General features: G+C 37.6%; 2 protein-coding genes and 1 non-coding gene across 6 annotated transcripts; 1 reads left to right on the top strand and 2 right to left on the bottom strand.

Moving 5' to 3' along the window:
* Positions 1 to 61351: 61351 nt before the first annotated feature.
* Positions 61352 to 61458, bottom strand: LOC136148823 (U6 spliceosomal RNA). The gene has a single exon (XR_010659587.1). It is a non-coding gene; the product is annotated as a U6 spliceosomal RNA (small nuclear RNA).
* A 9316-nt stretch (positions 61459 to 70774) lies between these two features.
* CEP44 (centrosomal protein 44) lies at positions 70775 to 105252 on the bottom strand. 4 transcript variants are annotated; one of them, XM_065907720.1, is made up of 13 exons: positions 105112 to 105252; positions 103815 to 103923; positions 102052 to 102099; positions 97232 to 97370; positions 94349 to 94496; positions 93051 to 93197; positions 92553 to 92675; positions 90428 to 90589; positions 89543 to 89749; positions 89019 to 89094; positions 86411 to 86535; positions 86121 to 86158; positions 70775 to 72668 (listed from the first exon to the last, which is right to left on the bottom strand). In XM_065907720.1, exons 4-13 carry the CDS (start codon positions 97318 to 97320, stop codon positions 72446 to 72448), a joined length of 1338 nt encoding a protein of 445 aa, XP_065763792.1. In that variant the 5' UTR covers positions 97321 to 97370; positions 102052 to 102099; positions 103815 to 103923; positions 105112 to 105252; the 3' UTR covers positions 70775 to 72445. The 4 variants fall into 4 exon arrangements, with proteins under 4 accessions (XP_065763792.1, XP_065763797.1, XP_065763796.1 ...); XM_065907725.1 differs by lacking the exon at positions 86121 to 86158; XM_065907721.1 differs by lacking the exon at positions 102052 to 102099 and having other exon boundaries at positions 70776 to 72668.
* Positions 105253 to 105679: 427 nt separating this feature from the next.
* FBXO8 (F-box protein 8) lies at positions 105680 to 142814 on the top strand. Its single transcript, XM_065907726.1, has 6 exons — positions 105680 to 105811; positions 119761 to 120097; positions 121660 to 121786; positions 138586 to 138704; positions 140756 to 140952; positions 142216 to 142814. Exons 2-6 carry the CDS (start codon positions 119769 to 119771, stop codon positions 142401 to 142403), a joined length of 960 nt encoding a protein of 319 aa, XP_065763798.1. The 5' UTR covers positions 105680 to 105811; positions 119761 to 119768; the 3' UTR covers positions 142404 to 142814.
* Positions 142815 to 144179: the final 1365 nt, after the last annotated feature.

Raw genomic sequence — 144179 nt, 5'->3', positions numbered from 1 at the left:
TAATTTTGTTGATTTGGTTCTTCTCCCTTTGTTTCTTGATGAGTCTGGCTAACGGTTTGTCAATTTTGTTTATTTTTTCAAAAAACCAGCTTTTCGCTTTGTTGATTTTTGCTATGGTCTCTTTAGTTTCTTTTGTATTTATTTCTGCCCTAATTTTTAAGATTTCTTTCCTTCTACTAACCCTGGGATTCTTCATTTCTTCCTTCCCTAGTTGCTTTATATGTAGAGTTAGGATATTTATTTGACTATTTTCTTGTTTCTTGAGGTAAGCCTGTATTGTTATGAACCTTCCCCTTAGCACTGCTTTTACAGTGTCCCATAGGTTTTGGGTTGTTGTGTTTTCATTTTCATTCGTTTCTATGCATATTTTTATTTCTTTTCTATTTCTTCTATGATTTGTTGGTTATTCAGAAGCGTGTTATATAACCTCCATATGTTTGAATTTTTAATAGTTTTTTCCCTGTAATTGAGATCTAATCTTACTGCACTGTGGTCAGAAAAGATGACTGGAATGATTTCGATTTTTTAAATTTACCAGGGCTAGATTTATGGCCCAGGATGTGATCTATTCTGGAGAAGGTTCCATGTGCACTTGAGAAAAAGGTGAAATTGTTTTGAGGAGAAATGTCCTATAGATACAAATTAGGTCTAGCTGGTCCATTGTGTCATATAAGGTTTGTGTTTCCTTGTTAATTTTCTGTTTAGTTGATCTATCCATAGTTGTGAGTGGGGTATTGAAGTCTCCCACTATTATTGTGTTATTCTTTATTTCCCCTTTCATACTTGTTAGCATTTGCCTTACATATTGCAGTGCTCCTATGTTGGGTGCATATATATTTATAATTGTTTTATCTTCTTCTTGGATTGTTCCTTTGATCATTATGTAGTGTTCTTCTTTGTCTCTATCCACAACCTTTATTTTAAAGTCTATTTTATCTGATATGAGTATTGTGACTCCTGCTTTCTTTTGGTCTCCATTTTCATGAAATATTTTTTTTCAGCTCTTCACTTTCAGTCTGTATGTGTCCCTTGTTTTGAGGTGGGTCTCTTGTAGATAGCATATATAGGGGTCTTGCTTTTGTATCCATTCAGCCAGTCTTTGTCTTTTGGTTGGGGCATTCGACCCATTTATATTTAAGGTAGTTATTGATAGGTATGGTCCCATTGCCATTTACTTTGCTGTTTTGGGTTCGCGTTTATACAACCTTTCTATGCTTCCTGTCTAGAGAAGATCCTTTAGCATTTGTTGAAGAGCTGGTTTGGTGGTGCTGAATTCTCTCAGCTTTTGCTTGTCTGTAAAGCTTTTGAATTCTCCTTCATATCTGAATGAGATCCTGCTGGGTACAGTAATCTGGGTTGTAGGTTATTCTCTTTCATTACTTGAAGTATGTCCTGCAATTCCCTTCTGGCCTGGAGAGTTTCTATTGATAGATCAGCTGTTATTCTTATGGGAATCCCTTTGTGTGTTATTTGTTGTTTCTCCCTTGCTGCTTTTAATATTTGTTCTTTGTGTTTGATCTTTGTTAATTTGATTAATATGTGTCTTCGTGTGTTTTGCTTTGAGTTTATCCTGTTTGAGATTCTCTGGGTTTCTTGAACTTGAGTGACTATTTCCTTCCCCATTTTAGGGAAGTTTTCAGCTATTATCTCCTCGAGTATTTTCTCATGGCCTTTCTTTTTGTCTTCTTCTTCTAGGACTCCTATGATTCGAATGTTGGGGCATTTCACATTGTCCCAGAGGTCCCTGAGGTTGTCCTCATTTCTTTTGATTCTTTTTTCTTTTTTCCTCTATACTTCACCTATTTCCACCGTTTTATCTTCTACCTCAATTATCCTATCTTCTGCCTCCATTATTCTACTGTTGGTTCCCTCCAGAGTGTTTTTAGTCTCATTTATTGCATTATTCATTTTTAATTGACTCTCTTTTTTATTTCTTCTAGGTCCTTGTTAAACATTTCTTGCATCTTCTCTGTCTTTGTCTCCAGGCTATTTATCTTTAACTCCATTTTGTTTTCAAGATTTTGGATCATTTTTATTATCATTATTCTAAATTCTTTTTCAGGTAGATCCCCTATCTCCTCCTCTTTTGTTTGACTTGGTGGGCATTTTTCATGTTCCTTTACCTGCTGGGTATTTCTCTGCCTTTTCATCTTATTTAGATTGCTGTGTTTGAGGTGGCCTTATTGTATTCTGGTAGTCTGTGGTTCCTTTTTATTGTGGCAGTTTCTCCCTGTGGGTGGGGTTGGACAATTGGCTTGTCAAGGTTTCCTGGTTAGGGAAGCTTGTGTCGGTGTTCTGGTGGGTGGAGCTGGATTTCTTCTCTCTGGAATGCAATGGAGTGTCCAGTAATGAGTTTTGAGATGGGTCTATGTGTTAGGTGTGACTTTGGGCAGCCTGTATATTGATGTTCAGGGCTATGTTCCTGTGATGCTGGAGAATTTGCATGGTATGTCTTGCTCTGGAACTTATTGGCTCTTGGGTGGTGGTTGGTTTCAGTATAGGTATGGAGGCTTTTGGATGATCTCTTATTAATTAACATTCCCTGTAGTCAGGAGTTTTCTGGTGTTCTCAGGTTTTGGGCTTATTCTTTTTTTATTTTATTCTTCCAGTAGCCTCAAGACTTCTCCATCCATACAGCACTGATAATAAAACTTCTAGCTTAGTGGTGAAAAGATTCTCCTCAGTGAGGGACACACAGAGAGGTTCACAGAGTTACATGAAGAAGAGGAGAGGGAGGAGGGAGATAGAAGTGAGCAGGAGGAGAAAAGGGGGACTCGAGAGGAGAGAGACAGATCTACACAGTACTCTGTTCCCTAAGTGTTCTCCGCAGCCCAAACATCCAGAGAAATTCACAGAATTGTATTGAGTAGAGAAGGGGAAGGGAGGAAATAGAGGTGATCTGGGGGAGAAAAAGGAGAGTCAAAAAGGGGGAGAGAGTAATCAAACCAGTAATCACACTCCTGAGTAAAAATGGGTACTGAAGATTGGATTCTTAAATGTCCAAAATTGATATCAAATACTGAAAAGCAAATATTAAAAATCTAGAGTAGAGGTTAGACTCTTAAAAATACAATATCAAAAAGAAAACAAAAACACAATAAATTTGAGAAATATATATGATTCACTTTAAAAATAGGGTCCTTTTTTTTTTTTGCAAGGTTATAGTGGGTAATAAAAATGAAAATAGAGTAGTAATAGAGGACTTTAAATAAAGAAAGAAACTTTAATTAAAAAAATAGTAATAATAGTAAAAATATATCTAGGAATTTCTCTGGAGCTGTTGCGGGCAATGTGGGTTCAGTTCAGTTTCAGATAGTTCCTTTTTCCAGCTTGTACTTCTCAATATCTATAGGCCCCTTCGACTGTAATCAGTGTTAACTACAGGGATTTTAATCTGTTGCACCTGTCACTTCTAAAGCCGTTCCCTTTGTTTATTTGGCTTCTGTTTGTAGGTCTCTACACTGTCTAATTTCTGTCCTGACACAGTGGGCGGAGATGGTCTCTTGTTTAGATTCGCTTTTTCAGTCATGCTGTGGTGAGGGAGACAAATATCACTGGACAAATATCACTGCAGACAAATATCACTGGCCTGTATGGGGAGCACTCAGAGTGTTCTGGCCACACATGGGTTTGCCCCCGCTCGCGGCATGTGTGCTTTCCTCGTCTACACTGTTCAGGCTTCAGGTTGCTCTCCAGGGAGCAGGCCCTGAGGTGTGCACTTCCCAGGCCTAAGCCACTCAGGTTCAGGTTCTCGGGTACTCCACAAAGGCCAGACTTGGTTGGGCCTGCATTTTGTGCCTTCCCCATCTGAGCAGCTCAGGGAACCAGGAGCTTGACGAGCGCACTCTTCAGGTGCAGCCCAACTTCTCCCCTCCCTGGTCCCCGCCTCAGTTTCCCGGCGTGCCCAGTCAGGTGTGCCTTTTGTCTCCTCTGGGGAGCTGATCTCTGGCTGAGACCCTCCTGGCGGATGTCAGCCATCCAGAATCTCAGGAAGTCTTTGGTTAGAAACTGGAAGCCTGTTTGCCCTTTGGTAGGGGCTGCCGTCTCTGGAGCCTAGTTTGCCCCCCTCCCCTCCCCCCTGCCTCCTGCCTCCGGTGGGGGATGGGCCAGTCCGCAGCCCGCTAGCTCTTCTCTGTCCTTTGTTCTGTAAACGGCCGACTGTGCCTTAGGTTAGGGCTTTTCACGGGTTAATTCTCTCTCTCTCTTGCTATCCCACAGTTTAAGTTGCTGTCTCACATTAGCTCCCTCTGATTGCCCTCAGGGCATTCAGGCCCGGTCCTTACCCTAAGCAATGCCGCCCGCTCCTCTCCGTTCAGCCCCCACTTGCTGGTGGCGGATGTGGGCGTCTGGGGTATTTTTCTGCTGGGAATTGCTTTTAAGCATGTAATCTGTGGGTTTTATTTGTTTTTCCTCCTGGTTAGGTTGCTCTCTGAGATTCAAAAACTTCCCCCAGACCCCCCGGTGAGAGGGTTTCCTGGTGTTTGGAGACTTCCTCTGTTAAGACTCCCTTCCCGGGATGGGTGTCCATCCCTAACTCTTTTGTCTCTCTTTTTATCTTTTATATTTTGTCCTACCTCCTTTCGAAGACAATGGACTGCTTTTCTGGATGCCTGATGTCCTCGGCTAGTGATCAGAAGTTGTTTTGTGGAGTTTGCTCAGCGTTCAAATGTTCTTTCAATGAATTTGTGGGGGAGAAAGTGGTCTCCCCGTCCTATTCCTCCACCATCTTAGCTCCTCCCAGACTCTTGTATTTTTAAAATAACACACAAAAATGACAGATTGGGTACTGCTATGACACAGAGGGAACAACTCTAGGGCAAAGTGTGTGTCATCCTTAAATCTGACCACAATATATAGAACTGGCCTCATAGTTCTACAACACAAAGAGTCCTAGGTGAGGCAGAATCACGATGGAGAGAAAGCCTTCCTTGAGAACTTCACTGCTCCCATGGAGAGACTCTGCTTCCCTGAATCCCTCCTGTTAGAACAGTTACCCCCAGATCTCTTCATGGCTCACTCATACTTCTCCAGCAATCTTTACTCAAATCACACCTTTTCAACCATGCCTACATTAACATCCTGTGAACACTTAAAACCCATTTAATCCACCTTTGCATCCCAACCTCCTTTCTTATGTTCTCCTCTCTTTTCACACTCCTGAGTACTTTATTCATCCACTGAGGTCAAGAGTTCTGAGGACCTCTCTTTGCTAGGTTGTGAGCTACACAAGGGCAGGATCGGTTGTCTACATAAATTGTTTTCTTCTTCTCCTTTAAACACGATGGTTTCCCACTCTAATTGTGACATTCTGACATGGCATTTTCCATCCCTTCATGTTCCTGGTCTTCTTGTACTCCTGGAACAACAGCCAGCACCTTAATGCCTCCACTTTATCTAGCTCATCAGGGCTTTTATGATGTTACTATTACCCGCTCAACCTGAAACACCAATCAGCAAACTTAAACTGCTATAATAAGGGTTCCAGGCAACTTTTGCCATTGAATTTCCAGATTTACCCACCCACAGACCTGAGAAACCTAGTTTCTGCAATCATATTGATCACTTCCAAACATTAAAGTGAAATGCTGCATGTTAAGAACCTATAAGAATTTTGACATCCAGGGCTTATTTCTGAGCTGTTAACTACACCCTCATAGCAACTTATGAACATAAACCACCTTCTTTCAAGCAGAACTCAATCAGAAATCTCTTTCATTCTGTGTGAACTCTCTCAGAAACATTCCTCTTCTGTCACAAAGTTCTGCAGAAACCTCTTATTTTATATTAGATTTTCTTCAGAAACTTTCTACCATCTCTGACACTTTCCCTGAGAAACTTCTTATGTCAAACTTTCCATGAGAACCTCCATCTTTCTGTCAGAGTTTATCTCAGAATGTCATTCTTTATGTCAGATTCAGCTAACACTTCATATTTTTGTCAGAGTTCACCTGAGAATCTGTGTGTTCTTCTCAGAATCTTCTTTCTATAAGATTTCACCTCTTATTTTCAGTGAGATTTTACATCAGAAGCTTCTACTTTCTGTCAGATTTTAATTCAGAAGCTACTAGATTCTGTAATATTTTACATCAAAATCGCCTTGCTTCTGTGAAATTTTACCGCAGAAGCTCCAAGTTTCTGTCAGATTTTTACAGTAGAAATTGCAAGTTTCTTTCAGATTTTACTTCAGAAACTCTTAGTTTGTTTCAGATTTTACCATAGAACCTCCTAGCTTCCCTATGATTTCTGCTTAGAACCTCCAAGTTTTCATCAGATTTTACCTAAGAACCTCTGAGTTTCTGTCAGATTTAATCTCAGACCACAGACTTACCTCGGAATCTCTAAGTTTCTGTCGGATTTTACCTCAGAACTTCCTGCTTTCTGTCAGATTTTATCTCAGATGTTACCTCAGAACCTCCTGGTTTCTGTCAGTGTTACTTCAGAACCTCCCGGTTTCTGTCAGATGTTACCTCAGAACCTCCTGCTTTCTGTCAGATTTTATCTCAGATGTTACCTCAGAACCTCCTGATTTCTGTTAGTGTTACTTCAGAACCTCCCGGTTTCTATCAGATGTTACCTTAGAACCTCCTGCTTTCTGTCAGATTTTACTTCAAACTTTCTGGTTTCTGTCATATTTTAGCTCAGAACCTCCTGGTTTCTGCAGATTTTACTTAAGAACATCTTGGTTTCTGTCAGGTTTTACCTTAGATCCCTCTAGTTTCTTTCAGCTTTTACCTCAGAATGTCCTAGGTTCTGTCATATTTTACCTCAGAACACTCTACTTTCTGTCAGATTTTACCCCAGAACCCTCTAGTTTCTGTAAAACTTTACCTCAGAACCTCCTGGTTTCAGTCAGATTTTACCGCAGGATCTCCCAGTTCCTATCATATTTTACATCAGAACCTTCCTGTCCATTTTTTACCTCAGGACCACCCAGTTCCTGTCTGATTTTACCTCAAAATCTCATGGTTTCTGTCCTATTTTTACCTCAGTATCTCAAATTATATCTCAGAACTTCCTTCTTTGTCTGATTTTATCTTACAACTTTCTTCTTTTCATATTTTTCCTCAGAACCTCCTTCATTCTCTCAAAATTCCCTGTCTTCCCTTCTTCTCTCAGCATGCCTTGTCACTCTCCTTCTGTGTCTCAGAATTCACTCTCCTCCTTTCTTTCAAAATTTCTTCTCACTCTCCTCCTTTCTCTAAGAATTCCTCTCAATCTCATTTTCTCAGAATTTTCTCATACCCTCATCACTCAGAATTCCTCTCACCCAAGTTCCCTCAGAAATCTTTGTCATGTTCCTTGTCTCAGAATTCCCCCATACTACCCTTACTCAGAGTTCCCTCACATTCTCCTTTCTCTCAGAATTTCCTCAGACTCTCATTCTTTCTCTCAAATTCCCTCAGAGTCTCCTTCTTTCATAATGTCCTCTCAAACTCATTTCCTCATTAATTCCTCTCAATCTCATTTTCTCAGAAATTTTTTATACCCTCTTGCAAGCCAATTTCAACTCACCCGCCTTCTCTCAGAAATCCTCTTAACCTCTTCTGAGTATTCCATCAGAAATCTTCTTTTTCCCAGAATTCATTCTCACTCCTCTTCTCTCTCTCTAAATTCCCTCTCACTCTCCCTCTGTCCTCAGCCACTCAGTCTTTGTCTTGTGTCTATATTGACTCAGAAGATAAGTCCTTTCATCTACCCTTTGGTCACCTCACTTCATCTCTGTGTATGTAACCTCCACCTCCCATTTCTCTGTGTTTTCAGTCTCCTACTTCCTCTTATACTCATTTTTTTCAGAGGAAGAGGTGCCCTTCTTCTTGTCAAAAGCATACTCTTTATCCACAGTAGAGTTATTTGCCTCTTCTGGAACTTCATTCCTTCAGATATATCCTCTTCCCAAACATTCAATCTTGCATCCTTCTTCTCTGCATACAAACATGCTTACAAGGCCCTAATCTCACAAACCTCACCTCTCATTCCAACAATTTTTGAACTATCTGCTCTCACTGTTTCTCCCCTTGAATATCTGTTTTCTTGTAAATAATCTACTCCTCAATCCTTTTCCCATTGTACTTCCTTTAAGTCTTTATAAAATTTATTGTTAAATCTCATGGTCATTTCTCAGTCCCCACTTTGATGTCTATGGCATTTTCCATTTTTAAAAATTTTTAACAAAATTACATTTCTAAATTAAATTTGTTGTAGTGTAGTATAGTTGCTTGACAATGTTGTGTTAGTTTCTGTTGTACAGCAAGTTGAATCAGCTATATGTATATATATATCCCCTCTTTTGGGGGGTTTCCTACCCATCTAGGTCACCACAGAGCACTGAGTAGAGTTCTCCGTGTTATACAGTATGTTCCAACTAGTTATAAATTTTATACACACAATATAAAAAAAGTTTATATATATCAATATGAATCTCCCAATTCATCCCACTCCCCACTTTCCCCCTTTGGTGTCCACACATTTGTTCTTTACAAACATATGTGTCTCTATTTCTGGTTTTGGCCTTTGCCATTTTAGTCAGACCTGCTTCCTCTCCTCTTTAGCTTCCACCCCAAGGCCTTTCCTATTCCACTTCTTCTTCACTACCCATTTATTTTCTGTGGGTTTCCTTCATTGTTTCTCCTCTTCCTCTCCCACCATATGTCAAGATGTACCATGAAGCTTAATTATTGGCCTCTAGCTTTCTGCAAGCTTTCCTGCTCTGTTGGGATTTCTCCTTGGGATTTTTTTGTTCTGGTCAGTGGTACCATTATTCTCCCAGGAATTGGCTCTTCTAGGTGATTCAAGAGTCTTTCAGATTAACTGGCCTTTGGTTTTCAGAAGTCGATTCAGGATAAATAACAGGCACAAGAATATTCTAATCATAGAGAGGAAGCATTGATCTTAGGGATCTTGAATATTCTTAAGCTAACAAATCTATCCCTTTAGCCATGATGTTCTCCTGAGCGCACATGAGAGAAACAGAGTATCAGAGCTGGGAGGGATATTGGGGATTACCTTGTCCTACATTCCCATCGGAGAGGTAGGAAATTAAAGCCCACTGACACCAAGGGATAAGAACTTGGGATTCCTAGTACCCCCAGTGTAGCTAAGTCACAAGTAATAGCCCTCGAGGGACTTCCCTGATGGTCCAGTGGCTAACACTATGCTCTCCCAATTCAGGGGCCTGGGTTCAATCCCTAGTCAGAGAGCTAGATTCCTCATGCCACAACTAAAAAGATCCCACATACCACAATGAAGACTAAAGATCCCGCATGCCACAACTGAGACCTGGTGCAGCCAAATAAATTAAAAAAAAAAAAATTTTTTTACAGTAATACCTTGGCGAAAGGACTTGATTTTCTTATTCTGTTTCTATAAATTACATTGTGACATTTGTAAAATCATTAAATTTCTCTAAATCTTACTTTCCACTATCCCTCAGATAAGAAAATTTTAATACAGTAGCCTCTAATGTCCCTTCAAACTTTAATTTTTCATTGATTTATGTGTCTTTGATAGCTGCTGCAGTATGTCACCTCGGGATAACTGCCAAGTGTGTAAAGACAAATGATTCATTTTCCTTTTCAGGGAAATGTCAGTATCTCCTTAGGCTTTTCTTGTCCTGGTCAATGGCATCATCATTCTCCCAGGAACTGACTCTTCCAGACCAAATTTCACTTTTCTTCAGGTTCACCGGCCCATTATTTCCATATGTCCCCCAAGAACAAGCATCTAGCATCAGCATGTTCTTGTTACTACAGAGGAGGCTCTCCGTGTATCCACGAAAGAGGATCGTTGAGCACTATTTCCTTCATAATGAGGCCAGTCCATAGTGCATCACCCGTTTCTAGTCCCCAGGTGTCTCAAGACGTACTCCAGGTGCACTTTGTCCTATATCTGTTGCTGCACATCTGTAACCTCCCATTTGTGCTTTCTTGTTGCTCCCCAATTAGGGGACGTTGAGGGCCATGTGAAGTTCACCCACGCACACTGGTTCATCCTTCCAGACCCTGAGGCAGGCAGGAGGTGCTTTCTAACCCTGAGCCCCTGAAACCCATCTCAGAGTCCTAGGATTAGGCTTCCCCGAAGGCTGCAGAGGTCAGGGGAATCAATGCCTTGTGGGGAATGAACTTGGACCAGTAAAAAAGGGAGAGAGCATGTGATTGGCAGAAAAATTGACTTGCTTCCTCCATCCCTCCATCAGACCCCTGAAGTCAAAGTGATGCCACATAGCCTTCCCAGAAACATCCCGTGTGTCTGAGCAACCATTTGTGCTTCCTTAAAGCTGTGGTCACCTGGATTTTCTTCCTCCTTTCTTCCTTCCTATATTTCATTTTCTGAGAATTCATGCCCCCAAAAAAGAGTCACCACAGAAGTTCTACCTCAGAATTATACTTTCTAGGAAAACCAGACTGAGACAGGTACTGGATAAGCCTCCATTCCTATCTCAGCCCTGAGCCAGTCAGTCAATTATTCACACATAAAATTAGCCATCACACTTGTATTTCCCCTCTGGTCTCTGATCCCCCAAATTCTGTCCACACTATAGCTAATTTAATTTTTTTTCTTTTTTTTTTCATTTATTTTTATTAGTTGGAGGCTAATTAATTTACAATATTGTAGTGGTTTTTGTCATACATTGACATGAATCAGCCATGGATTTACATGTATTCCCCATCCCGATCCCCCCTCCCACCTCCCTCTCCACCTGATTCCTCTGGGTCTTCCCAGTGCACCAGGCCCGAGCACTTGTCTCATGCATCCAGCCTGGGCTGGTAATCTGTATAATCCTAGATAATATACATGTTTCAATCCTGTTCTCTCGAAACATCCCACCCTCACCTTCTCCCATAGAGTCCAAAATTCTGTTCTGTACTTCTGTGTCTCTTTTTCTGTTTCACATATAGGGTTATTATTACCATCTTTCTAAATTCCATATATTTGCGTTAGTATACTGTATTGGTCTTTATCTTTCTGGCTTACTTCATTCTGTATAATCAGCTCCAGCTTCATCCATCTCATTAGAACTGATTGAAATCAATTCTTTTTAATGGCTGAGTAATATTCCATGGTGTATATGTACCACAGCTTCCTTATCCATTCGTCTGCTGATGGGCATCTAGGCTGCTTCCATGTCCTGGATATTATAAACAGTGCTGCGATGAACATTGGGGTGCACGTGTCTCTTTCAGATCTGGTTTCCTCAGTGTGTATGCCCAGAAGTGGGATTGCTGGGTCATATGGCAGTTCTATTTCCAGGTTTTTAAGAAATCTCCACACTGTTCTCCATAGCGGCTGTACTAGTTTGCATTCCCACCAACAGTGTAAGAGGGTTCCCTTTTCTCCACACCCTCTCCAGCATTTATTTCTTGTAGACTTTTGGATAGCAGCCATCCTGACTGGCGTGTAACGGTACCTCATTGTGGTTTTGATTTGCATTTCTCTGATAATGAGTGATGTTGAGCATCTTTTCATGTGTTTGTTAGCCATCTGTATGTCTTCTTTGGAGAAATATCTGTTTAGTTCTTTGGCCCATTTTTTGATTGGGTCATTTATTTTTCTGGAATTGAGCTGCACGAGTTGTCGTATATTTTGGAGATTAACCCTTTGTCCATTGCTTCATTTGCTATTATTTTCTCCCAATCTGAGGGCTGTCCTTTTCACCTTGCTTATAGTTTCCTTTGTTGTGCAAAAGCTTTTAAGTTTCATTAGGTCCCATTTGTTTATTTTTGCTTTCATTCTCAATATTCTGGGAGGTGGGTCATAGAGGACCCTGCTGAGATTTATGTCGGAGAGTGTTTTGCCTATGTTCTCCTCTAGGAGTTTTATAGTTTCTGGTCTTACATTTAGATCTTTAATCCATTTTGAGTTTATTTTTGTGTATGGTGTTAGAAAGTGTTCTAGTTTCATTCTTTTACAAGTGGTTGACCAGTTTTCCCAGTACCACTTGTTAAAGGGGTTGTCTTTTCTCTGCTGTATATCCTTGCCTCCTTTGTCAAAGATAAGGTGTCCATAGGTTCGTGGATTTATCTCTGGGCTTTCTATTCTGTCCCATTGATCTATATTTCTGTCTTTGTGCCAGTACCATACTGTCTTGATGACTGTGGATTTGTAGTAGAGTCTGAAGTCAGGCAGGTTGATTCCTCCAGTTCCATTCTTCTTTCTCAAGATTAGTTTGGCTATTCGAGGTCTTTTGTATTTCCATACAAATTGTGAAATTATTTGTTCTAGTTCTGTGAAGAATACCATTGGTAGCTTGATAGAGATTGCATTGAATCTATAGATTGCTTTGGGTAGTATAGCCATTTTGACAATATTGATTCTTCCAATCCATGAACACGGTATATTTCTCCATCTGTTTGTGTCCTCTTTGATTTCTTTCATCAGTGTTTTATAGGTTTCTATGTATAAGTCTTTTGTTTCTTTAGGTAGATATACTCCTAAGTATTTTATTCTTTTTCTTGCAATGGTGAATGGTATTGTTTCCTTAATTTCTCTGTTTTCTCATTGTTAGTGTATAGGAATGCAAGGGATTTCTGTGTGTTAATTTTATATCCTGCAACTTTACTATATTCATTGATTAGCTCTAGTAATTTTCTGGTAGAGTCTTTAGGATTTTCTATGTAGAGGATCATGTCATCTGCAAACAACTAGAGTTTCACTTCTTCTTTTCCTATCTGGATTCCTTTTATTTCTTTTTCTGCTCTGATTGTTGTGGCCAAAACTTCCAAAACTATGCTGAATAGTAGTGGTAAGAGTCAGCACCCTTGTCTTGTTCCTGATTTCAGGGGAAATGCTTTCAGTTTTTCACCATTGAGGGTAATGCTTGCTGTGGGTTTGTCATATATAGCTTTTATTATGTTGAGGTATGTTCCTTCTCTTCCTGCTTTCTGGAGAGTTTTAATCATAAATGGATGTTGAATTTTGTCAAAGGCTTTTTCTGCATCTATTGAGATAATCATATGGTTTTTATCTTTCAATTTGTTAATGTGGTGTATTACATTGATTGATTTGCAGATATTAAAGAATCCTTGCATTTCTGGGATAAAACCCACTTGGTAGTGATGTATGATCTTTTTAATATGTTGTTAGATTCTGTTTGCTAGAATTTTGCTAAGGATTTTTGCATCTATGTTCATCAGTGATACTGGCCTGTAGTTTTCTTTTTCTGTGGCATCTTTGTCTGGTTTTGGAATTAGGGTGATGGTGGCCTCATAGAATGAGTTTGGAAGTTTACCATCTTCTGCAATTTTCTGGAAGAGTTTGAGAAAGATAGGTGTCAGCTCTTCTCTGAATTTTTGGTAGAATTCAGCTGTAAAGCCATCTGGTCTTGGGCTTTTGTTTGCTGGAAGATTTCTGATTACAGTTTCGATTTCCTTGCTTGTGATGGGTCTGTTAAGATCTTCTATTTCTTTCTGGTTCAGTTTTGGAAAGTTATAGTTTTGTAAGAATTTGTCCGTTTCTTCCAAGTTGTCCATTTTATTGGCATAGAGCTGCTGGTAGTAATCTCTTATGATCCTTTGTATTTCAGTGTTGTCTGTTGTGATCTCTCCATTTTCATTTCTAATTTTGTTAATTTGGTTCTTCTCCCTTTGTTTCTTAATGAGTCTTGCTAACGGTTTGTCAATTTTGTTTATTTTTTCAAAAAACCAGCTTTTCGCTTTGTTGATTTTTGCTATGGTCTCTTTAGTTCCTTTTGCATTTATTTTTGCCCTAATTTTTAAGATTTCTTTCCTTCTACTAACCCTGGGGTTCTTCATTTCTTCCTTCTCTAGTTGCTTTAGGTGTAGAGTTAGGTTATTTATTAGACTTTTTTCTTGTTTCTTGAGGTAAGCCTGTAATGCTATGAACTTTCCCCTTAGCACTACTTTTACAGTGTCCCATAGGTTTTGGGTTGTTTTGTTTTCATTTTCATTCATTTCTATGCATATTTTGATTTATTTTTTTAATTTCTTCTATGATTTGTTCATTATTCAGAAGCGTGTTATTTAGCCTCCATATGTTTGAATTTTTAATAATTTTTTTCCCTGTAATTGAGACCTAATCTTACTGCACTGTGGTCAGAAAAGATGACTGGAATGATTTCAATTATTTTGAATTTACCAAGGCTAGATTTATGGCCCAGGATGTGATCTATTCTGGAGAAGGTTCCGTGTGCACTTGAGAAAAAGGTGAAGTTGATTGTCTTGGGGTGAAATGTCCTATAGATATCAATTAGGTCTAGCTGATCCATTGTGTCATTTAAAGTTTGTGTTTCCTTGTTAATTTTCTGGTTAGTTGATCTATCCATAGGTGTGAGTGGGGTATTAAAGTCTCCCACTATTATTGTTTTACTATTAATTTCCTCTTTCATACTCATTAGCATTTGCCTTACATATTGCGGTCCTCCTATGTTGGGTGCATATATATTTATAATTGTTTTATCTTCTTCTTGGATTGTTCCTTTGATCATTATGTAGTGTCCTTCTTTGTTTCTATCCACAGCCTTTACGTTGAAGTCTATTTTGTCTGATATGAGTATTGCGACTCCTGCTTTCTTTTGGTCTCCGTTTGTGTGAAATATTTTTTTCCAGCCCTTCACTTTTAGTATGTATGTGTCCCTTGTTTTGAGGTGGGTCTCTCAAAACATAGCATATATAGGGGTCTTGCTTTTGCATCCATTCAGCCAGTCTTTGCCTTTTGGTTGGGGCATTCAACCCATTTACATTTAAGGTAGTTATTGATAGGTATGGTCCCATTGCCATTTACTTTGCTGTTTTGGGTTCGTGTTTATACAACCTTTCTATGCTTCCTGTCTAGAGAAGATCCTTTAGCATTTGTTGAAGAGCTGGTTTGGTGGTGCTGAATTCTCTCAGCGTTTGCTTGTCTGTAAGCTTTTGAATTCTCCTTCATATCTGAATGAGATCCTGCTGGGTACAGTAATCTGGGTTGTAGGTTATTCTCTTTCATTACTTGAAGTATGTCCTGCAATTCCCTTCTGGCCTGGAGGGTTTCTATTGATAGATCAGCTGTTATTCTTATGGGAATCCCTTTGTGTGTTATTTGTTGTTTCTCCCTTGCTGCTTTTAATATTTGTTCTTTGTGTTTGATCTTTGTTAATTTGATTAATATGTGTCTTTGGGTGTTTTGCCTTGGGTTTATCTTGTTTGGGACTCTCTGGGTTTCTTGGACTTGAGTGACTATTTCCCTCCCCATTTTAGGGAAGTTTTCAGCTATTATCTCCTCGAGTATTTTCTCATGGCTTTTCTTTTAGTCTTCTTCTGGGACTCCTAAGATTTGAATGTTGGGGCGTTTCATGTTGTCCCAGAGGTCCCTGAGGCTGTCCTCGTTTCTTTTGATTCTTTTTTCTTTTTTCCTCTCTGCTTCACTTATTTCCACCATTTTATCTTCTACCTCACTTATCCGATCTTCTGCCTCCATTATTCTACTGTTGGTTCCCTCCAGAGTGTTTTTAGTCTCATTTATTGCATTATTCATTTTTAATTGACTCTCTTTTTTATTTCTTCTAGGTCCTTGTTAAACATTTCTTGCATCTTCTCTGTCTTTGTCTCCAGGCTATTTATCTGTAACTCCATTTTGTTTTCAAGATTTTGGATCATTTTTATTATCATTATTCTAAATTCTTTTTCAGGTAGATCCCCTATCTCCTCCTCTTTTGTTTGACTTGGTGGGCATTTTTCATGTTCCTTTACCTGCTGGGTATTTCTCTGCCTTTTCATCTTGTTTAGATTGCTGTGTCTGGAGTGGACTTTCTGTATTCTGGTGGTCTGTGGTTCCTTTTTAATGTGGAGGTTTCACCCAGTGGGTGGGGTTGGATGATTGGCTTGTCAAGGTTTCCTGGTTAGGGAAGCTTGCGTCAGTGTTCTGATGCATGGAACTGGATTTCTTCTCTCTGGAGTGCAATGGAGTGTCCAGTAATAAGTTTTGAGATGGGTCTATGTGTTAGGTGGGACTTTGGGCAGCCTGTATGTTGATGCTCAGTGCTATGTTCCTGCATTGCTGGAAAATTTGCATGGTATGTCTTGCTCTGGAACTTATTGGCTCTTGGGTGGTGGTTGGTTTCAGTGTAGATATGGAGGCTTTTGGATGGTCTCTTATTACTTAATGTTCCGTGTAGTCAGGAGTTTTCTGGTGTTCTCGGGTTTTGGGCTTAAGTCTCCTGCCTCTGGATTTCAGTTTTATTCTTCCAGTAGTCTCAAGACTTCTTCAACTATACAGCACTGATAATAAAAACTGCTAGGTTAATGGTGAAAAGATTCTCCACCGTGAGGGACATGTAGAGAGGCTCACAGAGTTACATGAAGAAGAGGAGAGGGAGGAGGGAGATAGAGGTGAGTAGGAGGAGAAAAGGGGGGACTCAAGAGGAGAGAGACAGATCTATGCAGTTGTCTGTTCCCAGAGTGTTCTCCGTAGCCCAGACACCCACAGAGATTCACAGAATTGCAATGGGAAGAAAAGAGGAAGGGAGGAAATAGAGGTGTTCTGAGGTAGAAAACGGTGAGTCAAAAGTTGGAGAGAGTAATTAACACACTCCAGAGTAAAAATAGATATTGAATATTAAATGTCCAAAATTGATATCAAATACTGAAAAACAAGGATTAAAAAGCTAGAGTAGAGGTTAGACTCTTCAAAATACAATATTAAAAACAAAACCAAAAAATTTTAGAAATAAATATGAAGTTTGGTTTAAAAATATGGCTTCTCTTTTTCTATTTTTTTGTAAGGTTATAGTGAAATGAAAATGAAAATTAAGGAGTAATAGAGGAGTAATAGAGTACTTTAAGAGAAAACAAGAGAAAAAATAAAACAAGAAAAAAAATTTTTTCCTAATTAAAAAAAAATAGTAAAAATATATGAAAATGGAAATAAAAGTTAAGGAGTTATGGGGGAGTAATAGGGAATTTTAAAAGAAAATAAAAGGGAAAAAATAAAAAAGAAAAGAGGGAAAAAATTTTTTTAATTAAAAAAAAAGTAAAAATATATCTAGGAATTTCTCTGGAGCTGTTGCAGTCAGTGTGGGTTCCGTTCAGTTTCAGATAGGTCCTCATTCCAGCTTACACTTCTCGATATCTACAGGACCCTTCAGGTGTAGTCGGTGTTACCTACAGGGATTTTAATCTGTTGCACCGGTCCCTTCTGAAGCGGTTCCCTTTGTTTATTTGGCTTCTGTTTGCCGGTCTCTTCAGTGTCTAATTTCTGCCCTGACACAGGCAGGCGGTGGTGGTCTCTTGTTTAGGTTCGCTGGTTCAGTCGCGCTGCAGGGAAGGAGGGGCGCTGCAGACAGATATCGCTGTGTGTGGGGAGCACTCGCAGTGTTCCGGCCACACTGGGTTTGCCCCGCTCACGGGTATGTGCTCTCCCCATCTACACTGCTCAGGCTCCCGGCTGCTCTGTATGGAGCGGGCCCTGCTTTGCTTGCGGTTCCAGTTTTCGGGTCCTCCACAAAAGCACAAACTCGGTTGGGCCTGCGTTTTGTGCCTTCCTGGGCCTGAGCGGCTCAGGCAGCCAGGAGCTTGACGGGTGCACTCTCCCTGGGTGCGGCGCACCTTCTCCCCTCCGCGGTCCCAGCCTCAGTTTCCGCGCGCGCCAGTCCGGTGCGTGAGCCTTGTGTCTATTCTTGGGAGCTGACCTCTAACCGCGACCCTCCCGGTGGATGTCGACCAACCAGAATCTCAAGAAGTCTTTGGTTAGAATCTGGAGGCCTGTTTGCAGTTTGGTAGGGTGTGCCATCTCTGGGGCCAAGTTTGCCCCTTTCCTCTCTCCCCGGCCTCCTGCCTCCAGCAGAGATGGGCCGGTCTGCAGCTGGCTAGCTCTTCTCTGGAATTGCTCAGTCCCTTTGTTCTGCGAACGGCAGGCAGTGTGCTCGGGCAGGTTAATTTTCTCTCTCTCTCTTGCGATCCCACAGTTTAAGTTGCTATCTCAGGTTAGCTCCCTCCGATTGCCCTCAGGGCATTCGGGCCTGGTCCTTACTCTAAGCAATGCCGCCCGCTCCTCTCCCACTTGCTGGTGGCGGATGCGGGCGTCTGTGGTCCTTTTCTGCTGGGAGTTGCTTTTAGGCATGTAATCTGTGGGTTTTATTTATTTTTCCTCCCATTTAGGTTGCCCTCCGAGATTCGAAAACTTCCCCCAGACCTGCCCGTGAGAGGGTTTCCTGGTGTTTGGAAACTTCCTCTATTAAGACTCCCTTCCTGGGACGGGCTTCCATCCCTAGCTCTTTGTCTCTCTTTTTATCTTTTATATTTTTTCCTACCTCCTATCGAAGACAATGGGCTGCTTTTCTGGGCGCCTGATGTCTTCTGCTAGCAGTCAGAAGTTGTTTTGTGAAGTTTGCTCAGTGTTCAAACGTTCTTTGATGAATTTGTAGGGGAGAAAGTGGTCTCCCCATCCTATTCCTCTGCCACCTTGGCTCCTCCCCCTAATTTAATCTTCTTAAAGACGCTATCTCCATCTTTCCGATACTTTAGCAACTCCTCTTTATTTTTAGTATAATGCTGAAACACCTTTACTTAGGATTAGAACACTATTCATTTTAAATTATATATTGGCACCCTGCTTATTTAACTTATATGCATAGTACATCGTGGGAAATGCCAGGCTGGATGAAGCACAAGCTGGAATCAAGACTGCCAGGAGAAATATCAATAACCTCAAATATGCAGTTAACACCACTCTTATGGCAGAAAGCGAAGAGGAACTAAAGAGCCTCTTGATGAAAGTGAAAGAGGAGTGTGAAAAAGCTGGCTTAATACTCAACACTCAAAAAACTAAGATCACAGCATCCAGTCCCATCACTTCATGGGAAGTAGATGGGGAAACAATGAAAACAGTGACAGAATTTATTTTTGGGGCTCCAAAATCACTGCAGATGGTGACTGCAGCCATGAAATTAAAATACATTTGTTGCTTGGAAGAAAAGCTATGACCAACCTAGACAGCATATTAAAAAGCAGGACATCACTTTGACAACAAAGATCCATATATTCCAAGCTATGTTTTTTTTTCAGTAGGTATGTATGGATGTGAGAGTTGGACCGTAAAAAAGTTGAGCATGAAGAATTGATGCTTTTGAAATGTGGTGTTGGAGAAGACTCTTGAGAGTCCCTTGGACTGCAACGAGATCCAACCAATCAATCCTAAAGGAAATGGAGAGGGTAACAGGTAAGAAGGCAGAGGTCTCCAAGTGGCAGGAGGAAATAAACTGCAAGTATCAGATGTGTTGGTTTTTTTCCCCCCTTCTCTACACAAAATTAAAAGAGGCTTTTAATTCTGTGTTGATGACACCTAGTTCTGCCTTGAGCTAACCAATGTGTTTTTCTTAAGTTATATTAATGAAGCTACGTATTTGCTTTGGAATTTGCCTTTCTTCAAAATAGTTCCACCTAAAACTAACTTTTTTTCTTTTCTCAAACCTTGGGGGTGATTATGGCTCAACAAACCAGTATTCCTGTCAACTGTTTCATGGCCAGAGTATGACACACCTCATGCCATCCTATATCAAAGATGCATATTGTGGGAGAGGGGCCTGGTGAAACTCCCCCAGCCTTGAGGTGTCTCTTTTATCTGCTTAATAGCTTTCTAACAGACATAAAACACCTTGCTAAAAAACTAGCAAAGGGGAACTCTTTCTGTCCCCTTCTAATATCTCTGTCAAAAGCTTTCCCTATCTCTGTTATACTTTAAGAAATACTGTTATAACTTAATAATAAAACTTTGCTACACAAAAAGCTCCAAGGAGTCAAGCCTCATCTCTGACTCTGGATCAAAATCCTGTCCTCTGGAGGTCACAAATTCAGGCATAACACATGGCTCTCAGCAGCAACCTTTCAAAATCAACACTGAATATTCATTGGAAGGACTGATGCTAAAGCTGAAACTCCAATACTTTGGCCATCTGATGTGAAGAGCCAACTCATTAGAAAAGACCCTGATGCTGGGAAAAATTGAAGGCAGGAGGAGAAGGAAACAACAGAGGATGAGCTTGTTGGATGGCATCATCGACTCAATGGGCATGAGTTTGAGCAAGATCTGGATGATAGTGAAGGACAGGGAAGCCTGTTGTGCTGCAGTCCATGGGGTTGCAAAGAGTCAGACACAACTGAGTGACTAAACAACATCCCCACCATCATTTCTGTTTGATTTTTCTCTAGAGATACTCATCGAATATTCATTTTAAGCTCATAAACCATCTACACTTCTACACCATTGTACACATCAATTTTCTCCTGGATGTTCCTTTCCATTGTCTGTTTCATTTAACCTCACACAGAATGAAAATTCCTTAAGGACAGAGGCCGCATCCATCCTGTGCCCCTTTACACAGCACTAAGCATCCTTAGTTTGATAATGACCCTCTGCCTTGAAATCTTGTGTGGGCCCAAACCACAGGGAAGTAAGGCATGGGAAAATGTAACCGGGCACAGCACTGATTTCCTTACTCCTTGATGGAGCGGCCCATGGAATGCCAATGTGGATCATTATAACCCATAATGCTTCAAGAAGTGCTCACCTGACTTGGTGGAGTTCTCATTTTCTGTGAGCTGAAAATCAGCAACCTCTCTGGAGGAACTAAGAAGGCGTAAGGAAGCCTCAACCACTCATGTCTGCTCACATTTATTCTCAGCTTCACGCCCAATACTTACCTTGCTTCTTTGCTAATATGGAGAAGTTTGAAGTAAAGGCAACTAAACTGTGTCTAAGTAGTCATTCTTACCCATCTTCAAACCAGACCAAACTATGTGGTCTGCACTATGTCCAGTAAATAACCAATAAATATTTGAAACAAAAATGAGGAGAGGTAAAATGAATGAATGAGCCCCTATCTTTTCTAAAGGGCTTCCCTGATGGCTCAGATAATAAAGAATCTGTCTGCAGTGCGAGAGATCAGGTTCAATCCCTGGGTTGGGAAGATCCCCTGGAAAAGGAAATGGCTACCCACTCCAGTATTCTTGCCTGGAGAATCCCATTGGCAGAGCATCCCAGTGGGCACCGTTCATGGGCTCACAAAGAGTCAGACACCACTAAGTGACTAACAAACATACACATCTTCTCTAAAAGAACAGCTTAAATCCTACCTCCTTCACGAAAGCTTTCCCTGCTGCCTTTTTACTGCAGACCAAAATGAGCTCTGCTAAAGTTCTCTGTAAGGTCTGTGTGTTGCCCTTATTGGTCCTTGACAGTTTGCTTCCTTGTATTTGAAATAATTTCTAGGGGAATATATTTGACCTATACAACCATACAACAAGCTTTGTGAAGACAAAACCATGTTTTATATCTCTTTGGTTGCTCACAATACAACATTTGCACATAGTAAATACTCAAATGCCTTGCTCTGTTTTCCTTTCTTTGTCCTTCCTTCTTTTAAAAGCAATGCCATGTAGTGGCCCTGGAGCTTTAAATAGTGGAAAGCTGATGCTGACACAGATTTAATTTCTGAACTTCTAAAAGCAAGGTACTTTTGACAGCTTCATTTTCTTCTTAGGCTGTGCAGAACCACATGGAAGATTTGTAAGCAGTTTGGTAAAATAAGGCTGGCGGAATTAGAAAGGATGGGGGTGGAGGGGAGCAGGATGCTAAGAAATGCCAATTCCTTTCATATCATCCAAGAAGAGATTATCAACAACTAGGGAGAAATATAAGAAAAACTTAACTATGAGCAAAGAATCATGGATGATTTTAATTCTTCATTAAATTTTATAATTGTTTTGACAGACTATAATTTAACAAGTATTCCCTTTATCATCAAAAAGACAGAAAGTGTTATTTTCAAAATAAAGAAGTTTTAGATGGGTTTTTACTATGTGTTCAATCTTAATAAGCCTTTAGGGCAGAATCTACTCTGCAGATCTAATGAAAACAATTAAAGAATCAAGGAGTCAGGATTCTTGGCATCTAGTCTCAGCATTCCTATGACTGAAGTCAACATTTGGGGCCATGATTCTTTCTTATTTGACAAGAACTGAGTAATCTCATATCTAGCACCCTAACAATTCACTCTTATTGTCTTTCTTTAGGATGATATGGTGAGGCCCACAATGCATACTGTGACTGTATTCTTTGCCCTCAGTTCCAATTAGTTCTAAAATATTGGACTTTATTTTGTCCAATATTTTAGAACTAATTGGAGAAAGTAAGAATCTAGGAGAATAATTTAGAAATTCTCTGATCAGGGCCCACATCCCAGAACAATGTGAAATAAACAGTTGTTGTCATTTCTTAGTGCCATCCTATTTGGAGGAGAGAATTATATTTAATATTACAGTAGTATTATGAATGAGCACATGAATGAGTTTTAAATGCATGAATGAGTACATGAATCAGTTTTAACTGCAGTGCTGTCTTGGTTAAAAAAAAGAAATTCAGCCTTCTTTGTAGAATACCATTAAAGACCTATGAATTAGCATTACACGATCTAAAGCCTTGTGCCCCTGGGAGCTAATTTGTGACTCATGCTCTGTAATAAACAAATGATACTAATAAAACATCATTTCCTAGGAGTTGTACACCCTGAAGCAACACATGGTCAGAATGAACTGGAATTAAAAATGAGCAATGAGAATATGGGTTCACAGCTCCAAGAAAAGCAATGCCAGAGATGTTTTAACTCAGTTCTCCTTGTGTCTGGAAAAATTTTCAAAGACTCATGTCAGACTTATGGAGGATTTCAAAGTTATGCATGCTCTTCAGTGATTGCGGCATGAGTAAGAGTAACTGGAATTGCTCAGGAAAACTAAATGGAAAGTCAATATTCATAATTCCATCAGTGCTGTATGCAGAACAATGTCTTCCCAAAGATGTCCATATCCTAAACACTGGATCCCATGATTATGTTACATTACAGGGCAAGGGGGGGAATTAAGGTTGCAGATGGAATTAAGGTTACAATTGACTTTGAGATGAGAGGCCACTCTAGATTATCTGGGTTAGCCCAAGGTAATAATAAGGGTCCTTCCAAGTGAAGGAAGGAGTGGGAAGAATGAGTGTCAGTGCAATGTGATGTGACAAAGACTTGTCTGGCCATTGCTGGCTTTGAAGATGAACACACCCATGAGCTAGGGAATGCAGGCAGCTCCCAACACTGGGAAAGGCAAGAAAATATTCTCTCCTAACCTCCAGAAAGGACCATAGCCCTTCCAACACATCAATTTTGGAACTGTAAAATATTTACTTGTGATGTTTTAATCCAAAAGTTGGTGGTCATTTGTTAGAACAATAGTAAGAAACTAATATAATCAGCAAATATTTTAAATCCCAAAATCCTTTTCTTTTAATATAAGCTTCATTTGCTGCTATATAACTGTTGAACTCATGTTATGTATTCATCTACAAACATTGGCCACACGTGTTGAGAAACAAGGATGTGATTTGTTTTTGTATCCTTAACAACTGATGCTTATCCTGGTTCACAGAAGTCAAGTAATTTGGTAGCCTTTGCTAATCTCATGTGGCAACAATGTGCCATCGAACAGCTGACAATCATGAATAGTTTCACTCTTATGTGTCTTGAGAATCTGTTCCAGAGGATTTTAGTGTAATAATTTTTCTCAAGTATCACCTAATTCCTCTATTATTTTTACTCTAATCATAGTGGTTCAGATGGTAAGGAGTCTGACTGCAATTCAGGAGACTCAGGTTCAATCCCTGGGTTGGGCAGATTCCCCTGGAGAAGGGAATGGCTACCCACTCCAGTTTTGCCTGGAGAATTCCATGGACAGAGGAGCCTGGCAGGCCACAGTCCACGAGGTTGCAGAGAGTCAGACACGACTTCACTTTCATAGAACGGTAAAGCTGAACATACTAAACTGTATCCACTGCCCTCAATTTAGATTAGGGCACCGAGTCAGATTGGTGAATTGTTCTATTATTGGTTCTATGTAGTATTAGTTCATGAATCAGACTTCTTTCAAAAACAAAATGTTGATTCTATGCACTCAAAATTGTCTCAACTGGCAAGTGAGAGAACACTAAGAATATTTCAGGTACAGACAGCACACTATCAAAGTGACTTAATGAATATTCATAAAATCACAATTTTTTCATCAAAAAGGAGAAGCCTATTTGGGGTGGAGGAGAAATCTTCTAAATGTGACATGCCAAAGTGATGCTTGTCTGGAGTAAGTATTTAAATGAAGAAAGAGGAGTAAGAAGACATTATAAATAACCTGGTTATTACATAACAGATCATCTCCAAGTGATCTGGTTTAAAACATTTACTTTCAAAGCTAAGATATTGTGCCACTTTTTCTGATTCAATCTTCAAGCTGTAGAAAACAGCAATTATCTTCAAATACCTGTCTGTTCATCAGGAAATTATTTGAAACAATGGGCTATCTAAACTTACCACCAAAATATGCCTTCAAGACGAAGTGTGTTCTGTCACTGTAAACCTCAAATTCAACTCTAATATATCAGGCATTTGTGGTCACTGTCAAATCCATTTTTCTGTTCCTGGGTTGAGTCAGGAAGAACAAAATAGGTTCACTAGGCATTTCTTGGGTTCAAAGATTGTTTTCTAAACAATAAAATAAACGTTTGCAGCTGGTCTTGAAATGTCATCCACTTGAAATGTGTGCACATTTTCCTCCTTCATTCCTCTCATCTTTAGACGCTTTCTATCACTTCTCTTTTCACCCTTCTTCCTTTTTTGTTACTGACCAAGTATGAAGAAGATTGAACTGACAATTGTTGTGTCTTTAATAGTCATCAAATACCAAACCCCAATTTGACCCTGAAATAAGCTGACATGGAAGATGGGAGATTGGGAAATTGTTTGTGTGTGTGTAGTTTTGTTTGTTTGTTTGTTTGTTTTTGATGGATGGAGGAAGATTGCTTGGGGTTTTGTTTTTTAAAAAATGCTCAGAAAAAACAAATTCTTTTTTTCCTACTCTTTCACATCCTCACCATCAGAATGTTCTCATCTTCTATAGTGAGAGCTAGTTATCTTATATAACTTATTTTATTAGTTCTTTTCTTTCTTTTTTTTTTGGCTGCTCCATGTGTCATGTGTGATCTCAGCTGCCCAGCCAGGGATCCAACCCTCATCCCCTGCACTGGAAGCATGGTGTCTTAAACACTGGACTGCCAGGGAAGGTCCAGTATTTTTGCACTTTCATATAATAATTAACTAATGCCTAATACTGATGACTTGCTTTAAATTAAGCGGAAAATATTTCACTGCAATATTTTATTTACATCTTTTCATCACAATAGTTTAATTATCTTAAAAGCAAAACAAATTCCACCAAATTTCAGATAGATCACAAATATGTAACATAAATAAAAATCTAGGTATTTCAACGTCATCTTATGAAACTGGAGTGGCTACATAACCTGTTCCTGAAGATGCTCTTCTTAAACACAGCCACGAAGACCCCAACAAGCAATCTTTCATGAGTCATTAGCAACTGTGCCACTTGTGATGGACAGCTTGTGATGAAAATTCCCTCACCCTGAAGTTGAAGGAAAAGAAAATTCAGAAAGGAACTGAGGATTTTAAAAAGACAGAAAACCTAGAAAAGACAAAAATAGATAACAGAATACAGTGGTTTCTTAAAAAGACAGTACAACAGTGCCTCTTTCCATGAATTCGAGAACCTCAGTGCATTTTAGGAAACCTTTCTAGAGTGAGAAATAACTGGGAGAAAGACAACAGCTGTTTTTAAAAAGAGATTTTTAATATCTTGTCACAGTGGAGCACAGCAAGCATTTATTTCAAAGTGCTAAGCTTTTGAGCTTCAATTTTCTAACTAAGAAGCAAAAAAAAAAATTGCAACTGAGCTTGGTATTAAAATTGGAAATAAATGTGCATAAAATTAATATTTTAAAGAAAAAAAAATTTAGGTATTCAGAGTCAAATTCAGTGGGAGAAGAGGCAGTCCTCAGTCAAAGTTAAAATAAAAGAATCATGCTTTGGAATCATTCTTTCAAGGTCAGGCAGCCATCAAGGTCATCCAGTCAAATTGTACTGGTTTGTAATTTTAAAAACTGGTACCCAGTTTTTAATGAGGAGCTAAAGCTATAAAATTAGTTGCAAGCAGAAATGGATCTGAAGTCTCTCCCTCTCACTCTCAGGTTGGTGGAATGTTAATCACAGAATATTGATCATAGTCTTTGCTGCTGAAAGAAACAGAAGCAAGTATCCATAGTTTCACAAAGCACTAGGTATAGCAAGACAGATTTCCAGTCCTCCAGAATGTAACACCAGAGGAACAGCAGGCATCCTAACTCCACCACAACCTTTCTCAACTTTGGACGTTCCTGTTTCCAGTGAAATTCCTTAGATAGTCTTAAAGGCACGCAATTTCACCCTCCCTCATGGGAATAAGCCACAGAAAAATTATAGTCTACCTGGCTTCTAAACATTCCCAACTATAACCCATCTATGGCTTAGATGGTAAGGAATCTGTCTGCAATTCGGGAGACCCAGGTTCGAACCCTGAGTTAGGAACATAGCTTGGAAAAGGGAATGGTAATCCATTCCAGTATTCTTGCCTGGAGAATCTCATGGACAGAGACATCTGGGGGGCTACAGCCTATGGGATCACAAAGAACCAGACATGGCTAAGCAACTAATATACACACACACACACTTGAAGAACAGAAAAAATGAAAGAAATCAGAGCCAAATAGGAAGCAGGCTACAGTCCGGGGGTCACAAAAAATCAAACACAACTGAAGACAAGCACAACAGCAACAGGAAGTCCACAGAGCTGGCCACATATTCATGATGACTCAGTGCATTTCCCTGACAAAAAGAGCTTCTTAATTCTTCAGTCTGTCTACATACAATTGATAACAGATGAGACTGCTCTAGGGGAACTCTCCCTGACTTTTTCTTACTTCAAATATAGACAACATTGTAGATGGTTAATCAAGCTATGCTCTTGTCTATATAGACACCAGAGGGAAGATCATTTATATGCATTTTATACAGATAGAATGCAAAAGTAGGAAGTCAAGAAACACCTGGAGTAACAGGCAAATTTGCCCTTGAAGTACAGAACGAAGCAGGGCAAAGGTTAATAGAGTTTTGCCAAGAGAACACACTGGTCATAGCAAGCAACACAAGAAAAGACTCTACACATGGACATCAACAGATGGCCAACACTGAAATCAGATTGACTATATTCATTGCAGCCAAAGATGGAGAAGCTCTATACAGTCAGCAAAAACAAAACCAGGAGCTGACTGTGGCACAGATCATGAACTCCTTATTGCCAAATGCAGACTTAAATTGAAGAAAGTGGGGAAAACCACTAGGCCATTCATATATGACCTAAATCAAATACCTTGTGATTATACAGTGGAAGTGAGCAATCGATTTAAGGGACTAGGTCTGATAGACAGAGTGCCTGATGAACTATAGATGAAGGTTCATGGCCTTGTACAGGAGACAGGGAGCAAGACCATCCCCAAGAAAAAGAAATGCATAAAAGCAAAATGGCTGCCTGAGGAGGCCTTACAAATAGCTGTGAAAAGAAGAGAAGCAAAAAGCAAAGGAGAAAAGGAAAGATATTCCCATTTGAATGCAGAGTTCCAAAGAATATCAAGGAGAGATAAGAAAGCCTTCCTCAGCGATCAATGCAAAGAAATAGAGGAAAACAATAGAATGGGAAAGACTAGAGATCTCTTCAGGAAAATTAGAGATACCAAGGGAACATTTCATGCAAAGATGGGCTCAATAAAGGACAGAAATGGTATGAACCTAACAGAAGCAGAAGATATTAAGAAAAGGTGGTAAGAATATACAGAAGAACTATACAAAAAAGATTTTCACAATGAGATAATCACCTTGGTGTGATCATTCACCTAGAGCCAGACATCCTAGACTGTAAAGTCAAATGGGCCTTAGGAAGCATCACTACGAACAAAGGTAGTGGATGTGATGGAATTCCAGTTGAGCTATTTCAAATCCTAAAAGACGATGCTGTGAAAGTGCTGCACTCAATATGTCAGCAAATTTGGAAAGCTCATCAGTGGCCACAGGACTGGAAAAGGTCAGTTTTCATTCTAATCCCAAAGAAAGGCAATGCCAAAGAATGAACTACCACACAAATACACTCATCTCACACGCTAGTAAAGTAATGCTCAAAATTCTCTAAGCCAGGCTTCAACAGTATGTGAACCATGAACTTCCAGATGTTCAAGTTGGTTTTAGAAAAGGCAAAGGAAGCAGAGATTAAAAGGCCAACATCGCTGGATCATCAAAAAAGCAAGAGAGTTCCAGAAAAACATCTATTTCTGTTTTATTAACTATGCCAAAGGCTTTGACTCTGTGGATCACCATAAACTGTGGAAAATTCTGAAGCAGATGGAAATACCACCTGACCTGCCTCTTGAGAAACCTGTATGCAGGTCAGGAAGCAACAGTTAGAACTAGACATGGAACAGCAGACTGGTTCCAAATAGGAAAAGGATTACGTTAAGGCTGTATATTGTCACCCTGCTTATTTAACTTATACTCAGAGTACATAATGATAAACGTTTGGCTGGAAGAAGCACAAGCTGGAATCAAGATTGCCGGGAGAAATATCAATAACCTCAGATATGCAGATGACACCACCCTTATGGCAGAAAGTGAAGAAGAGCTAAAGAGCCTCTTGATGAAAGTGAAAGAGGAGAATGAAAAAGTTGGCTTAAGGCTCAACATTCAGAAAACTAAGATCATGGCATCTGGTCCCATCACTTCATGGCAAATAGATGAGGAAACAGTGGAAACAGTGGCTGACTTTATTTTGGGGGTCTCCAAAATCACTGCAGATGGTCATTGCAGCCATGAAATTAAAAGATGCTTACTCCTTGGAAGAAAAGTTATGACCAACTTGGACAGCATTTTAAAAAGCAGAGAGATTACATCAACAAAGGTCTGTGTAGTCAAGGCTACCTGATGCTGGGAAAGACTGAGGGCAGGAGGAGAAGGGGATGACAGAGGATGGGGTAGTTGGATGGCATCACGGTCTCAATGGACATGAGTTAGGGTAAACTCCAGGAGTTGGTGATGAACAGGGAGGCCTGGCATTCTGTGGATCATGGGGTCGCAAAGAGCCAGACATGACTGAGCAAGTGAACTGAACTATGCAGATGTAAAAGAGGTAACCATGTGCCCTGACCCATGGTGACCCCTGGCCCCGAATTCTCTCTGACAATGGCATCCAATAGGGCACATCATTGTTTCTGTTTCTGTAAAGAGCCAGATAGTAAGTATTCTAGGCTTTGTGGGCTACATAGTCCCTATCTAAACTGCTTACCTCTGTGCACATATTGTAAGAGAAACCCTAAACAGTAAGTGAATGAAGGCGTGAAGCTGTGTGCTAATCAAATTTGATTTATAGACTTGAATTCAAATACTTTTCAAGTGTCATGGAATATCCTTCTTCTTTGATTTATTTGGACCACTTAAAAGTATAAAAACATAAATACACCTGGTTTACTTTAACTGTTTTTTTTATAGTCAGTTATGCACTGTGGTTTCAGGTGTGTAGTAATTCGTACGATGGTTTATTTCCAAGTATGCTTTAAGCAGAACAAATGACTTTTTCTATATAATTCCTTGCCTTAATAACTTTTATTTTGTATATTTGTAAACTACAAAGTAAAAAAAAATGAACATTTTGTGAAGTTTGTGTTTTACATACTCAAGGTGAGAATTAAGTTTTAATATAAGCCTATAATATTTTATCTGAATATATATATATGTATATGTATGTATACATATGTATATATATATACATAAACAATTCTTAGCTCCAAGGCCATTCAAAAACAGGCAGCAGTTAGATTTGACCCAGAGGCCATGGCTTGCCAACCCCAGCATAAAGGGACATTCTGTAATTTGTATTGGGTAATTATCTTCTGTGTTATAATCCAAATATCTCTATCTGGGACTTCAGCAATTCCTCACCATCCGGAACCTGTCTGTGCTTTGAGCATCAGTATCTTTATTTTCTGGGGTGATATATAATCAAAATCAAGAAGCAACCCCCAAGGGCTGGACATCTGAGATTTGGTAGAGAAATCCCACTCTCACTTTGGAGGTTAGTGATGTACTGTGACAATTATACTTTTGTTAATAGCTGGTTTGGTCAGAGGGGGCGTCCTGAAGAACCATCCTGGGGCAGGGGGGTGGTGTGCATCATCTGGCTCCCAGAGACTCTTCCCCATCAAAACACCCGTTTGGAGCCAACACTTCAGTAAATTCTAATCATATATACTGTGTGGAAGAAAATAAATGCAGATATACCAATGCTAAAGCTTAACGTATCATGAACAGGGACTTCCCTGAGAGTCCAGTGGTTCAGACTCTCTGCTGTCACTGCTGAGGGCACAGGTTCAATCCCTGACTGGGGAACTAATATCCCACAAGAATATAAGTGGTTGGAGCATAGAAGATTTTTAGGGCTGTGATATTGGTGATTTCGTTTGTCTAAATTCATAAATGGCACAACACCAAGAATGGACTTTAATGTAAACTATGGACTTTGAGTGATTATTTTTTGTCAGTGTGGGTCATCAGCTGTAGCAAATGGAGGAGGCTATCCATGTGTGTAGGTAGAGGATAGATGGAAAATCTCAGCACTCATTGCTCAGTTATGCTGTGAACCTAACACTGTTCCTAAAACAGAAGTCTTAAAAAAAAAGTATGTTAACTTAGAAATCAAAAGTACAAATTAAAACTATTGTATCAGTTCACATTCATTACAATGAGCTAGTGAAATTTACTCTGTGATGGCATAGATGGTAGCCTGCCAATCTCATTTGTCCATGGAATTCTCCAGACAAGAATGCTGGAGTGGGTTGCCATTCTCCAGGGCATCTTCCCAACCCAGGGATCGAACCTGGGTTTCCTGCATTGCAGGCAGATTCTTTACTGTTGGAGAATGGCAAACATTAAAAAGAATCCAGTGATGTCACATACTACGAAAGAAAGCTTCTATTGGCAGTAGGTGTGATGGCAAAGAATTGAAAACAAGGAGTTGGAACTATGTCCATTGACAGATGAATGGATGCATATATTTTATTTTGGTGAATGTGATCCCATTCAACAGTAAAACAAATGAGCTAGTCCTACAGATATTAGTATGTTTGATTCTCACAAACATAATACCAAAATGCAGAAGAATACAGTACAATTGTATTGATATAAATGTGCAAAATTGTTACATATTTTTAGCAATACTTATATATTTCCCAATGCAGATGGAGAAGAAACACAGCCACCACAGTACTGATAAGTATTGTTTCCTTAAGTTGGATGATCTGGACATGAATATCTATTATATTATTTTGTGTATATTATTTTGTATATATGTTTGGAATATTATTAATATTCTCTACATTAAATATACAAACTGAAATGTATATATTTGTATATTTTTCATAATGTATCTTTTAAATAAATGAATGAAAATTGTAAATGTCAACATTTTGACTTGCCTTAAAAATCATTACTGTAGTTTTAAACCAGAGAAGATTTTTGGCAACAGAAGCTGGAAATAAAACCTCTCTTGCCTTTAAATTAGGTTGCTCATTTTCTCTATTTTTCTGACTTGTAATCAGAGTCAAATCTGGATCCATGCATCTTATTCCTCCACTGTCCACTTATAATTACTAGTCAACCACTTCTACCCTCTGATGGGCTTTAAATGCATTGCCTAAAGCTCATGGCATAGTGGGCTGACTTCTTAAATTGTTCCCTCCAACTGATTCTCTAAGAGTCAAGGACACATAGTCAGAAAATGAAATAACCAGAAATTCTCTACTTGAGCACTTGCAGAACCAAAGAATCTTCCTATCTTTCTCTCATCCACCACCCTCCCCAGCACCCCCCCCACCCCATCCCTCTCCTCTTTCTCTCCCTCTCGGTCCCTTTTCTTCACCTAGGAACGGGGATGCAGGAACAGGAGTTCTGCAGTTCTGGTCTCCATCACATCTTTCTCCAGGATTTCAGTCAGTAGTGCACCTGCCTTGGGTTTTATTGTTAGTCTCCAGGAACAAGCTGATAACTGATTGTTTCATGGTTATTCAACTGAGGATCTCACCAAAAAATTAATCACAGTTCACTGTGACATACAGAATTTAAAGTTTTTTTTTTTACATAAATTATCATCTCCTTTTCCAATAAATGTCCACAAGTTGAGCTTTCCTATTACTTTTCCAGCTGATTCAGACATATTATGATTCAATGAGTCATTGGCTCTTAGCAGGCTCTCCTCCTAAATGGAACTGCATCACAGAGCTGGTTGTGCACACCTAATTAGTCCCGCTGGGGGTTTGAAGAAGCAAACTGGCTTCCCAGGTGGCTCAGTGGTAAAGAATCCACGTGCCAATGCAGGAGACACGGGAGACAACATATTCAATCCCTGGGTTGGAAAGATGCCCTGGAGAAGGAAATGGCAACCCACTCCAGTATTGCCGGGGAAATCCCAAGGACAGAAGAAAGAGCCTGGCAGATTACAATCCATGGGGTCTCAATGAAGTGAATTAGCATGCTCACACTCTTTTCCATGATCAGAAAAATGGCAACAGGAGCAAATCTGTGAAAACAATTGGATTTATTAAAGCATCCCAACTAATCTGAAAGAAATATTAATGTCATGTACAAATGTATACCTATGTTTGCAATATTTTAATTAGAAAAAGGAAAGAATTGGCAATTTTGATTATCTCACTCATATATGACCTGCATAATTTAAAAAAAAAAAAAAAGAAAGAAGAAATCCACTAGATTTCAATCCACTTAAAATATGGAATGATGGATTCAAGCCAAAATCAAGTTTTGTTTCTTAAAGGTGGATAAGCACTTCAAAACTGTTGCAACCTCAATTTTCTTTCTGCAATAAATACATGACAGAATGCTTACTAAGAACAAAATGCTAACTAAGAACAAAAATTATAAGAAAAATCTTTATGTCAGCTTTTTTCCAAGGAAAGTCAAGTAAGGAAGTACTCGGAGGGAGTAGTCATATCAAGCAGCTACTAATTAATTCAAGGACCAATCTCCTTATCACTGCAAATTACCCACCATCCAGAAAAGGTGAATCCAAAGAACTTCATAAGCTGCCTCAATCATTAGCAGTGGGATTGGACATTTGAGCAAGCCTGAGACAAAGTGGGGCTTCTAGCCTAAGGAAAATGTTTATACATGTCTTGGTATATAGTTATTTTGATGGATTTTCACTTCCGTAAGTCCATGGCCTTAGACAATGATACACTCTGATCCATGTGGTAAGCTATTTATTGCTATTGACACAATTTTTTCAATTTCTTGGAAGAGGTACTTCTCTGAGAAGAGACAATGGTTTTTTAAAATAGTGACTTGATATCCAAAGTTCAAGTTTTTGTAGTATAAAATATTTTTATAATCAAGAAAAATAACAAAACTATTTTCATCTTGGAAATAAATAGTGGTTTGATGTCAAAATGACTTGGCATTTATGGGATAAAAGGTTTACCTTTCTTCTAACATTATTTTATTGGTAGCCCAATCACCTTGGCACCTCATGATAGTGGTAAAATCTCTAGATACAAACCCAGTTGTTTAGTCACTCAGTTGTGTCTGACTATTTTGTGACCCCATGGACTGTAATTGACAGGTTCCTCTGTCCATGGGATTTTCCAGGCAAGAATACTGGAGTGGATTGCCATTTCCTTCTCCGATAAATATTGTAGGGATTACAATAAAAATATTTTAGTTTTTTACAGTATATTTTTAATTTATTCAACTTTGTATGTGTCAAACACATGACTAAAACAAAGAAATAGCAAAACAAAGATTATACACAGCACAATGTAAAAGCTTGATCTTATTTAATTACATTAATTTTAAGGAAAAAATTTATATCAACATATTAGTCTTTCACAGAAATGAATATTATGTTATACAAAAGAGGGTTCATTGAAAATTAGGTTTGTTGCTTGGTGGGTGTTGAGCCAAGAGACACAAGCAAGTCAAAGATCTGGAGAACAAAGGGTTTACTACTTGCAGTAACTAAGGTGGACATCGGGGATATTTCCCAAAGTAATGTCTCCAAAAATCTTTGATTTATTGGCATCTGATTTCTTTTTCAATCAGGTTTTATGTTCAGTACTATAGTCGTCTTTGAGAAGACTCTAAGCATTCGGGCACTCACATTGGCTGAAATGAATTTTTGAAATCCAAAACATCAATCATTCCCCTTCCCTCAACCATACTTTAAAACAATTTCAGTTGGCTTCCTTTAGTTAAAATAGATTCTTAACCTTGATATGAAGTTGCAAATTTACTCATGCTCCATTCAGATGTGCAAAAAAAGAAGAAAAAAAAAAAAAACTTTTTGTTTTCTATTAACTGCTCTGATCGTAAAAACTCTCATCCTGAGAGATAACAAAGGAAAGAAATAATCTGAAAAGTCAAATGATGGGGAAATTTTGGTACATGCCCACACAAACAGTTTCTAGGCAATTCAGATTGCTTCGATGAGACAGCTAAATGTCAAACCGAAGTTTTATCTCTGCTCTTAACCTGCCTCCTGGATGATAATCAAGTTTAGGAGGGAAGCTGAGTGCCGAAGAATTGATGTTTTTGAATTGTGGTGCTGGGGAAGACTCTTGAGAGGCCCTTGAACAGCAAAGAGATCAAGCTAGTCAATCCTAAAGGAAATCAAACCTGAATATTCATTGGAAGGAGTGATGCTAAAGCTGAAGCTCCAGTACTTTGGCCACTGGAAGAGCATTGGAAAAGACCCTGATGCTGGGAAAGATTGAGGGAAAGAGGAAAAGGGAGCAGCAGAGGATGAGAAGGCTGGATGGCATCACGAACTCAATAGACATGGGTTTGAGCAAAGTCTGGGAGATAGTGAAGGACAGGCAAGCCTGGAGTGCTGCACTCCATGGGGTTGCAAAGAGTCAGACATGACTTAGGGACTGAACAACAACAACAAGGAAGTGGATAGTGGTGGGAATTGTAGGGAGGGGGAGAGAAATGAAGGGTATTAAAGATGTTAAATTTAGACTTCCCTTGTAGTCAAGTAGTTAAGAATCTGTCTTCCAATGCAGGTGACACAGGTTAGATCCCTGGTGGGGGAACTAAAATCCTACATCCCGAGAGGCAACTAAGCCCAGATACTACAAAGAACAGCAAGTGCCGAAAAAAAAAAAAAAAAAAAAAAAAGATGTTAAATTCAGCAAAAATGATGACAACTAAAACTGATGTACTTACACACTCTCTCCAGGAGAACTCAAGGCATCAATATGTATGTAAACAACAATGATAATATTTAAAGGCATTTCTATAACTTCTAGAAAATGGTTTAAATACAGACAGGAGATCATTTATTTTCCTGATTGCTTGATAAACATTTTGCTAAACAATTTTTTTAAGGTATTGAGTTTCCCTAAAGCTATCTTTTCTGAAAACTATTCTCTTCATCAGACAGCATGGTTTAAAATTTCAGGCGTGATCAAAAAATAATTTTTTTTTTGCATGAAGATACTCTGACTATATGCTTCCCCACAGTGATACAAACCAAAGGACACTAAAGTCCTGGCCTTCTTTTCAAAACCTGTTTTAAAGTACTTAGCAGGAGGATACTGAACTTGACAGTAAGGTTTCTGGAAGCTATCAGCCTCAGTTTCTGTACAAATGCTGCCTCTTCCAGGCACCCCCGGCTGTGTCAGAATTTCCCCACCACAGCAACTTGTGGTCAATGTGACACAGTCATAGGGACCCGGACTAACAAGGCATGTCTGGAAGAGGGGGTGTTTGACCAAGCTGGGAATTCCAAGAAAATTACCAAAAGAGAACACATTAAATGCTCATTAATTCAACCAATATCTCATGGATACCAGCGTTCTGGAAGACTTTTTGTTGTGCTTAACAGTAAAAATGAGTAAGATATCCCTCCCACCCTTGAATAACTGATACTTTGTTTACAGACCAGATAGAATGAACCACTAGCCTTAGTTGTTGTTCTTTAGTCGCTAATGTGTCCAACTCATTGCGGGTCCCATGGACTATGGCTCACCAGGCTCCTCTGTCCATGGAATTTTTGAGGCAACCCACTGGAGTGGATTGCCATTTCCTTCTATGGGGGTGTATCTTCCCAACCCAGGGATTGAACCCAAGTCTCCTGCATTAACAGGCAGATTCTTTACCACTGAATCACCAGGGAAGCCAAGTGTAGAGCACACATCAACCCTTGAAAGTACTTCAGAAAAAGGAAATGCTGATTTTTCTATTCAGGGGTCACTATTTTATATTTTGATTTCTCCTAATATAAGAATGTCCATTAGACATTATCTAGGAAAAAATAAGTTTATTTCTCTGAACATATATCCTTCGCTATGTTCCAAGCCTCATTGTAGTCACTTTTTGAAAAGTAATCCATTACTTATTAAAACAATATTGAGAAGTATACATTATTATTTTTCTCTGTTTTATAGATGAGGAAATTGAGGCTCAAAGCCCATAAGTAGCCCACCCAGGTTTACACAGAGAGCAAGTAAGTTACCTTTAAGTAAGATAATCAAAGATAAAAATTTTTTTAAAAACTGTATCAAAATAAAAAGGAAAAAAATCACATTCCATATTCAGGGTTTAAATTAAATCAGAACAGGGTTCTTTAAGATTTTTCACTGCCATGCTAATTAGGACAAAAGGTTCTGTCCTTGATATCTAAAGATGTCCATGAGAGAATAAAATATGGAAAAATAAAATATTCCTCCCCATATCAGGTTATCTTACTATTCTCTTCAGACTGGGTAAAGAACAATTAATTAAACAATATGAACCTTCCTTGGATCTATTTAAATGTTTGGCTTATGCACCCTCTATCAGGGAAAACATTTAATCACAGGTTCACATGGTAACTACCACTAGGCTATGGTTTACTCATCTGAAAAGTGGGGATAAGGACAGTATGTACACTGTAGGATAGTGAAAGGATATCTCCTTTTATGATGTGATGGCATAGCAACCAGGTAGAATACATAGGAACTGAAAAAGAACATTCTTCACCATGGCACTTATGCTTTGCTATAAACAAAATATAGCTATAAAGCAAAAGGAAACTTAACAACCACACAATCAAAATGCTGGGACTTCCCTAGTGGTCCAGTGGTTAAGAGTTCACCTTCCACTGCAGGGGACACAGGTTTGATCCCAAGTTAGGGAATTAAGATCCTTTATGCCATATGTAGAGGCCAAAATAATAATAATAAAATTAAAAGAATAAAAATTAAAAATACAAAAACTGCAAACTGACTTCTCAGAAAAAAAGTAAATGCCAACACGTAAATCAACCAATAAACCAACATGGGCTCAAAAACTTCCTAAGACTTCCTCAGCCCACCAAAAATGTTCCTTTTCTCAGGTTAGCAAATGGGCTTCCTTATCTTTCTAGTATTAAAGGTTTAAAAAAACAAATAAAAAGCTTTATGCTTCAAAGCAATATGAGACAAAGTCCTACTTATGTTGGAAGGCCTTACAGAACTTGTTTATGTACTTCTGACCTCTTGGTAAAATGACTAAATCAGTACTTTAATGATAAATGATTGGGCTATCAGACACAAACAATCAATCCAAGAATCACATCTTTGAGGGCAGCTCAAGTTTTTAGCTGTATTACATCTTAGACTAGGAATGGAAAGCCATCCACATGTCTGTCTGATTATGCTATCTCAAAAAATAAGCATTAATTAACAAGCTTCATTTTGTGTGCTGTGCTTAGTCACTCAGTTGTGTCCAACTCTTTTGCAACCCCATGAACTGTAACCTGCCAGACTCTTCTTTTCGTAGGATTTCCCAGGCAAGAATACTGGAGTGGGTTGCCATTTCCTCCTGCAGGGGATCTTCCGGACCCAGGGATGGAATCTGAGTCTCCTGCATCTCCTGCATTGCAGGTGGATTCTTAACTGTTGAGTCATTCAGGAAACCCAAGCTTCACATTAAGAGATTGAAATTCTAGTATTTCAGTGCAGATTAAAAATAGGATGTAAACTGAATCCTCTGTTGTAAAACTGATGGCTCTCTTGAGCTTATTATCAGAGCAAACTTAATGTAAACCAAGATGCTTCAAGAATTGAATCAACTGATTCAATTGATGACCATCAGATTCACCGGATTTCTGAACTCATGGAAGTATATTTTTAATTTTACAAGAGTTCTCATCAGACCTTCGCACTGCCTAGCTAGGATAATATCTTTGTGTTGGGCTCCCTACCTCATTGGTTTCTGGTCTCCAGTTCTTTCAGAAACCCAGACCAATCTTCAGTCCTAACCTCTGACTCAGCCCTTTCCCTAGTCCCACGCTCCTGCAGATGGTGCACACAGGACCTTCTCTTGGACAATCTGCAGTAACATCTCCTGGTAACTGCTGGTGTGCTAAGGTGCCTATGTTTGTTTTTGTTTTGCATAAAACCTTAAATCCTAAAAAGTGAAGCATACCACTTTCTGACATACCTGTTTGTTTACTTTATGTCTAAGAACTGTGGTCCCAGAAACTGTAATGATGAAGATGACAAAATCTTTCTAAAAACAACCCAGGCCATTATGAGAAACATTCCAATTGGACAAGACTATTTACTTAAGAAATGAACTCAAAAGCAGGGACTCCCAAATCAAACATACCGAAATACCTATTTTAATTGGCATGCAGAAGCCTCCAAAGACTTAAAAATTGCAAAATAGCTTCATGTAAAAATTTATTGCACATGGTAATGTATAAATGGCAACCTTAATCTCTGAATTCACTGCACCTCCCTTCCTTGCCCCATGTCCAGAAATCCATTCTCTATGTCTGTGTTTCTATTCCTGCCCTGCAAATAGGTTCAGCTGTACCATTTATATGCACTAATATGTGGTCTTTGCTTTTCTCTTTCTGACTTACATCACTTTGTATGACAGTCTCTAGGTTCATCTATGAATGATCCAAATGTGTTCCTTTGTACGGCTAATAATCTAGGGAGTACAAGAGGGAGGGGATACATGTGTACATATAGCTGGTTCTTTTTGTTGTACAGCAGAAACTAATACAACATTGTAAGGCAACTATACACCAATTTAAAAAAATACTGCAAAAGTTTAGTGAAAAATTAAAGACTGCGGTGCCTAAATCAAAAGACTGAGTGACATAACTTTTACTGCTCCCCTCTGTCCTCCTTCAGGTGTCTGTCTGTCTGCAGTGCACAGTCCAGACAGAAAATTAAATTTTCCACTGTTCCCTCCTTTCCAAATCCAGACCCATTGTGAAACTGAGTCCCCCTAAAACTGAGCTCCTCTCCTGAGTTTATGATTAAACTCTCTACCCATTATCCCCCTTCTCCTCCAACACTTATTCTTCACATGACTGATGAGTATCAAAGAAAAGGGGGGATTGAAACCAAGTAGGACCCTGTGGGTATGAATTCTCTCCTTGTTCCTCTTTTTTTGTTTGGTCTGTTTTCCTGTCTCTGGCTAACACCCCAAAATTAGTGAACTTTGCTTCCAGGCTCTGTAAAAAAGAAAAAGAACATGAGACAAGGGTAACTAGAATAAAACTTCTTGTGTTGTCTACAGACACTTAAAATTAGACTGGCATCCATGGCTGTCACTTTTTTCATTCTGATTCAAATAGGAATTCCCAGGAGCCATTCGTGATTCAGCACTCTCTTCCTCTGGTAAGGTCCTACTTCACCGGCCAAGGCTACCTGCTTCACCCAGATTAACACTTCTAGGGAAGATGAAACTTAGTCACATAAGATTACTGAGTAAGCACTGGGCTTACCAAGGTGGCTCCATCAATGGAGTCTTTCTTTATTGGTTTTTTGGTTATTTATTTATTGGTTATTTATTATTTGGTTATTTATTTATTTATTTGTTATTTCTTTGATTATTGATTTTGATTGGTTTGGGTCTTGGAGACTACAGTTCTGACATGAACTCAGACACTGGGAATTATCCTGTGGATAGTGGTTACAGAGTCTCCTGGCATGCTCTGTACTCTCAAGGGTTTTCAATACCTGTCCACAGCCACTCACCACCAAGCATATAATCTCTCTGAGACTGAAACATCAAGAAAAGGGACAAAGAGAACTGACTTAAATATTGTGAACCTAAAGTTGTGGCATGTGAATATCAGAGAAATTAAGGTCACAAAAACATTATGACCAATGACTGTCACACAAGGATCAACAGAAACTGCAAGAATTTCAGAATGGGAGCTGGAAATGGTCCTCATGCCTTGCAATTTGATTACATTTTTCAATGAAGCTGAGTCTCTAATCAAAAGGGGAGAATTGTTTAAAAAAAAAAAAGGAAAGAGAAGCCCAGAATGGGGTCACTTGCTTCACATAACAGCAAATCAAGATTTAATATCTAACCTAATTACAGTTTCCGCCTCTCCCAGAAATGTGACCTTTAACCAGTTAATCTGGAATTACCTGATCAGTACTAATGAGGTCACCTGCAGGATAGAACCCCACCCATCTCCCAAAATATGATCTTGCTGGAAACAACCCACTCTTTGTTAGAAACTTCCCTTTTCCACCCCTTTCTGCCCAGAAAACCCTTCCATTTTGACAGCTCCTCAGGACCCCTTTCTGCCGGCTAAATGGGATGCTCCTTGATTCACGAATCATTAAATAAAGCTAATTAGATCTTCAAATTGCTCAGCTGGGTTTTGCAGAGACATCACTTTGCTGACAAAGATCTATAAAGTCAAAGCCATGGTTTTTCCAGTAGTCATGTATGGATGTGAGAGCTAGACCATAAAGAAGGAAGAGCACTAAAGAACTGAAGCTTTTGAACTGTGGTTCTTGTGAAGACTCTTGAGAGTCCCTTGGACAGTAAGGAGATCAAATCAGTCAATCCTAAAGGAAATCAACCCTGAATATTCATTGGAAAGACTGATGGTGAAGCTGAAACTCCAATACTTTGGCCACCTGATGTGAAGGCTGACTCATTGGAAAAGACCCTGATGCTAGTAAATACTGAAGGCAAAAGGAGAAGGAGTGGCAGAGGATGAACTAGTTAGATGGCATCACCAACTCAATGAATTTGAACAAACTCTGGGAGATAGTAGAGGACAGGGAAGCCTGGCCCCCGATGGGGTCACAAAGACTCAAATATGACTTAGTGACTGAACAACAACAACAAATGCCTCAAAACGAGTGCACTACAGAAAAGGCGGTAACTTGCTTCGTGATGAGTTCTATGCTAAGTACTTCAGATATCTTTTCTCACGTCACACTATATTTATTCATTCATATGTTAACAGATATCTAAGTTGTTTTCATATACTGGCTGTTGTGAATTTGGAAGTGCAGATACTGCTTTGAGACATTTAATTTCCTCTGGGTATGCACTCCAAAGAAGGATTGCTGGAATACATGGTTAGTTCTATTTCTGGCTTTCTGAAGTATTTCCACACTGCTTCCCATAATGGCTATACCAATTTACAATGCCACCAACAGTGCACAAGTGTTCCAAAAAGGACTAGGTCTTGAGGTAGACAAATCAGGGCTTAAAACCATGATCTGGGAACTTGTAGACATTTTTGCCAAGGGGGAAGGCTGGGAGGAAGTGACAGTTAGGGAGTTTGGGATCGACGTGTGCACACTGCTATATTTAAAACGGATAATCAATAAGGCCCTACTGTATAATACAGGGAACTCTGCTTAATGTTATGTGGCAGCCTGGATGGGAGGGGAGTTTGGGAGACAATGGATATATGTATATGTATGACTGATTCCCTTTGCTATCTTAAACAATCATACTTAAAACTATCATAACATTGTTAATAAGCTACCCCAACACAAAATGTTTTTGGTGCTGAAAAAAATTAAAACTAAAAAAAAAAATCTAAAAAAAAAAACAGTAAGAACTGTGTTCTACCTTTTCCAAGCTATGTGATCGAAAGTCATGTCACCTCTCTGAATTCTAGTTTCCCTGTATGTAAAAAGAAATTTTTATCCTAGGGCTATAAAGATTTGATGATAAAAAGCAGCTTTATAGTGCCTAGCACAAAACCCATCAAAACAATTTTGGATCTTTTTTTCTTTCTACCTGCCTTGATTTCCACTCAGTTGTGAATTTGATAGCACAGATTAATTGCCTGCTCACAGAAGTAAACTGCATTTTCATAGGTACAGCCAAATGCTCCTCAAGTGTTGGAAACCATCTTCCCAGTGTCTTCTCACTCTCTGCATTAATGTTGGCACTACTAAAAATGGAGTAACTGCCTCTTGCTACCTTGCTAAGAAGACAGAGATGAGGTTGCATATGATGCTGCTTAAGACGCGACCTGAGCATTTAAAAAGAGTTTCCATGTAAAGGACAAGGGATGCCAATCAGGTCAGCTGTGGGCAAGCTTGGAGGAAACTCTCTGACTTATTTATTACTATTTTAAAGCATAAAGTATTGAAATTTTCAGTGAGATTCATTCCAAAATGTCTCTTCTTTATGACTCAGTGGACAATTTCTTTCTTACAAAGATTCAGGCAATTTTTCAGGAATGTGAATTATTGGGTGCCAATGCTGAGCACAGGAATCAAATTAACTCTTACAGTAAAACACTCATCTATTCCCCTGGTGCTTTTCCTAAAAGTACTAGAAATAAGACTCTTAAAAACTGTTGCTAGGAGGTTCTAGAGACCAACTTCAAGAAACAAAATAGGTAAGGTCAAAGCTTTATCAGAATATGACAGTATTTAACCTGACAGGACAGTTTTGATATATATTCATCTTAAAACATAACACATGGATCCTGAGGTTCAGAGCCATATTCTCTGAATGCCTGTCCGTCACTATCTATGTTACATATATTCTCCAAAAGATTCACTTGGATCAAGGGTAGATTTTTCAAGGAGAAACATCATCAGCAAAAAAAAAAAAAAAAAAATGCAGGTGTTGAAAGGATTGAAGACAGTAGAGTGAAGAGGCAAAAACACATGTTATGCAGGATTATCAGGCGCCTGAGCCTGTGCCAGGTTTTAGAGAAAAATGAAACTGAGGGGAGACAAGATCAAAAGTACAAAGCCCAGAGGATTTGAGGGAATCACTTTTAATTATTGATCTCTCTGAGTTAGCCTCAGAAGCCCCAGAGAATTTTCTTCAGGAAACTGTCTAATTTTAAAGTCCAAGATTTTGTTTGTTATCAAAGCTAAAGCAAAAGTAAAAAACTGATAAATATTGAAGGAGTGAAAAATATTTTAATTGCTTCATCTCATTATCAGTTATAGCAAAATTATAGTATAGAAGAATTAACTATCTTTATTACTCATTTACAGAAATACAGAGAAAATAAACAATCTTATTCTTCTACTAAAAAATAGACCTTACAGGCTGGGGGAAGAGCTAGGGAGTTTGGGATGGACATGTACACACTGCTATACTTAAAGTGGATAACCAATAAGGACCTATTGTATAGCACATAGAACTCTGCTCAATGTTATGTGGCAGCCTGGATGGGAGGGGAGTTTGGAGGGAAATGGATACATGCATATGTATTGGTTGACCCTTTGCTGTCCACCTAAAACTATCACATTATTAATTGTTCAATATAAAATAGAAAGTTTAAATTTGAGATAATAGTAAAAAAAAAAATAGACAAAGACACCCACATTCCTTGAAAAGCTTGTTTTGCTATTTATACCAAAGGTGGATATACAGAAGTACTACTATGTCATGAAAATCAGATTTCTTAAGGTTTGCTGATGTGGATAAAGTAAATGAGAGAATATCAGATATTTCTCTCTACTAAAGCATTAAGAATACTTGTTTATTTTTAAAGTCTGTTGTGCCAAGAAAATACCATGAATTAGCATCTTCTTATCTCAGCCAGGTTCACAGCCAATAGGATTTACTGATCCCCTGCTCTGGGGTGGGATCAACGCCAGCCCCGCCTCTTTTTTGTTAGTTTGGCTGTGCGGAGTCTTCCTCGTGGTGCACAGTCTTCTCTAGTTGTCAGTATGTGGGCTTAGTTGCCCCGAGGCTAGTTCCTGACCAGGGATCAGATCTGGTCCCCTGCATTAGTAGGCCAATTCTTAACTACTGGACCACCACAGAAGTTCCAATGCCAGCTCCTTCTTTCCCGGCACTTTCACCTCAAACTCCAGGATGGTGCTGTTCTGTGTTACCATCCCAGCCTCACCATTGAAGTCTCATTATAGTGACTTCACTCCTCCTTCAACATCTAGCATCCATAAGGTTTAGATGGCATTGTAGAAGGCAGGCCAAAAGTTGGACCATTTGTTTGTAAGAATTGTTCTGATGCCTGACTCATGTGGAAACTTGCTTCAACAATTCTGTGAATTTTCCACTGAAATTTCCAATGTGTCTCTCCTACACAGAGAGCCCCAGACATAATATTCATTGTTTCATTTCGTCTGACATTAGGATGGCACAGAGGAATAGTAACATATGCAAATAAATGCCTCAGAAATATTCTTGATGACAGCATATAGTTAGAGTGAGAAGCATGAATGGGTTAACCTTATCAATTAACCTCTAGGAAGAAAAGCATAGGATCTCTTTCTCTCTCTTTTTAACCTAGAAAGCCTTTCATTAAAGACTAGGATGGAACCCTCATGGGCCTCTCAACCTCCACTTCCTCACTTCCCCATTGCAACCCCCATCTCTTGAACCTTAATATTAAGTCAAGGCTTCAATTTGTCCCTAGCAAATAAATTTCAGAGAAAATCCAGCAAGTGATATAGAGATTTTTCAAGATGAAAAGATACTGAGTATTTTGAAATGTGATAACACAAAAACAGCAGAATTTTTTTCCTCTGGTTCATATGGCTTTAATCTGTAATGGGAAGACTTTTTCCCAGTTAAGAAATGATGGAGTGGAGATGGAGGATAAATTAAGAGTCTGGGATTAATATATATACATTGCTATATATAAAAGAAATAATAAACAAGGACCTACTGTATAGCACAGGGAACTCTACTCAGCATTCTGTAACAACCTAAATGGGGGAAAAAAATCTGAATAAGAATAGATATAGTGGCTAAGATGGTAAAGAATCTGCTGCCTGCAATGCAGGAGGCCTGGGTTCAGTCTTTGGGTCAGGAAGATTTTCTGGAGAAGGGAATGACTACCCACTCCAGTATTCTAGCCTGGAAAATTTTGTGGACAGAGAGGAGCCTGGTGGGCTCCAGTCCATAGGATCACAGAGTCCGACACTACTGAGGGACTAACACTTTCAATTCACTTTTTCTTTTTCATAATTGGAAAAGTTTGCTGTATACCTGAAATTAATACAACACTGTAAATCAGCTATACTCCAATACAAAATTAAAAAATAAATTAAAAAGAAATGACAAGCAGCTGAACTTTGTATAATCATTAGTGGGAAGAGGCAGAAATAAAAGAATAGCTTAAAATTTCTGAATGACATTAAGATTTTGAACCATAAAATCTCACTTGCCATCACAGAGATCAATGCCCAATTTTTTTCTCTGAAGTTGTTTGCTTTCATCCAGACTGTTATCTCAAGATTTATTTCACAAAGTTTACTCTGCCTGTGATCTTTAGGTTTGTTATTTTTCACAAGTTTATTTAACTTACACCATACTGATTATTTTTTAATGATAGCATTTTCAGCTTAAACCTTGCTAATTACCAATAATGTTTATCATTACATATATTTATTTATTTATTTATTTATTGGTTCTGAAAGCAGAACCAAATGTGTTCCTTATCTCAGCCTTCCCCTGCCCCACTCTCCTCCCCATATGCCAAGTGAACAAAAAAGCAAACCTCTACTGCCATCCAGTGGTGCCTCTGAATTTTTTCAAATAAAACCTCTGGTGCAGCAAACCATGACTAGAATTTTAAAAGGATTCTCTCTCTTAAATGGCTAGAATGTTTTATATATTTTAATCTGAAACAACTAGATATAAAATTTTTTTAAAATAAACTATGCGTGTCTATTATATGTACACTATTATCGATAATACCATTTTTATCATTACAACAAGATCATGAATGAAGTGATGGCCCATTCCCATTCACATGTTGGACATGTGACTTCTTTAACTTCTTATTATAAAATAGGGATTCACATGAAGTTAAAAAAATATCACATAGACTCCCATGGAAAAAGTGCCAAACTCTTTTCAGAGTAGTTGTACCATTTTAGATTCACATTATAATTGTGTGAGAAATTTAGGTTCTCAGCATCCTTGTTAGCATTTGGTCTTACTACTGTTTCTTATTGTACATACTGACACATATATAAAGATGTCTTGTTGCAACTTTCCGGTTTATTTTCCTAATGGTTAAAGATGCTGAATTTCTTTTCATATGCTTATAGGCTGTCTATATCTTCTCTTTGGGAAATACTTGTTTGTACCTTTTGCCCATTTTCTATTTTTCTTTTTTTGCTGCTGACTTTTGACAGTTCTAATTCTAGTTATAACTCTTTTGTCAGATAAGCAGTTTGAAAACATTGTCTACCAGGATATAGCTTGTCTTTTTATTCTATTATTAACAGGAACTTTCATGAAGCAAAAGTTTTTATTTTTTTATTGAAATATAGTTAATTTACAATGTTGTATTAGTTTCAAGTTCATATTAAAGTGATTTTTATACATATATACACACATACATATATATATATATAAAACATCAAAAGGGTGATACATAAATATATATAAAAAGTTTTTTATTTTTGATGAAATCTGGTTTAACAAAAAAATTTTATGACACTTTTGATGTCATGTCCAAGAGTTCTGCCCAGGCCTACCTCCTAAAGATATTCCTCTCTGTTTTTGTTTCAACTGTTGTATAGTCTTACACTGTATATTTAAATCTCTGATCTATTTTGAGTTCACTTATGAATAAGACATGAGGTTTGGGGTGAGCTTCACTTTTTAGTATGTTCAATTGCTCCAGCACCACTTGCAGAAAAGACTGTGCTTCCTCCATGGAATTACTTCTGCACTTTTGTCAAAAATCAGTACATAACATAGGATTTTTATTTTGCTTTATAGTTAAATACATTGTATGAGGACTCCCAACCACAATCCTTTGGTGAAACTAATACAGAAAAATTTTAAAGAGATAATTTGATAAAAATGAAAATGAAAGCTCAATAACATGAAATGTTATTGGCTAGAAATACACAGAAAATTATTCAAGATGAGAAGCAGGTTCATATATATAATCTTAACCTCACTAGCTGAATTCAAACCTAACTTTAAATGAAAAACTATATAACACACCAGATGAAAGTGGGTCCTTACAGTGGTTTCCATGGCTTAAATCCTGGAGGAGCCCTTTACCAGCAACAGGACCTTGGAGCTCCAGCAACTAAAACTTTGATTTCTGCATTTGTCATCCTTGAACTATAAGTAATAATTCATGTCTCTCTTTGAGTTGCTGTGAGGCTGAGTTAATAAACATGAAACACTTCACATATGAGGAATGCAGTCAATGCCAGCTATCACTAGTCAGATTCAACATAAAAAGCCTGATAATTACAGAGAAAGCTTTAAGTCAAATCTGTTTGTTAGGGTGAGCTATATTCATCTTAAACCTTAAGCAGGTCCTATACTCTAAGTTCATTTCCTGCTTGTAAAGTAGGAACAAGTGAGCAGGAGATTGTATCACCATGGTCAGTTACTCTAGACTACTTCTAAAATACTAATTATCATCATTGACCATTATCAATAACATCAAATGTTTCTGGAGCCCTGATGTGTACAGAAAGTCCTGTGTTGGCTGCTAAAGTTAAAAAGCTATAAAAGCAGTTGCTCTGCAAGATTGCATGTTAGAGTCCACAAGCAAAAGTAGGCCATTCAAAATATAAAAAGGAGGAAAGTGGCTCCCAGAGGCTTATGAGACTAACCAGGTTCAGTATCCATCAAGCCCAAATGTGGTTAAAGGGCTGGATAATTTCAACTCCAACAATTCTGTTGACCTAACTTTTAAAGACAGAGCCAAATCCACAAAAACTCATGCAAATCAAATCTCTTAGCTATCCTAAGAGAAGGAAACAGAGATTAAGGAAATCTTCAGCTACAGAAGAATAGCAGAATTTGGTCAACAATTAGCATACATGAGAATTAACAATCAACAAACAAAATTCCATATGGTGCATTCAAGCATCACAGTTATTTATTTCTCATGAAGATAATTATCTACTTCATAATATTATTCTTTATATTTAAATATCTATATCACTATAATATAATAATATTATATTTAAAGAATAATATTGTGAGGTTTTTAATATTTGGGCTTCTGCAGTGGCTCAGTGGTAAAGAATCCATCTGCAATGCAGGATACACCAGTTCAATCCCTGAGTTCAGAAGATCCCCTGGAGGAGGGCATGGCAACCCACTCCAGTATTCTTGCCTGGAGAATGCCATGGACAGAGAAGCCTGGTGGGCTACAGTCCATACAGGGTCACAAAGAGTCAGACATGACTGAAGCAACTGAATATGTACACATTTAATATTTAATAGCATTATTTTGAAAGAAAAGTAGCACAGGTTGCTTGTATGCAAGTTCCTGGAACCTCTGTTAACATTCTAGAGTGTGCCAGATCACCGCCCACATCACCACTGCCTCCTGACAAGGCACCAATTTTCAGCAAATACAGAGTGACATCTTGTTGATTCAGCCCACTTTAGTGACAGCAAATACCTCCCTTGCCCAGAGAAGCATGATGACTCAGAAAAGTCACAGCCTGTGCAGGGGAGCAGTTGCTGAACAAACCCCAAGTGGCTTAGCAGGTTTAGACTGAAAAAGAAAAGTTATTTATATTCATGTGATAAATAAGTAGATGCAACTTGGAAATCAGTCTCCTCTTGATTTTAGAACATCACTCTCTCCATCCTAGTCTTTTTTTAAAAATCATAACAGCATTATACTGTTCCCTATGTATTACTTTGTTGACTAACATTTTGAAGACAGAAAATCTTAGCACTGTTATTTATTTATTCATCCATATATTTATTTTCAGGATCATGTCCATGTCTTTTCAAGAAAGATAAGAGTCCCAGTAATGTAGCCAAGATCTGAATGGCTCACTAAAGCTGAACAATTTCTGCCAATGGGAGCAGGAAAGAGAATTCACTCACTGATGCAGTGCAAACCCTGAACCATCCTGAAATGCTTTGGTCACCTGAAATGCCCAGGTGTCTGCTTCATTTGATTTGCACCAGACTTTCTCTCTGTTCTCTTGCCACCTAAATGTAGTTCATGAACCCAAGGAAGTGTTACCCGAACCAACTCAGAGCAAGAAGGGATGTAGGAAATGAGACCAGGATAGCTTGTTTCCCTGTGAGGTGGAAGGGGTACTGTTTGTTTTGGTTATTTTGAAGAGGGCTCAGAAAGCAAGAGGAAGGACCAGTTTCAACTTGAGGGACCTGGGTGTTTTATTTCAATAGCATCCCAGGATCTCCCTGGGAGTTCAGACAGTAAAGAATCTGCCTGCAAGGACGGAGATCTGGGTTCGATCCCTGGGTTGGGAAGATCCCCTGGAAGAGGGCTTGGCAACCCACTCCAGTATTCTTGCCTGGAGAATCCCATGGACAGAGGAGCCTGGTGGGCTACAGTCCACAGGGTCACAGAGTTAGACACGACTGGGCGACTAAGCCCAGGGCTGTCCACAGGTAAATTTCCGTGGGTCAGTAAGACTTACACTCTTGCTCCTGGCTTCATCTGGAATTACTCTGAATGTGAGTTTCTCCCACACCTCCGATTCTAATTACAAATACTGTCAGAGAAGGAATAGGAAACTGGAGCAAAATTCAGTGTGGACATCTCAGAGAAGAAGGGAGGAAATGGCCCAAATGAAAGATATAATGTCACTGGATGGTGGAGGAAAAGGTTTCTCTGAAGAAGAAATTTTAAATTGAAAACACTTGACTTGTAGTTGAAGTTGCAAAGAAGAGACCTATGAAGTATAACTTTAAACATACCTGTGTGAGAAGAACGATGCATAAATAGTTTCATAATCCATCTCCATTTAAAGAATATGGATAAGGAAGATAGTGCTACATATACACAATGGAATATTATTCAGCTACTAAAAGAAATGAAATAGGGTCATTTGCAGAGCTGTAAATGGACCTACAGTCTGTCATACAGAATGAAGTAAGTCAGAAAGAGAAAAACAAGTATTGTATAATAACACATATATGTGAAACCTAGAAAAATGGTTCAAATAAACCTACTTGCAGGGCAGGAATGGAGACACAGAAGTAAAGAATGGATACAGGTACATGGGAAGAGGGGCCTGAGGGCGGGGCAAACTGGGAGACTAGCATTGACATACATACACTGGATTCTCAGGTGGTGTGTGGAAAAAAATCCTCCTGCCAGTGCAGGAGATGCAAGAGATATGGGTTTGATCACAGGGTCAGGAAGACCCCCTGGAGGAGGAAATGGCAACTTGCCCCAGTATTCTTGCCTGGAAAATTCCATGGATAGAGGAGCCTGGAGGGCTACAGTCCATGGGGTTGCAAAGAGTCAGACACAACTGAACGACTGAACACACACACACACACACACACACACACACACATACACACACACACATATACACATTACCATGTGTACGACAGCTAGCTCATGGGAAGCTGCTGTGTAGCACAGGGAGCTCAGTTCTGTGTTCTGTGATGATCTAGAAACATGGGATGGTGTGGGTAGGAGGAAGGTGCAAAAGGGAGGGGATATATGTATACTTACAGCTGATATGTTTCATTGTACAGCAGAAACTAACATAACATTGTAAAAAAAAAATATGCTTCAATAAAAATAAATAAAATGAAACAAAACTAAAAGTGCCCTTTGTCATTATGATCTTTGGTAGAGCAATTTTACTTTTCTGTTCTGATGACCATGTAAGCAAGAGTCATAGATGCACAGGGATGTATTTGGCTTAGGAAAAGTCAAGGCTGAGGTAGCACAGGTGAGCAAAGAGGATATGGAATATGATTGATGCAAACAGAAGGATTTAACCTAAAGAATTTCGTTCTATGTTAAAAATAAATGCCCAGTCATGGAGCCAACTTTGAAACAATGTGAACTCTTTTCTGGTGTCTTTATAAATTGGTATAAGTCATGTGTCATATGGGAGCTCATCTGATCCTTGGTGAGCAAGGTAAACCTGGACTGAACCCCATACCTCCACTTGCTGCTGAAATTCAAAGCCATGCTAGGACCCTTGGTGAATACCTAAACACTTTACTATCACACAGCTTCCTCTACTGCCTGGGCTCCACATAGACTGACTGGGTGCCACCTCTCATCGATCTGGATATAAACACAGTTCCTGTATCATCATCCTCAGATGATGAATTAGAACTAAAGCATTTGTAAATATATGTGATTTTACTGATAATTGGAAAGGTGGGAACAAAAACACATCACTTTTTTTTAAAGTTTTTTTTCATGTGGGCCATTTTTTTTAAGTCTCAATGTGTTAGAGTAGTGTTTGTATTTTATGTTTTGGTTTTTTGGCCATGAGGAATGTGGGGTCTTAGCTCTCTGACCAGGAATCAAACCAATAACCCCTGTATTGGAAGGGGAAGTCTCAACCACTGGACCACAAGGGAAGTCCCAACATGTCTTATTGTATTGCCTTGCGCTCTTGTCCATTTTACCACTCAAGACCAGAAGTTTCTCTCCTGGCTTTTTCTCTGAAGTACCTGTTCTTCTGTTTTGCTGGCTTATGTATGCTCTTCTCCTAAAACTTGTCTCCTCTCCTCCCCTGGCTTCTTGGTAAAAAACAATACATTCTTCCTCTCACCTCACCCATAGCAGCTCCACTGTCCTCTGAAGTCACCAGCCGAAAACTTCCCAGCATTTATGAACTTGTTTTCTAAGCAGAAGCAGCTCATAGACAAGAATTCTGGCCCAAATGTTAGGCTGATATTTTCTAACCATATTATGTTATGTCTACATTTGAATGAAAGAAATCTGGTGTGATGATGCTGAAAATTATTCAGTTCAGTTCAGTTCAGTCGCTCAGTCGTGTCCGACTCTTTGCGACCCCATGAATCGCAGCATGCCAGGCCTCCCTGCCCATCACCAACTCCCAGAGTTTGCTCAAACTCATGTCCATCGAGTCGGTGATGCCATCCAGCCATCTCATCCTCTGTCATCCCCTTCTCCTCCTGTCCCCAATGCCTCCCAGCATCAGGGTCTTTTTTTTTTTTTTTTTAATATTATTTTATTAGTTGGAGGCCAATCATTTCACAACATTTCAGTGGGTTTTGTCATACATTGACATGAATCAGCCATATAGTTACACGTATTCCCCATCCCGATCCCCCCTCCCACCTACCTCTCCACCCGACTCCTCAGGGTCCTCCCAGTGCACCAGGCCCGAGCACTTGACTCATGCATCCCACCTGGGCTGGTGGTCTGTTTCACCATAGATAATATACATGCTGTTCTTTCAAAACATCCCACCCTCACGTTCTCCCCCAGAGTTCAAAAGTCTGTTCTGTACTTCTGTGTCTCTTTTTCTGTTTTGCATATAGGGTTATCGCTACCATCTATCTAAATTCCGTATATATGTGTTAGTGTACTGTAATGTTCTTTATCTTTCTGGCTTACTTCAATCTGTATAATGGGCTCCAGTTTCATCCATCTCATTAGAACTGATTCAAATGAATTCTTTTTAACGGCTGAGTAATATTCCATGGTGTATATGTACCACAGCTTCCTTATCCATTCATCTGCTGATGGGCATCTAGGTTGCTTCCATGTCCTGGCTATTATAAACAGTGCAGGGTCTTTTCTAATGAGTCAACTCTTCGCATCAGGTGGCCAAAGTACTGGAGTTTCAGCTTCAGCATCAGTCCTTCCAATGAACACGCCGGCCTGATTTCCTTTAGGATGAACCGGTTGGATCTCCTTGCAGTCCAAGGGACTCTCAAGAGTCTTCTCCAACACCACCTTTAAAAGCATCAATTTTTTGGTGCTCAGCTTTCTTCACAGTCCAACTCTCACATCCATACATGACCACTGGAAAAACCATAGCCTTGACTAGACGGACTTTTGTTGGCAAAGTAATGTCTCTGCTTTTTAATATGCTATCTAGGTTGGTCATAACTTTCCTTCCAAGGAGTAAGTGTCTTTTAATTTCATGGCTGCAATCACCATCTGCAGTGATTTTGGAGCCCCCCAAAATAAAGTCTAACACTGTTTCCACTGTTTCCTCATCTATTTGCCATGAAGTGATGGGACCAGATGCCATGATCTTAGTTTTCTGAATGTTGAGGTTTAAGCCAACTTTTTCACTCTCCTCTTTCACTTTCATCAAGAGGCTTTTTAGTTCCTCTTCACTTTCTGCCATAAGGGTGGTGTCATCTGCATATCTGAAGTTATTGATATTCCCCCCAGCAATCTTGATTCCAGCTTGTGCTTCTTCCAGCCAAACGTTTCTCATGATGTACTCTGCATATAACTTAAATAAGCAGGGTGACAATATACAGCCTTGACGTACTCCTTTTCTTATCTGGAATCAGTCTGTTGTCCCATGCCCAGTTCTAAATGTTGCTTCCTGACCTGCATATAGGTTTCTCAAGAGGCAGGTCAGGTGGTCTGGTATTCCCATCTCCTTTAGAATTTTCTACAGTTTATTGTGATCCACACAGTCAAAGGCATTGGCATAGTCAATAAAGCAGAAATAGATGCTTTTCTGGAACTTTCTTGCTTTTTCTATGATCCAGCGGATACTGGCATATTGATCTCTGGTTCCTCTGACTTTTCTAAATCTAGCTTGAACATCTGGAAGTTCACGGTTCATGTACTGCTGAAGCCTGGCTTGGAGAATTTTGAGCATTACTTTACTAGTGTTTGAGATGAGTACAATTGTGCAGTAGTCTGAGAATTCTTTGGCATTGCCTTTCTTTGGGATTGGAATGAAAATTGACCTTTTCCAGTCCTGTGGTCACTGCTGAGTTTTCCAAATTTGCTGGCATATTGAGTGCAGCACTTTCACAGCATCATTTTCAGGATTTGAAATAGCTCAACTGGAATTCCATCACCTCAACTAGCTTTGTTCATAGTGATGCTTTCTAAGGCCCACTTGACTTCACATTCCAGGATGTCTGGCTCTAGGAGACCAATCACAGCATCGTGATTATCTGGGTCGTGAAGATCTTTTTTTGTACAGTTCTTCTGTATATTCTTGCCATCTCTTCTTAATATCTTCTGCTTCTGTTAGGTCCATACCATTTCTGTCCTTTATCGAACTCATCTTTGCATGAAATGTTCCCTTGGTATCTCTAATTTTCTTGACGAGATCTCTAGTCTTTCACATTCTGTTGTTTTCTTCTATTTATTTGCACTGATCTTTGAGGAAGGCTTTCTTATCTCTCCTTGCTATTCTTTGGAACTCTGCATTCAAATGGGAATATCTTTCCTTTTATCGTTTGCTTTTCACGTCTCTTCTTTTCACAGCTATTTGTAAGGCCTCCCCAGACAACCATCTTGCCTTTTGGCATTTCTTTTCCATGGGGATGGTCTTGATCCCTGTCTCCTGTACAATGTCACGAACCTCCATCCATAGTTCATCAGGCACTCTATCAGGTCTAGTCCCTTAAATCTATTTCTCACTTCCACTGTATAATCACAAGGTATTTGATCTAGGTCATATCTGAATGGTCTAGAAGTTTTCCTTACTTTCTTCAGTTTAAGTCTCAGTTTGGCAACAAGGAGTTCATGATCTGAGCCACAGTCAGCTCCCAGTCTTGTTTTTGCTGACTGTATAGAACTTCTCCATCTTTGGTTGCAAGGAATACAATCAATCTGATTTAGGTGTTGACCATCTGGTGATGTCCATGTGTAGAGTCTTCTGTTGTGTTGTTGGAAGGAGGTGTTTGCTATGATCAGTGTGTTCTCTTAGCAAAACTCTTAGCCTTTGCCCTGCTTCATTCTGTACTCCAAAGCCAAATTTGCCTGTTACTCCAGGTGTTTCTTGACTTCCTACTGTTGCATTCTGGTCCCCTATAATGAAAAGGACATCTTTTTTGGGTGCTAGTTCTAAAATGTCTTGTAGGTCTTCATAGAACCATTCAACTTCAGCTTCTTCAGCACTACTGGTTGGGGCATAGGCTTGGATTACCATGATATTGAATGGTTTGCCTTGGAAATGAACAGAGATCATTCTGTCATTTTTGAGATTGCATCCAAGTACCGCATTTCGGACTCTTTTGTTGACCATGATGGCTACTCCATTTCTTCTAAGGGATTCCTGCCCACAGTAGACGATATAATGGTCATCTGAGTTAACTCACCCATTCCAGTCCATTTTAGTTCGCTGATTCCTAGAATGTCAACATTCACTCCTGCCATCTCCTGTTTGACCACTTCCAATTTGCCTCGATTCATGAACCTAACCTTCCAGGTTCCTATGCAATATTGCTCTTTAAGTTCCTATGCAATATTGCTCTTTACAGCATCAGACCTTGCTTCTATCACCAGTCACATCCACAACTGGGTATTGTTTTTGCTTTGGCTCCATCCCTTCATTCTTTCTGGAGTTATTTCTCCACTGATCTCCAGTAGCATATTGGGCACCTACCAACCTGGGGAGTTCCTCTTTCAGTATCCTATCTTTTGCCTTTTCATGGGGTTCTCAAGGCAAGAATACTGAAGTGGTTTGCCATTCCCTTCTCCAGTGGACCACATTCTGTCAGACCTCTCCACCATGACCCGTCCCCCTTGGGTAGCCCCACACAGCGTGGCTTAGTTTCATTGAGTTAGACACGACTGTGGTCCATGTGATCAGATTGGCTAGTTTTCTGTGATTATGGTTTTAGTGTGTCTGCCCTCTGATGCCCTCTCGCAACACCTACCGTCTTACTTGGGTTTGTCTTACCTTGGACGTGGGGTATCTCTTTACAGCTGCTCCAGTAAAGCGCAGCCGCTGCTCCTTACCTTGAACGAGGGGTATCTCCTCACAGCCGCCCCTCCTGACCTTGAATGTGGAGTAGCTCCTCTCGGCCCTCCTGGGCCCGGGCAACCGCGGCTCCTTGGACGTGGGGTTGCGCGCAGAAGCGCACCGGCTGCGACGGACCGCGCAGAAGCGTGGTCGTGAGGAGCTACCCCTTGCCCAAGGTCAGGGGCGGCGACCGAGAGCGCCAGGCTGCGACAGCGCAGGCGCGGCCCAGAGGAGCTACCCCACGTCTGAGGTCAGGGGCGGCGGCCAAGAGAAGCTACCCACGTCTGAGGTCAGGGGCGGCGGCCCAGAGGAACTACCCCACGTCTGAGGCCAGGGGCGGCGGCCAAGAGAAGCTACCCCACGTCTGAGGTCAGGGGCGGCGGCCAAGAGAAGCTACCCACGTCTGAGGCCAGGGGCGGCGGCCCAGAGGAGCTACCACACGCCTGAAAATCATTAGACTGGAACAAATGACTCCTCAACAGTTGATCTCATTTAATCCTTGCAAGTATAGGGATGGAGAAACTTTTCCTCTATTCTTTTGGGCTCAGTGCGAAGAACTTGCAAATTAAACAGGCAAGAGACAACATTAAGTAGAAAAAGAAACGTAAAATTTATATTGATGTTAATGTTACATGCACAGAGGCATCACAGAAAACTGAAAAACCTCAAGAAGTGGTCAGATTAAGGGGCCTATGGAACATTTTTAACAAGGGCCAATAAATTGTGGGGGTATCACAGTTGGTAAAGAATCCATCTGCCAATGCAAGATGTGGGTTTGATGCCTGGCTCAAGACAATCCCCTGGAGAAGGGAATGGCAACCCACTCCAGTATTCTTGTTTGGATAATTCCATGGACAGAGGAACCTGGTGGATTACAGTTCATGGGTTGCAAAGGAGTCACACACAATTGAGTGTGCACATGTACAATAAATTCTGGAGAAGTAAGTAAACAAAAGAAGAGGGATTTGGGTTTTCTAAGGCTGATATATTATGTGAGAAAAAATATATATGAGAGAAACTGATGCTAAAACCTTGGCCTCTGTACACCAGTGCCAAACCAAATCTCAGAGATAGAGTTTTGAGTGAGGTAGAAAAGAATAGCTTCATTGCTTTGCCAGGCAGTGGGGGACACAGTGGACTTGTGCCCTCAAAAATTGTCTGTCCCAACCTGGAGGGATTTGGTGAGGTGTTTCATGGCAATGGTTCAAGGGCAGGGTTATTGATAAGGATCAATTGATAGGGACTGGATTCCTTTAATCTGGCCTTAGGTGGTCTCCTGATGATCTGTGGTTCCTGAGGTTCTCAAACTTTGACCTTCTCTCTGGGATGAAGAATGCTTCCTCAAGCAGTTAACATCTTCCATTTGTTGGTGGTTTTATTTCTGCAGTTGAGCTCAAAGATACTGTTATGTGTATCCCTTCAAGAAAAGCTATGACAAACCTAGACAGTGCATTAAAAAACAGAGACATTACTTTGCCAACAAAGGTCTGTATAGTCAAAGCTGTGGTTTTTCTAGTAGTCATGTAGGGATGTGAGAGGTGAACCATAAAGAAAGCTGAGCGCAGGAGAACTGATGCTTTTGAACTGTGGTGTTGGAGAAGACTCTTGAGAGTTCCGTGGACTGCAAAGAGATCAAACCAGCTGATCCTGAAGGAAATCAATCCTGAATATTCATTAGAAGGACTGATGCTGAAGCTGAAGCTCCAATATTTTGACCACCTGTTGTGAAGAGCTGACTCATTAGAAAAGACCCTGATGCTGTGAAAGATTGAAGGCAGGAGGAGAAGGGGACAACAGAGGATGAGATAGTTGGATGCCATCACAGACTCAATGGATGTGAATTTGAGCAAGCTCCAGGAGATGGTGAAGGACAGGGAAGCCTGGCATGCTGTAATCCATGAGGTTACAAAGAGTCCGACACGACTGAGTGACTGATCAAAAAATCCCTTGAAGGGGAGCTAGGACTGTGCCCCAAGGTTGCACAATTGTTTCTCCACTGCTCCTCCCTTGTCTGCACACCCTCACTGATTAGCAGCTGTTTGAACTTGCCCTTTGAAATTCAAGAACTCAAGGAAGTTCAAGAAACAGGGGACACAAAGAATTTCAAGCCCAGGAGCCCCATAAGGTTCTACTCAGTTTCAGAACTAATGGAAGCAAAATATTATTTTAGTAAGGTTTTTCTTTACGTGGACTCATTTTGGTGCCAGCTCTCCAACTCTGGTGATAAGATTTGCTATCCTCATGTTGGTACAAAGTTTTTGGGAGGGAGTAGTTTGTGTGTGGTGCTCAGTCATGTCCAACTTTTTGCAGCCCTATGGCCTGTAGCCCTCCAGGCTCTTCTATCCATGGGATTTCCCAGGTAGGAATCCTGGGAAATCATTCTGGTGAGTGGGTTGCCACTTCCTCCTCCAGGGGATCTTCCTGACCCCAGGGATCAAACCCATGTCTTGGGTCTTCTACACTGTCAGGCAAGTTCTTTACCACTAGCGCACCGGGGGGTAAGTTTACACTCTGCTTTTAGGCAGAAGGGTGAGGGCAAAGGACTTTTCTTGGATGTGCTGTTTCTCGGTTGCTTTCAGTTAAAAAAAATCAATATGTCAAAGTAGCAAATTTGGGGTGGCATGTCCTGATCCCCTTCACAAAATAGTGAAGTGCCTTTATGCTCACTTTACAGACGAAAGCTCTAAAGCAATAAAAAGCTAGGAAGTTTCCTCAAGATGGCTCTGGAACTATCTGGAACCAGGATTTAAACAAGATGAACAAATATTTGAATGGAAGTATTTGGAAGCAACATCACTCGGAATTAAACTTTAGCAAAATGCTGTGAAATGCAGTTTGACACATATAAATCAGCCAATCTCATTTTCCCCTTATTGTTGTTTTGAATTTTCCCAGGAGTTCTTTTTTCCCAAGGTTATTTACTTTAACCCTTCTATCTGGAGCCAGGCATCTCATTAAGCCCTTCTTTCTGTCTACGATATCAGTAAAGGGAATTCCTTGATGGTCCAGTGGTTAGGACTCCACGCTTCCATTTCAGGGGCATAAGTTCTGTCCCTGGTCAGGGAACTATGATTCTGCATGCTGCTAGATGAAACAAAAAAAAGATATGAGTCAAATAAAACTATGCAGTTAAACAGGATTAAAAAAGGAAAAAGAAAATCAGGTTTACGATATGAGTTATAAATATCTAACCATTCATGGTGGTATCTGATGATTTCATTTCTCTTTTTTCTTCGTCTTTTTTTTTCTTTTTTCTGAGAAAGGGGAAAGAAAGAAGAAGGAATGCTGAAGGAATGTTAGAAATATTATATCACTAGTTAACTAGAACAATTTTTGGTTTTCATTATGTCTATTAAGCCCTTATCCTAAACATAGCCTTCAAACTTTCTATTCCAGAATTTATACATTGTAGTGCACTGATTGGTTCAGACGTCTTCCTCTATTAAACTGTAATCTTCTAGCACAATTGTTTTTCAAAAAATATTTTTGGAATAAGGCAATAAGTATCAATGCAATTTTAGTGAAATTACTAAAGGAAGTTCCTCAATTTTCCTCTAGAGGCTTGATATTCAGCCAAAGTCGTGGATTGAATGAATCAAAATGAGTCAATCTTGAATTGGGGTTATTAACATCTAGCTCCAAATGGAGGAGGATTTCTATATCACAATGTTTCATTCATGTTTCATTAAGTGTTATCCACTTACCCACAAGGGATGTGAACTCTCATTATTTGGTAAGTTTTTATCTAATATTCTGTTATATGCTCCCAGAGCCACAAAAACTGTTGGTTGGGTTAGAGTAATTTATTTTCACAATTTCCTTGATGGATGTGTAACTCAGAGAGGTAAAGTGAGCTGCCCAGTTCATCACTTTGATTATTAAAATCATGCTCAGGTTTTCTAGAAAGAGCATCCATGCTGCAAACCATAGTACCTGGAGCATAGCTGATGAGCAACTGAAATGTATTGAATTAATAAATCAACAAGTTAAAGAACAAGGGGTTTAAGTCCTAAAAATACACATACTTTTTCCTTCACTTAAGCCATCAGCCTTATCCTCCCTGAAACATGTAAGAATTGTCAATTAGAATCAACCCCCATCTTTGACCAGATGTACAGGAGAGGAATGGGTACTTCTCTGAGTGACTTTTTCTAAAACAAAGGTCAAAACATTATCTACCTGAGGTGCCCCCTACCCTGCTTTTTTTTTTTTTTTTTTTTTATTTTATTAGTTGGAGGCCAATTACTTCACAACATTTCAGTGGGTTTTGTCATACATTGACACGAATTAGCCATAGAGTTACACGTATTCCCCATCCCGATCCCCCCTCCCACCTCCCTCTCCACCCGACTCCTCTGGGTCCTCCCAGTGCACCAGGCCTGAGCACTCGTCTCATGCATCTCACCTGGGCTAGTGATCTGTTTCACCATAGATAATATACATGTTGTTCTTTTGAAACATCCCACCCTCACCTTCTCCCACAGAGTTCAAAAGTCTGTTCTGTACTTCTGTGTCTCTTTTTCTGTTTTGCATATAGGGTTATCATTTACATCTTTCTAAATTCCATATATATGTGTTAGTATGCTGTAATGTTCTTTATCTTTCTGTCTTACTTCACTCTGTATAATGGGCTCCAGTTTCGTCCATCTCATTAGAACTGATTCAAATGCATTCTTTTTAATGGCTGAGTAATATTCCATGGTGTATATGTACCACAGCTTCCTTATCCATTCATCTGCTGATGGGCATCTAGGCTGCTTCCATGTCCTGGCTATTATAAACAGTGCTGCGATGAACATTGGGGTGCATGTGTCTCTTTCAGATCTGGTTTCCTCAGTGTGTATGCCCAGAAGTGGGATTGCTGGGTCATATGGCAGTTCTATTTCCAGTTTTTTAAGAAATCTCCACACTGTTCTCCATAGTGGCTGTACTAGTTTGCATTCCCACCAACAGTGTAAGAGGGTTCCCTTTTCTCCACACCCTCTCCAGCATTTATTGCTTGTAGACTTTTGGATAGCAGCCATCCTGACTGGCGTGTAATGGTACCTCATTGTGGTTTTGATTTGCATTTCTCTAATAATGAGTGATGTTGAGCATCTTTTCATGTGTTTGTTAGCCATCTGTATGTCTTCTTTGGAAAAATGTCTGTTTAGTTCTTTGGCCCATTTTTTGATTGGGTCATTTTATTTTTCTGGAATTGAGCTTCAGGAGTTGCTTGTATATTTTTTAGATTAATCCTTTGTCTGTTTCTTCATTTGCTATTATTTTCTCCCACTCTGAGGGCTGTCTTTTCACCTTACTTCTAGTTTCCTTTGTACTGCAGAAGCTTTTAAGTTTCATTAGGTCCCATTTGTTTAGTTTTGCTTTCATTCTCAATATTCTGGGAGGTGGGTCATAGAGGACCCTGCTGAGATTTATGTCGGAGAGTGTTTTGCCTATGTTCTCCTCTAGGAGTTTTCTAGTTTCTGGTCTTACATTTAGATCTTTAATCCATTTTGAGAAAAATATGGAACGCTTCACGAATTTGCGTGTCATCCTTGCGCAGGGGCCATGCTAATCTTCTCTGTATCGTTCCAATTTTAGTATATGTGCTGCCAAAGCGAGCACCCTACCCTGCTCTCTTAATTTTTTTTTTTTTTTTTTTTTTTTTTTTTTAGCTGCATGACTGGGCCTGAAGGATTTTAGTTCCCCAACAAGGAATGAAACTTGAGCCCCTGCAGTGGAAGTGCTAGAGCCTTAACCACTGGACCACCAGGGAAGGCCCTTAGTTTATCATTTTTAATTGTTGCCAGTTTCTTGGATTTTGACTCCAGGTTTCTCATCAGTGAAAGAAGAAGTAAGTCTTCTTCGTGGGGAGGTTGTTCATCAGAGGAGGACGTGTACTTTCTCTACCTTCTACAGAGCACCGAACAACACCTGGGCCACCCCAATGCTTATAGAATCACAAGGAGCTCTCTTACCCTCAACTGATTTTCTGGGCTAAATTGCATGGGAGGCAGAGTGATTGAAGAAAATGACAAGGCTATTGATTAGAATGTTCGCTTCCACTTCACAGCACAGTTGGCCAAGTTCAGCTTCCTCTGAGCACCACTGCCTTCTCCCTAGGGTGTGCCCTTGTCTGCATAACGCGCCGTCCCAAAGCATGACTGGGAGAAAACGAATCAGAGGGGGATTCTGAGCTGATATTGTTCATCACTGACTGTGATGAACCTTTTCCAAGGCTGGGAAAGACAACCAGGAGACAAGGTTTCTCCAGGAGAGGAGAAGCTGTGCTCTCCTTCCTTCCCATGAAATCTTAGTCCAGCCCTTACCTCTATTTTTTAAAATTTAGAATGATGCTGATTCTTGTCCTGCATCAGAATAATCATATTAGATGCATCGGTATAATAGGCAAAATTTGAGGCAAACATTTGGCTCTGCTCAGAGAAGCCACATTTATGAAAGCCCAGTTAACAACAACTGGCCATTGGGAGAGGCAAGGAACGCAAGTGAAGAGGCCCATGTGGGATGAGGTTCTGTCTACCTTTGAGAGAAGGATGAGAATGCTTCAGAGTCTGCATGGAAATAAGTGCTGTGCTCTCCGGCCTCAGGGGCCACCCCGTTAGGTCCAGACACACGGGCAACACGTCAGCACTTCCACCTGTCTCCAAAGGCACCCTCTTCACAGAAGCTGTGACTCCAATAGCTTCAGTTTTTATGTGTTTCTTTAAGAATAGATGCATTTTTATTATCTTGAAATGGAACACTAGAAACACATCACTTTTACATCTCTCCCTTACCTAGAGTTCAAAGTATTGCAACAGAGTTCTATTTCTTTTCTGTAAGAAATCATGGCAGGTGACCTGGAGGTTCCCCCAACGCGAAGAGTCAGGGGGTTGAAGGTTTAGCTTGTGAACTAAACATCCACACTAACCATCATGTCAGTTTGGAATGACCTGCTGTTGGAAAATAAACTGCTCTAATAGTTCATAGAGAACACTGAGTTTTGTCAAAAATCTGTCACTTTCAATGAGAATGAGGATGACATTTAAGGAGTCATTCTGCTTCTTGCTTTGCAGATGTAGTTTCTGACACTGCCTATAAAATGAATCTGTGGAAGTAATCAAGACTATCTAATACCCAATGATGAAATAAAAGAATCACTCAAGAATTATTAGTTTATTTTGTTTTGCTAGATACTCATCAAAAAAAAGTTCCAACCTACTTTATTGATAATGGATGTCATCTATTTGGACTTAAGTCTTTAATTTCATTTCTCAGAAACAAGGCACATGATTCTCTCTGTGAAAGTTCAATTACCAGCTGAAACCACATTAGGTTTTTAAGCTACTGAATTAAATTAGGTGCTTTGAAACAGTCATTGACTGAAGAGCTTAACATCAAGCTTTGAGAACACAGAGACATTTGCAGTGAATCAATAGTATTGGCAAAGCTATCTCCTGGCTTACCTGCAAATAGTGAATCGCAGCTCCTATTTTTTGAAAACTAATTTGTTTTCACACCAGGAGTAAAATTGCCTCTGTTTTCCCCTTCAAATGTTCATCTTAAGAAATTAAATCTGAGAACAGGGAGAGGGCTATATTTTAGGGAAAGAGGCCACCAAACAGCCTCCAAACCCTGAAGCGGAGGCAGTGAGGCCTTCTTTGTTCAGTTCCTTTTCTTCAGGCTCCACCCCTAAGTATGTAGACCTTTCTGCTCTCAGAACCCACAGCCCCATCCTTCTCTCCCTCAGCTTGGGGACCCTCTGTGTCTTCTGGAGGAGCATCTGTTTCCTGATGTTCTTCCTAGGCATTCTGTTTCTGTTTTCAGATTATACCCCACCCCCACCTCATTTCCTGCTTCCTTCTAAACCTAACTTCCCTGAAGGTTTGAGCCTTTGAGGATAGCAAAGAATGATTTGCAAGCCAGTTGCCCTTTCTACCCTGCCTCTAACTTGTTTAAAAGCAGAAAATACAAAGGGACAATATGCATTTCATATATACCACATTTTTACCATATGCCAGCATATATGCCACATATATACCACACATTTTTACATATATTGGCTCATTTAAACTTCCTACAACCACATGAAAGAGTATTATCTCCATTTTATAAGTGAGAAAACTGAAGCTTAAGGAGATTGATTTGTCCAGGTTTTAAAAAATAGTTCAAAGTAGAAGTAAGAATTCAAGTAGAAAAATCTCATCCCCAAATTAATCTAATTAATTACTTCACTAACCTTTGCCTAATGATAAGTTTTCTGAAGATAAAATAATGTGGTTCTTTATTTTACGTAGATCTACTGAAACAGCAAGGAACTTCAGAAAGACCTGCCTTTTATTTATAGTTACGTGGAGTTTAAAGATATGATTAGTCCTGTTTCCCAGAGAAATATAGGAAAAAGAACTTTAACATGGATATAATAACATCCAATATTTTTTTGAAAATTAGTCTTGACTTGCAACTTTTTGAGGACAGGGTTAACACTCTTATCTCCTCTCAGAAATGCCTAACACATTCCTTGTAAATAGTAAATAATAAATAGTAATCTATATTCCCACTTGTAAATAGGTCTGGGCAATTGCTCAGTGAGGCTCATACGGGGCTCAGGGAGGAGGTACAATAACTATCTTGGGAAAGCAAATCTTTAAATACTCACTGCCAGAAAACCTTGTGCTTATCTTGAAACACTAGTGCTTTTTTATTTTAGGAGGCTTCTCAACTATGCTGTTGATTCAGAGGTGGCGCTAGTGGTAAAGATCCCCCAGGAGACATAAGCGACAGGTTCGATCCCGCATCAGGAAGATTCCCTGGAGGAAGGCATGGCAACCCACTCCGGTATTCTTGCCTGGAGAATTCTGTGGACAGAGAAGCCTGGCAGGCTATAGTTCATAGGGTCACAAAGAGTCAGACAGGACTGAAGCAGCTTAGCATGCATGCATCATGGTGTAGGTACCCCACTACTTACTTGGGGTAGGTAGTCTGGTATCTATCCCAAGAAAATTCAGGGATAGAGTGGCAAAGCATAGAAAATTGTGACAACACTTTAGAAAAGGGACTTAAATATATATATATATATATATCAAATTTGGGGGTGCTTCCTAGGTGGTGCAGTGGTAAAGAATCCACCTGCCAATGCATGAGATACAAGTTCGACCCCTGGGTCCGTAAGATCCCCTGGAGAAGAAAATGGAAACCCACTCAGTATTCTTGCCTGGGAAATCCCATGGACAGAGGAGCCTGGTAGGCTACAGTCCATGGGGTTGCAAAGTGTAGGACACACATCAGAATTTATTTTTAAAATCCATTTCCTTTAACTCAACAATTCTACTTCTAAAAACTTTAGCCCTGATGGTCTTTTTTGTTGTTGTTGTTCTTGACGGTCTTTTGATGAGTCAACTTTGCTAAGCTGCAGTCCTCAGTTATTCATAAACACTTATCCAAGTGTTGCCATGAAGGTTTTGTTTGTTTGGGTGTTTTTTTTTTTTTTTTTAAGATGTGATTAAAGTAAAAAAATCAATTGACTGTAAGTAAAAGAGATCATCTTAGACAGTCCATGGGGTCACAACGAGTAGGGCACGACTGAATGACAAATACTTCACATGTTTTATTTGGTGGGATTTTTAGGACTTTGAGCCCAGAAGACAGCATCTCAAGTAACCCTGAGAGAATTTCTGCAAGGAGGTGGGGGGAGGAGCCAGGTTATATAGTAATAGAAGTTTTGCAACAAAGGGCAGGTTATTGTTAATTAAAGAAAACTCGGGTTAAGGAATTTAATACTTTTCCATGTATGGGAACATGCAGGAGTTTGGGCTTACTGAATTCATTCCTATGATATGAACCTCAGCTTTCTGGTGCTAGTTTCTTTGTGTTTTCACACCTGAGTTTTCTCAAGGTTCACCAGCTCACCATCCATGGTGGCTAATAATTGCTGATGAATGTGACATCCTTTGTTTACTGGTATGGCAGGAAATTTTCCATTTCTCACCTACAATTCCATACCTGGCTGGCTGGCCTCCACAGGGTGAGCCAGATCCTTACAATAAATCCCTTGGCAAACATGTCCTACTGCTTCTGCTTCATAGGGTAAGCCCTGACTGAGACGATAAAAGAAATAATCTGAAATTTGTGAAACTTTCACATACTAAGGTTACCATGAGAGCTTTTCTGTAATAGCAAACTTAAGTGTGCCCTAGTGGCTCAGAGGGTAAAGAATTTGCCTGCAATGCAGGAGACCCTAGGTTTGATCCCTGGATCGGTAAGATCCCCTGGAGAAGGGAACAGCTATCCTCTCCAGTAATTTTGCTTGGAAAATTTCATGGACAAAGGAGTCTGGCGGGCAGCTACAGTCCATGGGGTCCCAAAGAGCTGGACATGAGATAGAAACTTATGAATTCAACTAAAGTAATTATGGCACAGTTACTTGTTGTATTTATATGTCTGGAAATTTTGGTAATATCATAGGAAAACTTATGTTTAATTTTAAGTTTAAAATGCAGGATAGAAACTATAGGGAGTATGGTCCCAGTTATGTAAAAGTGTATCCAAAAAAAAAAAAAAAAGAGCCTAGAAATAAACTTGTATTAAGAGAGGTTGTCTTTGGGAGGTAGAGCTATGTATTATATTTTAAACTGAGACAAAAAGAAGAAATTTTAATCCTCTAAAAAAACTAGGAATTTATGCTGTGCATCCTTTCAGAATTAAGGATATATCCAAATATACATAATTTTAAAACTAGTACTTTATATTCATGGGCCTTTTTCCAAGAAATCTAGCACTTTAAGATTTTATGCAATGTTAATATAGTCTTACATAATACATAAACTTGGATAATTTTATTGTAAATCTGGTGAGGTACTTGATTCTAGAACCAAGAACATAAATAAGATGAAACCAGAAATCATTGTAAACAAAGGGATGAGGGCTCTAAAGTTTCAAATATTAATAACTTGCTTTTATTTAAATCACACATTGTGATACATTCTGTAGAGTGCTAGGAAAGGCTTACTATAACTAGCACAACCCATCAGAAAAACATACACATAAAAAGCACAGAAAAGATTGTTACTACAATTCTGCTTGCTGAATAGTTGCCTGAAATTAGATTGAGATTGAGCTAGACATCTTTCTGTCAAAATGAACCATAATTTTAGCAGATGTTATAATAGGAATATATTTAACACTTATGTGTCTGTTTCTATGCAATATATATATATATATATATATATATATATATATATGACAAATGTTTCTCACAAGCCCATGCACCCCTCACCCCCACCATCTGCATGTGCACACGTCTGAATTTGTCTTCCCTCTCTTAATCTGTCTCTAAAAATCAACAGTTTTTGTTAGAAAAAGAGTCAGGAAAGAAATAAAAAGAGATAGATGGAATCATGATAATAGACCCATGAGATTTTTTTCAGCAGTTAAATCTGATTGTGTACAGAAATGAGATATAAAGTGAATTTTCTGTCTTCTAGGATTTCTCCAGCAGGGATAAAAACTCAGCAGTGTGCCTTAGTTCAAGCTTCCACATTTAGTTATTGACCATCTAACCTCTTAGCACGTCTTAAACATGCTTTATACATACGTTTAAACAGACATTGAGTCTAACTACTACAGCGGAAACCGTTGCTTTATGTTATGTTGCATTTTATGTGTAAAGAACCCATCTTTTCTATCTTGAATGTATGTACTGTGAAAATACACATGTATATTCAGAAGGATAATGACATTTCAATAGGTTAACTTTGAAAATACATACTTGAAAGTCACAAGAATGTGGATGCCAAATACAGGGTCAATGGCTTTCCTTTTCTGCTTGCCTTGTGTCTCTAGATCTGGAGCGCTTCCAAATTGTCAGATTTGAAAGAAGTCAAACTTCGGAGATTCTGAGGTCAGACGGCAGGGTTTACGTGAGGGACATCCTCCAATATGAGTGTGCACCTCCCTTCCCCACCCTCCAGGGGGTAAGAGCTTCTTTGGAAAAAGAGAACATCCTGGGGAGGCATGCTCTTTAGCCAACAGTCCTGAGTGCTATGAGGTCACAATCATAACTTCATACAGAAATGCTGGAAGAAGTCAGTAAGGTTTGGCAATGTGCTGTGGGCATATGAGCTTGTTAGGGAAAACATGTAGTGACTGTGAAGAGTTGATGACAATTCTGGATCCTCTTCTTTGAAGCATCTGTTTTCATTTATATTCAGTTGTTCATCTGCTATTCATTCAGGAAGGATTTTTAGTAGCTTAGATATATATATATAAGCAGTTGAATCTATACGGAAAGCTAATAATATAGTCAATGAGAAAAGGTTAAGGCAGAGTTCACTGTATATGTGTGTGTATCTGTGTGCATATGTATAAATATACTTGGCAATTTTCCCTTTTAATTGTAACATGACTTTTATTTATACTAGAACTAATTATGAATAATAATGTTGTTAGTTTCTGAGGCAAGTGGCCATTCAGTTCTCTGATTCTCAACCTAAAGTTTTTTTGTTCTGAAGGTGAGCAGTTCTGTGCCCAGAGAAAATGTGGCTTTTTTATCCTGAAGCATTAGATAAACTCTCTTTTATCTAAGGCACTGTTTTCATGTGAAGGCAAATAAGATTATTGTATTAGGTAGAATTCAAAATTCATTTTTAAATAAAACTCTTGGACCACTTGAAGTTATACCCTCAGACTCTAGGGTTACACTTGTCATTCACTCATTCATTCTTAAACAGAATACCAAAGGCACGAAACATGGAAAGAAAATAATTGGTAAATCGAACTTCATTAAAATGAAAAACATGTGTTTGTTTTTAAAAAAAAAAAAAACACCGCTAAGAAAATAAAGAAAAGCCAAAAACAGGAAAAAAAAATTCATGCATATTCCAGGATATAGAAAGAACACTTACAATTTAATAACAAGAACACAACTCAAAAAGTGCCAAATTGTTTTCCAACTTGGTTGTACAAACCCCCACCCCCACCCTGCAGTGTATGAAAGTCAAGTTACTTATTAACTGTGTGATCTTTGGTCAGTCACCACACCTCGCTGACTCAGTGGTACAAGAACAATGCAAAAATAGTTGCCATGAAGCTCCCTCCAAGAAGTGAGGTCTTTCCCTCAAACTTTGGAAACTGGCGGGCCTTGTGACTTGCACAACAGAAAGCTCTAGAAATAAGGCTAAGCTAGTTCCCAGCCTGGGCCCCAGGAGGTCTTGAAGCTTCCACTCTGCAGTTTTTGGAACTCAAGGGGTTCCATGAACAAACCTGGGTTACCAGGTTAAAGAAGAGCCCTGATGTCTCAGCTAAGGCCTTTCTAGACCAGGAAGCTTCAAACTCACTTGTGATCACAAGTTCATGTCTCTGCCAGATCACCTAGACCAACTTAAGATCAAGAACTGGGCAGTGAAGCCCTCCCTGTCCAGTTCACCATCTACAGAATCACATTTGGAGTTGATAGTATAAGCCGATAATTTTGGAGGTGGTTTGTTAACCACATAATTGATAGAGATACCTCACAGTGAGATTGGCTAGGATAAGAATTTACCTAATAAAACTGTTGAGAGATTTTTTTAATTAACTTTTTTATTGGAGTATAGTTGATTTTATAATATTGTGTTAGTTTCTGCGGTACAGCAGAGTCAGTTATACATACACATATATCTCTTGTAGATTCTATTCCCATATAAGGAATAGAGTTGCAGAGTATTGGCTAGAATGCCCTGTGCTGTACAGTAGGTCCTTATTAGTCATTATTCTTGGGAGTTATATTTTTTTCTTTTTAATTGGAGTATTCTTGGGAAATTTAGATAAGATCATACATGTAATCCTCTCTGCCCAGTCAGCGTACTCAACTACCTTAGCCACAATAAGAGCTATTGCTATTATCATAATCTTTATCTTGTGGGGGAAGGAGCTTTTTCAAAAGTCTGGCACTTCATGTGACTAATGTTATAGCCTATGAAACTTCCCACTTTGAGAAAAAATGTCATTATGAGCTATGGTGTAGCCCTTCTATAACACTGGCTGAAAATTACTCTTCCTGACAAGGAAAGTGGAGGCACTTCAGAAGATGGCTGTTTAATGCAAATATGTTGTTGCTCAAGAGAGGAAGAAACTTTATGTTTCTTCTCCCTATTAATCTATCAGCTTATGCACTCACGCTAAGGAGCTCCAGTCGTGTCTGACTCTTTGTGACCCTAGGGACTGCAGCCCACCAGGCTCCTCTGTCCATGGGATTTCCCTGGGAGGGATATTCGAATGGGTTGCCATTTCCTTCTCCAGGGGATCTTCCTAACTCAGGGATAGAACCCTGGTCTCCTGCATTGCAGGCAGTCTCCAGCATTGCAGGTGTATTCTTTACTGACTGAGCCACCAAGGAAGCCACAATAGAGGTTGATCAAACACTAATTCTTTTTAAATCTTCCCTTTAATTTTTTTTGCATAATTTTCAAAATTTTTACAAAGTCTTTCTCAGAAGTGCATTAACTGTTATACTAACAAGTGTTAATGTAGTTCCTGTCTTTCCCCGAAAGGACTATAAAAACTGCAAGGCTTTTAGGATTTAAGGCATGGATAGAAATACTCAACCCAGGTGTTTCTAAATCACCTTCCACCATCTCAAACTATGCTGTACTTGAACAGGTCTGGCAAAATGTCTTAGAACGTCGTCTGTGTTTGTATCAAGTTATGTTAAATCCAGAATAAATGCATAAAATAAAGCAAAGCCTGCTGACATATTTATTTTCAGGACACTTCTGTCATATGAACTTTATAATCATATTTGAAAATCCAGCTGTAGAAAGGTATGTTACTAGATGAATGGCTATTGGTCATTTGCCAAACCACAAAATTGAACTGCATATAGTAAAGAAAAACTACAAACCAATGTTGGAGCAATTCATCCTTTCAAGTCAAATTCTTCAATTAATCACCTAATTGCTATCAATATCAATATAATAACCCTTCTAACACCTATTAAAAATAAAAATGACTACCACATTTTTCTGAAATCTTGCTAAAAGTGATTTCTGGCTTTTAAAAGCCTTGTCTAAAGTGTTTGTATAAATATAAATGTCCTCTGTGTCCAATGTAATCAATTTTCCATTTTCAGTAAATTCCAGAGAACTCTGCCCTCTATAAGAAGTGTTGGCTGGATATCCTTGTGGACTGGTTTTACTAGCAAAAGTGTTCATTACAGAGGAATGTCTCCATGTGGGATAGACTTCAATTCCAGGAAGGCGACAGGTTCAAGTGTAAGTATTATTTCTCCCCAATTAGGAACAAAATTGTGTTTATTACCCCCAAAATACATTGCTTGAGCCGGAATTTATGGATCTGCATAACTGGAGTAATTTTCTTTTTAGGCTGAGACCCTTTCTCATGGTAGCCCTATGCTTTGAGCAAACATCTGAACCAGAACTCTAAGTGGTTGTGGTTAATGCATACATCGCCGGAGATCTTTGGCAGTTCAAACGTGCAGCACATAAAATCTCTGCCACTTTGAGACCCAAGACCACTTGGGAAGATATTCTCTGTTTTAAATATAGTCATAAAAATGAAAGTGAATTTTATTTGATGAGAATGATGTGAAAAAAATTATACATTAGGCATTTGAGGAGTCAATAAATGGGCTGAATGGAGCCAAGGCCTATTACATGTGGTCTGAGGAAATGTGTTTACAAGATGTGAGTGATGCAATTAATAGGATGGATCTAGCGCTGCCAATGCTGTGGGCTCTCAGGCTAAGCAAATGGTATCCCCATTATATTCCCCTTCTTTCCTTGCCACTGCTTTCTCCTACTCCACTGAATTGAGTGCCATGGTGCAGCTTAGACTATATTATCAACCCAGGAGGAGCAATCTTAGATACAAGGACTCAATCTGTTTTCTCCCTGTTGCCCTAGCTTCTGTGAACACTACCATCCCTACATGTGTGCTCAGTGGCTCAGTCTTGTCTGACTCTTTGTGACCCCACGGACTGTAGCCACCAGGCTCCTCTGTCCCTGGGATTTCCCAGGCAAGAATACTGGAGTGGGTTGCCATTTCCTCCTCCAGGGGATCTTCTCAACCCAGGGGTTGAACCTCCGTCTCCTGCATTGGCAGGCGGGTTCTTTACCACTGAGCCACCTGGGAATCCTTACCAACCCTACAGAACTATCCTATTTGCCCTGCCCAGCTTTTTCCTAGTTTTCACTGTTGAACTACATTTTAATTCCTACCTCTTCAGCCCATGTTTGTCCCTTTCACTACTCTGATTACACAGTCCTTTACATTTGTGTGGACCTAATTGAGGATGGGAAGAAAGTAAGGATGGGTGCTTTGTCATATCTGAATATTTTTCTAGTAATCTTGCCCTAATTTTGTATTTTTGTATGGTAAAGTCAATGAAAATACTTGAGTGAATGAAGCACGTTTTCTATTCGAAGAAAGCATGTATTTCCCTGCCCGTGGGCCCTCCACTCCATTTACCACGACAGAGGAATAGGTAAGTTATAAACCCACATGAGGAATATGGGTGAGGGGCCATCAGCAGGGGTTTTCACGAGCTGGTGGAAAATGGAAATCAGATGGACAAGGGTGATGCTGCAGGAAGGAAAAGCGGAGGGTGAAGGTCCACCTACTGAGAGACTTGCTGCTGAAGAAGGGGCTCTGGGTTTAGCGGAGGAGCTCGCCTAAAACATCCGAGTGCAGCAAGGGAAGGGAGACATGGGGTCCCAGAAATGAAGAGGCAACCCGGGAGAGGGACCCGGGAAAGTCCAGGACGAGTTGGCTGGAGGAGGCCTAGAACGCAGCCGGCCAGGGTGGGAACAAAAGGATGGGACACTCCAAGTGGGAAGGTTCTAGGAAACAGAAAACACAACACAAGAGATTAAAATAGTGTATAAACAGATTAGCAGGATGGGTACATAGCAGTCAGAGTGCTAGTTCTTCCTATTCCATAATAGGTGGTCTAGAGATAAGGTCAAAAGTAGACCAAATGAGCAAAAACTAACCAGATTATTTACAAATACAGTTAAAACACCAGAGAAAGACTTAAAATGGTCAAGATTTTTTCCTCTGGGGAGTGGGGCTTGGGTGAAGAGCTGTAGGGATAAGAAGCCTCAGCAATTGTCTTAATCTAATAAAAAAAATAGTAAACACAATGATATCATAACATAATAGTATAATAATATAGGTATTGATACTAATTAGTAGAGGTCTACAAAGTGAATAAATTCAACTATGGCAAGTGTATACTTAAAAACTCCTGTAGAAGATATAACTTTTGTAGACATAAAGTCATAAATAGACACCAATTACCTTAATCATTGCATATCTTAAAAACTTATCCCAAGGAAATAATATATACCATCAAAAATTTACATGTAGGAAGACTTATCATGGGCACTTTTTCTATTTAGGAACTTTATAAGTCAGTAAAATGTGCAATAAAGAAATTATTTAAAAGATTATGGGATCATGCCCAGCACACTGAAGAAGGCCAAATGACTGTTAAACTTCTAGGACAGAATAGTGTGAAAAATCCCTATTTTGCATTCAGAAACATAATGACATGGAAAATGATCACTAGTCCCATGAAAAAATTAAAATTATATCTGAAATATAATCTCCATTTTTAATAAAAAATGAAGTCACATGAATGTGCACAAGTCACACAAGTCACATGAATGTGCACACAGAACTATAAAAAAAGATAACACCAAAATACTAACAAAGTTTAAGGTGCTCTTTGTACTTTTAAAAATTTTCAAAATGAGAATAAAATGAACATGTGGTACTTTGAAAATGTTAAAAACAGAGAGTGCTATATAGTAAAACCATAAAAGATTGTATTTCTTACATAGTCATTTTAATAAGAAGCATGAAAGTTGAAACTATAATAAGTATTCTTATCTAAAAAATTTGAGTTTGCATATTCTTTTTGACCTTAGGGTAGAGGATGTTATTTGTAACTCATCCAAACTCATCTTTTAAAATTTAACAAGACAGTTCAGTAGTCTATTTTTACTATAAATCTATCTTGAGCAAGAATGTTGATAACCTGAAGGTTAACATATATTCATTAGCATTTTTTTTACTAAGTCAGAGAACAACATAATCCAAACAGTCTTATCCTTTCTCTAAACCTAAAAAAAAAAAAAAAAAAAAAAAGGCAAACGAAAAGTCATGGACTACCTTTTGAACTTTTCCCTTCAGTTTCTCATAACAGCCTTCATTTTCCCATGAGTACAGTACATTCTTAAAGCTATAAAGTGTGAGAACATTATCCTGGAAGCAAAATGTTATTGTTAAACTACCAGATATATTTTAACACTGACTACTTTATAACTTTGAAGATACACTGAAAACAATTTAAAAACACATATCTCCTTTAACTTTAGCTTTTACAACTTAAAATCAACTAAAACTGGACTAAGAGGGGAAGAGGTAGCAACTTATCTGAACATTCTTATGACCAGCTCTTTTTAAAATGTAATTTTTTGTGTGTTTGAGCAAAGTGCTTTCCTGTGTATTTTCCTACTCCTCCTGATTCACTTTCCTGATAAAATGGGAAAGTATAGTTGTCACAGGGTTTCCCCAGTGACTCAGTGGTAAAGAATCTGCCTGAAATCGAGGACACAGATTCAATCCCTGGATCGGGAAGATTCCCCTGGAGAAGAAAATGGCAACCCACTCCAGTATTCTTGCCTGGGAAATCCCATGGACAGAGGAGCCAGGCAGGTTACAGTTCATGGGGTTGCAAAAGAGACATGACTTAGTGACTAAACAACGTTTATTTGTAATAATTCTTTACATCCTAATCTTAAACATTAAAGGCTCACTGTAAATTTTTCTAGATAAACTTCAGATTTTAGAAGCCATTTTAATTTTCTGTTATTGTTGTTAAATGATGGTTTGGACCTGAAAAGTTAAGAACAATTGATACCTTCTATGTTGAAGCTAATTTGCTTGAGTTGTATACTAATATCTTTTACATGTGTCTAAGTATCAGGGTTCAGAAATCATATGTATCAAATAGTTCTTGTCATGAGAAAATAATTGAAGAAATAAGGTTGATTTTTCCCAAAAGTTACACATAATTTTCTGGGTACATCATTATACCCATAAGGTCTCTTAATAATAGCAGTGTACTGTTTCATGGCAGTGAAAATCCACTAGGAGACCTGTCTTTGCAAGAAGCGTCCTTCAGCATCTTAAATGCTGTGACCACATACCTTCCTCTGTGGGTTCCACATGGCAGCGTTTCACTCAGGCACAAGCAAGTATATCAACTCCAGAGCTACACCCTCACATCACACTGTACATAGTTAAGGGTCTTTTCTGGTAGTTATGGAGGCAAGGGAAGGAAACTCGTCTTCCCTAGAAGACCAAGTTCCTTGCCTACAGTTGGGTGGGCTGCTCATCTGTCAATCAGCATCTGGGAATCAGTAGAACGAATTATAAGGCAAGTGGGCTTATACCTGAAGTCATTTTGCTTGAGGCTTATAGTTGTCTTAGGGCTTCCCTGGTGGTTCTGTGGTAAAGAATACCTTGTTAATGCAGGAGACACAAGAGATGCAGGTCAGGAATATCCCCTAGAGAAGGCAATGGCAACCCACTCCAGTATTCTTGCTTGGAAGACCCCATGGATAGAGGAGCCTAGCGAGTTAGTCCATAGGGTCGCAAAAGTCAAACATGACTTTGTGAGTAAACAACAGCAACACGGCTCAGAAAGGGAAAGGATTGTTACCCACCAGGAAATTTGGGTAACTCCCCCAAAGAAAGCTAAGCATGAGAGCAGGCAGCTAATGTGTCTAAGATCCCCATCATAGTAGATTAAGTAGATTATTCCACATTAATAATTATACTTCTTCACTTTTCAGAGAAAACAAACAAAATGAAAAGACAAAAAACAACAACAAAACCCCCAACCAATTCTATGATCTTTAATTTCAAAATCAAAATGAACAATGTCATCTGTTTTTGACTTGAAGATAGGCCCCAGTTGATGAATTCATGCACAGAGGTTGCCTTTTGATATCACTGGGAGAACAGAGGAAACAGGACCAGTCCGAGGACATAGCAGAGACTATCTTTAAGCAGTTCTAAGAAAAAGGGCTGTAGTTGAGTCTTTTAGGAGAACTTTGTAACACTACTGCCAGAAAACTGATTGCTATTATGAAGCAACTAAATCATTGTTTGAGGTGGACATTATACTAAATTGATATCAACCAGTATAAAGGAGCCCAGCCAACAAATCCAATTATTTATCTGAAATTATGTGTTGGATGTTATTTATCCTGTTGGACCCATTTGGAGATAGGACTCTTTAAAGTGACTCCATGGGACCGCTGTCAGTGCTCTTGGGTGATTATCACCCATCCAAGGCAGAAACACCCTTTCTTCCTTATCCAGTCAGTATTTCTCTTTTCTGTCCCTTCATCTCCAATGCTCTTTACCTTCAGCCTCATTTCTCTCCTGGGCCCTATAAGCATTCTCTAACTAGTCCCCCAGCCTCCAGCTTTGTCCTCTTGTTGTTCCCCCTCCACCACCACCAGGGCCATCTTCCTAAAACAATATTCTAGTCCTCATGGCTTCCCATTGTTTCACAAGGTAAAGCTCCTTAGGATAATATACAAGATTCTACCTCTTCAGCCTCAGTTGTCACCAGTGGTGACTATTTTCATTGGCAATTTGATGAAATGCTATTATAAATACTATGAATATCCTTATAAATTCTGTCAATACTTACGAGGGAATTTATCTAAGGCATATGCTGTGGTGTGGCATTGCTACTTCTTAGGACATGCACATCTTACAAGCTTTTCGCCAAACTATCTGCAAAGTCATTGTACTGACTACACTCCAATCAGTTATTTGACTTTGTTGACCACAACCTTAATAAAACTTAGTAATTTTGCACAATTGACTGTAAAATTGCACAATTTTGCACATTGACTGTATCTTTTTAAAATTGTATATTGCTCATTCAGGATGTCTTTTCTTGGTAACTCATCTTTTGTATTTTATTGGGATATTTTTTTAGGGATGTTCTTTTTACATGCTGAATACTAACTTGTTGGTTATTCCTACTGAAAAAAATTCTGCTTTGTCATCTCACATCTTCTTTTGATAGACTGAAATATTTTTAAGTGATTCTCAAATTTTTATTTCAGTGGTAAAATCACATGGTAATAAGTCACATAGGAATAAAATTGACAAGTGGAGAGGAAGGCATCAGCTGGAAGTCATGGGGGACGAGTGCTCAGAGTTCTTGGGGCTCCGCTCAGGGTTTCTGTGCTTCCTACCTAAGTCCTCCAGGAACTTCTGGAACCTCCACGGGTTCCACAGTGCCTAGTTTGAGAACCAGTACCCTAGGGCAAACTTCTCCTCACAGGAGAAGAAACCAAGCTCAGAGATTGAGCTAGTTGCCCCAAGAACCCTGGTGGTGGCTTCCTCCACCACGGCTATCAGGAAGGAAATGATGGGGAAATATGCCTGCATAGTGGCCTTGGTCTCAGAGGATGGCCCTCCTTCTCCAGCATGGTCACTCCTGTAGTTTGGCTCCCAGGTGTGTGCAAACTGAGGGCTTCAGCCAGTGCTGCTCCAGAGTGACCTTGCACCCATGGCATCTATGTGGCCAGCTCACCTCTGCAATCTCAGCCAGCTCCACTGTGGACATTTTACGTGACATCAAAGAAGAAATGTGAGTGCTGGAACCACTGTCTTCGCACACTATGTTGGGAAAGATCAGGACTCACAGAGTGGGTGAGGTGGAGAAGGAGAAAGTAGAAAATACAGATGTGCAATGATCTGGCCATTCTCCATGACCCGCAGTTAGGTCTCTTGCCATTGAGATGGAAGGGGGTGCTCCAGGTTGCAGGTGCATGTCCAGTTGGTACGAAGCAGCTGAACAAGCCCTCTGGAGATGGAGTCTGGGCTTGACAGTCAAGTCAGAGCCACCAGCACTAACTCATGCTTCTTTGAACTCATCCTGTGCTTTGTCCATATGAACATCTATATATCTTGAGAGGCACAAAGGGTGTTGGTTTCGGAGCTGTTAAAGCCGTTTAACCTTGACAGCATTTCCAGAGACAGGTCCAGACAGTTGCCCCTCAGCACACATACCTGGGCTTCGTGGGCAGACACCCTGTGGGATGGCAGGGTGGAGATGGGATGGCGGGGCAGTCATGAGCCCCAGCCACCTCTCCTGCACGCACACTATGGCTGCCCACACTGGCCCGAGTCCCAGTGCCCGATTCTCGTTCCCTTCCAGATTGGAATGCCTGCTGAGCTGTTTCCTCCTTCTCAGTGAGATTTCTGGGCTCTGCCATGTCTATGGTTCCCTTTACCCATCACATCGTTTCCTGTTTTGGCTAGTTTAAGCCAAGCCATTTGTGCAAGAGGTGTAGGATGCTGGGGGTGCTCAGCAAATACCTTCCAGCCGACACATTTGCAGGGAGGGCTACCTTCAGGATGAACCACCAACCCTCTAGAAGCCACCATCTTTCTAGTCAGTAATTCAACTCCCATATGTCAAGTTTATATTTTCTTTTATGACCTGTGCAACTTGAGTTAAGAACTATTTCCACAAAGATAATCTTTTCCAGTGCTTCCCTAACGTTCATATGCATATTTTTAAATGTAGATTTAGTTCACACGTGATGCTGGTGCTGCTGCTCATAGACCTCACTTTCATTTCTATTTCCATATTTATGTCTTTAATCTACCTTTAAATGATTGAATGGTATAAAATGAGGCTCTAATTTAATCTCCCCCACCCCTTGACAGCCAGGCCTTCCTAAAACTATTCACTGAATGTGTAACACATGCTCAGTCATGTATGACTCTGCAACCTCATGGACTGTAGCTCTGTGCATGGGATTCTCCAGGCAAGAATACTGGAGTGGGTTGCCATTTCCTTCTCCAGAGGATCTTCCTAACCAAGAGATCGAACCCGTCTCCTGCATCAGCAGGCAGATTATTTACCACTGAGCCACCAGGGAAGCCTGTATTCACTGAATAGTCCATCTTTTGCCCATTAGTCAGTAATGCAGTTTGTCATAATCTTTATTCTATGTAGAGTCTGGTAGGAAGCTCTGTACTCTGCTCATTGCAATAGCCTATTTTTCTGCCCTGCAATACCATAACTGCTTAGCAATCATAGTTACTGTTATAATTACAATAGTTTTGTAATAATTTCAAATACCTTATAGGAAACCTTATTAAAAAATAAATAAATGTTTAAAGCCAAAATAATGACAATGTTTTGTGGAATTAAAACATGTAGAAGTAAAATGCAAAACAAAAAAGGTTTGAGGGGCGAATGGACATGTAGTTATAATGTTCATATACTATACTTGAAGTGGTATAATATTACCTGAAGGTAGCCTGTGGTAAGTTAAAGATGTATACTGCAAACCTGTAGCAACTACACACATTATAAATATAAAATATAATTAATAAGTCAAGAGATAAAATAGAAATATTAAAAAATACTCAACTAATGCAAAATAATGCAAAAAAGAGATTAAGAAAAGAACTAAGAACAAATGGGAAAAAAGAAAACAAATAAGGTGGTAGATTTAAACCTAACCATGTCCATAATCAAGTTAAATGTAAACGATCTAAACACTCCAGAGATTTACAGATTGCATGAAACAGCAAGGACAACATATATATTCTTTTCAGGAAACCCACTTCAAATACAGATGCAGATACATTAAAAGTAAAAAGATGGGGAGTGATACCATAATAATACTTTCTAAAATAAAGTTGGAGTGTATATATTAAATCAGACAAAGTAGATTTCCAGATGAGAGAATACTACTCAAGATAAAGAGGGTCATTTCATAGTGATAAAAGAATAAATTTATCATGAGGAAATAACAATCCAAAGTGTTTATGAATCTATGTAACAACAGATTCAAAATACAGGACAGAACTGAAAGAAATGAGAATTTTTTGCAGCCTTCAACTACAGTTATAATTGGAGATTTCAACATTTCTGTTTCAACAACTAATAAACTGATCAACTGGATGTCATTAAAATTTAAAACTTCTGCTCTTTAAAAGTACCTAGTTAAGGGAAATGAATTTGAGAAGTCAGAGAGTAGGAGAAAAATCTTTGCAAAACAGGTATTCAACAAGGGACTCTTACAACTCAGTAGGAAGGCAAACCACCCAATATAAAAAAATAAGGAAAAGAATTGAAGAAACTTTCACCAAAGAATATACACAGATAGCAAATAAAGACATGATACTCAACATCTCACAGAAATGCACACTAAAACCACCATGAGAGGGACTTCGCTGGTGGCTTAGTGCTAGAGAATCTGCCTGCCAATTCAAGAGACAAGTTCAATCCCTGATCTGGGAAGATCCCACATGCCACGGAGCAACCAAGCCCATGCGCCTCAGCTATTGAGCCTGTGCTCTAGAGCCTGGGAGCTGCAGCTACTAAGCTCACTTGCCCTATAGCCCATGCTCTGCAACAAGATAAACCACCACAATGAGAAGCCTGCGCACTGCAACTAGAGAATAGCTCCCACTCACCACAACTAGAGAAAAGCCGGAACGGCAATGAAAGTCCAATACAGCCAAAACCAAATAAATAAATAAAATTGTTAAAAAAAAAACACCATGAGGTACCACACTGTCACCTCCTGTTTACTAATCACTGGTGAGGAAGAGAACCCTACCTTAGGGTGATGGAGATGCCTGATCTCAGGACAGGTGAGATCTCTTAACAGTTTCTAAGTTAAGTGTGCTCACCACCTGTGGGAGAAGAATGCTGCGGGCCAAGTGGGGCCATGTGAGGGCTGTACTTCGAAAGTGACCAGCCGGGGTCAAACACCCACCAAGAGACTGACAAAACCAAGTGTTGGTGAGGATGTAGAGCAAGTGGAACTCTCAGACTGCTGGTGGGAAAAGTAACAGGGCACAGCCACTTTGGAAAACAGTGTAGCAGTTTCTCATAGAAGCTAAACATAACCTATCACATGACCCAGCCATTCCATTGCTAGGTATTTACCCAAGAGAAGCAAAAGTGTATTTTTAAATAGACTTGCATCCTAATGTCCACAGCAGCTTTCTTCATAACATTCCCAAACCAGAAATAACCCAATGTCCATCAACTGATAAGTCATCTAGAAACTGTGGTATTTCCACACAATGAAATATGGCTCAATGATATACGGGAAAGAACTAATACAACATGAGTGAACCTCAAAAGGAAAATACTGTATGATTACATTTATGTGAAATTTTAGAAATGGCAACATTAAAATGACTGAATGCAAACCAGTGGTTGTTAAGAAAAGGGTGGAGGTGGAGGACTGGGTACAGAGGGGCATGTTCTAGATCTTGATCAGGGAGGTAATTATATGAACGTAAAAACTCACTGAATTCTGTTAACTGGTAATTAATTTAAAACATTTGTATGTAATTAAAATTTTTTAACTTATTTTTGGCTGTGCTGGGTCTTCTTTGCTGTGCACAGGCTTTCTCTAGTTTCAATGCATGGGCTTTTCATTGTGGCAGCTTCTCTTATTGCAGAGCATGGACTCCAGAGAATGAACTTCAGTGGTTGTGGTGCTCTGACTTAGCTGCCCTGAACTTCTGGACCAGGAATGGAACTCTTGTCCCCTGCATTGGCAGCCGGATTCTCAACCACTGGACCACCAAGCAAGTTTTATTATATGTAAATTATTCCACAATCAGGCTGATGAGAAAACAAGAAGGAAAAACCCTCAAGGCCTTAGGGTCCTACTGTCAACAAACTACCCCAAGTCAGCTGCAAGCCCTCTGGATTTTTGCTTCCTCTTCTTTAGGTCCTTAAGAATTTCTTTCGATTTCTTGTGATAAATATTTAGTGCATTTCCTCCAGAATGTCTGATGGTTTCTTGCAGGAGTTTAAAAAAAATTATATATCTTGTCTGTCATATTGTGGCAAGCAGAAATCTTTTTTTTTTTTTTTTTTTTTTAGTAAAAATTCTCTGGCTTCTAGTGCTTTAAATTAGACCTAGATAGTTTTGTGCAAGCTTTTAAAAATATGGTAGTTTCTAAAAATTGCTCACCTTTTTTATTGGGAGAAACTTACTGCAATAAGGCTCAGAAATATTAATGCTTTAAGTATGGGAAATTATGTTAAAAATTATCAACTTATAAATTCATGCTACATATTATTTTCCACACTTAAATACATTACCAGATAGAACAATATGACATAACATCTAAATAACTGATGTTAAATTGAAATTAAGATGTCAGATTCAGAAATCAGTAATTATGATACCCTCCTTTATCTTAATACCCATCCATAATATATAATTCAAATAATTTATGCATTTGGGAAACTTATTGAATAAATGCTTTTGGGGGGGGCTATACTGGTCTTTGTTGCTGCCATGGGCTTTTCTCTAGTTGTGGTAAGCAGGGGCTACTCTCTAGTTGTGGCGTGACAGCTTCTCACTGTAGTGGCTTACTGCAGAGGAGAGGCTCTAGGGGCTCAGACTTCAGTAGTTAAGGCATGTGATTTCAGTAGCTGTGGCTGCCAGGCTCCAGAGCGCAGGCTCAGCAGCTGTAGTGTACAGGCTTTAGTAGCTCCACAGCATGTGGAATCTTCCCAGATCAGGGATCGAAGCCATGTCTCCTGCAATGGCAGGTGGATTCTTAACCAGAGCCATCAGGGAAATCTAAGTGCTCTATTCTTAATTTTAAAATGTTGAGTTGAATATTTCATATTAAAAATTTTTTTAATCAAATAATTTTTGTACATACTGTACAGTCCCCATTCCTACAAGTATTAGATATAAAAACCATAATCAAATGAGTATGGATTTTGAAAGATCCCCTCCCACCCCAATAAATCTGCATGTTCTCTGTGTCACTACTGCTGTCTTTTATCACTCTTTGAGTGAGTAGGGTAAGAAACCTGACATTTACACTAGATGAACTTGGGAATTGTTAAAAAGTAAAAATTAAACCTATAATGTTATTGGATCTCAAAAAGTGTTGTAGTTTGTAAAATTGACAAGGTTCATTTACACTTTAATGCCTCCCCAAGTGCCTGTCAACGATGTAAAGTTGTAGGAATGAGTAGCATGAAATGCAGCCTCCAAAGTCTTGAAGTTTTATTTTTCAGGGAATATATTACATGTTAAAACATGACATTACAAAGTGTTAGAGTGAGACAAACAAATGTAGAGCCATTTTTTCCAACTTAACAGTCCTGAGTTATGCCTACAATTTTCATAGAATTGTCATTACTTCTTATTTCACCTTATGAGTTCTCAGTGTTTCTATTTGATCTCTATCTAGATGTATTCAGAGCACAGTATAGGTAGGGCCACACCAGCTGCTGACGCCTTTGTGGGCAGTATAGTAAATACCTTTCATCCCACTTAGGGGAGAATTAAGGGGATGGAGTTCGTGAAAATTCTAGTTAACTGCGGGTTTAATTATGTAGTTCCAAATAATCTCACCAGGAGTCCCCTTCCTTACTTTCTTAAGAACTTCAAATGGCTGGTTTATGGTTTCAAGCTACTCACCAAATTACCTAAGAGGAAAAAGCTTTCTACTATTCCCAGGAGAGTTAGAAGAAGAATAAATAATTGCTATCTCTTCAATAACTTCAATGAAGTCAAATTTGCTTTCTTTTCCCCCCAAAATTACATCGTCAAAGTAGTAAGATTCTTTGTAAGTATAAACACATGGTGTTCTTATGAGTTGTTTTCATTAATTCCTGTGTAAGTTTGTTAGATAAAAGTATGAAAAAATTTGGATTCCAAATTCCACTAGATAATATGACATCTTTTATTATATTTTCAGTAGAAATTTATATTTAGCACACTTAATGTATATCAGGAAATTTAAAATGTTTAAAATCTTTTCATTGGTATTTAGGGCTTCCCCGGTGGCTCAGTGGTAAAGAATATGCCTGCTAATGCAGGAGGTGCGTGTTCTATCCCTGGGTCAGGAAGATCCCCTAGAGAAGGAAATGGCAACCCACTTCAATATTCTTGCCTGGGAATTCCATGGACAGAGGAGCTTGGAGAGCTACAGTCCATGAGGTTGCAGGGTGGACACAACTTAAGAGACTAAACAACAACAACTGGTATATATGTATACTACATAAAGGAGAGAGGGGGGGAAAAGACCATGAGAAAAGAAGACAACTTCTCTTTTGTGCAAAAAAGAAGATTCCAAAACATTTCTTTTTAAAACTGGAATTCAATTTTTCAAAGGGAAAATAAGATCCTATGTTTCACAGGAAACCACATATCTTAATAAAAGGTAAAATACCAGCATATAAACCACAAGGTGGTGCTACAATTCCATGCCTACAGATACTAAATATTTAGAAGTTTCATTGATAAAGTGGTTTTTCATAATCTCTTGGTTGATAACTTTGTGCAATTGAAAAAATAAAGCTAAATGGATTCATTAATTCTAGAAATATTTACTGAAACTACTAAACTCAAAGTTGTATGCTAACTTCAAAAGTTCATAATTTAAAAGTATGATGACTACACATGTTCCTGTATTAGAATAATAAAAGTATTTTTTAGGTTACTTATACTTAGAATTTTAACTTACTATTAATGTTTCACATGTAGCAAATATCGACTTACATTATATAAATATATGAGTAAATAAAATAATTCATCTAGTTATTTAAAATGAATTCCACTTTTCTCTAAGTTTATCTAAGATTTCTTTCTCTCTCAAAAAGAACATAACTTCCCATCATTTAAAAAAACAAACAAAAATACTCATTGTGTATCTTGTAATACAGAATGGCCACCATCTGTGTCTGAGCTGCTGGTCTTAAAATGTGTTACAGAATAGAGTACTAAAACACTCAACACATTTTCACAACTGTCCAACTTGCTTCCAAACACAAAAGGAAGAATCATGCCGTGACTTCCTCAACATTAATTGAAAATGTGTTGCTGACTTTTGACTGCGCATGAAACAGTTGTATTTTTGTTTTATTTAAATATCAATGAGTATTTTCAACTTTTCATTACAACATATTCGTCAGTACAGATGGCGAGATGGTATGTATGAGAGCCTCCTGGGGACGACATGCAAGTCCCAGGTGAAGCGTTTCCAACAGGATGTAAACCATGGTCCTCAAGCCTGTACTTTAACAAACATATTATTTAGCACACTGCCAACAAATGTCGACACAAAAATACAGTGCTGGAATGACTTCACACTTTAAAAGAAGTGTATTGGCACCTTAGCTGTCCTAAGAATAGCAAAACAGTAAAGCAGTATAATCAAAGCGCAAAAATATTTAAGTATTTATTCAATATGGAACCAAAAAGCAAATATACCAAATGGAATTCAAATTCTAGTAAGAACATTCCAGTGTATTAAAATTGCATAGAGAACTCTTTAAAATATACAACATGTACAGTAGCCAAAGTCCTAGAGAAGTTCATGCAGACAATTCTATAATTAGTGATTTGGACATTTCAGTAACTCTGCAGTTTCTTCAAACCTGAAATATAATAAATAAATAATATATTAAGTAAATAACTAATCCATAGTGAGGTGTAGGATTTAGGTTGCTGAAACTATGCTTTTGAGCCTTAAATAAGCTTCAGTGCCTATTTATAGGTACAAGTACTGTTAATATGGCCCTTCTGGCCATATACTGTGGCCAGAAGGGAAGGTAAAACAACTAGAGTCAATTTTAAGTCTTTAAATCGCGGAACATAAGTTATTTCAGCACATTTCAAATTAAAAAAAAAAAAATTATAGTTTTTTAAAGTAGTAGGCTGCATGATAATCTTACACAATTTCATTTCATATGTTATTTCAACATCTCTTTAAAAAATACACATAATTTATATTTGTATTAGATGAAAGTATCATATTCAGTATTATCATACCAACAACTTTCTGAAAAAGATTAGCAACACTTTAACAATACTTATATGTCCCCAAACCATTCATCTACATACATAATTTAATAGTTTGATAAAGTAGCTATCAAAAATAGATAATTTCTGGATTAACTATTAATATCAACCAAAAATATCACTGCACTCTATAATCTGTAATTAATTTCATTAACAATGTTTTACATCGCTTGTTGGAAACAAAAACAGTGACTCATCTCACAAACACATAACTGTAGGTAGATTTATTATTCACTAGAGTCTTGAAGGAAATTCCACACCTGATTGAGAGACCTTCAAGGTTTGAAACACACATGTACATTCTTTATATACTGTAATCCAACACAATTCCCTATAGAGAAATGAAATCTCTGTTGCCCTTTATTGGTTACTTACATTTTTTTCATCCTTTCCATTTTCTGCATTGTTGTTTCCTTTAATTTAAAAAGCAACAAATTTAGGCGATTTCTCAAAGTAAACCATAATCCAAGATGGACCGTGAACATATAAAACACAGTCTAAAACACTGCATTAAGTACTGTTTATTTATCACAAAGAATTTTTATGAGATTAAGATTTATAGTTTCACTATTTTTCTTGCCAATGGCATCTACAACTAAATCTAATGCTTACTTTTTCTGACATGACAAAGGAAATCATATAAGTGGTTGCCAGATTCTTCTTACCTCTGAGAACTCTTTCAAACCACAGTAATTAACAGTTGAGGTTCTGGGAGTTGAATCTGATGACACCGTACTATAACCAGAGGACAAAGGAATATTTGCATGCCTTTCCTCTTTGCTTTTTCTATCTGTGGAGAAATTAATTTTTAGATTACCTTTTCCTTTCATGGGGGAGTCAAATATCTAAAATTTTATGTATAGAGGGAAGGAAAAAAAATCTCAATATGAAATGGCTACTGGTATAGGTCTAGATGAGTCCTTAATATTATTTTAGGATAATGACCTGCACATGAAGATCTAGATGTTAAAAATTGGCCAATAAAAATCAAGAAAAGTAATACTATCTTTATCATGATAGCAATTAACTGAATATACAGGTTAATGTATTTTTAAATATAGGCTACTGACCCATGAATATTCTTTTCTTAAACTGACTGTATATACTTCCTAAAAATCAAGAAACATTTTACCCTGAGTTGATATGTATGGAAAAAATTGCTTAAAATTCAGAGTTAAGATTTATTTCTCTATATAACTGAAAAACTTTCCTTTTCCAGTATCCTGATATTATTCATTCAGCAAAATGATGGCAAGTCTTTCCTACAACTGAATCAATTATGGAACACCATAGAAAAGACAAGTCTCTGTCCAATCAATTCCAAAAGCCCTGCATTTTTAGTCATGGTACATTTGCAAAAACAAGGCCAAAAAAAAAAAAAAAATCAGGTACCCATTTAAACTATTTTACACAGTTTACCATAAGCCTACACAGACAATCTTTATATTGTGGAACACAGTATTACCACATGAGGACTTCAGTCTCTCACCAAGCCACAGCCTCTTGCCTGTTTGCTTCACTCCTCTACTCACTCATCAGCATGAACTTCAAAGAAACCACACCCAACCCAACATAATTCTAAGATCAGATTGGTAAACTGCTACTCTCAGCATCAAAAGGAAGTCAAACCCTCTTCTTCCAGGTATAGGTTAGATATAATGTATAAGCTTCATAAATTTGACTCTTAATTGACCAGGGTCAGACTAAAAATTTTTTGAGACAAGTATTCACCTCATTCCTAATCTATAATTCATGCCAGACAGTGGTCTGTCTGCTCATCACTCAGAGTCCCAGCGCAGGTCTTAAACTCGGTTATGTGTTTAACTAACGGGTTAATAGTATGTGCTGCAATATGTTATTTAAAAAGTTTAAACCCAAATAGGCAATATCGAACTTGGAAAGACAATGTTTGCAAATAGCAGGCATTCAGTATTCTTGCAATGCATGAAAACTTGATTTCTACCATAAATATTTACTGGGGACAGAAATACAGACATTATGCTGGACAGACCATAAGATAAAAGTTCTTGCTCTCAAGGGTCTTGGAACTGAGCTTTGAAATTTGTTGAGTAATGAATGATACAGAGAAAAAAGTCAACTTTTACCAAATCTGAAACTTGTAGTCTATAATAAATTTAGTGCCAGAAACAGTATCTCTAATAGGTACAATTATTAGGTACTAAACATTGAAATTGTTCTCTGTGCAATGAAACTGGTATGTACACTAAGTATGTAGTGCTGAAAAGAAAATGTCAAAGCTAATTTGCCTCAATTCAAACATGTCTCATCATTCAGTAGCTATGTGGCTTTTGGCAGGTTAATATTTAACCTCTCTTCCTCATCTGTAAAATATAGATAATAAAGCACTTGTATTGTTTTGAGAATTAAATTTTTATTACTATAGCTTCATTATGAATTCTCAGTTGGAAAATTATCTCTTCTGCAAATATGATTATAACATGAGACAAAATTTAGACCTTTGTCTTTTCAAAAAGTGTAAGAAAAAAAAAAAAAAGCTATCACCAAAAAGCAGCTTAGAAATCTTATCCCTGCTGTTCAGTCACAATGGAAATGCCAGTAGCCAAAGAAGTTAAGGGACATGGAGATTTGCCCTAATTTTAGGTCCTTTACATTCTATCATCATTGGTGAACTGCTGAAATATAAGAGGTCTGTAACACATTACAGATTAATGACAAATGTGTTTTTTTTCTTTTACATATATTATTCACATATGTGAAAGTTATTATGTATTAGGCACTCAGTCATGTCCAACTCTTTGTAACCCCATGGACTGTAGCTGCCAAGCTCCTCTGTCCATGGGATTTTCCAGGCAAGAATACTATAGTGGGTTGCCATGCCCTTCTCCAGGGGATCTTCTGACCCAGGGACTAAACCCAGGTCTCCTGCTTTGCAGGCAGATTCTTTACCATCTGAGCCACCAGGGAAGCCATTCCTGGTGAAAGTTATTACTTAAGTTTAAATGAGAAATTACACAGGTCCATTTATTATTCTAAAGCACTTTGCAAATAAAAGAGTAAAACGCCTCTAAAAGTTTGCAATTTTATAGATTGGAATTTATTCCACTACTATATGTAAGTTGGCTTTTCTAGCAACTCTTGACTTATCTATAAGTTCAGTATTTTTTGTCTTCTTAGGAGTTTTGCAATTTCTAAAAAAAATAAGGTTTCAGGGGTTAAAATAATCAATACTATAAAAACATTTTTGCGAAATCTCCTAATCATATCACCAATTCCAACACACCAAGAACTCACCTGGATTGAGACTGTCCATGTCACTACTGGAAGCATAGTCTTCACTCATCTCATTAAACTCTACACATTCATCATTCTGAAATAACACACTTTAGTATTTAGAATAAAATGAAAAGATATGTTCTCAATTTATATTCTTACTGCATAACATATATAGATGACATAAAAATGCTTAGATACTTTTATTTACAAGCAAAACATAAACATCTCTCTATATAAAAAATGATCTTTCAAATGTGGAAGGAGATAGAAACGTTTAATCTACTTTTTAAGAAGGAAAGATAGACTAGGACCAGAAATTGATACAAGTTCATCAGATTGTCTTACTGGATGAAGGAAAAAGCAATAGTCCCAACAGTCACCACCAAACGGGCTGTGTCCAACTAGGACTTCATTCCAACTAAACACTTCCCAAGACCCAAAACAGGCTCTTATTTAGCATCCCAAAGAATATACACATAATAATGAATAGAAGTACTTTTTTATATCTGAGATAATCCGTAGAAGCGAAGGAAAGAAAATACCTTTTTAGATAAAAGCATTTCTGTTTCGAGAAGAGTGACACGACTCAGAAGATTGGCCCAGGTTTTTTCATTCACCATCACTTTCCCTTTCATTTTTTCTTCCAAAGATTCTAATCTACTTTCTATGCAAGTCAGTTTCTTTAGCTTTTCTTGGCATTCAGCAAGCATAGACTGTAATGCAGTAACCTCAGGATTGACTTTTATATCCTAAAATGATAGAACAGTATCAGTTAGGAAAATAAAACTGTAACTAACTCTCTTCTTATAATTAGGAAAGCTAAGAGGAAATGACCAAGAAATGAAAGTACACTGAGATTGCTCCCTTTGCTATAAACAGGAAATAAGCCTAATGGACATCTGGTGGCTTTTAAACGGCAACTGTACACCAAGATGCAAGTCACAGGCATAGAAGACAGAAACAGGAGTTTTAACAGAAGCAGTAATGACTAGACACTGTAACAGGGTCTGTGACCACAAAGTAACAGAAATGTTATTCGCAGAGAGGGAGAGGGCACAAGGGACAGCAGGGCCCCAGAAGGAAAACGAACGGGCCACAGTGCACCATTTTCCTCCATTCATCAATATAGGGAGGAGGTGGGAAAGAACCTTCCCTACAAAGCAGTCTATGTCTCTCACTAGATTGTGAAGCTTGCAGAAGTCCTATGTCTTATTCATCTCTGCATCATCTCTCCTAGTACCCTAAACATGAGGAGCAAATATCTTTTTAATTATATTCAGTAAGACTTAGTGATTCTTAAGTAATGGTTACAGGTCATGATCAATAGTTTAAAAGACTAGAAATGTTACAAAGGTTAGACGCTTAAATAATAATGTACATCAAAGCAAGAAATACTGGCATCTGTTCAAGAAGCCCCAAATTCTTACTTGTTGTTCACAGTTAATGTCAGAAACCTGTAATTCAGGAATTGTTATTTCAGCAGTCTTTAAGTCACAAACATCAAATGCTTCGTTAACATCTGTTTCTGTGTCTTCAGGAATGTTAGCACCATCTTCATTGTACAGGTGTCGGATCACCACAGCTTTCTTCTGCATAGAGAAAAATACATCAGAGATGCTTCCATGTTCTCTTTCACAATTATTTTAGACACACACATAGTAATTTTTCAAAACAAACATCCTATTTTCCATTTAAGATTTATAGAAGTATAAATTACCATATATGCATATACCAAATATTACAAATTTATTAATATTTTATATGTGATGATAAAGTTGTGGTCATGATTTTTAAAAAGCATTTTTATATTTTACAAAATATTGACATAATCTATTCAATGATGTCTGTGACTTATTTCAAAAGGTTTCAATTTGCGGGGGGAAGATGTTGAGAGAAGCGATTACAATTAAGATAAAAGAAGATTAGCAAAGAGTTGACAAATTGCTGAAACTCTGAATGAATACTTTGGTAAAGTTTGAGATGGCCCATAAGAGGAAGTTGTTTTTAAAAGGTTAACACACTATTCATGTATGTAGATAATTGAGCTGACTTTATGAGTAGAACTCATTACAATGTTTTTTTCTATTAAATAAACCACAAAACATCAGACCCTCATCACAATTACAAAGGGAAAGCATTGAGAGGAAGGCTTTAGGTGAAACTGCACTTATGCGGACTCTCCTGCCTACTTGCTTTCTCTACAATCTGCATATGTACAATGAAAACTCAGCACACAGGACACAGAAGTCACAATTAGCGCCCCAGAAAAGCGTGGCAGAAGGAGACAATTTGCTTCAGCACTGACTCAGCTTTTCATGTAAGCCAGTGTACTTACTGACTCCAACTTCTCTAAACTGGAAGAATTTTAATACCTACACAAATTTGTGATAATTTTGATATAATTGATAAAACTTTGATGGATAACAAAAGAAATTTTAAGAAAATTAAAAACAAGTCTAATGTCTTAAAGTTTTGTATCTTTTTTTGTTAAGACAATTTAGATCATTCCTCAGCCCCACACTGAAATAGAAGATTGAAAAACGTATTCAGTTGTATCAACTCAGATTCATTAAGTCCTTACAGTGTACCTAATACTGTGCTAAAAAAGCACAATGAAGATTTGAAAAATCTAGGATAAGAAATTCCTTACTTAGATAAATTCTAGTTGGGAAAGGATTCAGGACAGTTACATTTGTTTTCACAGGGCCCTCATTACCTGAGACAGAACAGGCATAGTTTTCTTTTTAAGTTACTGACATAGGAGCCTTTTTCTTATAGTTAAGTGTCACTACATTTTATAATGGAGTAAAGTATAGATAAATTCACAGGTTCTGTTTTTATAACTTATATTATGAATTGGGGAAAAATAATTCCCTGAATCTTACTTCAGCTAAAATATACTCAAATCCTGTTATCTAATGATACATTGATTGTTTGTCTGATAGTCTATCCTTCAGTCTCGATGGGTTTGCCCCAAGTGGAAGACAGCTGAAAGCATATTTACCATTATAAAATAATATTATGGCTTCATTTTCCCTTGGAGATAGAAAACTATCCCTAAATGCATAGAACTCATTCAGTCACAGCTTCTTGAAGCAGACAAGGACAGGGAAGGTATCTACCAACAAACAGAAAACATTCAAAACACCATCCTCAAATCAGATTATAGATTTAAGGACTATCAACCATTGGATAACCCACATTCCTGGTACAGAAATATGAATGTATATAAATCAAGACCTAGAACTAAAGCGGGGGCCTTTAGGAAGATTAGATACATAATTAAGAGTAAATGTTCACAATCACAAGAGGTAGAATTAGGGATTAGAATTATAAAGAGAAAACGTGTTCAATTGTACATTTCTACCCTCTTCTAACTTCACCAATGTTCCCAGATAATACATCATATGTATCGTGAAAAATCCTTCCACTCTAATGTCTGAGTAGAATGTTTTTCTAGATGCTAGTCAGAAAAGTGAACCTTGTGTGTTGGATCAGTTAGGCAGGTGATTCTTAACACTAATGCGACACACTGTCTTTGCACTGCCCCACCTTTCCTGAAGTCATAAATCTGCCAGTGACATCAATGCCCACAGGTTCAGTAGATGTCTTCTCAGCACTTGAACAAGGTTCTGACTTAGCAGAACTGGTTTTTTTCCTTTGTTGTGATGGAGTCTAAAAAAAAGGTTTTAAGACGTCATAAACTATGCAGGAAGGTGGCATGTATATATTAAATTCCTCTATCATTTAAATTTTTATGAAATGTGACTGCCAAATATTGCAAGTCTAATGAGACCACATGTTTTTTGAAAACTACAAAATGATGAAAATGTGTTCTATTAATTTGTTATATTAGTTTAGGACTAGTAGTTCCAAGTTACAAATGTGTCAAAACAAGTGACGTATATTTCAAGCAAACATCAGGCATTGTAAGGTCACTCAGATCTGTGAGTAGCACGGTAATTGCACTGTGCAGTAATTTCCTTACTAGGTAATATACATTAAAATATAGCCACTTAACATAAGTTAAAAATCTATTAATAAAATTACCTTCTCAAGACTACTCAACTCCTTGTGCTTTTTCATCACACAATTCAAAATATCACATATAATTTGGATTTTCCATTCTGCAAATCCACACTGAATAAACTGCTTTTTGGTCAAGATTGGTTTATAATTAAATTGATCACGAAGAAGCTGTAAAGAGGAAATAATAGACCAGCATAAAGGTTGGGAGCAATTTCTTTCAAAAATCCAAAATGGTAAGTGACCAGGGATGTACTACCATTTTTGAGAGATGGGGGAGGATTAAGCCACTATAGAAAGGGCACTAAAGAGACTTGTAGGGGTGCTATGAGATCTGATCAAGTAGGAAATAGGTAGAAAACAGGTAGCTAGGAATGTACCAGATAGCGATTCAGAAAGATGGAAAAGATAATCATCAAAAACTTCAAATATTCTCATAGGAACTAGAAAAACTCCTTTGCTTGCTAATACCAAATATCAGAAAACCATAGTTCTATTTGTTTATAGAAATTATGACAATTTTTAGACAAGTCAGTATGCTACTCAGTTTTGATTTCTCGTGTGTAAAATGAAAGAAACAGGTTAAAACAGTAATTTCCAAAATCTCTTCTGTGTAACCTCAGATTTCCTAGAAGTCCTTTTTAGGCTTCCATCGATGCTTTCTGAGGTAAGAGGCAAAGAAAGGGAAGATTAAACAGAGACACATATAAAAGGTACCATCTCATCAAACTCTTTACTTACAAAAGAAAAAAAAAAACAGATTTGATTTGATAAATTGACTTTTACTATTTTTTTGAGGTTACATAAACCATAGTATGTAAATAAAATTAATGATACAAAGTAGGGTTTTGAAAAATCAAACAGAGATTAAGTTCAGGATACATGTAGTAAAAGTATAGATGCCAGAGTAGATAAGACATGGTTTCAGATCTCAAGGAACACAAGTTGTTCTAACATAACTTGCAGTTCTTTCTTATGAACAACTAAATTAACAAATTAACTCACAATTCTATGAACCACAAATTTTACTTAATAAAACCATATTCACTCTAACTTCTGCCAGTATACCAAATTTTACTAAAAACAGACATAAAATAGACAAATGATAACCAATGATAAATGTTTACCAGTCATCACATTTATTAGAGTACAAAACATAAAAGCAAACAAACTGCATCTTGATTGTAAGAGACTGCATTTACAGAAAATAAATACACATGAAAATACTGTCAACTATATATGTAAGGAGTTATAAAAATATTGATCTAAAAAAACCATTCGATGACTTCTAAAAGAACTATTGTTTCATAAGCTCAAAATACCTTATAGACAGTATCTATGAAGCGCAAGTCATTCTTTGCTAGGAGCTCAACGTTGGAGTCGACCAGCAGTTCTGCTACATAGGGTGAGTATGAGGTAAGGGAATAGCTGATGATGGGCAGAGAGGCTGCTGTATCTCCCTTTACCAAACTATATGGATAAAAAGAAAAAAGATTTTTAATATGCTTAATTCCACAACTAAATGCTGTTAAAAACTCATAATTTAACACAACAGTGATAATAATTAGGTGATGCACGAGACCCTTCAGATTCCACCCCCTACTCTAAACCAGTGCAGCCAAACTACTATGAAACAAGAACTCTTCGGCATCAATACCAACAGTCTGTTTACCACAGTATTTCATTGATTTCCCAAAGACTGGCCTTACTCGATCTAGTTTATTTTCTCCTACCAATACAGCATAGGTACCTCCTTATAGTATGCAAATAGGCTTTATGGTTTTGCAAACATTCTCACATTACCTCACTTACTCTTTATCATAAACCTCCAAGAGAAAAATATTATGAATTCTAAGTTACAGATGAGGATACCAGGGCTGGAAAAGGCATCACTGCTAACAAGGTTGACCAGTTTACAATCTTCCCCTGACATCAGGCTCATTTGGAATCTAACTTGTTAGATTATGCTAATTCTTCTAGCCTAGAAAAGTATGTCTTTCTCTTCAGTTATGTGTCATTCATTCTGTATGAATAATCCATCCAATCTCAAGCCTTCTTCCATGAAGCCATCTTTCTGACCCACAAGGATCTCTCTAGAACAACTCCCCAGGTGTTCAGGATCTGATGTCTCATGCCCTTGTCTGGTACTGTTGTCTAACTGTCTCCACACATGGCTCTTTCTCACCAAGAAGTGCCTTCACTGATTCTCTCTCAACAAAGCACAGCAAGTATTTGTTCAACTGATGTAACAATGCACTTACTCAAAATGACTATTTTCCACAAAATTCAAACATGTACATAAATCTCCCCATTCTGCTCCAAATTTTAAAATAAGGAAGAGAACAAATATGATAACATTACATTTTGTTTTTTTAAGACAAATATAAATTGTTTCTCTTTTATCTTTATGGGTACAATTATAATTTACTCAACGAGAAAACTGCTCTAGCAACTCTGTCTCTCTGTAAGACAGTTCAAAACAGAACATGAAAAAGTACTTTTTTACAGAAAAATCTGTCTATTTTATGAACATTATAATAGAAAACAGTCAGTCTGCAATGAATACCTCTTTTGCTAAACAATCTCAAAAATCTTGGTTATCCAGTTTCCAAGGCCTTAGACTAGAAACAGTAAGAAAAACAGATACTATAAATTGGCAAGCCAACACAAAAAACGGCAGATGTCAGGATAAAACTTTAAAAAGGGAAAAAGTGTAAAGAACCCAAAATACATGGAGGCTGTGTGTGTGTGTGAGGTCAAGGAGAGCAATGTGTGTGTGTGTGAGGTCAAGGAGAGCAGTGTGTGTGTGTGTGTGTGTGTGTGTGTGTGTGTGTGTGTGTGTGTGGTCAAGGAGAGCAATGTGTGTGTGTGTGAGGTCAAGGAGAGCAGTGTGTGTGTGTGTGTGTGTGTGTGTGTGTGGTCAAGGAGAGCAATCTGAAGCAGCAAGACAGTGTTACCTCCCCCAACCCTGTGCCAATAAACCCTGCAGAAATTACTACATCATAAAATAATCTAAACTTGTTCTTAATGATAAGCTTAGGTCAATAAGAAAATCAAATGCTTAAATGCTATACTCAGAAGACAGGAGAATAATCAGTATATTTCAGAACTATTTCTATTCAAAATGCCTTTAAAAATGCTAATGCTTAAAAGTGGGAAGAAGAAAATGTGGTTACTCAAACTGATTAGTCCCTGCAAGTCTGGATAGTAGAGAGATCCCTATTTTGAGAAACCAATATATGACCAGTACACAGTATGGGAGCAGATTAGGGAATAGCCTTCTGCTTCTCACAAATGATGGTCGTAATAACAGTCATCTTTGCTAAACTTTCCTTAGTCTCTTCACTACCCTTTCAATGGCAGCCTTCTCTTAGTTAATCTTCCCTGGTTCACAATGAGAATATCTAGGATGCTACTGAGTAGTTGGTTTAACTCAGGTTCACTCACTACTTGAACACATACCTAATATGAACTTGTCCCTCAACACATTCATAGAATAAATGTCTAATTCGCTTCTAAGATGTTCCGTGCAGTTCTAGAAAGGGGGAGACTGCAGTGAAGTGAACAAAAGCACCAGATGTCAAGCTGCATTCTACTGGGAAAAATATTTAATCAGTCAGCAATCCTACATATGAAGGAAAAGAGGTATCAAAGGCTAAAGAATGATAGGAGGGTATATTAGACTAGCAGAATTAGAGAAGAAATGTATGTTGCTATATTTTACAAAGGCAAGTCAGTCATATTTGGACAGTGGAAACTAAAGCAAATGGTTCAAAGTGGGGCTATTAAGTGAGACAGCTTAATAACAATCTTCAAGTATGATATAAGTTGTCATAAGAAATCTGTTAACTAGAATCTTCCAAATCAAAACGGAATACCACCCAACTAAATGTAGGAGGCTGGTAAACTACAGAATTAATGAAATCCATTATACTTCCATGAGATTAAAAGTTGTACAGAGGCCATACCTTATACTTACAATATTGTGTTTTGACTTCTGAAAGCTATTTCAAATCTCTTGGAATTTTTCATTAATTCCTACTTAGAAACAAACTCCTAACTGCTTTCTAAAATATCTCAGACACTTTGATGAAAAAAATTAAAGAACCTATATAAAATCTGTATTTTTATTTAGATACTCCTCCCATGTGTTACCTCACATCATTAGTGAAGATAATACAAAGAAGTTTAATATTGCAGCTTACCCTACACAATCCACCTCTCTAGGATAATTTAGCGAGCGAAGCACTTGTTCTAAGTTCCGTAAGCTTCTTTTTAAGTCACCTGTTGCCATTATTTAACCTTTGATTCAACTCCAGCTTTGCAAATTATCTAATTTTTCACCTAAAAAAAATAATAAATCCATGAGACATTGTTTAACTCTTTGTATTTCTGAAGTTTATTTAATCTCTTTTGTTCATAGCTCATACACACTTACTGTACTTATTTTAGCTATTTCTCCCCAATTTATCTTCCCTGTTGGTCTGGTACTGTCTGGTATCCTCTATATATTCCTGAATGTCAGGTGCACTTTTCCCTTCAACATTTTTTCATTAAAAAAAAAATAAGTTTGCCAGATGTTCATCTTCTTACAATGAGTCTGATATTACATGGGTGCGTTCTCAGTCATGTCTGACTCTTTGTGATCCCATGGACTGTAGCCCATGAGGCTCCTCTGTCCATAGCATTTTCCAGGCAAGAATACTGGAGTAGGTTGCATTTCCTTCCCAACTCAGGGATTGAACACACATCCCTTGTGCCTTCTGCACTGGCACACAGATTCTTTACCACTGATATTACATAACACTCTCGCAAATACTTAACTATGGTACAACAAAGTACCATTTGGGAAGACATATCACCCTAAAATAATTTCCATCAATGACTATTTTGGTTACTTATAAAGGGTACATAATAAAATCAGGAGGAAATGGAGACAAAGAAATTAAGCACAGGTTTAGTCAGTATTCTCAGGGCCATGAACTTACACAGCTGTAAATCAGATGGCTTGCTTAAAAAATAAAAATAGATGAGTTTTAAAAAATTCAGGATTCGGCTAATTACATATGGCAGATTAAAATGCATGTTACCTTTATTCCCTTTTCTAAACTCCAGTAAAATGAAAGTAAATGGTTAGAAACCATATATACTCATCAGGAAAAAGAAAACCAGAGGGGATTCCACATGACAAAATCTTGGAAAATGGAAAACAGATGGATGAGTTAACAACCAACCTAGCAGAGCAAAGACAAGTCAATCCCATCCTCCTATTTAGGAGGAAACCAACAACAGCAAGACAGGTTCAGAAATGAGGGTCCTTGATTTTCCTGAGGGGTACAGCCAGGGGCTTGAAATAAGAATGATTATTTGAAGGTCGACATAAAAAGCGAATAAACCCTAGAGATTTACTGTCCCTCTGCTTCCACTCCCTCCCTCCATATATAACCTGCTCCAGGAGCAACCACCTCTGCTCCCCACGTTTAACAATGAGTTTTTAGAAAAATCAGCACAACCCACAAAATACTGAGCTGGAATTCATTAAAATTTAAAACTTCTACAAAATACACTGTTAGAGAATGAACAGATGGGTCACAGACAGAATATTTATAAAATACATACTGGATAAAAGACTTATTTCCAAAGTACACAAAGAACTCTTAAATGTTAGAGTAAGAAAACAACCCTATTTAAAAATGGACCTAGTATCCGAAAGTCTCATTAAAGAACGTGGTGGTGGCGGTTTAAGTATGTCCGACTCTTTGCGAACTCATGGACTGTAGCCCGCCAGGCTCCTCTGTCCATGGGATTTCCCAGGCAAGAATACTGGAGTAGGTTGCCATTTCCACCTGCAGAGAATCTTCCTGACCTAGGTATCGAACTCCCATTTCCTATTTGGCAGGCAGATTCTTTACCACTGAGCCACCTGGAAAGCCCCAAAGAAGATAAAGATGGCAAATAAGCACATAAGATGCTCAACATCAAATGTCATTATGTAATTATAAATTAAAAAATGACACCACTGCATATCTTCTTATAATGGTTAGAATCCAAAAAACTGACAGTACCAAATGCCTATGAGAATAGCGACAGGAACTCTCATTTTTGGTGGGTGGGAATGCAAACTGCATAGTCATTTTGGAAGATAGTTTGGCAGACTCTTACAAAGCTAAATGTCACACAATCAGCAGTTGTGCTACTAAGTATTTACCCAACTGATTTAAAATTTTAAATGTACATACAAGATTCTGCATGGAAATGTTTATAGTAGCTTTCCTCTTAATCATCCAAAACCAAAAGATATTAGGATGTCCTTCAATAGGCAAATGAATTACTAATACATCTATATAACAGTATATTATTCAACAAGAAAGGCAATCAAGACAGAAATGAACCTTAATGCATCTTGCTAAGTAAAAGAAACAAGTTTGAAAAGATTACATATTGTTTGTTTTCCATTTTACGACATTCTGGAAAAGGCAAAACTGTAAAGACAACAATATTAGAGATTATGGCTGCAAGGATTCAGAAGTAAGAAGAAAGTTCACAAACATTTAATGTGCAAAGCAACCTCACAAAAGGGGCGGGTGAAAAAGCCGCAAACTACGTTAACTTTGGAAATGAGAGGCATCTATAAGATTAAAGGAAAAATGAACGGCACATAAACACGGTACTCCAGTTACCAAGTTGTTTCCCATGTACATATGAGTTATGATGCTTCTACACATATACGCTGGAATTGAACAATTAGGTAAACGGATGGCTGAATAGTAGAAGGTATGATTCTCACTGCTGAAGTGGGAGTTTACAGAGAAGCAAAGGGAGGCGACTGGAATCAGCCCTGCTTTGTGGATTAAACATATCAGTATGAACTCATGTTTAGCTTAATATAGATACAGAAATATGTGCAATGCTGGCTCCCTGGAGAAATGGCCAATTCTTGGACTGAAGCAGGAAATATACAAGATGAGCCTGAGACTCGTTTTATCATTGTATCATTCTAGAAAGTAAAAAAGTACACACAAAACAAAGAAACCAATCCCACAGTGATAGGAGTATGTCATAGGGAATGAAACAGTTTCCAGAGATCAAAGCTGAAACTATCTGAACAACAACAAAAAATCAGTATAACTCAATGTGAACAAATAAAGAAAAAAAGTCTTATAATTATTTCAATATATGTAAAATAAGCATTTGATAAAATTCAACATTTACAATACTTAGGAATAGAAGGGAACTGCTTGCCATCATCTATAGGATATTTACAAAAAATTTACTGTAAACATCATATGTAAAGGTGAAATATTGAAAGCTTTCTTCCTGAGATTGGGAAAAGGCAAGTTTATTCACTGTTACCATTTTCTATTCAATACTGTACTATGGGTCTTAGTACAAAAATACAAGAAAAAGAAAAACTAAAAAGGAAGAAAATAAAAATATTACTACTCACAGACAACATAACTGTATTTGAAAAAATTCAAAAGAAATAAAAGGAATTTAGTGTGGTTGCTGGACTGAAGGTCAATATACAAATATCAATTTTATTTCTCTGTATTTTTCAAATAATTTAGAAAATATGTTTTAAAATATATGTACAAATAATTCACTAGCCTCAAGTATCATAAATGTGTGAATAAATCTAAAACAGATCTGTAAGACCTCAAACAAAACAAAACAAAAAAACAGAAAACTTTGTTAATATAAAGCCCTAAAAAAGATGTCTACATTCGGGTCAAGGATTTAAAGACTCAATAAGTTGATCCCATAATTCAATGTATTCCCTCCATCCCATGCTCCACCAAAACATACTGTAGTTTTTTAAAGGTGGAAATTCACAAGCTGATTCTAAAATTTGCATAGATATGCAAAAGATAAATGGGAAATAACACCATGGTGAAGATGATCAAAATTGGAAAATTCAACCATTGGATATGGAGAGTCATTATAAAGTTGAATTTAGAATTACTGAAAATATCTACCACACAATGGAATGGAATAATGCACAGAAATAGACCATGCATATATCAACACTAGACTTAAGACAAAGTTGATGGAGAACAGCCCTGGAGAATGGATGGTCTTTTTCAATAAATTGTACTGTGTCAACTGAATACCCAGATGGGATTAATAAATCTTGACCCCCTTGATGTAAAGGGGACTTTATATCCATTACAATCAATTATAGGTTTGTCAAAGATCTAAATGTGAAATATAAGACAGATAGGCTTCTTGGAGATTATAGTATACATGATTCTTCAGGTAGAAAAAGATTTCTTGTCTTAAGACTGATAAAATGAGCCACAATAAACTTTCTATCTTCTGTTCATCAAAAGATACCATTAAGAGAATGGAAAGATAAGTCATTGAGGGGAAGTTGATCCTGTCAATATACATACCCAACAAAAAGATTAAAAAAAAATCCTACAAAGTAATAAGAAAGACAACTCAATAGAAAAACAGGAAAGAGATCTGAACAGGAACTTTACAGAAAAGTAAACGTGAAAACAACAAAAATGTGAAAAGATATGCAACCTTATTAATCATTAGGAAATTACAAAGTAAACCCAAAGGCAAGGTTGCAAAGCATCTGAAACAGAGCACAGTGCTGTGAAAAGTATAAATGAGTATAATGACTCTGGGAAACTTATTAGTGATATCTACTAACAAACTCAGGGTCCATGAAACAGGAGTATGAGGCCAATGGATACAAATAACAGAGTATGTGTGTACTTTTACGTGCACCAAAAGATATGAACGATATTTGAGATTTTAAATGGTTCATTTTTTAAATCTCAAAATAATACCATGGAATTACATTTTTAAATGACTCATTTTATTGCATGGGGCAGGGCTTTCTTTAGACTAAAGGAGGTTATTCCCAAGGGAGGTACCTATACATGTAAACAAATGGTTAAAAACTTTTGCAAGAAAAAGATAAAGGGCTTCTAAACTGTAACCAATGAGGCAAAGCTCAGTCACACACTTCAAAATATCTAGTATTTATAACTGTCCAAAAATATAACAATACCTTGAGTATTGAATCCTCTGGGAATGCTGCTCCTCTCAAATGAAGCCACTGACATTAAAAACAAAACAGAGTAATCCATAAATCAGGGGAACTAGATTCAGCATGACCATGTGCCCCTGGTCAACATCCCAGCAATTGCCTAGGGTACAAATCACCTTCTCACACACCTTCCCTGTATCTATATATAACCTGAGATGGGGTACAAATGTGCAAAATCCTAAATTTAGTAAGCTTTCCATATTAAGCCACTGGCCATGCAATTCTGTACCCTTTCCTCCTCTGTATCTTTTTCCTTATAGCTCAGCTGGTAAAGAATCGGTCTGCAATGCAGAATACCCAAGTTAGATTCCTGGATCAGGAAGATCCCCTGGAGAAGGGATAGGTTACCCACTCAGTATTCTTGGGCTTCCCTTGTGGCTCAGCTGGAAAATAAGCTGCCTGCAATGCAGGAGACCTGGGTTCGATCCCTGGGTTGGGAAGATCCCCTGGAGAAGGCAAAGGCTACCCACTCCAGTATTCTGGCCTGGACAATTCCATTGACTGCACAAGTCCATGGGGTCGCAGAGTCCAGCGCAACTTTCACTTTCACTTCCTGTTCCAAATCTCCCCTCCTTTATCCACAAGGTAAAGAACACATTATCGAATATACTTTTAAATGCTCATATGTGAGTTTTAGTCAATATTTTTCAGCCAATCAACTACTTCAACTAAGCATTTACATTTTTAAGCAGAGGAAATTTCAAATGCAAGAAAACTAGAAAAAAAAAAGGAACTGATTCTAAAAATCACTTTCAACAATGTATTAGCCAAGAAAGGTCAACCTTATTTAAAATCTTTCAGGATAACTGGCGGAATATATGTACATAGGGAAGCAGTTAAGGATGACTTCCCAAGACCAGCCTTAATTTTCCTGGAAAAGATGAAGTGCGAACTAATCTGGCTGTTGACTGCAAAATACATATATATTTTTGGGTGTTGTCACTGGCCAATATAGTAGGTCTTAGTTTGTTAAGTTCCAGACTCATGTGCATGTGCTAAGTTGCTTCAATCACCTCCAACTCTTTGCAACTCCATGAGGTGTAGTCTGCCAGGCTCCTCTATCCCTGGGATTCTCCAGGCAAGAATACTGGAGTGAGTTGCCATGCCTTCCTCCAGGGAATCCTCCCCACCCAGGAATAGAACCTGAGTCTCTTACCTTCTCCAGTATTAGCAGGTGGGTTCTTTACTGCTAGTGCCACCTGGGAAGCCTACAGATCCATGTACCTTAATACAATTCTTCTAGGGGCACCTTTTCTCCTGCTGCTGCTGCTGCTGCTGCTAAGTCACATCAGTCGTGTCCAACTCTGTGAGACCCCATAGACGGCAACCCACCAGGCTCCCATCCCTGGGATTCTCCAGGCAAGAATACTGGAGTGGGTTGCCATTTCCTTCTCCAGTGCATGAAAGTGAAAAGTGAAAGTGAAGTCGCTCAGTTGTGTCCGACTCTTCATGACCCCATGGACTGTAGCCTACCAGGCTCCTCTGTCCTTAGGATTTCCCAGGCAAGAGTACTGGAGTGGTTTGCCATTACCTTCTCCACCTTTTCTCCTAAGACATTCTATTACTTTAATATAAATTTTATCTCTTTCCACAGACTTCTTTAAACCCCTTTTGAGGTATATTCAATCTCTGTGATACATGAAATTTTGTTTTATTTAACACTTTATGGTATCTTTCCTTTCTCTTAAGTCCTGTAACATATATTAATGTCTCATTATTTCTACCTCTGGTAATGGAATTTCAGACAACAAAGTATGTCCCTGGAACACATCCTCTTCTGTACCAGCAGAATAAATATTCTGAAGAAGAGTATGATAAAAGTACAGCTGGGATCTGTAGGTGAGGAAGATAAGTGATAGAACAGGGAAGAAAAAAAATTCCAGGATTAAAAACATTTAGTATTACAGGAAAAAATTACAGCTACTGCTCTACATTTTCACAGAAGGCTCTACAGTTTATCATAAAACTGAAAAAACACTAAAAATTAAGACATTAACAAAAGTCAATCTAGGAATTGTGCACATTTTAACACAGTAGTTTCAGACATGAAAAATAACTTTTTAAGAAGTCACTTAACATTTTCACTTTATAACACTTATGAAAAGAAATTAAAAGACAAAGGCATATACCACTCAGCTTGTAGCACAGATTCAACCACTAAAATGGTCTCAGTATTGCTTCCTAGCTTCCTCCAGAGTTCTCTGCTACGAGTTAGATCTGCCCCACTGTATTACAGGAGGTACTGTGAAAACTGTATAAAATAGCAGTTTAAGACGTTTAATCTAATTTAGCCTCACTGCCATTAAAGGTCATTAAATGTTGCCTCCCAGTGGAATGCCAATGAACTCAGTGATTTTTGTTCAGAATGAAGCAATTAAACCGACTGGTGTAAGGACTATGGTTGATGACTAAGAGTTTGTGACAGCTATTGATATTATCTATTAAAAATAATAGAAGAGAAAACTGGGGGAAAAGGGGAGTAAGGGTCAAGCATGTCTGAGGGATATCTGCGTTCATATATAAAACCGTGAAAAGGTTTGTGGACAATTTTAGGAAAAGTCTACTACAGCCCTGATTCCGGAATCCAAATTTCAGTATTTTTCCCCCAGTAACGGAAAAATCCAGTCCTGTAAGAAAGTGAAGTACCTTTTCTTTCCCCCCTGAAATACTCGGGAAAGGTAAAGCAAGGAAAACATCAACTATCCTCAGCTCTTCCCTCTCATCAGTATTTCCGAAGAGCCGGATTGCTCAGCTCAGAGGCTCCAATAAAAGGAATCGGTCCGTTCAGGACCCTAAGTCATAAACTAGAGAATGAGTTCTTCCCACTTGGTCGTTATCAAAAGGATACCCCACTCGGGTTCATGGGCAAGGCACATCTAGGGCTCTCCTCCTCCCACTTAATTTAAAAAGATAAGGCAGAGCTGTTTACTTCCACCTCTCCCAGGGCTTCGGTTAGGGCAGCGAAGACAGGCTACCCCCGCCAAATCCCGGGCGCAGCCCCGTCGGCTCCCCCGCGCTCACCCAGAACGGCCCAGCAAAGAAAGGGCTCCGAAGGCTTCTAGCCCCGCACAACGGGCAAACGAGGTGGTAGCATATGCAACCCGAGAACCCGGGAGCCCAGCCTCCAGCAACGAGTCCCTGCGGCCCGACGGCGCCGGGGCGCGCTTCTCGCGCCGACCGTTTGTATTCGGAGCACCGCTGCAGGACCTTCAAAGCTGTCGGCTTCCCCACGTCCCCGGATTCTCCGCCGCAGATTCCACGGGATGTCTATCCAGAGCCCCGTGAAGACTCGTCCTGCCGAGAGGTTTTTCTACATTTAGTCAGATCCTAAGGTGCAGACTGGAAGTCTACCCAGTTCTGAGGCTCAGAGGGGCTCGAACTGGGAAGTGAGGAGCCGAGACCCTGTGGCGAATCGTAGACCATGGAGATGAAAATACTTTCTGAAGCCTCTGAACTCTGACGTCACTTCCGGCAACAATAGGAAACGTCAAAACTCGGCCGCTGAGGGGGCTGCAGCTTGAGGCTCTCTGAGTTCGGAAGGATCCGGTGCGTTTTTGGGACTCACCCCCTCCTCACCTCCACCGGTGTGAACAAGTGAAGTTTGAACCGGCTTCTCCATGGCCTGGGCGCCCGTTCCCGGCTGAGTCGTTTTCTTTTTGGCTGAAAGCCCCCGCCCAGAGGCCGATTCGTCGCGGCGGCGGTGGGATCGCAGGTCGCTCAGGTAAGGGCGTCACCCTAGATATTTCATAGCTTCTGCGTCCCTTCCCTGTACACCCCTACTTTTCTTCTCGGAAATAATGACAACCGACACTTGCCAGTTGGCAGAAACTTGCCAACCTGTAAGACTTCGGGGCCAATGACAGTGCAAAACATCTTGAGTGACAGCGGTGCTGGCTAATTAAAATAAGGAATCCGTGTCAGGAGGCGGGAGTAGGTGTGTTCTTGTGTTCCTAGGTCACTGGGGTGTAGGTCAACTTGGGACCCCAGGTAGGACCCGACTTCACTCTGAGTAAAGCCAGGAAAAAGCAGAGGTTACTCTTCTACCCCAGATGTAGCTTTTAAGTAGAGTGGGATTTGGGAGAGTTCATAAGCACAGTTTTCGATTTTTTACATACTTTCCAGTAACATGAATGCAAACACTAACATACAGTTCATGTCACGATGGACTGCTAATTGCTTTAGCAGTTAAACTTTGGCTATAAACTAGGCAAATGATTAATTTTTCGTCTCGTTTGTTTCTCTGTGACTGGACTCTAGTTTCTTATATGGTGGCTGCTCAATTAAATATTATTAAAAGTGGATGAAATCACAAATGGATCCTAATCCTCAGTCAATTAAGGGTTTTACTTTAGGTTTTGTGTACATTTAGCAATTAAATCTTTGAATCTACTTCTTCTAACAATTGGAGTTTTTATATTCAGGGATCCCAGATGTTTGTCTCCATATCAATAGATCATGAACTTTATTATTGCAAAGTGAAGCTAATTTAGTTTTCCATTTCAGCTTTCCTTTTTTTTTTTTAAGTTTGGAGTTGGAGACCATATTTCTGGGATAGGAGGGATTTTTACCACCTAAGAAAATGGTTTACAAAATTGAGAAGATATCAGAATGAGAAATAAGTTTTATTCTATTTTCAGGTTGAGTAGGAAGCTTGCAATTTCTATCCAGATAAGTTGACAGTTTGTCTGAGGTATTGTACACAATGTGGCACCTGGCTTTCCCTCAAGTGAGCAATCTAAGAGAGAGAGTGCCCAAAACTCTCTCTAGTCTTTTATAGCTTAGTATCAGAAGTCGCCTCTCATCACTACTGCCAACTGCCGTATTCTTTTGTTAGAAGTGAGTCAATAAATCCAACTCAGTCATTGTGAAAAGGATTACACAAGGGCATAAATCCCAGGATGCAAGGGTCTTTAGGAGCCATCTTAGAGGCAGCTTAACACAGTTACACTGGCTGATAACTTTTAGGAGTTAATAGGCATAACTGAGCAAAATTTTATCCAAGAGAAATGCCTGGTTGTAATGAAACAGGCCAACTTAAACAAGGATTTTCCTTCTTGAAAAGTTTTTTTCAGGGGGGGGGAGTTAGGTAGGGGGTCTTTTTTCCTACTGATTGCATAAAGAAAGCCTTTTTTTTTTTTTTTCCTCTTGGAAAACTGCTTGAGAAATGGCATGTGTGAGAGAACGGTTTGTATTTCAAGGATATACATGAGCAGAGTCCCTTATAACTGGAGATTGTGTATTCCTTACCGATTGCCATTTTTCATGGTTGAAATGATTTCAAAATAAACTTGGGCAAAGATAGTTTTTAAGGTGGAAAGAAGTTAGGAAAGGCTAGAGGTAAGCCTTTCTAGTGTAGAAAGAATGTGGCAGTCTCTATGTTGGTATGAGAGCAAATAGGGATAGGAGAGGTGTGTCTGAGAACAGAAACGCGTTTGTGTGTTTGTTTTTAAGCATTATTAGATGTCAGGTTACATTCTTTCAGCACTACTGGATGCACATCACCAGCACAGTTTTTGTCAGTGAACCAAATAAGACATGAAAGGTATAGGCTTCAGGGTTTATTATTTTGGCTTTGACCCACTGTAAAATTGCCTATGCTTCTTCCAGTTTTGAAAGACATTGTCAGTCCTTAGTATTGTTCAAGTTTATCTTTTAACTTTCAGGTGCTTAACACTAGCCAGTGTAAATTTTCAAATTGTAGGTACTCCCAGGGCTGATTCATGTCAATGTATGACAAAAACCACTACAATATTGTAAAGTAATTAGCCTCCAACTAATAAAAATAAATGGAAAAATAAAAACAAATAAAAACTAAAAATAAAATGGTGCTCCCTATCAGGTTAATATACTTCATTTATAGTAGGATATAGCCAATTAACTAATGTACTTTTAGGCCCTTAGATATCTGCCAAATTTTAAACAGGTACTTGCAAAAATGATACAGTTGAAATGCTTCATTCACAAAACTATGTTATGGTAATAACTAGGTAAGCTAAACAATGCCTCATAATTTATTATAGCTGTGATCAGTTTACTAGGGAATGTTTTTTGTGTTTGTTGTGCTTTTGAGTAAGTTAAAAATAGTTATTTTCCTTACTTCACAGTGTAAAAGGAATGAATTACCAAGAAGTTATCTTTTCTTTGATCTTAGAGCATTGAAGTTAGTCATTGAAATTTACAAATTTATCATTCATTACTTACTTAACCAATGGCTATATACAAGTCTATTTTTTCCCCTACATTTGTATTCAGATTTGAAAATTGAGGGTAATCCATTGACTGATATCATAACATGTCAAAATCATTAATATGAAGTCTGTGAATTATTTGTCTAACTCATGTTGCATTTTCATTGATTATTTTACTTAATATTTTAAAACAACTTTAGTGAACTATATCCACTTCTAGAAATTTATGTTTCCCGCTTATTTTTTTTTCTCATGGTTTTGTTTTTCTGATATTTATTGACATAGATTCTATGGTAAAACTTGAATGAGTTTATATTCTATTTAGGACAAATGTTTTTATGATGGAGAGATGAGAAAAGACATTTGGTTTCAAGTTTAGGCAGCAGGTTTGGTTTAGGTCTGTGATCAGCAGTTTGTGTATTCTGCAAGAACAGGTTGCAGAGAATTTCATAAGCTATTTGAAAGAAGGAACACGATTTCAGCAAGTGAGCCATGCTTGAAGAACCCCTGTTTGCTTATGCTGAGCAGTAATTTGTAGAAGTCACAAACACAGGGGAAAGAGACAGAAAGGACAGATGCTAAACACATACAGGCACACACACGTCCATCTCTATCACCTCTTCATTTTGTTTTAATTTTTCGGATTTTCTCATCTTTAGAGGATCACAGAATTTTATAGCTAAAAGGGAACTTAGAGATCATCAAGTTCAAAACTCTCTTTATAGGTGAGGAAAGTGAAACTTTGAGTATTGTGCCCTGTAGTCACAGCAAGTTGAAGGAGCCTGAATAAAGCACACATTTTGTGTTAGTCTGTTTTCACTGTTAGATGTTTTCTCATCTCACTTCCGACTTTTCTATTGGCTGCTGTCAGTATTTATTTTATTTTAGGGACTTCCCTGGCCCTCCAGTGGTTAAGACTTTATGCACCCAATGCAGGGGTTACAGGTTGGATCTCTGGTTGGGGAACAAAGATCCCACATGCTGCATGCAGTGGCCAAAAATAAAATTTAAAATATATTTATTTTATTTTGATACTTTGTCTTTATTTGTATAAAAGTATGTCAGTGACAGTGACAGTTTTTGTTTTATTTTTTTAATTCCACAGCTATGATAAGAGTGACCTTGTGGTTAGTGGGCATGGAGTGTGCTGTGCCCTGAGGGTTAGGAATGTGCTGCCATGACCACTGCTGATACAATTGGGTTGAATAAAGAGCACAGTTAAACAATCAGTGCAACTGAAAAATAATGCTGGTGCGAAATTCAATAAATTTATTTTACTTGAAAGTTAAAACAGACAATGGAACATCTCTCTGCAAAAGAAGCTGAAGAAATAAGTGAAATTGAATAAGCCCCCAGTTCCCTGCTTTTTGGTTACATTTTAAGTGACATATCTTAATTTTTACACTTGTTTAGATACCATTTGGTAACAATCATTACAGAATCAAATTAAAGAACAGGGAAAAAAACTTTCAGAAAACAAAGTGATATTGTAAATCTTTTTTGAATTTAAAAAAACTACAAATGGTATGCCTTTTACTAACAAAAACTGCTCTTGCAGGACCAGATCTTTAAATTTAATGAGTGGGGTTTTTTTTTTTTTTATGTGTTTAATGTACCCTGTGACCTCTTAGTACTTAGCTATTTCCTTTTTCTCCTTAGAAGGACCTCCTTGTGGACTTACCCTCCTTCATTTCTCCACAGTTGTTGCCTTTCAAAGTTAGAAGTGTGCTTGGTTATCAGGTTTTTTTTCCTTTTCTTTTTTCCCCCTTTCCTCAGTCTGTTTTAAACTAGCTTGGTGGTCTGTTCTTTTGGAAAAAGAGAAATAAATGCCGGGGCTGCCAATTTGGTTATAAATGTGGAAAATATTTTCTCACAGAATCTCCCATGTTCTTATGCAATCACATGATAACACTTAGAAAGTAACTAAAAATCTAGTGACTTCCTAGTTGGAAAAAAAAATTGAAAATTTCTAAAGCAATATAAAGGAGTGAATTTCCTCATTTTTAGGTCTTAGATGTGTGTTAAAGATAACTCTTTTGGTACACAGAGTTTTAGATCTTTATCTAAGATAGGAAATTTCTTATTTGTAAATCCAACTATTTAGACATTTAAGAAATATTGAAAAGTAATAATTTATAATGAGTATTTGAAGTAGCTCATTCATGTCACTCACTACAGACTGGTGATTTAACACTGCTTACTCAGGAAGACACTTTATAGAATCTCCTTTGCTTCAATTGAAAGTGTTTAAAGCAGAATGCTTTTTTGAGACCTCCAGACTCCTTTGTGTTCTTCCCATCTTCCCCTGTGTGTCATCCATCCATCTAAATGGTGTGTGAGCCATTCTTTATCACATATAGTTGTTTCCACAGCATGTGCTATTTAAACCTTAGTGCCATAGAATTACTGACAGCAGTAGTGTGTTCCTTTAGAATAATACTTTATTTGATGTTACATAGGGATGTTTTGATTAAAGATGCTTAATATACTTTACAGATCATTTTATATTAGATATACCAGCAGGTATTAATAAAGCAATCTTTAGCATTCTTTTGTGGAAAAGTTATACTTTTTTGAAAAGAGAACAAGATATTACAATAACAGAAAAGTATTATTCTCATAAATGTTAATAATTAACTTGATAGAGCTTTTGGTAATTAATATAATCTATGCTGCCTTCTAAGTGGAAGTGCCTTTGTGCTGTTACAACAGTTACATTTAGACTGCCACTGTATCTCTTATATTAAAAAATGAAAATTATATCTAAAATATGTCAGAAAAGTTTCCCAGATTTTTGCATTAGAGAAAAGGGAATGAGTCAGGATATACACACTGCTTTACAATTAAAAGATGCTTTTATATATTTAGTATATTATCTCCATTAAGACTCATAGCAATCCTGTAATACAGATAGGAGTGATTTCCTCCATTTTATAGGAAACCAAAGATCAGACCTTGTTTGAAATATCTAAGGTCACACAGCACATTGTGTAATTGGAACTCCAACTTTAAATTCACTCTCCAGAATAGCTGTGTCAAGAAAACCTACACAGTTCTCTCATGCAGACCTCATATAGGCCACATTCTCTAGTCTCAGCGTAATAAAACTAGACATTAACTTTAAAAACCAGAAGGCCTAAATATTTAGATTAAAAAAAAAACCCAGCTCTTCTAAATTATTTGGTCAATGTGTAAAAAAAAAATACTGTTGTTATTGTCACTGTTATTTTAATAGAAATAAAGATATATAAGTAGTTAGGAGATTAAACAACTGATGGTTTTTTCAACATTTTAAAAATATTTTAAGCAAATTAGATCATTATTCTCACAAATTTGAAATATTATAAAATTATTATATTGTAACTTTTAATATTATTATAAAATTATCTTCAGCAATCAAAATTAAATCACATTATTTCCTGTACTTTCATTTTTAATGAGTAATTAAACCACTTTTAATGTAGCTTGCATTTATACTGTTTCTTTATTAGGCCCAGGAATAGGCCCACATCAATTCTTTTGTATTTATACCTCTACTTGATTATTGATATATCCTAAGTAAATAGTCTACACATTATTATAATTTGTATGCTTAAAGATTTGTATTCCTTGATTCTCTCTTCTTTTGATCTGTATAGTGCGTTCCACAAAGTCAGAGGTGATTCAGAGGTCATAGATTTTAATAATTAGTTGGATTTCCTTAAATCTAAAATAGTTACTGCTTGTCAAATGTCACTAGACTTGCTATGTCCTTGGTCACCCTCTTTAGAGTGTTTATTAGTGTCTAGTTGTTTAAAGGACTTTATTGTGGCATCATTTATATACTTACTATAAAATTCACTTGTTTTAAGTGTACAGTACTCTGCCTCTCACCTTTTTTAGTTAATTGTAGATACACATGCAGTTGTGAGAAATATAGCAAGAGATAATCTTGTGCACATGCTTAGTTTCCCTGGGTAGTGTGACATATTACAAAATCATAATATACCATCATATCCAGGATATTGAAATTAACATATCTCACCTATATTATTCAGAATTCTTCAGTTTATTTTTGCTCACATGTGTATGTGCATGTATGAGATTCTGAGCAGATTCGCATATCCAGTACCATTGTCAAGATACTGAACAGTTCAAATACCACTGGGATCCCTGGTGCTGCCATTTAAAACTACAGCCACTTCCCGTCTGGGTAGTGATTTTGAATGTCTATCATGTAATTATGTACCATTTATATATCCTCTTTGGCAAAGTATTTGTTCATGTCTTGTGTTCTTTTTTAATTGAATTGTTTGATTTTTTTTTTTTTTTGCGGTTATGTTTGAGATATTTTCTCTCCATCTGTAGCTTGTGTTTTTGTTGTCTTCATACGGACTTTTCAAAGAGCAAAAGTTTTTAATATCGATGAGGTTGACTTTACCAACTTTTACTTTTATAGATTGTACTTTTGATGAACTCTTTGCCTAGATGTAGACCCCTAACATCTCCTTCTCTGTGTTTTTCTAAAAGCTGTATTCTTTTATGTTTTGCATTTAAGTCTATGATCTATTCTGATGATTTTTTGAAAGATGTGAAATTTAGATAAGGCTGATCTAATTCAGTTTTGCTTGTTGTTTACCATTTAAAGATTCATTCAGTCAACAAATATTGCTGAGTGCTTTGTAGGTCTAAGGCACTGTGTTTGGTACTGGATTTTTCCTTGTTGCCTATTGTGTTGAATCATTCCCCCATCTTAGTACTTACAGGCAGTTCTTATTCTTCATGGTACCATGTAAACTGAAATGTGTGCTTTTTAGAACCATGGCCTTGCTGTGCAAAGTCCCATAGAACTGTTATCCAGTGGTTAGCATGGTCCTGTACAAGGACTACCTGTATATATATTTTAATTTGTATTTCTGACAGTAATACAGCACACTATGATAGGTGAGTTCCAAAATTATTGTTGTCTTAAGGAACATATGTTTGAGTAATTCATATTTTATAATCAAGTAATATGCTTAAAAATACAGCTCTCAACAGTTGTAAATTGATTTCAGAGCTCTAAGAAATTAGCATTCTATACATAAAGTTCTTTATAATTCAGGTTCCTAGGATGTGAAAATGTCATAAAGATCTATAGTAGAAATTTACTGTTAATTTAGTTTGTGATACTGCAAAAAGGACTTTTGATATATTGAATCTTCCCATGAAGTCATAAAGTTACCATTTCTAGAAATATATCTGTAGTGATTAAAGATGATGATAGTACTGATACTGAACTGCCAAAATGGTCTGTTATCACTGACTGATGACTGTATACTTGACTTTATTTGCCAAACTAAGTGTGTCAATCTAAGCAAAGTTAGTTTCTTCTAACTTTATATATTTACTAGATGTTATTTTTCTTTCTCCTAGCAAAAGTAAATGGCATCTCCAAATTCACAGATCCTAAGTTCATGAAATTAAAAGCCAGGATTGTAACTGTTTAGATCATTATATCCAGAATAATCAGGTATACTCTGAAATGGAAGAACCAAAATAAGAGTTATCTTTTAAAAGGGGTTGAATGGTGACTACAAAACTACCTGTGATGGTAAATTACCTGTGTGTTAGGTTCTCTTAACCCCTCTAAGTTCTTTGGAGTAAGAGTTATTCACTGTTTTCCTGATGAGGAAAATAAACTATAGTCTAATCAGATTCTGTGTAGGAGTTTGAAATAGATATTTTTTCACATCAAAGCCTATGTGCTTTCCACAAGAATAGTAGCTTGAAAGAGAAACTGCAGCTGGAAGCAATGGTGGAGGTTAGCTGCAGAGCTAAAAGGAATGAGAGTTAGTGATGAAGAAACAGATGGTAAATTGTCTTTGCCAGTTCTGTGCATAGGGCTCAGTGATTAGGAATAAAAACTTTGGACTCAGACCTGAGTTTGAATCTTTAGTTTTCCACTTGTCAGCTCTGAGATTTTGGGCAAAGTTGTTTAACCTCTCTGAGCCAGTATTTCCTCAACTATAAAATAGGTGGAATAATATCTAATATCTACCTGTTAAGGTTGTTTTGAGGAAAAAAGGGCATAATGTAATTAAAACTTCCACAGTACTTGGCACAGAGTATTAAATAAATTGTGGTTTATAGTACAAAAACAATATTATTGTTTAATATTTGTTATTAAATATATTTAAAGTATTGTGTACATAATATACACAAAAGGAGGGAATGCAGCCAGTAATACCAAGCCTTAAATCTGCACACACAGAATTAAAGGGTTTCCCCCTCTACTTTCTTTAAGAAACATTTCTTCGTCCTTTAAATAAAAATTTTTATCACAAATGGCAAAAATAATTCTTACTGTTTTGATGTTTGCCTTGACAAGGGTCGCTTACTACCCTTAAACCTTGATGCTGAACTTTATCTCCTTAGTGATGGTTTTTAGTCTGTATGACACTAAGCTCAAAGAACAGTACTTCTTAAACTTAGTGCACATCAAACTCACTTATTTTCCAGTTTCACATGCTTGGATTCCTCAATCAGAAGATTTCTGAGATTAATAAAAGTAATTGGTGCATACCTTTTATCCTGGCAGCTCAGACAGTAAAGAACCTGCCTGCAATGCAGGTGACCTGAGTTCGATCCCTGGGTCGGAAAGGTCACCTGGAGAAGGAATGGCAACCCACTCCAGTATTCTTGCCTGGAGAATTCCATGAACAGAGGAGCATGGCGGGCTACAGACCTTGGGGTCACAAAGAGTTAGACAGGACTGCAAGACTAACACTTTTCACCTATTACCCAGATTCACAAATTTTAAACATTTTGCAACATGCTTTAACATTCTCTCTGTGTGGAGATTGACATTACTGTTTTTCTGAACCATTTGAGACTAAGTTGTATACATTATGCCTTAACAATTCAGTATTTTTCCTAAGAACAAGAATATATTAAAAAATTCATTTGGGTTTTTCTTTAACATCTAATGTTATGAACTTTTTGGCCAACCCAATATTCTGGCAAAGCCACTGCACAGTTATCAAATTCATTAAAATTAACTTTGATGTAAGTATTTTTACCCAATCTTAGGCTGTGTATCTAGTTTTTTAGTTAGTCCAATAATGTCGTTTATAGCACTTCTTTTTTCAGCATATGATCCAGTCCACACATTGCATTTAGATGTCATGTTTTTCAGTCTCCTTTAATCTGGAATGATTCCTTTCTTTAGCTTCATGGCATTGGCAATTTTGAAGGGAAAAAAAAAAGATTGTAGACTCAGGTTTCTCTGATATTCCTCATGATTAGATAAAGGTTATACATTTTGGCCAAAATACTGTCTAACTGTTTTGTCCTTCTCAGGGTCCAGAGGCACATATGTTTAGAGGCACGTATGTCCATTTGTCTCTTATTGATAAAATTTTAAGTTTGAACACTTGGTTAAATACTATCTGATTTCTTAATTTCTTTTTGCAATTAATAAGTAATGTATAGGGGGAGTTACTTTGAGACTCTGTAAACTTTCCATTCTTTATCAAACTCCAGATTCAGCACTCATTGATAATACTTGTCTGAATTATTTTTTCTATGATGATTGTAAAATGATAATTTTTCTAACTCCTTATTATTCAGAATTTTACTAAAAGGAATAGCTTTCCTCTCTTCTTTATGTGTTTATTAATCATCAGCGCGGACTCACTCATGGATTCTTCCTTATGTGATAATTGGAGTATCATTCTATAAGTTTTATTACTAAAGTGAAAGTTGTTCAGTAGTATCCGACTCTGCAATCCCATGGACTATGCAGTCCATGGAATTCTCCAGGCCAAAATACTGGAGTGGGTAACCACTTCTCCAGAGGATCTTCCCAACCCAGGGATCGAACCCAAGTCTCAGGTCTCCCACATTGTAGGCGAGTTCTTTATCAGCTGAGCCACAAGGAAGTCCAAGAATACTGGAGTGGGTAGCCTGTCCCTTCTCCAGCAGATCTTACTGACCCAGGAATTGAACCAGGGTCTCCTGCATTGCAGGTAGATTCTTTACCAACTGAGCTATCAGGGAGCTATTTTTTATTGTTTATTATATAGAGAGCTACTTATTACTAAAGGGCTCATCATTTTTGCTCTGCAAAAATATGGTTTTGTCAAAACGAGCTAACATTTTATTATTATCTGTGAAGTGAACTCTATATGTAATATTTAATACTCAAGCCCTTTGAACTGTGTGTATTACTATTATATTATATGCAAATTATCACCTTAAATATGACAAAACCAGAGCTTAGACTATGTGTGTGTTAGTCACTCAGTCATGTCCGACTCTTTGCGAACCCATGGGATTTCCTTCTGGAGTGGGTTGGAGTGGAGTGGGTTGCCATTTCCTTCTCCAGGGGATCTTCCCAACCCAGGGATCAAACCCAAGTCTCCTGCATTGTGGGCAGGCTCTTTACCATCTGAGCCACAGGGGAAGTAAATTCCCCAGAGTCCTTTAAGTGCTGACCAGTGGAGTCAGGACTTGAATTCAAGTGTCTGCTCAGTGTCAGAGTCCTCAACACCATGCTCCCTCTGTGATTTGCTTCACAACTTCTGCAATGGATCTCATGTCTTTTTGAGTTTAATCACTTTTCTGACAGTTCCATCCACATGCCACACACCTGTTACCCTAAGGAAGACTGGGAGTAGGATGGAACAACTGTGGACACCCTTGCCTTTCTCCAAAGGAGAAATTTATGATATTGATCCTTCTGAAGTGATTTATCATGCTGTGCTCTTCGCCCAAATCCAAAACTGCTTTAAAGGGAAAAAGACATCCCACAAGGGTAATTTGCAATATTTTGTCTGTAGAAGGATAGAAAATGCATGTGTATATGTGCCTCAAACCTCTACCCTCCCCATTAACTTTTTTTTTAATACTAAGAACCATCTGCTGGCTTTACCTCTTTTCTACCTGCTAGATGCTTTCTGAGTCCCTTTATCCAGTGCTGTATTTAAATGATCTCATTTAAGTCTGGAGCCTAGGGAAATCACCCTGATTCTGCGTTCCCTAGCAACATCCCTGAGAAGAATAACAGCTGCCTAACCATATGCCACCATAAAGAGGTAGGGAAGTACATACAAATTGACATTAGGTGCCTTAAATCTCGAGACTTCAGACATCATAGTCGTCATATTTGATTATTTACCTTTGGTGGTGCAAGTGCAAAAGAGAAGAATAAATATAATTATCTAAAATGACAACAGATATACTGTGGATGAGCTTAGAAATCAATTCAGTTTCTAGATATGTTCTTGCTAAGATCAGCAGAGAAATGGCTATGATAAAATTTTTTAAATGTTTATGAGTCTTGTGTCAAAATTAAGCTGTACTTATGTTGTAGTATGACAGCATATTTAAACCTTTAGGAAACTTAAAGTTCTTTCCAAATTTTTTGTTGATAATCTGTACTTTTTTCATTGTTGATTTATTGTCCATGGTTTTGCTTTTTCCAGAATGTCTTATAATTGAAATCACACACATGATGTAGCCTTTTCAGATCAGCTGCTCTTACTTAGTAATATATATTTAAGTTTCTTCCGTGTCTTTTCATACCTCATTTCTTTCTAGCACTAAATATTCCTTTGTCTGGCTATATCACAGTAAATTTATCCATTCACCTACTCAAGGACAACTTGTTTGCTTACAAGTTTTGGTAGTTATGACTAAAGCTTCAGGTCCACGTGCAGGTTTTTGTATGGACATGAGTTCTCCACTTATTTGGGTAGATACCAAGGAGCATGAATGCTGAAGCATATGGTAAAAGCATGTTTTTGTAAGAAACTGTCAAACTGTCTTCCAAAGTGACTGTATTGTTTTGAATTTCCACATCTTTCCATTATTTGGTGTTGTCAGTTTGGGATCTCAATCATTCTAACAGAAAATAAGAATTTAATTATTATAGCTTAAGTACTACTTTAGGAACTGCTACCATATTGGTAATATGTGTTATAAGGAGGAAAAGTTACTACCTTTTGTGGTTTCTTTTCAAAAACAAATTTTCCTACATTTAGAAATTATTAATATGTTCCTTCTCTCTATACCTACCCCTTCCCCCAACCCCCATCCGATCTCTTTGTAGCTTAAGCTTTTGGATTTCCAAGGACGAAGAGTGAAAAATTATCCTGGACTGTTTTTCCTGTTTTAATCAACAAGTAGTCATTATGCAAATAATAACCAACAATTCAGTAAATATACATGTTTTTTTAAATATTGAAAAAATAGCCTTTGATATTCTTTCAAATTCCACTCAGTTTTCAAATTTATTTGAAATATTTCAATTTTCAAAAATTATTCCTGATAATTATCAGAATTTCTGGTCACCAGTAGTCTGGGGGAGGGGTTGCTTTTTTATATTTTGATTACTACTCTTTATTGTAAACAGCCAATTAAAACAAAACCATATTTTAAGGTTAGGTCATGCAATGAAATTTAATGATTTTGAACAAAAACCGGTTTCTTCCTCCAAATTTTTAAAGCTCATACATATTAGTAGAAAAATTGGGTTTTTAGAATAGGAATATTTTATTTGTAAAAGATCTTGGAAATAATTTTTTATGTTAGTTAAAAGCACTTCCTGGTTTCATTTTTCTCAATGAATTTATTTGCCCAGGAAAAGTTACTTATTTGCAAAACCAAATGAAATGGAAAGGCTAGACCAGTAGCCTTCTAAATATTTGCATATGAGGAAGTCTGGTATTTGTAACAGATAAATGTAGAGCTGCTCTGGTGGGAAGTGGAGTGTAGGCAAGAGAGACTGGAGCACCTCCTCCCCTTCTCCTGCCTTTTCCCAGGGACCTCTGAGGAGTCCATAGGACTATGTGGAGAAGAACTGGAAAATTGATTTCAAGATTTGTATTTAAAGCAGCAACAGAACCAAATAGTCATCACTGAGCTCTTTATCATGGAGTTCTAGGTGTCTAATTTATAAGGTTTCTGAATTAGACTTCAGGGCCTATGTTACATTTTATTACAGCCTACAACTTAAGAGCAGACTGGCAAGAATTAAACGAAAAACCTGTTTCACAGCTGTTATGCATCTGGGAATTTGGTTAAAAGGGGCTAGCTTAGCTTAGCCTGGGTTGTGATAAAAAGCAGTGTGTGGGGACCTTTTAAATGAAGTCCTGTGCTCTGATCAGAGTTGTATTTAATACTGGCCCATAAGTCCACATAATTATAATTTTGTAAGAGTCTTTAGGACGTCAGTAACTTTTAAATCTTACCTTGTGAAAAATGATTATGTCACCTGTGGATTTTAAAAGCAGTTAGCAAACCGAGATAAAGGTGATAATCAAACCAAGTAGTTCTCCATATCCAAGTTTCATACTTACAATGTTCCGACTGTTCTTTGTAGTTTGCTATTCCATTTAATATGTTTTAATGAGGCATGTTAATTCTGATAAACGAATGCTTCATGTAAACTTGTCGTACCGCAGGGAAAGGTGGATTACTTTCTTAATGGAGCCTTACTCCATTCTGGCATTTCTCCCAGGCTTGCAGATGGGTCAGGGGCTGTGGAGAGTGGCCAGAAACCAGCAGCTACAGCAGGAAGGCTACGGTGAGCAAGGCTACCTCAGCAGAGAGCAGAGCAGGAGGGTGGCTGCCAGCAACATGTCTCACACCAGTCATCGCAAACACGTCCAGGGGGGCATTGACATATATCATCTTCTGAAGACAAGAAAGTCTAAAGAACAGGAAGGATTCATTAATTTGGAAATGCTGCCTCCCGAACTAAGCTTTACCATCTTGTCCTACCTGAATGCAACCGACCTCTGCTTAGCTTCCTGCGTTTGGCAGGACCTGGCCAATGATGAACTTCTCTGGCAAGGGTAAGTTCAATTCACCATATTTGACCCAGATATCTCTAAGTATAACTTTGCCTAAATGCTTTTTTTTTTTTTTTTGAAGGGTGGAGTGCCGCTTTTTTCCTTTTTAATATTCCCATCAAACTTAATTTATGGTCCTATATTTGAACTTTGTTAAAAAAGTTTATTTCTATGCTTATCAGAACTCAATCAGAATATGGTTTTCATTTGGGATTTTAATCTGGATTGTTCATTTCTAAGAGAAATGCTTCCATTATGCCTATATCTCTGACTCTTGGATTTTTTTTCTTTGATAAATTAAAGGCTGACTTAGTTTTTGTTTTTTAATTTAGGGGAGGTTCTGTTGCTTTTACATAGCTTAGTAATAAAAGTCAAAAGCTATGGGACTAGACTAAAAAGGCTGCTAAAATATTGATAATTTTCTAAACAAGTTACCAAACTCCCTGTTACAGAATCATCTCATTTGGCTGGGGGAAAAAATGCAATGATATAAATTAACTATGAAGAAGATATTCCCATGTAAAAGTGAATATTCTACCCACTTTCCTCAGAAATTTTGATGTTACAGGCTGAGACAGTAACTTTCTTGTTTTCCTGTAAGCTCTCTGTGTGTGTGTGTGTGTGTGTGTGTGTGTGTAGAAGAGAGAGAAAAGAAGGAAATTTGGAAGTTTGAGTCAAAAATCAATAATGAATATCAGAAAGTGAAACTATGGTATCCATCTAGAATTTCTAGGAATTGTAACAAGATGAAAGGTTAGCTTTCAAATAATAACCAGTAGCTAATGCCCCTAAACAAAATTGGAAACAAGTGTCCCAATGTGTATTAATAGAAGCAGTGTGTTTTGAGGTATTTTAAGTATTACAGATTTTGTAAAAAGTCATGTTTAGCTCTGATAATAAGGAACCAGTGTTTTAAAGCAATATCCTAACATATACTAATCTTAATGTTGCAACTTTTCATTTAAGTATTAAAGTTACAGCATTACAGTTTCTCCCTCTACCCAGCAGTTCCCCCATCCTCCACTCATCTATATTTCACAATGGAGCACATAGTTTAGACTCTTGGTTAGGACTGCAAGCTCAAGTTTAAGTTCCTTCGATTCAGATCCTGCCTCTACACAAATTAGCTGTGTGACCATGGGCAACTTTTTTATGGTGTCTGTGTTTCTTTATCTGCAGTGCCAAATCATAGGATGGTTGTAAAGATTAAGCAAATTAATACTATTAAAATGCTTTAAATAGTGCCTGGCATCTGTTAAGCACTTGGTAAATGTTAGCTGTTATCATTGTCATCATTTATGTTTAACTTCAGTGGGACTCGAATATTACTAATCTTTGTAATTCACATTTATTAAGTGTTGTCAGAATTATTAAATTGAAGGCGTTTGTCTGTTTTACTCTAGTAAATAAATAAAACAAGCATAAAATTAAGCAGTTTATACTTCAGAGCTGTAAAATCCAATTTTATATCATTTCATATCACTATTTTATCATGTATATACGTCTTTAACTTAGAAGATTCAATCTGGTCATGTTTTCTCATCTGATTTTTATCACACTTACAGGCTGTGTAAATCCACTTGGGGTCACTGTTCCATTTACAACAAGAACCCACCTCTAGGATTTTCTTTCAGAAAGTTGTACATGCAGCTGGATGAAGGCAGTCTCACCTTTAATGCCAACCCAGATGAGGTAAGTGAAGAATTTGAACATTTGTAACTGTTGAACTTAATTGTTCCAACATAATAAATTTGCAAGTAAAGTTATAAGTCCCTGAACATGACTTTTGAATCGCTGTGAAGTCCAGTATTTGGAGTTATTGCTGTATGACTTAGTCATTTCTTTCTTCCTTACGGTGTCAAGTACTGATCTTGCTATCTGCTCACTTGCTATCTGCTATCTGCTCACTGCTCATGGCAGCTTCCAGGACGCACATGCAGCCATCGCCTGCATTTGGTTGAGATACCCCTACATTATCAGTTGAGAGCACAAAATATATTCATCAGACTTTATCTGCAGCATTTTCTTCATTTCCTCATTTCCACTTAGTTATGATTATCAGAGGATACAAAGGATATTTTTCTAGTTCGTGATGCATCAAAATGTCTTTAAATAATGCCTTTAAAAATCTTAATCCCATGATAACATAGAAAAAACTTATAGATTGTTATAAAATTGCATAATTTTGCATTAATTATCTGATTCTTTTTTTTCTTAAGATAATAAGCAAACACAAATAAAGAAGAGGGAGAGTGGGAGAATCAAAAAGAACTGCTTGAAATGAATTAATTATTTAATCCTTTCTTAACATATGAGTGATCAAAATGTGAAGACAGTTCTGTCACTGGCTCCCATTCTCCCCTATTCTTATTTCAGTATATTCTGGAAAGGTTCAGATTTTTAGAAATGTTTCTTATTCGTATAAATCTAATAGAAATTATGTAACACTCAGAACTACAACTCTTGGGTGGATCATTTAAGTCTTAGCCCCACATATACAGCAAAGTATATATGTTATAAAGCAAATATGTTATAAAGAACAGATATGTTATATTTGTTCTCTTCTTTCACCACTTTTATTTTCAATGAATAGAAGACATACTTTTAATGAAAGTAGAATGATTTATAAGAAGTTAAAGTTCAAAGTATACATTTAAAACCAGTATAATATTGATGTTACCAGTTTAAACAGGTCATATGACTGGTGTTACCATAAGAAATATTTTGCATTAGTGTCTTGAGTTAATTTAATGATGATTACTAGAAAATTGAAGCAGAGGGGTGTGGTGTTTTACTCTAGATATGTGGGAATTAGGAAAGGCAGCTATTACAGGCCTGTCTTATTAGGACTAATTTGTTCAAGTCATACTGGCTCCAGTCATGGATTATGCCAATGTTGAGCAAAACTGTCATCCCCAATTCATATCAGTTGCAAATATTACATTCTAAGGAAAGTGTAACTTGGTAAGTACTAAGTTGTAGCTTTTCGAAGTCAGAAAAGTTGGATGTAACTGCTCGTATTGATTATGGTAAGTAGTCATTCCTTGCTGAAAGAGTACCATTTTTAAAATAAATTATAAAGCATCTTTTTATGCAAAAATGAAACTATAGATAGGCCCTTATATACTAGAATATTATATTAGTTTTAAATATCTAAATTGGAGAAGTTAGATGTCAAAATATGTTTCCATCTTTGCAGCTACATATATCAGACTATAGAGTTCTTTTGTACCTCCTCTAGAGTGTTTGGAGGGGGGGCAGAGAAAAGAGGTAAGATTAAAATCCTCTTTAACTGACAATAAACTATAAAAGTCAAATGTTTGCTTAAAAGGGAGATTCAAGTTACTAATTAAAAATAAGATTTTTAGATCTTCAGATTTTTACTTATCCATCCTACCTCCCATTGTTACTGAGAGTTGGCTGTATTTTCTTTCTTTTACTCCCTGGCCTGATTCAAAGATATCCTGGAGCATTCCAGAAGTATTGAATTCACTGTTCTGAAAGGGGCACATACTGTTGTCAGGCAGCATGGAACTAAACCATTCAAAGTGACTTTTGGTTCCAGAATTCTGCTTCTATGCTTTTATTTAACGTCACCCAGGCTCTCAGCAAGCAGCTGTTGCCTAATAACAAAATAGAATTCTCTCTTTACCGGAGTACCCTTAGGACATAAGTAGTCGTGGAAGGACATTGAAGTACACTTGTAGGTGCAGGGAAATGAGGAGAAGTATTTTAATTAATATTGCACACTTGCTTTCATTGACTGATAAACAATCAATGTCAGTTTGGTTGCTTAACCAACCAAAATATAATCAAAAGATCATCTTAGTAGATGTTTTTATACAGAACTCACCTATATGAGTCATACTTCAGCCAGGTCTTAGAATGACTCTTGCCATGATTTTTTAGTTCCAGCAATCAGAAAGTACCTATGGAGGTTGATTATTTTTCCCCCTCACTGGAGCACTGTCATCAGATGTGTTATTTGGGTTTATTTAAGGCTGAGAAGTAAATTAATTACGTTTGATGTTATGTTTAAATGTAAGCGGTGTTTATTTTAAGTACCTGAGATAAGATGTATATAACTGTTCAGTATTGTAATAAATCTACTTTTCCATAATTTCTAGTTCTGTACCTAACATTTTGATAGCAAGCATCATTAAAATATTATAAAAATAAGAATACTTACAGCCACAGGGAGCAAGATTCTCCAAAGGACATCGTTCATGTCACGGATATGGGTAACCAAACTCCACAGCAGCTGCTGGCAGTGGCTCATGGGGTGGGGGAGGACTTCTGCACAGTCTGTGGTACGATTGTCTGGCACGCTGCTGTTACATGCATGATGGTGTGATCTCAGCTGTATGTAAAGTCGTGATCTTGTGCATGAGCTTGTGTACCTTGTGGCAGGTGACCACATTCTAGTAAAGGAATGTGCTAAAAATCATCTGTTTACATTAGGCCATATTTCCCCTGCATGTCCGAGTTATGTGTGTGATTTTATTCCCCAGCATTATTATAATAAAGTAATTTTACTTATCAACCAGTAACTTATTCCATTGAGTAATAAATGTTTTCTTGACATAGTTATTTGTAAATTTAGAGGCTGAAATTGGTAGTGAACATAGTTTATATTATAGGCTCATTTTTGTTTCTATATATGTTTATAAATTTTTAAAATAATATCCTCATTAAAGTGAAATCGCTCAGTCATGTCCGACTCTTTGTGACCCCTGGACTGTAGCCCACCAGGCTTCTCTGTCCATGGAATTTTCCAGGCAAGAGTACTGGAGTGGATTGCCATTTCCTTCTCCAGGGGATCTTCCTGACCCAGGGATCAAACCCGGGTCTCCCGCATTGCAGGCAGACGCTTTACTGTCTGAGCCATCAGGGAAGCACCAATATCCTCATTGGGGTCAGGTAAAAGAAGTCTTTTTAAACACTATATAAGCACATTTTTCCTGTGTTCATGTAAAAAGAGCCACATGCATACAATTATGTGTATTTTATTAGACAGATCTGGATAAAATCTATTATGAGAAACATTTTAAATTTTACCTAAGCATATATTTTAGATGGAAATGTGTAAGCAAATTATTTTTAAGGGATCATCTTCTTTTTGTTGTTGGACCAGCTAAAATACAAACAGGAAATTTGGAGGAATTCTTCATTATAGAAAAGGACTTGGGTGTTTATACTCAATTTTTACATTGTCTCATATATAAAATCTTAGTTTTTTGTTCCAATATACAGCACCAAAATGTTCATTGCCATGACTTCATACCATAGAAACAATGATGAACAGTAACTTTTTTCCTGGAGGTTGAAACTCTGATATCATCAGAAAGTACACATTTCCCAAATGTATTCTTTGGGCTAATTATTCCACAAGATAATGGACATAGTCAAAGTATTTCCCAAGTCTAATAAATTTGATCATGATAAGTTACAATTAGTTGACTTATTTAAAGAATAACTTTTCAAAGCCTTTATAATATATTGATGCCCATTGTGAATATCTAAGAGGAAAGTGTTGTAAGTGAGTTTATTTGTCATAGTCTCTTTTTGGCGAGGTGGGGTGGAGGGGTATAAAGCAACATTCTGGGGAACAGATTCTGAGGTATGCTAGGATAGATTGTCTGTAGTCTTAGTCTGTGTGAATGAGTATGTGTTTCTAAATGAATTAAATAAACCTGGATTAAATGGTGGAAATACCCTATTATTCACTGATAGCTATAAGATGTTTATTTTACCTATAATCTCCTTTCCTATTTAAAGTCTATGGATCTATAATCCTTTGTTCTCTTTCCTTTGGTCTGATAGTATTAGTTACAAAAAAAAAAAAAAAAAAAAAAACCCAACACATAATAAAACCGAGTTGAGTCTAGACAACCAAGAGCTTTCTTTATTCATGTTCTATATTTTGATTGTAGTCAAACATGTTAAGTGTGGAAAATAAGGGTAGGACATCAAACCTGATAGCAATATTGTATTCAAATAACTACCTGTAGACACTGATTAAGTATTTTTGTCAATAACTTGGAACAGATCATTCATCATCATATCCTTGGTGTCTCATTCTCTACACTAACTCTATTAAATCTCCTGCAACAAGGGTATTCCCAGGGAAGATTGACAGGCCACAACAGATACTTTTTAGTTTGGCAAATGTACCGCTTTGGGGGGTTTTATCCTAGCTCTGCAGGCCTTCAAGTTTGACTTTATCTTTCCACTGAAATTAGATCAGTCTCTCAGGAGTAAACGTAAGCCATATAGTAGAACCTGAGCCAGTTTGACAGTCAGATGGGTGTACTTTAAACAGTGCCTCATAATACAGAGCAAGAATGTCTAAGCTCTTAGCTAATGTCACAAACTAAAATATATCTAGGAATGATTGGGTCCTCACTCCCCTTCACTGTGCTGCTCCACTCAGTACCACCTTTGATGATGTACCTGTAGTACCCACTTTCCCTGTATGGTTCATCTAGGTGTTTTTGGCTTGAAAGAACAAATAACCTAATAATGGTTTTAAGCCATATAAATTTATTTGCTTCAGAAGACACCCAAAATGGGTATCCCAAAGTTGTTTCATTGATACAGTGGGAGCTCAATGTGTTGACTGGCTGCCACTACTCAAGGTATCACATTCTTATATGAAAGTACCCTCAGCACAAAGATTGGCAGCAAACTCCTCAAATTCCTTATGCTGATTAAGGAGAAAAAAATTCTTTTCTGGAGCCTTCAGTTTGCTTCTGTATGCTTCAGTATGCTTCATTTCTTATGACCCAAACTGAATCATGGGAACACCGCTAGACCAGTGGAGAGCTTAAGAGAAAGGGTTATGCGATTGGCTTAGACTTAACATGATTTAGCAACTGTGACTGAGTTGGAAGCAGTGAAAGAGCCTCTGAGCAAGCTTCCAAGAGTCTGCAGCACTGTTTTCACTAGTGAGCCACTCAAAAAATGTGTGATTCCGCTTCCCTTGTTCCAGGGCTCTGCTGGTTTAGAGACATTAATAGTCAAGGCATGAGTATTGTCACCAGAGGCACAACAATTCAAATTGCTTGCAGAGACCACCCTTTTGCTGTTTTAGGTCCTCCTGCCACTGAGCAAATAGACCTAAAGGGAGGGAAAAAAGATACAAGCGTAGATAATTATTCTGTGGTTGAAGTGACAACCTAATCTAGAAGGCAATAGTTACTGCTACACAGTGTGGAAAAACAAAAGAATATAAGTGGAACTCAGGAGATGTCTAGTGTTCCTTCTGATTCCACTATATTCTATTGTGCAAGTTATTATTTTTTTAAATCCTTGTAGTCCTATATGGGCAGGATTTAAATCCCGTCACTTAGACACCTCACTAGATAAAGACCCTCAACAGCTGAGAGCCCAGCTCCATTCCTCAGGAGTTGAGTATAGATTATCCCAAGCTAATCATGTTGCTTTCATTCCCTTTGGCTTCCATGACATCCATGTAATCCAGTGCCAACCTATGAGATTGGAAGAAAGAGTACTGTATGCTCTATGTGCTCATGTGTACCTCTGGACATGGGTGTAAAGGGATGTAGTGATAGGAACACCTGTGACCACCTTGCAGCCATGTAGGTTGTTAAGACACCAAGAAAGACACACTGGAAAGAAAGAATTGGGTCCATGGTCCATGTGTGAGCCTAAAAATCCTAGAGCCTTAGTAATTTGGGACTTCTTATACAAGGCAATAAATCGCTGGACATTTTTTGAATTGAGGCTCCTGCTGTTTGCAGTTAAAACATACTAATGCTACATAATCATCATCACTGCTGTTACCCAAACTCTTAGGGGTTTGACATGTAATTCTGAACCAAGTTTTTCAGAAAAATAGACATTGCTAGTTCTCATTAGCAAATTAATTTTGTCTCCAGTTTGCTGATGAGAATTTATTTAGAGCAAAAAGAGCTTGTTGACAATGAGAGCACTCCCTTACCAAATATACCTTCCCCTCTATAAAAAAATATATGTACTCAAAAGACCTAAAATGCTCTTGTTCATTAGCAAAATCCCTTTACCTTGATCATCGTTAGAGTCAAAGTACAAAAACCTCTGCCTCTCAGACACTGAATATTAGTTAACCTCTGTTTAGTTAAGTTAATAACCTTCTACCTGGTACAGCTAGTCAGGTCATACTAAACTAAAATTAGCCATACATAACTAAACGTTTAATCATACTAAACATTATCTCTCTTAAGGGCAACATGATGTATGTGTCGGTATGTGCATATGTATGTATGTTTCTGCCTGTTTCAATCTGATCTATCATGTGTTGGTTTTGTCTGGTGTCTACTAGATCAACTTTATTTTACACTTTGCCCTGACCATACTGTATCTTTGACCATCCTCCCGTACCCTCCCTCATCCCCAAGTCATTCCCTCACGTGGTTTAGAATCAGTCCACAGAAGGACGTTTGTAGACTTGGCATAAACCTTTCAGAAACTTGAGAGAAAATCAGTTTCCCAGGCTCCTTTCTAGTCTGTATCTAATTGAAAAAGATTCAGGACTAGACTATTCCATAATTTATTCATCACCCAAACCACCTGATGGGCTTTGCTTTTGTTTTCCTCTGTGTGTTATAGGATATACTAATTTGCTACTGGAGTAAAAGCATACTGAAATTAATGCACAATGTACTGAGGACTAAGAACTAAAGGAAAGAATAAAATTAGTATATTTTAATTATAATACTTTTGACACCACAGCACTCATACTACATATTTTAAAATAGGAAATGCTAAAAATCAGGAAGACTTTTTCTTTGTATGAATTTTGCTACCAATTTAGATACATGTTCCTAGAAACTTTGCAGTACTGTATTAATATTTTAAGTACATTTCCAAGAAAATTCTCTTTGTCTTTTATTTCCTTATTATACCCTATCTGACCACCTTGACACCTCTCCAGTGTTCTTTATCTGATGCAACCACAGTTTCAGTGAAACTTGACATCACTTTCTAGATTTAAATTCTCAGCTTTACCATCGGAGGTAGTTGTCTCCCTGTATGTCTTTCCTGAATTTGAAATTGTTGCTACCAATGTCACAGTAGATGTCACTCAAGTATGACTGCTTTATCAGAAATTGAAAAGACAGTATTTCCTCAATTATTGGATTTCATCAGTTGCACACCATCTATCAATTTAATTGCAGCTTTGAAATGTGGAAGTATAAAAGAAACACTATGCATTTTCAACCAGCTAGTTGTAGTGTACATTTATCCATAAGATTATGTAATGTTTTTCCATTTTATAAGATTTTTAGAGATACCTTCTATATAATAAAAGCCTTAAGATCTTTCTGAACCACTTATTAGCAGTTAAATATATCATTAGAATGACATGCCGCTTTTTATTTTTGGAACAGTGATTTCAACCTTTATGAGTTTATAATTTGAGGTGTTTATGGTGTACTTGTCCAACTCATAGGTTTTAGATACATTATTTTTTTTCTTTTTTATGCTACAGTTGTCTTTTCTCCCTCCTGTTTGAATTATATAATCCTTACAAGTTTACAGCTTCTCTTGAAAGTCACCTGGAAGCTTTATATAGAAAGAGTTGTGCTTTCATTCAACAGATGCTTATTAAGTATCTCTCCACTTTCTAGATACATGACTTTGACCTCAGGCAAATTATTTGCCCTACTTCTGTGCTTCAATTTCCCCAACCCAAAATGGGGATAATAATAGTATGTGTATAATGGTGGTGTCAAGATTTAATGAAATAGTGTGTGTTAAATGCTTAGTGCTCACCAAGCTGTAGCTTTATTTTATACTACAAGCCCAACTGCACACACCATAGTGGCGCAGCAGGTACTGCTCTCGGCTTAGGGGTTCTTTGTCTCCTGGAACTTTTGGATTGTAGCAGATAAATATTTGACACCTGAGTAATGGTCCTTCATCAAGTATGTATCAGAAACACCAGCATCTTCTAGCTTTAGATAGTGATAAACTTTGCCTTTAATTTTGTTTTCTGATATGTGATGAGCAGTTTTTGCATATTTTAATAATAGTGTTATTAACCAGTAACTTTTTGGTTCAGTGGTAGGGCTTAGTTTAATCTTTTAAAAGAAATTTTAAGCAATAAATTGAGGTACATACAACATTATGCTCAAATTTAAACATGTTTGGGCTGAAATAGTGGTAGGATGAACAGAGACTTCAGTTACATGAAAAAGTATGCACATGTGATGGCAGCAAAACTACTATTTAAACCCCAACTTCTCTATTAATAAGATTTGGGTTTTTGAAAAATCTTTTTTTTTTAAATTTTAATGTCCTTTTAAAAGTATTCATTTGTTCTCAGTCAGGAAAACATTTAAAGTCTTGTTTATTTTAAAATTGCTTCAGAGCTGTTAAAATATATTCATAAATATACATTCCAGATAATGTAAGTTTTATTTATCAAAGTCTGTCATTTAAATAGCTATATATGTATGTGTGTATGTGTATTTCTATAAATGCACATATTGCAAGTGAAATATTTGTGATTTTTATAAAGCAGGAATTCTAGACATAACATTATTGCTTAAATGTGTCACTTTGTCATTAGTTTGAAGTGTTAGTAACCATACCTTAACCTAATAGAGATTTATCTCCATATTTTGATTAGTGCTATCTTTTTCTAATTTACAGACAGATTAGAGATAGTACATTTTCTAGAAGCTTACATAGCCTACCAGCAATTTTGTCAATATAATTACAATAATGATTGCTATATTTAACTTTTAGTAGTAATTTAACTCCTCTTATGGCAGAAAGCAAAGAAGAACTAAAGAGCTTCTTGATCAAAGTGAAAGGTGAAAGTGAAAAAGTTGGCTTAAAGCTCAACATTCAGAAAACTAAGATCATGGCATCTGGTCCCATCACTTCGTGGCAAATAAATGGGGAAACAGTGACAGACTTCATTTTTTTGGGCTCCAAAATCACTGCAGATGGTGACTGCAGCCATGAAATTAAAAGACACTTAGTCCTTGGAAGAAGAGTTATGACCAACCTAGACAGCATATTAAAAAGCAGAGACATTCCTTTGCCAACAAAAGTCTGTCTAGTCAAGGCTGTGGTTTTTCCAGCAGTCATGTATGGATGTGAGAGTTGGATTATAAAGAAAACTGAGGGCCAAAGAATTGATGCTTTTGAACTGTGTGTTGGAGAAGACTTGAGAGTCCCTTGGACAGCAAGGAGATCCAGCCAGTCCACCCTAAAGGAAATCAGTCTGAATATTTGTTGAAAGGACTGATGTTGAAGCTGAAGCTCCAATACTTTGGCCACCTGATGCGAAGAACTGACTCATTTGAAAAGACCCTGATGCTGGAAAAGATTGAAGGCAGAGGAGATGGGGACAACAGAGAATGAGATGGTTGGATGGCATCACTAAATCAACGGACATCAGTTTGCGTAAACTCTGGTAGTTGGTGATGGACAGGGAGGCCTGGCATGCTGCGGTTCATGGGGTCGCAGAGTCGGACATGACTGAGCGACTGAACTGAAGTGAACTGAGTAACATCACTTTGGAAGTAACGTCATCTTCATGCAGTGGTCTGTCCCAGTGATGGATGTGACTCCTGGGGAATCTTAGAACTCACAGATACAGCTTGCTTTCTGTTTGAGGCTATTAGAACCAATGAATAGGAACTTTGTAGTGTTATTTGAAACCTTAGACAATGAAGTTCATGTTATTTTTGTCTGATAGCATTGCTTTCTCTCCTATGAAAAAGAAACAGAAAGATTTGCCCTCCACCTCTCCTCCATTTTTCCTGGACTCCATTAGAGATGATTTTCCACTTTTCTTTTTATTTTCTTTGAACTATCCCTGCTTTTCTTGAGTTTCCTGTTGATATTTTCTAATAGCTACAAATAATTTAGGGCATAGGTGTGACTGTTCTTGGCAATTCCTCAGCATTGTGTACTTTCATGTACCAAAATCCCTCCATAAATTGTTTTTGGAGACTGAAATCCTTGCCAACTGAAACAGGTCCATGAATAAGCTGACTTCAGTCTGTATTCCATACTCATGACTTTTCATCAACCTCCAAACAGAATATGGGGTTCTGACCAATTCCAGTTAGATAACTAAAAATTTGGTCAGAGCTTTTCCTATAGTCTTTTCAATCTATTGATTAGATTAACCATAATTAAATTACCATGAATAAAATTGCCATGAGTAAAAGTATTGTGTGACATTTCTGAAGTTACATGCTGAAGGACAGTGTTATACACAAGAGAATGGAATAGCTAAACTTAGTGGGTAGAATGAAATGAAATGACAGCATAAAAACATGGATACCTAGTTTTAAAACTTGCCCTTTAAGTAATATAATCTTTATTTTACTTCAGCTAAAAAACGAAGTGTTGATATTTTAATTTGCAGAGTATATATCCCTAGAAGAATTTCTAGATGTGTTTTTTCCATTAACTATAGTGCCCATGTTCTCTAAATAAATAGGAAGAATGAGAAATTCTGGGCTGGCTAATATTAATACATTTTACATATTTATTAGCAATTATGATAGCACTAGTAAAAGGAGAAATAGTATCAGAGCTGTCATCTTACCCACTGCTGCTGCTATTTTCAAATAAGACAATGAGAATACTCTGACCTGTGGAGGGCTACCCCTGCTGTGCTAATTTTTTTTTAGAAATAATTAAAATTTTAAAATTAAAGCTTTTACAATATGGTATCTTATTTTTATTTTTTTAGTATGAAAATGTTACATTAACAATTGCTCATTCCCCTGTGGTTAAAATGTACACTTGACTATTAATAGATCAGTTCCATATTGAAACAAAAATTAGAAATCTAGATTGAAATATTTCATTTTATAAATATTTATTGTTAAAATTTAAGGATTGTTATTCTAAAAGTTTTCAAATGTCCTTTTAAGAAGGAAATTAAATGCAGTGTCCAGTTTGCTTTCTGTTGTGTAAGGCTCAAAGGACAGATTTATTACCTGAAAAGTAGTATTTGTAATACTTGGTTTTTACATTTTATACAACAGCAAGTTTGAACAAAACTAGTTAAAGCAACTTTTTTCACTAAATTTCTTTCCTAAGTTGTTCTTTAGGAAAACACATTAAAGATACTCACTAGTATGTCAGTTTTGTTTTATTAGTGATTTTTTTCTATTGATACCAACTGTTACACAGTGTTTCTGCCAAGTGTCTGGGTCAATTGCCAGTACTTTCAGTACTAGTATTCAGCACTTAAAAAAAAAAATGTATATATATATATATATATATATATATATATATATATATATATATATATATAAAGACTTTATCATTTAGAGCAGTTTTAGGTTCACAGCAGAAGTCAGTACTTTACATGTCTAGTTTCCTAGAATTCACTTTGTCCCCAAATATATATTTTTTGGTTCTGAACATAGATATAGTAGATTTTTGCCTTTGAAGTACACTATGGGTAATAATGATTTGATTTTTAAAAATAGGAGACAAAAACATGAGTTTAGTACAACAGAAGAAAAACAAAGGATGTATATCTTAAACAGAAATTGCTGTGTGAAAGAGACATTCTTATAAGAAAATGGGAAGATGCATTGTGTAGGGAACTGAGCTTCAACATGTCATTCTTCACTCCGAATTCCTTCTTAATATTGGTTTTAGCTATTTGTATATGTTTTCTTGACTTATTTGTGTTTGCCACCTAAATAAATCTTATGTCTAAACAACTTACCACTCTAATTAGATTAAGTCTTGGTGCTACATTTGCATAATAAATTTTAGTGACTACTCCATGGAGAATGCATTACAGAATTTCTTGATTTTTTTTTAATCTTTGAATGACTGAAAGTATGTATTCTATTTAAAGCTTTGACATGAGATGAGATGAATTCACCTTAACTTCTCTTGGGTTTTCATTGATGGTTACCATTCCTTTTGTTTATTCCTAATGGATTTCCTGTTATACCCTCCACCACTGTTGATAGAAATCTTAACCATTTTGCTCGAGGAACCAAGAGTTTGCTCTTGTCCAACTCTTTCTGGATGGCTTATCTTCCCTAAAAAGAAAACCAACGTGCACTCTGTTTTTGTCTTTTAACACTTTCTCCAAACATCTGTCTCTGAACCAGTACAGCCATCCTGTCCTCCAGGCTGAGAAAGTGTCTTAGACCCCACCTGTATTTTTGATCTTTCCCCCGTTCTCCTCTACTTGCAGCTCCAATTATGTTCTCTTACTTTTTTGCCATTAAGTTTGCCATTTTTTTCTCCTATGGTAACCCACTCCAGTATTCTTATCTGGAGAACTGCATAGACAGAGGAGCCTGATGCGCTGTAATCCATGGGATCACAAAGGGCTGGATATGACTGAGAGGCTAACACACACACACACACACACACGTACTAATACACTAAGTCAGTAGATTCGTATTCAATTTTCTCACGTTGCTCATGCCTTAGTTTTCTACTTTTCCCATTACTATGTGAAAAGGGACCCCTTGAAAGTCACTATTTTTATACATTCTTAGACTCAAACTCTGATACTTGTTAATTTCTATAACTGAAAACCTGGCAGTATTCATTTTGGGAGGCAAGAAGTTCTAAGTTTCATCAGTTTAAAGTCTTCACTCAAACCACACACAGTGTTTATTTTCTTTCTGACACAGATGTCACAAGTCTTAACCTCTTCAGATGTCTCAATGTCTTAATCTTTTCTTCTTTCCTAAATAGCTTCATCTTTAGACCTAATATCTCTATCTCCCTTGGTTCTGCCTTATATAACATAAAGTCTAACCTTCCAACAACACACTCAGACCCTGGTTTTCTTTACTCAGATGGTTCTAGTTTGTCAATATGTCCCATAAAATGCAACATCCAGAATTGGACACTTATTTTACTATATCATGTAGATGATAATGAGCTACGCCCTTCCTTTTTCTGGAAACTATGTTAATTTAGACTAGTATCGGGTCATGATTTCCTTGCTACCTATAAGACACACACACACACAGAAGCACATATCTATACTGCTGAGTGTCCTAGTCCTGATTAACTATCATTAATGCTATAGGGTCTAGCATATTCATCTGTCCATGGAATTCTCCACATTACCTGCTATCTGAGAAACCTGTATTCAGGAAGCAACAGATTGGTTGCTGACATGGAACAACAGACTGGTTCAAAATTGGGAAAGGAGAACATCAAGGCTGCATATTGTCACCCTGCTTGTTTAATTTATATGCAGAGTACATCGTGTTAAATGCCGGGCTGGATGAAGTACAAGCTGGAATCAAGAGTGCCGGGAGAAATATCAATAACCTCAGATACACAGATGACACCACTCTTATGGCAGAAAGCTAAGAGGAACTAAAGAGCCTCTTGATGAAGGTGAAAGAGAAGAGTGAAAAAGCTGGCTTAGAACTCAGCATTCAAAAAATGAAGATCGTGGCATCCGGTCCCATAACTTCGTGGCAAATAGATGGGGAAAATGTGGAAACAGTGTCAGATTTCATTTTCTTGGGTTCCAAAATCACTGCGGATGGTGACTGCAGCCACAAATTAAAAGACTCTTGCTCCTTGTAAGAATAGCTATGACAAACCTAGATAGCATATTAAAAAGCAGAGACATTACTTTGCCAACAAAGGTCCGTCTAGTCAAAGCAATGGTTTTTGCAGTAGTCATGTACGGTTGTGAGAGTTGGACTATAAAGACAGCTGAGTACCAAATGATTGATGCTTCTGAATTGTGGTGCTGGAGAAGACGCTTGGTGGTGGCGTCCTTTGGACAGCAAGGAGAACAAGCCAGTCAATCCTAAAGGAAATCAACCCTTTTGAGTGATTTCAGCACCATTCTGAAGCTGAAGCTCCAATTCTTTGGCCACCTGATGCGAAGAGCTGACTCACTGGAAAAGATTCTGATGCTGGAAAAGATTGAGCGCAAGAGCAAAAGGGGGCAACAGAGAATGAGATGATTGGATAGCAATCACCAACTCAATAGACATGAGTCTGAGCAAATTCTGTGATAGTGAAGGACAGGGAAGTCTGTGTGCTGCAGCTCATGGGGTCGCAACTTAGTGACTAGACAACACCTCCAATATGGTCTAGGGATTCTTCTGTAACATTCTTCTAAAACTTTATTTAAAAGTCAACAATACTTATACCTGTATTAAACAAAGATATAGTTATTCAACAGTTCATGCTGTAGTTTCTTTTGTATTTATTGCTTACAAAACAAGATAGTTTTGGATGGTTGCCAGCTTGCTTATGGAAGACAATTGTAATCTGGTCCTGTGCCTTTTTCTGTTGTGTCATCTCTTAACCCTTCACTCTGATAGCTCTTCTGAAGTAATCTTCCTTTCCAGAGGAATCCCAGGCTTGAAATTGAGGCCGTCTATCCTCAAAACCAACAGTGCTACCTGATTTCAAGTTTGTGTTGCTGGTTTTCAGGATTGTGTTTAAAACCATCTGCTTCCTCCTCTGCATTTAGTTGATTTTGGAGAACTCAAGTGAGATTATATGTTAAATTTTCAAACATGTAGTCCATAAAAAAAGGAAATGACCAACAACTTTATGATGCTTGCATAAGGCAAATGCCAGTGTTTGTTTATAAGTGAGGAGCATCAAGCAATATTAAAAATGGCATATATCATATAATTAGAGAATTATATACTATTTGATAGATCACATTAGTTTTTTTATATTTTGTAAATTTTTAGAAAGTAAATTAGAATTAGTTTTGTATCTCTTAAATACTGATTTACAAGTAAGCGTGAATAAAGAACCTGTTCATAACTATTTAACTGACATTCCTTTGTCTTTGAATCACTTGGATTAAAATTAAACACTGGAAATACTTCTAATATTTTGTTACACTTTTTAAATGGATGAATTTTGGAAAAGAAATAAAACCTGACTTAATCTTGCTAAGTAGATCAATTAAATATACAGTCAACTCTCGATTGTTCAAACTAATGGAGGGAAGGATGGAAAACTCATTCCTATTTCCCTGGTTCCTACCCCCTCAGGCTATTGCTGAGCCATACTGCAAACAAGGTCCTTGGCTTTCCTTTCCGTCTTGACCATATTACGTTCTCTAGCCTCTTATCCGGGTACAGTGCAGTCTGAAAGATGGCTTCCCACTGAGTTGACAGAGTCACATGTTCTCACATTTTGTTCTTTTTAAAGTCAGTGCTTTTTAAAATCAATGCTTTAGGATTGTTTTTACACTTTTAAAATTCTCATGAAAATTTGATAACATTGCTAATAATCTTGATGGCTCATAAAATTAATTTTGTATAAAAATCTTATCTTTTTGAGTTACATTCTATAGATAATTATCCTTTCAAAAGCATAACCTCATGGTACCAAATTGCTCTAAAAATGTAATAGAAAATTTTTATGGGAGTTTTTATAAAAATTCTTCCAACTCTTAGAATTCCTAATATATGCAGTGTTTCTGAGTACTGTGTCATTGTTTGTAAAGGGAAGAAATGCTGAAGGAATTTGTGTGTGAAAACAGTATGTTACGTGTATATAATATGTCACTTTCTCTACCAATTAACTGCACACATTGTGCTATTATCCAGACATGAGCATTCATGGGAATGCATGTATCTGGATAACTGTGAGTTGAAATAAACACACCTGCCTTTTATTTCAATAACTGCACATTCAAATCCACGTAAGATATTTATTTGAATGTGACCTTCATATACATGAGAAAACATTGGTTTCAGTGTTTGATTTTTTTGTTGTTGCTGTGTTGTTGTTGTTGGTTTAAATCTAAAGTAGGGCACAGCCTTATAGATAATGCTTCTCTGGAAAACTTTGCATGCAGAGAAAAGGAAATTCAAAGATAAACCCTATGAAAAACATTGAAATTGTTTTGTCTTACTGTGTTTTGCCTCAGTGTGTATTGGAGCCAAATTCTTATAGAACAGAGCATTACTTAAAGCCAAACTATATACAACCCATAAACCAGTCTATAATTCTGCCCATTTTACTTTAAGTTAAATAATTATTATTATTCTCCACCCCCCCCAAAAAAAATGCTAGTCTGTGATTTGGAGAATCCTTTTTTCTCAAGAATCTGTTTCCTTGAAAAGTGTGTTAGACTGTATATCTGCACTTTCATGTTTTCAATTAGGCAATTGAAGTTTTCATTATAAGGCTTATTTTTAAAGTCTATGTAATAGTTATTCATTACCCCTACCCATAACCCAGTTTAGGTGATATTTCTGGAACTTTTTTTTAATTGACATGAGTCAGAAAATTGAATCAAACTTACTTTAGAAATCTTAACTTTGAATTTCCTACTTTTCATTGCATGTAAACTATCAACCATAAATAACAGTGTCAGTTCAAGTTCTAGCTTGTATTTTGCATGTGAAAGCTATAAACAGTCTGTTGATGCTGGGAAGACTCTATAGCTATTGTTTTGCTATTGCCTAATTGTTAAATTTATAAATGAAGACTGATTTTATTTATGTAGACTTGTCTTTCTGTCTTAGGGAGTGAACTACTTTATGTCCAAGGGCATCCTTGATGATTCACCAAAGGAAATAGCAAAGTTTATCTTCTGTACAAGGACACTAAATTGGAAAAAACTGAGAATTTATCTTGATGAAAGGTAAAAAAAAAAAATTTTATTTTTCATGAGAAATGAGTTGAGGAATGCTTTTAATTAGTTAAGTTTTACTTTAAAAATTATAGTCATCTAGTTGTAAAATTGAGTGAAGACAGGGAAAAGATTCCTGTACCTTACAAATCATTACTTGTGTGTGAGTTTACTGTTTACTGTTGTAAAGTTTTACAAAAAAAGGCCCAAGAAGTCCAACATCTTTGTGATAGCTAACCAAAACCAAATATTTTTGAGAAGGTTGAAGCCTTTTTTCCTTAATAACTAGCCCTAAGAAGTATTTGGTAGCTAAAAGTTCTGAATTTTGAAATTGCCCATACAAAAATCAGGTAGACAAATTGTACTCATAAACACAAATCCTAGAAGTATAAGATGTATATATTTGTGATACAGTACACGAAAAGTGTCATCTAAAAGTTTGAAAATTTGAGAAGTATGATTTAATAGTGTGCTCTCCAGAGATAGTGTCTGATATGCTGTCCTGACTTGATAGTTATCCATTTGTACTCTTGAATTCTGGGTATCAAGGACATAAAAATATTGTGGAAATATTTTGATGTGATATCACCATAAACTATGATTTTAAAAATTATAGATCTCATAGTAATCTAAGGAATGTTTCAAAAATGGGTTTGCCTTTTCATTGTGATTCTCATTTTTTTTTCAATTTCTCAGGATTTTCCAACAATTTGTATTTATTATATGCCAGCAACTTTGCTAGAATTTGCAGTATGCAGTTGATTAAAACATAATCCCTAGCCTTGAGGGGTACACAGTTCAGCATATTGGTCACTGAAAAAAATTTCTTACATAAAGATGGTATAGTTAAGTCTTTTTGTCCTGAAGTGCTAGGTACCTATGAATTGGCAGGTTTTTTGGGTGAAAAATCTGATTTTTCTGTAAATATTTTAGACTTTGAAGGACATATGATCTCTGTTGCAGCTACTTATAACTATGCCATTGTATCATCAAAGCAGACATGGACAATAAGTAAACAAATGAGAAAATCTGTGTTCTAATAAAGCTTTATTTATAACAACCACCCATGGGCCTCTGTAGTATTTGGCCCACTAGCTGTAGTTTGCCTGTCCCTGCCGTAAGCAGCTGGTAGAAATCAAGATTATGATCATATAATCGTTGTTGAGTTTAGTAAGGATTGAAGCATAGTGTAACAACGCACTGTGCTGTGCTTAGTCAGTCATGTCTGACTCTTTGCAACCCCATGGATTGTGGCCCGCCAGGCTCCTCTGTCCATGGGGATTCTCCAGGCAAGAATACTGGAGTGGGTTGCCATGCCCTCCTCCAGGGGATCTTCCCAACCAAAGGATTGAACCCAGGTCTCCTGCATTGCAGGCAGATTCTTTATCATCTGAGCCACCAGGGAACCCCAAAGCATTATTATTGGAATGCTATTGATAATAAGTATATATGCACATATGTACACAAATCATAAACAACCTAAATGTATTTCATTAGATTTATGTCCTTAAGATGGGATACTGTGGAGCCATTAGAATGAATGAGTTAGATCCATGTGCAAAAACACAGAAAGCTGTTCATATTATACTATATGAAATAAGCAAAAGCAGATTCTAGAAAAATATAGGGTATAGATAGACACTTTAAAAAGCTTCACATCAGCAGTTGTTACCTCTGGCAGTGTGGATTGGTATGGAAAGTGTAGATTCTCCTTATTTTCAGAATTAAAAAGGTAAAGAATTTTGTTGATCATGTGGATTTAACCAAGAAGATTCTTGAAAAGAAGTTACTATTTTTAATTCTGAAAAATTCATTTTTTCATTTTAGAATTAAAATTTCTAGTTTCACCTTGTTTTTTGTTCTATTCATGGAAGATTTTTTTTAATTGTTTAACTTGATAATCATACTTTGTTTTTTTTAACTTTTAAGACATATATGCTTTATAAGACTGATAATAAATAGTAAAGTATTTTCATCCAAAATATAAATAATCTATGATTTTTCCCATCTTTTTTAAATAGAGAAAAGTTAACTAAAGCTGTACTTTTTTCTTTTTCTCCTAGGAGAGATGTCTTGGATGACCTTGTAACGCTGCATAACTTTAGAAATCAATTCTTGCCCAATGCACTGAGAGAATTTTTTCGTCACATCCATGCCCCTGAAGAGCGTGGGGAGTATCTTGAAACACTTATAACAAAGTTCTCACATAGATTCTGTGCTTGTAACCCTGATTTAATGAGAGAACTTGGCCTTAGTCCTGGTAAGAGTTTGTATAGTGAATTCCTTCCTTCTCCTATTCCCATCTCCGGGTAAAAATATTAGTAAATGAGACATTTTCCTCACTCTGGGGAAAAATGCTTCCGATAATTACAAATACTTGTTTCATTGCTTCTAGCAGTGACTAGTTTGTCAAAGCTATTATTTACATGTAGTAAATATACTGTTTTAGGAGGAAAGTTATACTTAGGTATGTTAATTCTTACTTAAGCATTGGAAATTTTATACTAGTCTAATCAAAATCTTGAGAAATTATTTTTAAAGCTTTTCATAATACACATATTACATAGGTAACACCTAGAATTTTTCTACTAAGGTGTATTTTTTATATAACTAGTTTTCACTGTTTGTGTGTATGTATATGTGTGCATGATGTAGCCTGAGTCACCTATATATTTTTTCATGTGATGCAGCTTTATTTCTTTCTTCCTGTCAAGAATGTCTTTTGTATCTTATTACAGAGATTACCAAACCTTTTCCTAGCATAAGAAATTTGTTGAACATGCTTGTGCAAGGCAGTCTTTATAAAGACTTTCAAGATTCTGAAAAATAGACACCATAGTAGCAGTAGTGAGTAGCTGTGGCAAGTATCATGAGGATAACAATAAGCATCAACTGTTGCCCTGAAAATATATAGAGAAGAAAATTTTTTGCTGCATGGGCTCATGGTTAGCAATCTAAAGATTCACGTTTGAGATTAATATGTAAATTCCATAGAATTTTTTTAAACCTTTATACATATCTAAATTAGAAGAAGAATAATTTTATGAGGTGTTTACATTTTATTTTCTAGTACCAAGTTAATACATTTTCTTGTTATATACAATGCTTCCAAATTAAATTAGGTTTCTGTAAAAGCATATGTAAATAAATATCTTACTTTGTTTTAATAGGATAAACAGAGTACAAATATGTTTTACGGGTAGTTGAATGGGAATATCACATATGAAAGCAAGAGGAAAATAAAATCAATTCTGAAATTTTTAAATTTAGAATGACTTTTCACTAAAAATTCCTAAATTATTTGAAGAAAATGCTCAATGAATTGGTGTTTGGATAATTGACATCCCTGTTGGCCCAGGAGACGAGTTTTCTAGGACACAAGACTTTCATCACCAAATTGGAAAAGGCCCAGGCAGTTCTCTTTAATTTTAATCTAATCTTTTGGAATTATGAACACTTTTTCCTTTGGGACCACTGCTTAATAACCATCTAATAATTAGAGGTGTTTTCTTTTTCCTTGCAGATGCTGTCTATGTACTGTGCTACTCTTTGATTCTACTTTCCATTGACCTCACTAGCCCTCATGTGAAGAATAAAATGTCAAAAAGAGAATTTATTCGAAACACCCGGCGTGCTGCTCAAAACATTAGTGAAGATTTCGTGGGGCATCTTTATGACAACATCTACCTTATTGGCCATGTGGCTGCATAAAAGCACAGTTGCTGGGACTTCAGCTTTTAACTGCAAACTAAAGCTACCCAAGGACCTATTTAGCAGATATGGGGGTGACATTAGTGCTGGTCATTCTAGCCTCTGTATACAATCAAGCTTGAGTGTACAACCTTTTTCCTTTTACTCTTTTCTTTTTAGTGACTTCTTTGGGGAACTAAAGAATTTTGCAGAACTTTTCTTAATTTTGCTTATCATGTTTTGCACAAAGCAGAGCCATTGTCTGACACAGCTGTTTAAGAATGTTAAACTGACGTTATACTCTAAAAAAGATGGTATATTTGTGCATTAGATTTTGCCTGAAACTTTATTCATTTCCATTCTTTTTTAAAATACCATGTAATATGTACATATTTAACTAAAAATTTATAATCATAATTATTTTATTGTAAAGATTTTGACTAAAGCCTTTCCTTTTTCTCTCAAACTGAGTTCTGAAATTTATTTGATAAGAAATTATGACTGTCTTCATAAAACTTGCATCTAACCTGGATAGAAATCGATACCAGCTTCTCTTTCCAGTCTTTGAAGAGTATATTTGTCTCTATGCAAAACAGGCACTCATTTTTACAACATAAATTCATCACCTGACTCCATTTTTAAAATTTCTGCCTTAGTTTAGTCTGAAGTCCTTTAAACAGTAGCAAAACACATTAAAATCTAAGGTTTCCACACATAAGAACAAAATGCTATTAGAACTTATATCCAAAGTAATTAGACCTTACTGTTCTTCTAATTGTGATGATTTCAGCTCAGAATCAGCTGGGAAAGGAATCTTGTGAATGATAGTAAACTGTCTTTATTCGCTCATTCAGTAAATATTTATCAAGGGCCTTCCATGTGCTAAGGGACTTTTAGGCTGGTAGCAAACAATTTCTAGGGTCTTCCCAGGTAGCACAATGGTTAAGAACCTGCCAATGCAGGAGACGGGTTTGATCCCTGAGTCAAGAAGATCCCCTAGGGAAGGAAATGGGAACCCACTCCAGTATTCTTGCCTGGAAAAATCCCATGGACAGAGGAGCCTGGCGGGCTACAGTCCATGGAATCACAGAAGCACGACTGAGCACACACACACACACACACACACACACAATTTCTGAGATTCCAAAGCAGATATCTAATTATGTTTCACACGTATGTAAGTTTGAATTCCACGACAAAATAATTCTAATAAATGTCTTTATAAATGCCTCATCCATGTGAACCAAACCCATATCTGTCTTTTTACAAGCTGTTCTTTCTGTGATATCCTTAACCCTTTTTTGTATCTAAGGTCCCCCTACTATCATCTAAGATCCACTTCAAATATAATTTCTTGGTCAAAGCTATAAAAGACTGTCTCTATCATATAATATATACCACTGGTGTTAATTAATTTTCTACATGTTCAACTTCTTCATCAAACTGTAGTCTTACTAATGTCAAGGATTACTGCTAGTCTGTCTATTCTGTTAGATTCTGTTCTAAGGCTTGAACTTGGCAAGTGGTAGAGGATTAGTGAGGAAGAAAAAGTTTTTAAAAACACACAACTGAAAATTGATAGGATTTATTGATTTGGAAGATAAGTTTCTAATATGAGGATCTGCTTATTCTATTATCAAAGGTAACTAGTAGGAAAAGCAACCAGTGGAATGAAGTGGAAAAGATAATGATTCTAATTTGGGGATGTCTTGAATTTGAAAGTATCAATAGAACATTGAAACTAAAGAATAAGACTAGATATGTAAGTTTGAGGGTGATTAGAATTTGGAGTATGCT

The sequence above is a fragment of the Muntiacus reevesi genome, chromosome 17, assembly GCF_963930625.1.
Source record: "Muntiacus reevesi chromosome 17, mMunRee1.1, whole genome shotgun sequence".
Classification (NCBI taxonomy): domain Eukaryota; kingdom Metazoa; phylum Chordata; class Mammalia; order Artiodactyla; family Cervidae; genus Muntiacus; species Muntiacus reevesi.
This window is presented reverse-complemented; position numbering and strand designations above follow the sequence as displayed.

What these genes read in the sequence shown, in the direction of transcription:
- FBXO8 (XM_065907726.1), top strand. Translation starts at nt 119,769, where the DNA reads ATGGGTCAGGGGCTGTGGAGAGTGGCCAGAAACCAGCAGCTACAGCAG. An exon ending in GATGAACTTCTCTGGCAAGG is followed by an intron (nt 120,098 to 121,659) that starts GTAAGTTCAATT and finishes TCACACTTACAG; the next exon opens with GCTGTGTAAATCCACTTGGG. An exon ending in AGAACTTGGCCTTAGTCCTG is followed by an intron (nt 140,953 to 142,215) that starts GTAAGAGTTTGT and finishes TTTTCCTTGCAG; the next exon opens with ATGCTGTCTATGTACTGTGC.
- CEP44 (XM_065907720.1), bottom strand. Translation starts at nt 97,320, where the DNA reads ATGGCAACAGGTGACTTAAAAAGAAGCTTACGGAACTTAGAACAAGTG. An exon ending in AGTTGAGTAGTCTTGAGAAG is followed by an intron (nt 92,676 to 93,050) that starts GTAATTTTATTA and finishes CCTTTTTTTTAG; the next exon opens with ACTCCATCACAACAAAGGAA. An exon ending in AAATGCTTTTATCTAAAAAG is followed by an intron (nt 89,095 to 89,542) that starts GTATTTTCTTTC and finishes GTGTTATTTCAG; the next exon opens with AATGATGAATGTGTAGAGTT.